This window comes from Battus philenor, unplaced genomic scaffold (assembly GCF_028537555.1).
Source record: "Battus philenor isolate CCGP_79_NKW_IND1 unplaced genomic scaffold, ilBatPhil1.0.hap1 SCAF_18, whole genome shotgun sequence".
NCBI lineage: Eukaryota > Metazoa > Arthropoda > Insecta > Lepidoptera > Papilionidae > Battus > Battus philenor.
The window spans coordinates 5,935,485-6,079,663 of NW_027181680.1; the positions used below are offsets into that span (position 1 = coordinate 5,935,485).

The 144,179-nt window shown below is 32.8% G+C and overlaps 3 protein-coding genes across 3 annotated transcripts; 1 reads left to right on the top strand and 2 right to left on the bottom strand.

Moving 5' to 3' along the window:
* Positions 1-660: 660 nt before the first annotated feature.
* On the top strand, positions 661-6,770 carry LOC137920463 (atrial natriuretic peptide receptor 2-like). The gene is made up of 7 exons (XM_068763830.1): positions 661-796; positions 2,025-2,169; positions 3,326-3,475; positions 4,081-4,273; positions 5,143-5,317; positions 5,980-6,170; positions 6,258-6,770. The coding sequence occupies exons 1-7, from the start codon at positions 661-663 to the stop codon at positions 6,768-6,770; spliced, it is 1,503 nt and encodes a 500-aa protein (XP_068619931.1).
* Positions 6,771-23,939: 17,169 nt separating this feature from the next.
* On the bottom strand, positions 23,940-78,600 carry LOC137920364 (uncharacterized). Its single transcript, XM_068763670.1, has 6 exons — positions 78,512-78,600; positions 35,137-35,273; positions 26,838-26,887; positions 26,453-26,648; positions 25,111-25,359; positions 23,940-25,026 (listed from the first exon to the last, which is right to left on the bottom strand). The coding sequence occupies exons 1-6, from the start codon at positions 78,531-78,533 to the stop codon at positions 23,941-23,943; spliced, it is 1,740 nt and encodes a 579-aa protein (XP_068619771.1). The 5' UTR covers positions 78,534-78,600; the 3' UTR covers position 23,940.
* A 20,883-nt stretch (positions 78,601-99,483) lies between these two features.
* Positions 99,484-108,177, bottom strand: LOC137920387 (uncharacterized). The gene is made up of 3 exons (XM_068763716.1): positions 107,991-108,177; positions 103,137-103,335; positions 99,484-99,824 (listed from the first exon to the last, which is right to left on the bottom strand). Exons 1-3 carry the CDS (start codon positions 108,175-108,177, stop codon positions 99,683-99,685), a joined length of 528 nt encoding a protein of 175 aa, XP_068619817.1. The 3' UTR covers positions 99,484-99,682.
* Positions 108,178-144,179: the final 36,002 nt, after the last annotated feature.

The window sequence follows — 144,179 nt, forward strand, 5'->3', positions numbered from 1 at the left end:
CCTTCATGTGCAGACCAAACTGCTACTTGTGATTCTAAATAGTATCTCACTAAGGCGATATACAAATCTCTCAAATCCACAACATTTTAAATAGTCTTGCCTGTCATGCAACAGCCTTTAACTCTTATCAATTTTGTAACAAAGGCTTCCTATGGTATCTTTCATAAAGGCCTAGAAGAAACCTTTCAGAAATAGGTCAGTTTCCTCTTGAAATTTTCCTTTATCGTTTAAGAGCAAAAGCGTCCTTATACCTAATACAAAGTAAGCGTTTATCGGTGATTGAACGAGCGATAAGTAGCAGCGTTTAACTACTAAATACTGCTAATTACAATAGCAAGCGATGTGTATTTTACGTAAGTATTTTTTTGATGCATTTTGTGAACTGTCTCAAAATGATTGGTTCAACAGGAACCCTACGGTTCCGTGGTGACATGGATCGGCAATTGCAGCTTAGCATGCCTACTCATAAATTGCACAAATTACCTTTTTAAAGTCGTCAAAAGTCGCCGAAATGCAGGTTGCTTCCAACCGGTCTAATTATAAATCTATGGAAGAGAACTATTTTCAATGGTATCTTACAGTTTACAGCAAAATTGATAATAAAGTATAAATTCGAATTATGAAATTAGATATAAAATTTTACAATATTTATACAGAAAAATGTCTCTGGTGCCTCCCGGAGGCGCAGACTCTCCGAGTCCGAGGAGGGCCGTGAGCCCTTTGCTAGAGATGCGCCGACCTCACTGCACACTTGCATGTGATTACTGCGCCGCCATTCTCGAAGATAAATTCAAAAGTAAGTATATCAAAACTCTTTTCCAATTTTTAATTATTTTTAATTTCTTCAATTAATTTATTTATCTTTTTAAACGAAGAACTTATAATCAGCTTAGCATTAAGAATTACAAATGTAAATAAAAGATATTATTAAATATACAACGTTGTCCGCAGATTATAAATAGCAAAGTCGACTATTAATAGTGTGACAAGCATAAGTAAAAATAGAAAAAATAGGCAGTATACAAAAAGAGTTAGTTCATTATCTACAAAAACATGGAATCATTATCAATTGAATGCTGGAAATCATAACAATCGATATTTATATTTTCTATATTACACAGTAAACAGTGGTAGCCCAGTGATAGAGGTCGCTAGTATGATTCCCGGGATAATATAATTTACCACGTTACATAATTTACACTATGTGCATTAATTACAAATAATTCCCACTGCCCACGACAAGTAGGGCAGCAGCATCCTCTGGGTACCAAAATACCCTAAAGCGATCGCCCAGCCGTCAGTAAAAGGCTTTATAACTATTTTCATTTATTTATTTAAAATGTGTTTTTGGTTTTCGTACAGTACCTTTTAAAATTAGAACCGGCCTACAGGCCTTAAGCGTCTCCTAGTATTACTTGGTAAGATTTCCCTTTATAAATAGAATAAAGGAACGAATGAACATACCAAGAATACCTTTACCGAGCCGAGCTTATAACGAATGTGTCTTCTTATGTATCTCTATACGGTTTGACGTCATCAATGTTTACGGTTATTTATACGTGTACTTCTACGAAATTCTTGTTATTATTTTTATGACATAAACCAGTCAATAAAATTTATTTTAAAATAATTGAATGTATATGTAACGCTAATTATTAAATATTAACTTTAAAATATTTAGTGGGAATAAAATATTTATTTTCAAAAAATAAACTTTTACAATAACAACTATAATAATACAGTTAAAGAGTACATATCATGAAAACTAAAAATGTGCAAAAATAAGTAAATAATTACGTACGTACGTATTACAGTAGTGTATATATGACATATACATGACAGTAAACCTTGTGAATGCGTGGAAAAGGTAATTCTTTCTTAGTGGGCTGCATCAATTAATAGATTTTAATTTTAGTAATCTTAAATAATAATTAACGTTTGGTAAAATAAAATTTTATATAAAAAAAGTTTAATAATTTTGTTATTACTAATGAAAAGGTTAAAATGTTTTTATTATTCAAAAGGAAACGCGGATATGAGAAACCGAGGTACTTCTCCGCTCTCTGCTTCACCTCGTCAATCACTGACCGGAGAACCGCCTTGGACACTTCCAGAAGATGATCGTCCTGATTTCTCGGCACTGAAAGAAAACATACAGAAAATAAATAAGTTAGTATACTTTGGCAGATTGTATGTTAGTTAATTTAAACTGCTATCCTAATTTAACTATGCATAATCGGTGTAGTTAACAGTTATTATAAGAACAATTCTAAGTAAATTCATTCTAGTTTTCTGTATTAATTAAATAAATTTCATATGTGATACAAAACAAGTAAAATGTGAAACATGAACTTGGGACTGTATTGGATTAAATTAAGCAAATACTAGTAAATGTGCTTTATAATGTTGCCCATATGTCACATGCGCGGAGATATTGTGGATTCCTTCATGTTGGTTACTCTAAACACGTGATATAAATTAATCTACAAATTTATAAGAGAAATGTGTAACTAAAAACTGTTAACGATAAATGTTTTATATTTCAAATTCACAATACTTGCTGTCATTTATTAAAGAATGATTTTTTATTTCGAAAATAAGCTAGCGCCCAGATATAATATCATCAGAGTTCCAATATTGTAATTTATTTAAATAAAAACTTTAAAGTTCAAGTGTTAGTTAATAACAAAGCACTTTAAGTAATAAAACTTATGTTACTTGTGACTCCGAAAATATTTATTTCCTGCTATTATATTATCTATTAACTGTAAATCGATGAATTAGCCTTCATGATTTCGTAAAATGTAACTTTTATAAACCACGTCTCTAATATCTAGGTATTAAAAATTGAAGTAATATGTTTTATGATATTTAGTTTCCACAAAATCAATTTCATGTTATTTTACAGCTTTTAATTTTGCTGTAATCGTGTTTTTGTTACCTCTTACTCCCGTTAAATTGAAGATTTAAAAGTAAGAACAACCGTTTTAATTTCAACAAACATTACAACTATTAACATAATTGTACTTACGAGATGTAAAAATTTAAGTCTCTTGAAAACATGAGTTTCGAATTACATGCCTCTGTTGGGCACTTATATGGAATGCACAGACCTTATTAGTAGCCAATGCCAGAAGTATGAAGGATGAAGAAGCAAAATACCATAGAAATACAAATTTGATTAAACAAAATGTGGATGATGAATCTCTAAGCCCTATGATGAAAAGGTCATCTTGTCATTATATAGTTTACAATTCCATCTTATTCTTGCACTAGAAAACTTTGAGAGGCTGTAATAATAACGAGATAAATGTATTGTTGACAGAGATTGTGAAACATCAACCCGTTTGGACATGTTACTAACTCAAGTAGAACAATATGCTAACAATTTGGAGGCTTTAGTTGAGGAAAGGACTTCAGATTACCTAGAAGAGAAACGAAAATGCGAGGAACTGCTGTATCAACTTTTACCAAAGTATGTCACATTAAAACCAGTTCTCATTGTTTGCTAGTAATATTTTTTTTTAATATTTAAATTTAAGCGACTTTGGACCATATTTCGACAAGTCTACTAGTATCTGGATTTTACTGAACATGTATAGGTGCTTATAATGTTCTTTAGTCGATTTCGTGTTCTTAATTTTTTAAAAGGTGCATTTACTTCGAAGCTTCGTATTCTAATTTTATTTTAGTTTCTACCAAATTAAGATTTTCGGGCTTTCTCCTTATGACCTACATAGGTGATCATTATAAATAAACCGGAGTAGATATGAATGGATAAATAAATATATTAATACGTAATTAACTTGTAAGAATGTCAAAAGATGTAAGAAAATAAACTTCAATAATACTCAGCGATATTTGTGTTCATTTGTGTTACAATTTTTGTTCAATAATCACTTCAAGATCAAACTAATCACGATCGCTAAAATGCATGTATAAATGTAGAAACAGTTATAACTATTCTTGTTCGCCTTTATTAACCTTAATATAAACGTTTTACATTAAATAATATGTAACATAAAATTTCCGATAATCATAATTTAAATTATCGGACTTCTGATTTCTTATGTTACACAGGTCAGTCGCTTCGCAGTTGATAATGGGCCAGCCCGTCATGGCCGAGACTTACGACCAAGTGACCATTTACTTCAGCGATATAATTGGGTTCACGAAACTTTCGGCAGAATCAACGCCACTGGAAGTAGTCGATCTCCTTAATGACTTATACACAAGTTTCGACTCGATTATTGAGAACTTCGACGTATATAAGGTAATCAGGGTAATAATAATATTAAAGGTAGAGAAACTTAGGTAGAAAGGAAAGGAGGAGAAATGTATAAGAAATACAATTAGGACACTAATGTTAATTAGGACGTTTCTATTAAATTATTTACAGTTATTCTGACTACATTCAAACAAATATGAATAATAAGTAAATAACAACCAACTTTTTGACTTTGAATTCTATATAGGATATAAAGGACGTAGCCCAGCGATTTTGCATGCTAAGTGAAGTAATGAGTAGGCCACACAGAGCAGTACAGGTGGTCGCTGAGCCCTTAAGATTTTCGTGTGAGGACCGGATAGGGTAGTGTAGATCGTCCGCTTCCTACAACGTCGACAGATGACCTTGCTGTCGTCGGAATACAATGGAAATAATTAAAATAAAGAAATATGATAAAATTGTATTAAAAGTTTGTGAATATTTAGTAATAATACAAGAGTTCACAAAAAATTGGTTCGTGAATTCCGGCTCTCTAAGTCTAATGAAGCCGTAATCCCGCAAAGGTTAACAGCGCGAATAGCAATTGAAACCAGAGTACACCAAAAAGTTACGTAATAGTTACGATACTATAGGTTAACTGTGTTAACTTCCTGTTTTTTACGTAATCCTATGAAATTATAATAATGAATTTAAGAAAAAAAACCTTTAAAAGGCCTGTATTTATAACTATACCGTAACGCAATTTAGGTATCCGAACGGCAAAACAGGACTACTATCGGTTGCTCCGTTTCGTCAGTCCGCCGTCGTGGGTCACGACATGAGCGGTGTTCATACTCTTTTTTTTTACACCCTGCTTTTCTTAGGTACGGTACAGCTGTTGCAGTAACACTATAATGATTTTTTATTTTATTTAGGTGGAAACGATCGGGGATGCTTATATGGTCGTATCGGGTTTGCCGATGCGCAATGGCAATAGACATGCGGCCGAAATCGCCCGAATGTCCTTAGCATTGCTCGGAGCAGTGCGGGTGAAAACCGTACCACATCGACCAGGAGAGAGACTTCTATTACGAATCGGAATGCATACAGGTATTAATTTTGCTTTATAAGCAAATTGACTAAAGATAAAAGCACCTATTACCGCGGTACGCAATGTAGGTAATAAGTTTTCATCAGCTATTCCAATTCAAACCATACCGCAGTACTGATAATTTACGACTTTATTAATACATCGATGCTACTTACAATGAATGGACTACAGAACCAATCTCATAAGATAATTAAAATACGTTTGTAAATTTGTTTAGGGTTTTATATTACAAACAAATCTTACTGCTGTTATTCGAACAGATTTAATACAAACAGAAAACGCTTCGAGGCTGATTATCTGATTACATTTATCATTAATTAGTTAAATAAACGTTTGATGATGGTTAGCTGAATACTTTGATCCTGTATAGAGATATTTCCAAATAATTAGCACATTTTTTTTAAATTTGTTAGGATATAAGTAGAGTATATTTCACATTACGGTAATAAATACGTCCAATTTTGCTTATCCATATTACAACCTATAATCACGGTTTATTCATTGAAAATGTTTGTTAGTGAATTGGTATACGACAATAGGAGCAGTAATAAGTGTTTTTAAATTAAATGAAAAAAAAAATTTTTTTTGTCTGCCTTTTTTTAACTTTATTTGTAATATACTAAATGATTACACATACACATAATAGATCATTTTAATGCAGGGCCGTGTGTAGCGGGTGTCGTAGGATTGAAAATGCCTCGCTATTGCTTATTCGGAGATACGGTAAACACAGCGTCAAGGATGGAGTCTCACGGAGAGGCCCTAAAAATTCACGTTAGTCCAAAAACAAAAGAAGTACTTGATTTGTACGATTGCTTCGAGCTTGAGTGCAGGGGTGAAATTTCTATGAAGGTACGTTAATTTACATTAAAAACTTAGATATGTATCATTAATTTATGTTTATTTTCCTATGGTTAATGTAATTATGACTCTTTTTAGGGTAAAGGCAAAATGACTACATACTGGTTAATAGGGGAAAAAGCAGAAACTTTCAAAGATAATTCGAAGGAGTTCGCAGTTTGTAGCCAAAGCGTCTCAATAAGTAATCCAAGTATAACTTTCCAAGGACCTGATAGTCCTGCAGCACATTCTTTAACCCACAGCCAAAGTCCTGAACGCAATGGTGATAAAGATTGTAACAAAACTACACCAGAGGAATTAGTAAACGAACGTGATCGCATTAAGCACGAAATAGCAACTTTTGTTGCGAAAGATCTCATTAATAATATCGATAATGCCGTGAAAGAATTTCGAAAATCACAGAGTGCTAATTTTAATCCTATTCCGCCGGCAAATAAACCTATTTGCAATGGAAAAGAAAGAGGTCTAATTACACCGACGTACGATAAAGAGTTAGTTATCAGCAAAGGCAAAGTGCGTGACGCAGTGAACAAATTCAATAGCGGAGTTAACGCGGACGCTTCTGGGAAAAGTAAAACAAAACCCTTGTAAAGACTGAAAGTTGAAATTTATTTGTTTCCTTTGCAAGCCCGGTCTAAAAATTTATAAATGTTACACATAAACAAGTTGATAGGCGTAAATGTGAAATAGTGAACTTATGTGCCTAGCACGATAACTACAAAATCTAGTCATAAAACTCGTACTGTTAATAAATTATTCTTAGATCTGTTGAATTAAAATAGCACAGTATGAATAGGTTAGCTGAATGCTGCCAGCTGTTACTAAATAACATATTTCAATTACCAAGCATAAAACTGTTATATTGAATGATTTGGATCAATAGTTTTGCGCGTTTATTTATTTATCATAAGGTGTTATTATAATCATAGTTTGACATTTATAAGAGCTAAAAGCACCCTGTAAAAAGTCCACCAAAAACCTTTGGGCCTAGTCTTTGTTTCCCTTGTATTAATAGATTAAGAAATTAAAACTTCTGATCGTTTTAAAAGACAGAAGTAATCAAGCTTTGTAAGTAAAAAGTTTTATATTTTATCTCTCTGAACTAAAGACACCGCTTTAACTTTATGCCTTTTATTCTTATTTATTTAATTTTGATTTTTTAATTTAACTTTCTAATTTTTTGAAAATCTTTTAATATTATAAAAAGTGTGATATTAGATCACTTGCCAATTTTCTGTTAAGTTATACCCATGAACGCAATACGTAAACAAATACATAGATAAATAAGACCGAAAGTATAAATAAAATTAGTTTGTAACTGTTTATTTTACTGCTCAGATTTCGATGAATATGCCATCTTAATTCAACAGAATATGTTTAGATTTATACGATTTACTTCCTGTAGGCGTTGAATATACTTCGAATTTTATTAGTCGAAATAAAAAAAATCAACTTAGTTAAGGAATAATGATTTCGTTTCTATGATCGAGATTGTTGTAAACCCATATGAAAGCTGTAGTGAGAAATTTATGTGAATAGTAGATATATGATATAACTATATTGTATATTACGCCCCCGTAGTATTTTTACCGACCTTTTTATACTTCTGTACCTTTCTTACGTAATTTTATTCCTAACTGTACTTATGAGGAACAATGTCCTTTGTAGGGTATACTACGAGAGTTCGTGACATGAATCCTTACTATGTGTGAAACTGTTTTAATATATTGAAATGTTTTCCTGTCTTTCTGTAGAAAATATCTAACAATGTTATGGTTCATACAAAATAGGAATATATATGCTAGAAAAACTGTTTGTTTAAAAAATTTCTCATAGAGAAAAATTTTATTTAAATTTCGTTAAATAAATTTCATAGATTTACATAATGACTCAGTGTTTAGAGTTTATATTAATTAACTAGTCATATTGTTAAGGTATAAATGTATCTTCCAATAGCGACCTTGCCGTTTTAATGTTTGTATTGTATTTTTTTTTTGTTACAAATCTTTAACTGATATTAAATATATGGATAGAAACGATAACTTTATTTTTTAATATAATAAAACCTCCTTCTTGGAACTATATATTTCCTTCCCACATTCTATTTGTAGGACATGTTTTTTCGAAGCAATCTTTGAAGCTTTCGGTACTGAGTGCTATATTTCTTAGAATACTAAAAGCTTTCTTAAAAAGCGAAAACAGTCCAATTCATTTCACAGCTGCGTGTTTATTAATTTTAAAATTAAATAGACACGGCACGCTTCGGATCTGTCATTACTTTGTGATTTCGATGTGTTCAAAATAAAACTAAAAAAATGGAGGGACGTAAATAAACAAGTTCTTATAATAACAATATTAGGATAGTATTTTAAAGTAGTAAAGTTACATTTATTTATACATTTACATTACACCAGGATTGCTCTAATCACCACGGAAAATAGAATTATGTCTCATGACCCCTGCAATTGTTTTAGATACGACATCGAATAATATTTACGTCCCTTACATCGACAGTAATGGAACCGTAATGAGTAGTAATGGAAATAAAACTATGTTACTGTAAGAAATTCAAGTAAGTGGTCGAACATATAGCATCTAAAAGTTTGTCTGGTAACATTAAAAAGAAGGAAATATTATCATCGTTTACAGGTTACCGGACAGTATTAGGTATTAAACAAATTTAAATCACAACTAGCTAACAGGCTGGGCAGCCTTTGAAAAATTACGGAACATCTGTCTCGTTCCTAATTATCGTAGGATAAAGGTTAAATAATGTGTGAGACCAATGGAACTCATGACACAAACGTGGTCTCTCGGTCTGCGCCTTATTGGCGAAACCATGGAGTAAACTTTGCTCTTGGTTTCTTTACGAATTAGAATCAGAGATGAAGAAATCTGCAGAAGAATGAAATCAACTAACGGGGTAGGCCACATAACGTAAAGAATTGATAACTTCTGGATTGATGTCTCCAATCGGAGCTATTCAAAATTTATAGAGAACGCCTATGTCCAGAAATGTACGTCCTTCGTTTGAAATGACGATGATGGAGGTAAACCTCGAAAATAGTTATAGTTGTACTGAATTTACATGAGATACGCTGCTGTAGTACATATTTAAACTTAAGACTTCTAAGTCGAATATCTTAAAAACTTTAAACACACCGATAAATTTAAATATCATCACAAAAACTAATGTTACTTTATCTTCCTCAAGATTTGTCATCCAAGATTGAGGATCGTTGCTTCTATTTCTTTATTAAGTCCATCATTAGGCGATTCAACCACCGGGTCTTTTTCTGGAATTTATTCTTTACTTATTTTTAATTATTCATTGGACTTTTACAAGACACGTGACCAAAGCAAAAATGTATATTCAAGAACTATAACCTCTTACTTGTGTAAGGGTGTATGGTAATAAAAACAATCAGTTGTTAACGCATAAATTTATTTACAACATGAATGTACTGTGCGAAACGAACTGGTGATTTCAAGTCACGAATCCAATTTGATACTTCTCCGAACAACAACTGTCGTATAAATTGAATCACGGTAGCCGTCAACATGTCGGAAGTACGCAACTTGACATACCCGTAGTCCTGTATACACTTGCGAGATGAATATTTATGATGTTCTTAAATTAAAAGTGTTCTAGTGTGAACAATGTATTCGGTAACATATGAATATAATAAGAGTAAATTAGAGTAAAATTTCTATGACATTAAATCAAGAGAGAGGTCGGATAGTGTGTGTTGTTCACTCCAGTATAAAATATTACTAGGGTACACACAATACCTCCAAAAGTCTGAAGTGTTCTCATTGTGTAGTAAGAAAAAAAGGTACGAGTGTAATTTAATTATTTGTTAGCAATTTCGTCTCCGTTATTATTTATGGAAATATTTTCGCATTTTATCTAACGGTATTTGATCTAACGGTCCCGGCAGCAAAAACTATACTAGGAGAGTCAAAAGGCATAATTCCAAATAAAGACCCTAGTTGGTGGAACGATACCGTGAAAGCAGCAGTGCGGAACAAAAAAGAGCATTTCAAGGCTTGGCAAGATTCGGAAAATGACGAGGACCTAAAGGCATATAAAATAACCAAAGCCCACACCAAAAATATCGTTGCCCAAGAAAGACAGAAAGCTAGAGATAATTTCTATAGACAGTTAGAGGAAAACACAGACGATTATGATATATACAAAATTGCTAAGCAGCGCCAGCGCAGTACATTGGACATAAACATAAATAAATATATCAGAGATGTTAATGGTAAACTCTTGACCTCAAATAATGACATCAACAAAAGATGGAAAGATTACTACGTCGAATTATCCAACGAAGAATTTCCAAGCGAAAAACTCCCCTCCATACGTGTGACCTCAGGGCCCATCGAAGCCATAACAGAATCCGAAGTTAAAGTAGCGATACTAAAGATGAAGAACAAGAAAGCTACAGGGCCAGATCAGATACCTGCGGAGATATGGAAGCGTGGAGGAATGGTAGCTATAAGGTGGCTTACGAAACTCCTAAATCTTGTCCTCACGTCCGGTACAATGCCAGACTCCTGGCGGAAGAGCTACTTAATACCATTTTACAAGCATAAAGGAGACGTTTCACTTTGTGGAAATTACAGGGGGATAAAATTAACATCACACACTTTTAAACTCTTCGAAAGAATTATTAATAATAGACTGCGGCTGCTAACAACGGTCACGGAAAACCAATTCGGCTTCACTGCTGGTAAATCAACGTCGGACGCAATTCAAGCCATGAGAATTATTATGGAGAAACATAGATGCAATAAAGAAGATTTACATATTGTCTTCATTGACCTGGAAAAAGCTTTCGATAGAGTGCCAAGACAACTTGTATGGCAAGCTCTCAGGTCTCAAGGCCTCCCCGAAAAGTATGTCTCCATAGTAAAAGACATGTACTACAACTGCGCGACCCAGGTGAGAAGCCCGGCAGGACTCAGTGACCCGTTCGAAGTAACAGTTGGCGTTCATCAGGGATCCGCACTTAGCCCATTATTATTTAACTGCGTCATGCATTACCTCACAAAGGATATACAGAATGCCTTACCATGGTGCCTTCTATATGCAGATGATATTGTTCTTGCAAACAAATCAGCGGATGATTTGCAGAGAGACCTGAACCTATGGATTAGAGAACTAGAATCCAACGGCCTCCGCATAAGTAGATCCAAAACGGAACACATGCACTGTGCATTTGCACCAACACCAACACAAGGCCATAGCAATCTGAACATCAGTGGCATTCCAATACCATCCGTCACTAAGTTCAGGTACCTAGGGTCGACCTTAAGTATCGATGCAGACTCAACCGCTGATGTCAAGAACAGGGTACAAACTGCATGGATGAAGTGGAGGGAAGTGTCAGGCGTTCTATGTGATAACCGTATGCCCATTAAGACCAAGGGTAAAGTCTACAAAGCAGTTGTCAGACCAGCTATGCTCTACGGCTCGGAATGCTGGACTGTAAGTCAGAGACACAAGCAAACACTTCATGTCAATGAGATGAAGATGCTTAGATGGTCGGGTGGCGTCACTAGAATGGACAAAATACGGAACGAATATATGAGAGGTTCGTTTAAGGTAGCTCCGATCCCCAGCAAATTACAGGAAAAAAGATTACGATGGTATGGCCACATTCAACGGAAACCAGATAACCACGTAGTAAAAACTGCCTTAAGCCTCCCAGAATTCCCAAGAGGGAGAGGGCGTCTAAAAGCTACGTGGTGGTCTAATATCAGAAAGGAACTGGAAACCCTTCAACTTGATGCAGGGACAACCCAGGATAGAGTGGCCTGGCGCAAATTGATAAGGAGACCCGACCCCAAATAAAGGGAAAAGGGAAAGAAGAAGAAGAAGAAGAGATTTTCGCATTTTCATATACGGAAATAGAAAATCGATGAAGTGAAAATATGAGACAATAAAAACATAATATGCTTTTTTGTGGTCATAATTGTATTATTTAACTTTAAATGTAGTTTTAAAAATTGTCTCATAACGATTGTGAGTTCGATTTTGTATTGTACTCGTCAATTTGATTTTTTTTTGAAATCGTGATTTATATTCAACAAACGTAATATTCTCTACGTTATATGGGCTTTCGCTTTAGGAGCTCGATCGGCTCATTAAACGGAGATCCCAATTGTCACTGGAGGGTAAACATCTTCTCCGTAAGATCCATTGAATGTCTAAAGCTTTTAATCTAATGTGCTGTGACTAATTACAAATTCCCGATAGTTCCTGATTGACAAACAGCTGCATAATTATTACGTATAATATAAATAAACTTTATATAATGTATAATACAGTATATGAAACAAATGCGTACGGCAGAGGATATAATCGCCAGATGCCCTGTGCTATACAGGAAAATAATCCTGAACCATACCAAGAACCTTGTGCAGGGCTGACCAACGATAGCCAGGTGTAACGCCCATTAAAACGAAAAATTCCTTAAAATATACTACAATCATCATAGCGCATAAATCTGTAATTGAACGGGACAGTGGTATCTTTGATAAATACATGATACAACGTCATATATACCGCTTAATGTTGGAGGTGATATCGGAGAATCACAGAATAAGTAAATTAACCCTTATCGGTCGCATCTTGCTGCCTATTGAATGCGCATACGACTGTCTTTTCGGTTTATTATTACAAACAAAGCATTTACCTAATGCAGGATATCAATATTTTTTTTGTTTTTAAATAATAAAATTATTGATTTTAATAGTATCTTCAACCTCAGATAATGAGGAGAGATTGGATGGGAAACTACAAATCTTGCAGCCAGTACAGGAAAAGATAATGACTGCTTAGTATGTTCTAATAATCATAAGTAGCCTGGAAAAAGGAAAACAGCACTACTATTGTGAAATATCCAAAAGAAAACCATTCCTTTATGTCGGAGATTGTTTCAAAAATACTATACTTAAACATATAAATACATGTATTACTTCTTAAGAAAATAAATGTTTTTTTAAGAAAATTGTTAAATTGAAATGAATAAAAAAACATCTTTATTCATATTTATTAAAAATAACTACAACCTGGTGACAATTAAGCATACAAAACGTGGCCTCCGAGAAGAGTGAAAATAAAATATAAATATTTAAATTATTGTGACGCTGTATCAAATTATAAATGACTACTTATAATCAAAACATTGAGAACCATCGTTAGTAGTGTTAAATAAAATCACACGTGAAAATAAAAATAGAAAGAAAAAGAATAGATAATTGTTAACGAACATAAAAAAATGAAAACTGTCGATGACTTATGTTAATACATATTAATATACGGAGACACAATTTCATTGATCTATAATCACTATAGAGTGCTTTCATAAGTGATCAAATACCCGGTGAGACGGTTGGTAATGGAACCACTATGCATGCTTTCCGCTCTGTCACCGTAAAATCAATTAACTGCGTGAATTCATGCCTGTGTTTGCAAATGAAAGCGGCAATAGGCGGGGTCTGGTTATTTTCTTTATATAGTTTTAAAGTTATTTAAACGTTCTGAATTTGGTAATATACACAATAATTACTTAAACACATGAGTTACATGTCCATATTTAAGCTATGAATGAGATATTGGAGTCAAGATCGGTAAGCACAGCTTAGAAATCTGAATGTTTCTTACCAAATTTTTGGAAATCATACGGGAAAGTTAGTTCGCAGTGGACCTTTGATGTTTTAATGATGTAGATACAATTTCAAGTTCCAAAAATCCTTGTTACGTTAACATCGTAATAAGGCCGTGAAATGTCCATCATTTTGTTTCGAACGTACAATGCTTATTGATTTTTCTGCTTATTTTATAATTAACTAATGCGGTTAGGTCGTTGGTATTTTTAACTTCACTTAATTTAAGGAGGAACCCTAAAGGTGACCTTGACCTATTTACAAACAAACTTTCTTAAAAAACTTCGTCTTATTTACTTCACCAGTTTAGGAATTAAGCATTATTATGTTTGGGGATCCCAGCTTCGTTGTCGTTTTAGGACGTAAAAGCCCCTACAAAGCATAAGTCTCTCTAAAAGATATACCGCAATCGCAACGCTTGCTAAGCGGGATGACGAGAATGGAATCCGCGACCCACAATCGCAAGTCTCAATCCTCTACCGCTAGGTTACCACTGTATTAACAAACTTCGCTTAGGCCGTCAATATATGAAACGATATGGGTTAGCATTCCTTTTCTAGAATGTATTTCATATTGCGATGTATGTATATTTTCTTTTCAATGATTAAGAATGAATCTGTTTATCTGTTTTATTATTTCTTCCAACATAAAAATAATAGCGTAGAATTTTTTTTTTTTTAATTATAAAAGAATAATAAATTTAAACATTATAAATTTGATTAGCACACGCTTCTGTTCTGAATGGTACTTCAAGTGTATTGACACTAAAAAATAACTAAACAAACTTTGATATTAGTGTAAAATATGTAACGTCCAAGGTAATGATGATGATTTCTTTAACCAAAAGCAAGGAGATGAGAAAGGCGTTCACCTGGCTGTATGTGATACTTGGACGTGTATAGTATAATAATCTCATAAATATTAAAATGTTTATCATGTTAACTATTTATGAAAAACTCCACCCACTGTGTTTACCATACGTGATGCAAATGAGGTACACTACGAACAACAACCTACATGTACTCCACGTGTATAAATATAAACTATATATGTTTATGTTTATTACACGTGGCGGTAAACATACAGTTCATCATATAAAATTTTTATTAAGAAGTTTAAATGATATTGAAAAAGTAAATCAATACTTAAAAGACGTTAATATCTTTTCCAGGTTATGATTATCTTCAGGATTAATCACATCGCTAATTAATAAAGGCTAAAGTAACTTAAAATCCGTCTTAAGTTATTTTAGCCACATCGTTTGCAGTCAACCATATAACTTCTGATTGTAGGTTGTATATATCTGTATACTGTAATAAACATCTTGGACGATCCAACCCGCAGGTCTATACAAAACAAGTTCATATGGACAATACTAGCACTAAGTAAAGCAGAAGATAGAATAGCTTGAAATGACCGTGTCATCTATTCGGTCAAAATGTTTCAAGACGAACACGTCTTTATATTTATTGAAGAAATGATCGGGAAGAAAATAGAATCATTTTACGTTACTTAATATCGATTATAATATGCATATAATATAATTACACATATAATATACGGTTGTATGTTATCTGACTTAAATTTGACGATTAATCACTTCTATTATACGAGATTTATCTATGCTTCTCTTATATATACTAATGTAAGCATTTAATATTTTTTGGTACCGACAAATGACTTTGCTACTTGACTTCATGACGCAGACATTTATCATTTCTTATGTATTTAGAGATTTACAGGAGTGAGCTGGCAGCAGGTGCATAGCATTAATATATTTACAGTTACTAAGTACTAGGTCTCCCAACGGAGCACCAGATTGTGAGCTAATCAAATGTTTAGATCTAATATCCTTATAATAATTATAATTAACATTTTTAACTAACACTATAAAATTATTACTATTATTAATTATTTCTTTTGTAGCGAGACTTTCATATACTTAATATCATTTTCAGAAGACGATTCACTGAGCTTGAAAATTATACCTTTGATTATTCCGATTTTGTTGGTTTCAATAACATTGCCGAAAAAGATTATTGTCATAAAACGCGACCATAAAAATTGCCTGTGAACATGTTTATTAATGTTTACAAATGTGTACTTTTAAGGAGCTTTTCGCTGTTTCTACAACGAATGATAAGCGGCTTGCGAGAAATCTGAATACTTCCTACATTTTACTCATGCATCAAACATTTAATACTGAAATTTTAAATCTAAACAGTCCAAGTCTAATTCATCTATAACATGCCCAGATTTTTTTGTCATTGTACTTAGTTACCTTCTTTACATAAATATATATTAGTTAGCAAAACATTATTAATATCTGTATTTAAGTATATATTAATAATCAAATGTAATGTCATAAACAGAAACTATATATAATGTCAAAAAGACGGGTAAATTTTTGTCAAAACTTATTTTTTTGTAGGTATAGTTTACGTCATAAAATATAATATTAATAAATCATGTAGAAATGACACGAAGGAATACGATCTACAACATTTATTCAAGCTAAAATTTTAAATAGCAGTGACCCAGATTCAGTTCGCTAGTGATCAGTTTGGCTGACAGCAAATCTATTTGCGCAGATAAACAGAGCTCCAATTAATCAGAGTGTAGCAGGGATGAGAGATACGAACTTGTTCAAATATCCTTTGCGCTTGTAAACTAGCTTATTTACATAGTCACTTAAATTATATAAAGACTAATTATCAGAATTATCTTAGATACTATACATAAAAGCCAAAAAACACAATTTCAGCACCGAGTATTTACTTGCACTGAATATGTGTTTAAACTCATAAATAATTATTCAACAATCAGGTGATTTCACAGCGCTATACATATAAAAATATTTAGTTGTTTATGGCGTTAAGAAATAAATTTTAAAATAATAAATAAATAAAAATTAATACATTTTAACTCAACGATTACGAACTTGTTAAATCAAACAATGTCATATACAATTTTTCCGTAATGTCGCATCTATCCAAAGTTGCATTTCAAACATTCATAAAGAAAATTATTAAATTATTTATAAATCTAAAATTGAGGAGTTAAGAAAATAACTATAAATATAAATGTGTTTTTAATATTACGTAGAATATTATAAATTGAATTATAATAATATTTAAAAAGTATTTTTATTTTTCTTAAATGGCAACACTACTTGACCCCGTCACTCTTTTGCGACAACTTCCAGTAAAATGATTGAGGGTGGTGAGGTTGAAACAGCGTTTTGATTATTGAGTCGGGAGCTCAGTCACTCATTCGATAACTATCGAAGTGATAAGTTGTCTAGTGGAAACTATGCTAGCTGGCCTATAAGAGTATTAAAAGTGGAGTAAAAGTATTTACTGTGCTCTTGTGAACAGGAGTTTTTCTGATCGAAATATATTTCACCACGGAGTAAAAAGTTTTGATAAGAAATGGAGCATTTTAAATAAATTTCTATGTCCTTTTTATAGCTAATCCGACAGTATTGCAAATGGAATAAAAATATTGTAATAAAAAGCATTCTTTGGTTGCCAAAGACAAAAGAAATTTAAACTCTTTTATAAAGTGCTTTAGAGGAAAAGATTAAGGCTAAGTAAATGAAAATTAATTAAAACGAAAGATTCTTTATTAAAAGGGCAAGTTTAGCGAAAAGCCAGGAAACAAAACTACCAAGAATGATTAATCTTTTAAATTGGGTTTTAAGAATGTTACAATTTTGTGTAAATATTAATACTATATTAAGTCCTTAGATTTCTGTTCCTTTTATATATTTTTTTTTTCTGGAACCATAAGGCTCAGAGACTTGAAACTTGGTATGATTATTCCTTTTGCAGAATTAAGGTCAGTTAGGAACGGATTATGAAGGATTTTATGAAGTTTCTGTCACGCGGAGGGTTGAGGGCACGTTCATAAAAGAAATGCTTATTTTCAAATTATAACTTTAAAAATGGTTCAGAATATTTTATGGGTTGTTAAAAATGTCCAAGATTTAATGAAATTAGATCCACAAAATTAGTGCCGGGATGTTGAAAATGAATAAAAAAAGTGACCTTTTAAACACGCGAAGCAGGTGAGAATATAAACATTAAAAGATATATTGAAATAGTAGCAATATTGCGAAATTCGTATTCGAGTGGTATTGATCGACAGCTACGTCAAAGGCGAAAATGTTTAATATCACATTCGTGAAGGCGATGAGAAAAGAGGGAAGCGAAAGCGAGTTCGTCTCCAACCATGCATGCATGCATGTTTTACAGTTCAGTAAACGTCAAGGCGATGCAATAAATATGATATTATTTTATTAAACGCGTGTAAATATAAATATATAAATTTTCAAACAGAAAACACCGGTATTAAATTTATATATAAAAATATAATATTTAAAATTTTATATATAAAATTTAAAAAAATAATCCAATCACATAAACAACATGTATTCAGTGAAAATCTGAAAATAACTAAGCAGCAAAACTAATTTGAAACACAATTTCATCTCATTCTTACTTACACTTCAATTTGTCTTTAATGAAATTTTATATAAGGTTTTATCTTTGTTCTCTTTATATAGATTTCTCATAGCACTGGTTCTCTACCCAAAGCGGCCTGTGTTCAGCATTTGCAGAAATGAGGTCATTTGTCTACCTCGCGGGCGGACATCCTACGAAGCGCTTGCCGGCCCGTGTTTTCCATTCCAGACGTGTCTAATTTAATAATATTTAAATTAGTTCACATTCTCGCATAAAATGCTACCTTTTAACTTAAAATAATCAAAATTTAGCATCACGTTTAATTTATAATAGTACGCATAACAATTGTCAATGAAGCATCTCCAATCAATCAACCAAGCATCTTCAAAATGTACTTAAAATGTCTTACTGATACTGAGTCAAGTTCATAAAACAGACTATTCTCTTTCATTTATTTATGACGCATTATTGAATACTACTTTTTTTAGAAATTTTTTAGACTTCAGGTAAACAAAAAATACGATTGAAAATGGCGGCCGAATAGTTCCTTCTTTTAATTCTTAGTTAAATAGTTGTCTAAATAATACATTTATACATGCGTTCTTATACAAATAGTTCTCGAGTGGCGAATACGTGATAATAAACGCATGGTAAGTTTTAAGAAGTGAAAATAAAATATTAATTATCTGAATAACTTGAATGCCGGCTGCTCCTAATTAGTCTTAATGCAAATCTACTGGGCACGGCCACGTCAACCAGTGAAAATTTTATGAGTAAATTGATTATAATAATATTAACATCGTTTTATTCTTTAAGAATATTTACACTAAATAAAAATTCGCCGAGTGTTCACGCCTATATTCTTTGATTGTATATATACCGCTTAAACATAAGCTTCCGTTAATCCCGACTTTAATTGACGAAAGGATATCGACAAAATTGTTATCCAATCGTCTAAGTCGTATTCATTACGTGAATAAACAATCTTCATACACGTAGAGCGCACTCGTCAATTCCGAATGCACTCTATGCTTTTACCCCAGACTTTGATTAATTGTCGTTTTGTTTATCGTTGGAAATAGAATCTCGGTCGTGGGAATTGATTACCTTCAAGCAAATCTAGGTCAGTTTAATACTCAAGCTTAGTTTAAAATACGGTGCAATATCGTATTTTATTTTAATAATATTCGTCTATGATTATAATTGCCTTCAAATAAATTATATAGGTAATTAAAGTTTATATGTGACTTCATTATCATCATCATTATTTCAAACGTTCGTCCGCCGCCACAGAGCCTTTCTTTAAAGACTTCTAATAAGATTGGTTGGAAGCATCCTGGATCCAGCGTATTTCGAAGACCTTAACAATGTCGTCCGTCTGTTCGTATTGTTGGTAGACGTTCTACGCTGCGCTTGATGGTTTGTGACCTCCACTTCAGAACCTTAAAGTTTTAACGGCCATCACTTCAAATTGCCAAAATGTCAGTTACTTTTGTTAGTCTACGGATCTACTCATTTCTGATTCGATCTCTTAGAGAAATCTCAAGCATACCAGAGATATTTTTACATATATTTAAAAATTAAACAACAGTTATCACATCTTATAGATATAAATAACTACTTTTTTAAATTTACTTGTACATGTATAATTGCTATAATAGTATGGACAATACTTTATAGTCGAAAAACAAAATTAGATTAGAGAACAAAGAATAAAGAAAAACATTTTTATTACAGTATAAAAGAGGAACTTACTGATGTACCTAATCATTACTTATGGGATATATAGTACAAAGGCTTACTTAGGATTCTAGGCGATTTATAACATTGTAATTTTACGCTATACTCGCTGTCCTGTTAGACTTCAGTTTGTAAAAAGTTTCTTGCTGCAGTAAAAACTAAAAACTTACAATTTTTCGATTAATGCTTTTAAAGTAATGATTACTCAGAAAATTCTATTTTTTTGCATTGACTTTATGTTTCCGTTGTAATATTCTAAGACATTTTTGTATGATTACACTCGAAAACCCTTTTTTGTTTTGATTAACGTCAAATATTTGTAATCGAAGGACAAGTATTATAATTTGCTCTATGGTTTATAAAGGAAAAGAAAAATCTTATTTTTACTGTTTCCTTTATGTTTTATCAATGTTTGTCTTCATAAGAATCTTCACCGTGTTAAGGAAAACAAGACAAATTGCCGAATTGGATAAGGCATTGTGAAATTTTGTGCTTAGTAACACGTTCGGCGTTTTCTTTTTACTTACGTACAGTTTAGCACCATCATGTAATAATTATTAAGTGGGTAAGACCTACCTTGAGAAAACTGTCATAGTCATCATGTCAGCCGACAGACGAACACTGCATGGGCAGGCCTTGGCAAAAGGTCTCCACAACGACCGATGTTGCGCTGACAGTATCCAGCGCCTTCCTACAACCACAAATATGCCCACCAAGTACCTACGCCGCGTCTACCGGCTCGTGTCTACTTCAGACGAGCAATTCCAAGAACTACATCGGTGACCATGGGAGATGGTCCAAGGATGGACCAAGAATGAAAAAGTATGAAAAACTGGAACATCACAATATTAACATTTAGTCTCTAACAACTCCGTAAAGAATATATATATTTATTATAAGATAGAAAATTTACATTCATTCACAGTTGTAACAAAATATTACAACATACTCGTATTAATATGTACAAAAACAGAATAAACCAAAAAGTAAAAAGCTTAGACAGTGTCATGAATAATGATTATAGAAACACACGGAATTATCAGAACGTAAATCTTTGTTATTATGTTTCTCCCATTCCGCGCCAGAGGGTCGACTTTTATGAAATGTATATTGATTTAGAGATTTACATGTAATTCATATAAGTTTGGATACAAAAAATATTTTTGTAACGATAATATTATTTTCGACATAATAATATGAAACGACTTTGCTATTCGGGACTGTATGTATCTAAAGACGTCCATCAATGTTGAAATAATATTCGCTTCTATACTAGTTCCAAATATGAACCCTAGTATTATTCAGGGGATCTGTGGTAGAATATAAATTTGGAGATCCCTGGACGATGTCGAGGATTCCGCGCATGTTTGCATATTAAATTGTGTTTCAATTTTCTTTTTATCAAAAGAAATTACACCTACAGTCTCATTACAAGCAACAAGTAAAAGAAATAAGGCAATCGTCAGGGAACACGGAGAGGGTGAGGTGTGCGGGCGAGTAACGCAGCCAACGCGACATGTATGACCTGACCTTGGTCCGTTCCGTTGTTTCTTCTGTGCTTAAACCTTAACTTGACATAAATTTACTGATTACGTTCGTCAATGTCATTTTTTTTTATTGATTTAAAATAAACCATCAAATTACAACAAATTAATCTATAAAAAAACACATTTTTGTCCTATGTCCGTGGACAAAATTTCAATATAAAAAGGGATCTATGAGCCAAAATAATTTGGACGACACTGACCGATCGAGTGATTTAAAGAAGATGCCGGATGCAGGCTGTTTCCAACCGGTCCCGTTTGAAATCTATATGAAAGATTTTTGTTTGGCAGTTCGTATGCGGTAGAAATGATTAAAATATAATGTTAGATTTAAAGCTATATGTTTTTTTTTTATTATTTAATACCGTGCTTACTTAGAGTTAAATCGATGTTATCGCGATCCTTAAATATCCTTTTGCCCTAAAGCTGCTAATAACATTTAAAAATACATTTTAGTATGTATTTCTAAACAGCTGCCGTAAAGTGTGCCGCGTAAAGCACACATTACCTAAAAGTTATACGGCAAAGGACCCCTAATTTGCATTTTAATAAATAAAATTCTGTGATATACAATATAGTGATACAGCTTGATAAAAGATATATCATAATAAAAACTATTAATTTGTCTATTTTTCGTTAAAAAGATTTTTGGAACAAGTCGTTAGATCAAAGGTTTTAGACCAGAACTGTTCGTCCAACCAAATTTTTGGTTCTACTTCAGTAATGAAAGGAGCTGCATGTATACCAAGAGAATGAGAAATAAGGAAGTGAAAATATTGTGTTAGATTGAGACGGCATGCTAGGTACGACAAAACTTTCTAGCCGATGTTCCAATTGATTCTTTGGAAGTAATGATGTATACAAGCGTTGTCACGCCGTAAAAGAAATGTACTCGTACGTTGTGTATAAAATGGTTTGAGAATAGAATTCTCAGGTCATTTCAAAATTAACCTATATTAGCACAGATTACTAATTATAGTTATTATCACCAATGGTTTTTTTTTTTCAATTTTACCAGTATATTTACCCACTTTTCGGGATAAAGAATTGAAAACTTTCTTTTAAGATTTTTTTGGTTTACTAACAAATGCTGTTTGCAGTTTGGTTTTATTATCAGCAGGTTTTAGGCGGCAGGGCGTTGATACAGAAATAAAGTTTGAGAATTATCCTCTGAAGCGTCGTCTCCAGCGGATACATTATATATTTTTCAAGTAAGAGATTACATTACATCTTTTGCACATTCATCAAAATTTGTTTCAGTATTCTATTTTATATTTTTACTTGAAGGTTTTCCATTCCGATAAAAAGAAGAAAAAATAAAGGAAATATTACAGAAATAACTGTGATGTTCACTGAAACTTTCGCCGTGTTCCAATAATTTTAAGTAAGCAGCCTCCCTTTCTTCGTTAACTTGAACAGTGTCTGAATATTTTGAAGCAACAATAGATTTTCATGAACTAAGTATTCAAGTTTAAGTAAAAAATAAAATATACTTTGAAAAAAATTTACTATTTACTTATAACCTCGATATGGAAATGGTTTTATTATGAAACTGAAATTGCAAATATATTTCTAAATAAGATTTCTGTACCAAAAATTACATAATGGATACAAAATAATTTGAATCTCATCTCTCGGTAAAAAGATAACAGAAATACATTTCCTTAGGATATTACCCTTATAATGAAATTTGCTCCCTGTCAGAAATTCAATTTAAGTCTAATTTTCTGTTTTACTTACCTCGCTTGTGTAGCGCCCAACTCTTAATTCACACGAGTCCGTAATTACAAGGAAATATATATTTCAAAAAAGATACAATAACTTGCCTCTTTTAATAACTTTCATAAATTTTTAACGCACGTAATAAAATAGGTACATTATTTCTAAAGTTAAAGAATAAAAATATGTAACTTTCAGGATAAATATTAAAATGAGTAAATTTTGGAACAAAACAATACATTGTAGATTTTTTTTAATTTACCTAAAAGTCATCGAAAAGAGCGGAAATGCATAAAGATATCAAATGGTAATCGGATTTAAATGAATAATTTGCATCTACATTGCAGGAACATTCCAACTAAATTAATTAGGGTCGAGCATGGGCATTTAATTTGAAGCTCTTTGATTTTATTTCATTATTACGAGGCATAATTAGTGATTCGTTTATTACCATTATTGCAATAAAAGTAATTAATGGAAGATTCTAAATGGCCGTCATGCAGCAGTAGTCCTAAACCGTTTAATTAAATGAGAAATTAAACAATGACACTTTACAAAACATTTATATTATCTAAAGTTTTTCTATAATTCTATACATAATCGTCGTTAATTTTAAGGTGCTTCGTCAGATCTTAGTGGCAAATATTGATGTCGCCTGCTGTAGAAAGGATGGCGTTGTGGGATTTGTATAGTTTCAACCGATGATCTCGACTGAGCCACTTGATGATTTAATGTACCCACTGGAATAGGTGTTACAGCATAACCCGCGGCAACCAGAGCTGCGAATTCTTCAGGAGTGTATGCTTTGTTATTTTTAGGCGGTGGCAACTGGGGGCGTTGTTCATCTAATACTTTGCCATGCTGCTCGACAGAAACTTGCTCTGAGCTTCCAGGCTTCTCCACACGAACTGACTGCTCTCTTGCTATTTGTTCTTGTTTCTGTGAAGGCTCTATTCTTAAAACAGGTCTTAGTACTTTTTTAGGGGCAATGTTTTTGTTCACATAAATTGTTGAATGAGGCGCTTTAGTTGATTCGATAGCACGTGCTTGTTCCAATCTCAAACCTATCGGCGATTGTTCGTACCTGCCTTTTTGTTCGTTAGATCGATATATAGGTCGAAGGTAGTATTGTTCACCGATGATTTGGGTCGGTTGTGGAGCTGAAGGTAAGCTTTCAAGATTGGCTTGATTATAAATTTGGACTGTTCTAGCTTTCTCGGGTTCCGGGAATCGTTTTAAATATGTCAATGGTCGTTCAACATTTGCAACCGCAATCCGAGGCTGCTCTTGTCTAACTGATTGAATTTGCTGTCTTTGAGTATCAACAAGCCTGTATTGTTTTTGAGGAGCTTCTTGTTGATATTGAGGTACAAATACGTAGTTGTTTTGTGTTTGAGGCTGAAAGTTCTGTAAATTAGGAGCCGGAACAATTTTTAAACCTTGTGATTCTGGACGTTCGTATAAAGGTTGTTGTACAGCAGGTTGAGCGGCTTGTATGGGGATATAACGAAGGGTTTGAGCTGGCCGCCGAGGTTGTATGGAAATGTATTGATTTTGTAATGGTTGCTGTTGACCCAGAACATTTGTAGTTTCGATTAAGTACTGCTGCGGAGCTGTGGATGCTTGTGTAGGTACGACTTGGACTTTTGGACGCAGCTTCGTAGGTTTCTTGCTAGGTTTTGGTACATATCGCTCTACCTGTAAAAAGAACACAAAGCGTTTGTTTCACTATGTCCAAGACACAAGTAATATACAATTTGAAAATATGACAGTGAACTTCACCTGTTGATATTGTTGTCCAATGCTCTGCTGTGCTATTTGAACAGGTTGTTGAGTCTGTGAAAAAACTTGCGGCCTTTGTTCTTCTTGACGTACTGCCTGGCCCAAAAGAGCAAGTAATTCCTGGTCAAACTGTTGAGCGGAAGAACTGCTAGTGTCGCTTACAGAAAGAGCAGCTCCTACAGAAGCCTCGGCGCCGTTGGAAGAGTAATGAGGACGGGCGATGACTGCATGGGATGGCTGGAGTGATACCTTAAAATTTAATAAAAATTAATATTTTGGGTTTTAATATTTTAATTTCAGACGTTTTGAATTAAGATTAAATGATTAAAATTTTCAATATTTATAATCGTTGCTTAAAACTTTAACATATAACCAATTCGCTACCCATGAAGGGCTTATTACCATAATGATTTTTATTTGTACATACTTAAATCATTAGTGAATAATTTAGTTTTATTATTTTTTTATTACATTCCCTAGTTATTATTAAAAACATAAGATATCGAAATAAACTTCTAAACTATAGACAAATTGTTGTGTGAGTCGGCATCATACGGGATCATTATATAAATATTAAATATGTTTGAGCAAAGTTAGTCAAATAGGTTTTGTGTTTAGCGTGATCAAATCATTATTATCATCATCATTTCAGCCTATGATGCCTCCTGCTGGACACTGGCTTCTCCTAAAGATTTTAATAATGTGCCAAAAACTTTCCTAAAAAGGGTCGTGATTCTCAGTAGTGATTAAACGCAAGGAGCAGGAGGGATGATTTCAAATAAGACAGGTTAGAAGCCGCTTGCATCCGTAGTATCCAGATGTCCTTAAAAAGGTTCTCTGTCCGCCTTTTGGGTAAACAGACATCTCACGCTGCGCTTGCCAGATCATGTTCTCCACTCAAAAACCTTAAGGCCCTTCGGCCATCAGAACAGATGCTCACATGTTCTGTGATTAAATGTCGTATAGATCTCTCTCCGATGGGCTGTTGTGTCCGCATCTCCTTGCCTTTACCGAAGCTATAGTTTTTGAAACTCTGGCAAGGAACGGCAGTTCGCTGCACCCAGGTAAAGGGAAAGAAAAATAAATAACGCCCAAGCGCCGGAAAGAACCCGTTAATTTTAAAATCATACTAATAAGGAAAATAGTAAAATAAAAGGGATAATAGAAATAATAATAAAATTGTCTGTAATATACGTAAAAATTATTATAATAACTTATTAATCATAAGATTAAGAGGTAAACAAAAATTTTAAAAATTGTGCCCTAGATAAAAAGACTGCCATTAAGCGGTAAAGGTTCAGTTGGCTATATAATAAAAAAATATTAAATTGGTAAATATTACCTGTCCCGCAAGTTGTGGATCCAGGTAATAGAAAGGCTGTAAGTTTTGCTTATGTTCAGACTGAGGGTTTGAGTATAACTGCTGGAGTTGCTGGCCGCTTCCCAACGGTGCTTTTCTCTCTGGTTGCAGCTCTAACAGCTCTTGTGTGTTGAGTGAAAACACTTGCCCGGGACGATATTGCTCTAGCTGTATCCTTCTGTAATCATTTACAACAAAATAAGTATCGGCTAAATTTGTTTGAAGTAATTGTAAACATTTAATTTTTGGATAGATAGAAGGATAGAAGATTGATATGTTGTGAACAAGCTAAAGTATACAAAGAAATAACTATGTATGATGTTTTGATATAGTGTGCATGTTAAGAAAATAATATGATTTTTTTTACCCTGTTTGTTTATTTTCTTGCTGTGGTTCTTCGACTGGAGCAGCTTGATCCTACAACAATAAAGGAGTCGCTTTAAAGTTTTAACAAACTGTTACACACATTATTTGTTATATATTGTTAGGAGTTTCCATAATGTATGACAACAATAACTCAACGTTATGGTTATGTAAACAATACGTAGCGGCAAATAATAGTTAATTAAATAAGTTTATTACGAAAATCAAATAAGCATTGAATCATAATGTACTTTGAACAATGTTAATTCCGCGAAGTAAAATTTTATTTACTTTTATTTTACTTATTAGTGGATAGACCAAATAATTATATTTTTATATGAGGAATACTTAAGCAGTGGAATATTAAGATTTATAAAAAGTATGTGTAGCATATTTTAAAAACACAAATGCGTAGCTCACAACATTGTACCCCGTGTATGTAATACACATTATAAAAATAGTAAAAGTAAATAAAGCTAGTAAGTAAATAAATTTACATAGTTTTCGAATTCGGTTAAAAATGTAGTATGTTATGATTACACACAACTGGGAAAAAATTCATTCTGAAGGTTATTTAGATTTAAAGCAAATTTTGATACTAAAACGGTGAAGTGATTACTTAATGCGTATTTTTCATATTTTAATTAATTTGAATTTAAGAATCAAAATGAAAAATGTTAATAACTAAAACTGAAAATTATCAGCATTTTTATAATACTTAATAAAACTGCACACTGTGTTCATTTTCTTTATATTTTCCGATTCGTTTATGATAAAAGTTTTTGCTGCCGAATTTTTTCATACATATTCATGGTTTTACTATAAATTCTCCAACAATTCTAATTAATAATTATCACAATCGGAGAACACTTTCTTTTCCTTTCTACTTCTACACGAAAACCATTTCAAAATTATATACTAGTATTAAGAATATTATATAAAAATTCGACGAATTTCCCACGGTTGAAGTGAAGTTAATGAAGATGTTGATTAAACAACTATAATAAATAAAAAGATCTCTTAACCTCCGTACACGATAGTACTTTAAAATAAAAATAAATAAATGTTCATTGCAAATCGACAATGCGACTGAAGCGCGTGTCATAACACGTGTAGACAGCGGATTGCAATTACCTCTACGTGTTACATTGGACACACATTCCAGTGAAAGCAAAGAAAAAATGAGACAATGCAGTGCGGATATTTTTATAGCTGGTGACTAGATTTGTTCCTATCTGTCAAGTTAAACTTAATTACTAATGTAATATGTTAATCTTTCGAACCCTGCAGTTAGTCCGTTTTAAGGCATTTTCATTAATTAATTTTATTATTATTATTATAACCACTCATGATCATTTATCGTGATTACTTGTGGCGTGTGGTAAACACGTGTCAGAATGATAAAATCTGGAAACAACTTTAAGCTTGCCTTAATCAACTTTCAACATGAAGTTAAGACTATGATCATGCCTGGGCAACGACTTCTGCATGTAAATGCTTAGTCGTATTCATTTCATCCCACTGCAAGGCGTAGATTCTATTTGTCTATTTGTTGTAATTGATTTTGTGCTGCTAGCCGAACTGGGCTTTGTACAGCTTCATCGAAATTGAGCCCGTGGAAACAGCGGTCCACGGACTAAAAAAAAATGCAAGGCGTAGACCTTCTCCAGTCTTTTATACCCATATACCATAATCGCCATCGCTCGCAATAAATGCTTACAAAGACAAACGTTAGATATTTTTTAATTTCATGTGAAAAAGTACATTATTTTAATTCTTTAACTATTTTACAACTGTACTCTTACAAACAACGTTGTTTTTTTTAAAACAAAATAAGTTTGGCAATTAACTTGGTAAAGTTTTTGAGTGTTATTTTAAAAAACATGTCCCCCTTTGTTGATAAGATGATAAACAGCTATTACATTCGGAACTGCTATAATTATAAAATAGCAGGACGTTTTACAGCGCGACACGCCATTCAGAACGTGACAACATGTTATTAGACATCGCAACTGCTATTGCCCCTTGTAAAACATTCCACCGTTATTTGCTGGGTTAATAGCACCCGTTGACGAAATGTAAAGAGATGCTATTAAAACAGTATTAAGAGCGAAAAGCGGACGAATGGAATTACTCAACATCGAAACGGTCCCGGAACGAAAGGTTTGTTCTTAATTCCATATTCATCATGTATGTAGATTATTATGTAAACAATTTCTGTAATATTCTTGATAAAACAAATTTGAAGGTTTATGTATTTTTTTAATTTAGTTTAATTAGTTTTATGAAATGTTTTTTGATGTTGTAATTAAACTATGTCATTCAAAATGATCATCATTCAGCCGTAGGGTGTCTAGTGCTGTACATAGATCATCCGATAGTCGCTATGTTCGTTATGCTCATAGACGCCCACTGTAAGGCATTGGCCTCCCCCAAAGATATCCATGGAGGGATATAACATAATCACCACGTTTGTCAGGCAGGTTCGCAATCACAGTGACGTATTATGGTACACAGAGGACGCTGCTGCCTATCCTCTGGAAACTTGCTTAGGTGCAGTGGCAATCCTATATAATTAATGCACAAAGTGTGAACTATATAATATTGTATCCCGGGAACCGAACGCGCGACCTGCGATCGAATGTCTCAGTCCTCTACCGCTAGGCGACCACTGTTTTTGGCCTCTCCAATAGACTTTCAAGAAGACTGGTTGTAAGCGGTGTTTGTTCAGCATCTTCCAACTGCCTCAGCAAAATCGATCGTTAACCTTATGGGTGGACTTCAACTGAACCTTAAGGCTATGGCGGTCTTTAGCCGTGCTCACTGCCATTTCAACTTGCCAATCCTCTGGCCAACGCGGGTAACTTTCGTTTGTCAACGGATCTCCTTATTTCTAATTCGATCCTTTAATGTCATTTCCCATAGGTAAATCCTAAATCGTTCAAAAATACATAATAATAACAATAACAATGTCTTTTAATAATATGAAAAATCTTAAATCGAATTTATCTGTACAATTTTTAAGGAGAAAGTGAACAAAAGTCGTCAGTTGTCCGAACGTATACTGTTGGCGACCTCCGCACACAGATTCGGTGAGAGGCTATAATTTTCTTAATAATAGCACACTTCAATTGACCGTCACGTCAAATAGCAAATTGGTGTCTCGGCAATTTTGTTATACAGATAAGTTTTTATCATCCCAACGTCTTCAACAGATGATTAAGCAGAAATAATTTCATTAGTCATACGCAATATTTTTTTAACACAACATTCAGTTTCGTATGCATACTTAGTCCAGCCACATAGAATTGTTTTAAGGAAAAATAATTCTTTTATATTACACTATACATTTATTACTGGAATATATTTATATGTAGCAGTATAATGTGTTTAAATTTTAACATCGAAAATATCTGAAGGTCAAACAAAATGATCTCCATTTAGTTAAATACAGTCCTGTATACGTTGGGGCCGATTTTTCAGTATCCAGTCGTCATATACAGTGTCTTACTTGAAAAATTCTTGTTTGCCGATGTAATGCATTAATCTAATTTTAAACTGTCTTACTGAATGCAAATTATTATACAATTTAAAGCATTGCACATTCTGTAAAATAAAAATAAATTATAATCCAGTAGAGACCAGGCCTAGATGATGTCCAAAGTAGTTTCAGCTCTGATGAAGTTCGAAACGTAGATTGCAATTACGCTTGGATGGAGCGAGCTTTATGATCCGGTTCTATGTGGACAACTTTAAGTTATATAACATGGTATTGTTACGAAGCATAACCACTTTCTTAAGAATCGTATCTTGATACACTTAAGACAATGTTTCGACACAACTTTTACAAATCTATGATAAAACTCAATAAGTATTATTTCAGAAGTGTGAAATTACGATTTGCAATAAAACATTATATTTTAATTGTAATAGTATTTATGGTCAGATTAGGTATGCGCTTATTGTATATAATAGTAAAACTATATAAAAAAATCGAAGAACTGGCTCTAAACCGGCGGCTTTATAGAATTTTCTACAATATTACTTTAAGGTAAGTTGACTTTAAATGGCCGTCTTAATTATTTTAACCACAAAAGGTTCCAGTTTGCTTTGTACGAGCCAAAAGTTCAGTCATTTACATTCAGTAAAAATTGTATAGCAATTCGGAACACAGATTTAAAATTTTAATTAAAAATAAATCGGATTATGTACAACGAATACTTTTTGTGTAGTGGTGTACATACATATATCAATCTTTTTTCTGATGACTACACCACCAGTAATTAAAAAAAACATTAACAACTAAATACAGGCATAAAATCTGCACCGTAAATGAGAAGGTATTTCACCATGGTCCATTATGTATAACAATAAATCTGTTACTAGTGCTTACGTAAGGCATTAAACAATCAACAGTTGTTATACTTAACTGCAAATCAGAATCGCGAACCGTTAGAGTTACTCAACGAGTTTGTGCGGTTTAAAGCTGCGACAAGCCAAAGGGTCGATCGTGACGTTACTACATCTAGGACGCAAAAGTGAAAGGACAAGGCACAGGATATTACTCGCTTAAAATAAACATCCCAATGCCGTTAGTCACTAAGCCAGCCAGGTAAATTGATGTAAATTATCAAATGAGGTTAGTGTTGCAGACTTTAATCTACAGCTATCTTAAATTAGTTATGGGCTTGATGATTCATAGTAATCTGTATTCAAATTCAATTGAAAGTTTATTAGTTAATTTTTAATATTATTCATCGCAAAGTCGCTTAACAAGTCCCGTAGAGGGCTATTTGGAATATCTTACTTTAAAATAAACATGACCTCTTTTAAAAGTCACTGTATTGGTTTAGATCCTTGTTCTCAAAGTGGTCCCAGCGGTATATGTTTTCATTACAAAAAAATCAAATATGTTTGGTGGGGTATGTGCTTTCGACAGTGAAGAACTAAAATGTTGGCTTGTCTTCGCCTATCAACAGAAGCCAATAATATTTTAAAAAATCTGACCTTTTCTTTAGATTTTTCACGGCTTTTAGGAATATTATAGGAAGGTCATAGAAATTCACCGGAAACAACTTAATTAAGAAAATGATCTACGAGAAAAAAAGCCTCGAAATCTCTAGTCTATATAATCTGGGCACTAGTCTGAGAACAATTTGTTACCAGTCAGACTCACGGTACGGGAACGTGGTTTTATATTCCTGGTCTCATTTGCAAGCTCATAGTAAATCTAATTCTATTAAATTAGAAAGCCGTGTTCACATTATTTAACTGAAGTACATCCTTCAGGAAGTATGGACCCTTTTATTTACTTTGACATAATTTATAAGGGCTGAAGTTGCGTGACAACAATGAGTTACTATATTTTTAACCACGTGGATTATAGATCATTTTTATATTCATCCACTATTTCTTGGCATCACAAAGGTTAGATGCCTAGTCGAAGAGATTATTACAGACCATTAAATAGTAATAATAAATGTATTGACTGCTCAACCCGAATTACAAACTTACTTAAACACATACCGCAAAAGTCGTAGCGAACTATTGCGAACATTCTATTACTCAATTATAGAGTACGACACGTAATCATTTACAGAAAAATCCATACAGAACTTTGAAATATCGCTTAAAATGAAATATAGAGAATTTCCACGTAGTTATTTGAAATGTAGAAAATAATTATTTATTATTGTTACATTGAATAAAACTTATTTAAGATTGATGCATTTAAATTACGATGTGCTTTGAAAATGTCGCAAGTTATAATTTATTTTACCGGTGATGCCTTTCCGAGTATATAGACGCGATTTGTTAAGATTAATAGCACCAACGAAGAAGGTTTTAAATTACTAGCTTTAATTTTATGAGAAAATTCCGTTGCTTTCATAAGCAATCTGTGCTATTATTTATGTTATATTAATAACTTTATATATATATATATATATATATATATATATATATATATTATTCATCCCGCGTCTTAAAGGCGTAATTACACTTTAATTATATTATACAATATTTATAAAATTGCAAGTTATTGTTACTGTCCACCAATAATAGATTGATCTTCTAAATAAATTACTCTAAAACACACGAATACCGCGGAATAATTTATTATTAAATGGAAGCTATAATTACAAAGATAATTACAAAGTCATTTAAAGCCCAATTGATCAGCTTTGCGAGATGACCAGACATACAACCTATTTTGTTTTCAGTTCTTCAGGAATGTAACTCTAAATTAAAAACATTAAATAGGTATGGGTTAAAATAATGAAAACGTTAGAAACATTTATATTATTATAAAATAAAATGATAAAAGCAAAAAACATGTCCTCGATTTTTAAAAACAAAATTTTGTGTCTAATTTTGTTTTCGTCGTCAAAAAGGGGAAAAAAGTGGATCGTCCTTCGTAATGTCACGTCAGCTAAACATATAAATATATACGGGCCTCGAGGACAAGCTCACAATTGTGAAATTATCCGTAAGTATTTCTCTACGCCACGACATAGACTGGGAAATCGAAGTGGTGGTAGGTAGACCATAAAGCGCGCAGAACAGATCGCCGCTGGGGATTTCAGGTTCTATAGGAATACAGACCACAAACCGTCAAGCGCAGCGGTGGACCTTCATGTACAGAATGGACAGACGACCTTGTTGCGGTCGTAGAAATATGTTGTATGCAAGTCTCTCTCAATTGGTCCTAAGAAATATATACGGGAATTCTATTTCTAACAGAAGATGTCTTACGGTTGAACGATGAGACACAAGTAATCGGAATATATTAAATAAATCATATAACAACCAGGGTCATAGCTCTCAAGGAAGCCAAATGCTTTCTGCCACCTCAAACCCAATATAGCTATAAATGTTAACAGATAGCATTTGTGAATAACAAAAAAGGAATAAAAATCTCTTGATGTCTTTGGATGGCCACAAACTAAAAATAGGACCTTATGAAACGTTAAAGGCTGTTTGTTTTTATCGCGAAGATTATTATTAATAATTGAAGAATAAAACATTTAAATTATTAATTATATTTAATAATAGAATAACTGTTGAATATAACACATGTAACAGTAGACCAGGCAGGAAGCCGTAAACTACCAACTGTTTCATGTCGGCATAAAATTTGAATTCAAAGAACTAGCTAGGCCCGACTTCTAGTTATCATATAGTTAGAGCAACTGTAAGTGACATTGAGAGACGAGGATTTAAAATTTAAAACGTCGGTCGGGGCTTGTAGTTTGCGAAGAGATTTACGACACGAACGATCCGAGGGGTACTTTGATGTACCGCATGTCCGATTGATGTTTCGGAATCTAAGCGGTAACTGTATCAAATATTTGTTATGGGTTTATTAAGGTACGATAAAAGATGTCTATTTCATATTAACTGGCTTTTACAGTTAAAATATTCGTAGTTTAATTGAGTGTTCCGAGATTATTTGATATATTTCAATTTCGTTTTCGCCATGATTAACAGACACGATGCAACCTTAACACCCAAAATTACTAAATTCATTACCAAAATGGGTCCACTTTTTAATATCACGTAATTATTTTTTTTAAAGAGTCAAGAAACGTATCCGTACTCCTGTGAAAATAATTTCTCTAATACAAAATAAAATTAATTATTTTTCATTTGTTCATTTTGAATAGCAAAGCTTTGGTTGAACATCTTATTAAGTTATTTACAAACAATAATATGAAGAATTTATGTTATTCTGTATTATATTTACAAATATTGTGTAACAATGTATATTAATGTTGACAGGTGTTAATGTTTTCATAGTATATAAAGCTTATAAAGGAATATGCAAAGTAATTTACTGGCGCTAAACATGTTTTAAAGCGGTAATAAGTCTTAACTTGCAAGATTACGTAAAGTTGTATAAGCCATGATATCGCTTGTTAGTATTAAGAGTATAATTAGAAACACAATGTTAAAAAATTGGAGAGTATTATTCGCGTGAGAGATCATTTTATTTTAGATGAAGTGGAGATAAAATGCTTCATTCATTATGTTTTAAGGAGTTAATGTGCGTTTATCTTATGTATCTAATTAAATTTTATTAAGTATAAAAATCTAAATTTTCCATATGCCTCAATGTTTACGTATGTAAATGGTGAATTTTAGATAAAGCGAATTAAATACACAATTCGGAGGTCAATACAACAAGGATTTAAAATTAGTAAAGTAAAATAAAGTAACGAAATAGTAAACGAAAATAACGAAATATTATTTAGAAAGTTTTAAGGGATATCTGAGTAAAGGTTCCGTAAAGTATTATACTTTACCTGTTTCCGTGGCGACCTATATATTGTTTCAGGAGCACCTTCTTGTGTTTGTCTCTTGTCCTGAGACTTTTCTTCCATGATGCCTTTTTCATCTTTCATCATATCATTTTCTGCAGCGTACGCGCATAGGAGAACAGCTGAAACAAAATTATATTTATTATTTAATTTAACAGTTAACTCTCAGAAATTGTGATTATTGTAATAAGAGATATCTTGTCGCAGTACAAAATTTATAGGGACAGACATAAAAATATTACTAATTTTATTTAATCTTAATTATAGTTAAATTATTTTTTCTTATTTCTGAAACTGTTGAATTTGGGATAGGGTGTACCGTATGAGCAAATATACATAATAATATAAAAATACATAAATAGTCAATCAACTTGTATAATAATTAAAAAAAAATATTAAAATTATTTTACCAAGCTTACTTACACCCAAATGCTTTAGACAACGAGTTAGCCGCAACGGAATTTTGCTTTTGACGTGTTGCGTAATCTCAGCGCGGGGCTTTACTTAGCCAAAGGCGCTTTTGAAACCTCATTTAAAGGCAGAATATTAATATTATATAGCAGTGTAAACACGGCTTGATAACTGTATAAATACATATTAATATTTATGCCTGTACAAACAATTATATCAAATCGATTTTAAATAGAAATGATAGGAAAATTATGTATCATAAATATAATATTCATTATAGTAAACATTAAGGTCATTGCTACCGTTCTTTATTATAATATTAACACTAAAGATTTAGGCTTCTTTTAACGTCATCAGTTATCATTGTCCTCGCCCATTGCAAGGCATAAGCTTCCCCAATCGCCGCGATGACCAGTCGTGTTCTCCCTTCTTCCGAGAAACTTTCGTAGACCTTAACTAACTTGTTGGTCTACCTAATGGATGACCTATCCACACCGCCTTTACCGGTTCTACAATAGAGAATTTTCCGGCCTCAATCGCTGTCGATTGAAGGAGCAATGTACTCCGTCGACTGCCACTTGAGACTAGCAATACTTCGAGCTACCTCAGTTACCTTGGTTCTTCTGCAGATCTCATTTCTAATCGTTTGTTCACATTATCGATAGACTTATTTTATTTATAGTGGTCTGGTGATAATAACGATAAGTTTAAAGAAACTTACAACCTCACCAATATATATATATAAATAAATACAGTTCCGAGATAAAATAAAGGTAGGAAGTAATTTAGCGAAGTTAAAGTTATCTATCGTAAAAAGAATTGTTTAAAAGAAACCACATCCTAAAAGTAAACATTGTAACTAATAATGAATGACCATACTTGTTATGAATAACGTTATCCGTGTCAGTAGTTTCTAGATTCGTTGTATAATGTATAGTATAAATATACAAGTTAATGGGCTTTTTTATAACCATTATTCACTAGGAAGTGAACAAAAACCAGCGGGTCGTCCTCATCAAGTTGAAAGAGAAATCAAACAAGCATTAGCCGTATTGAGCAAGTGACTAACGACATACAACTTAACCAATCTCGAGTCTTGGGTAATATATTATTCGACGAGTCTATCAGACATCTTCACTAACACTCTAAGGTAATTATTTAAGGTATAAATGACTTGTAATTATATATTCTCACGATCGGTGTTGTAAGTAAAAGTCTTTCTAGATAGACAGACAAATGTTTGAGACATCCCTAGTGACTTTATATTATTATCATTTAAGACGTAGGACGTAGTTTACTGTTGTATATAGGTCTCCTTCATAGATTTATAATAGGACCGGGTGGAAGTGATATCCATCATACTCCGACGACTTAGTCTCCACCCTAGAATCCCAGAATCCGTGTCCTGACCACTAAAACTTCAACTTGTCAATCTGTTTGTCTACTTCAATTACATACATTCCACTACGGATCTCGTTATAACTGATCCTAATTCTCATAGAGAAACTTCGAGCAAATTGCTCCCCATGGCCCGTTGAGCGACTATAAGCTTACCAATGACAATTTTTTTGACGCTTACTTGTTTGCGTTTGACCACCGACTCGTCTTATGCAAAATGACGATGTAGTCGAAGATACAGCACGCAGACTCAGTGGGTACGTATTCACTCTGATCCTGATCAGATTATAATATTATGTTTTATAAATATTACACGTTTGAAACTTTATAAAAGCAAAAAGTTTTAAGCCTACATTTCCTTTATAAATTCTTAACCCCATTTCGAAAAGAAACGGTTCAAGGATTCCTATTAGGTAATCTTGTACTAAATATAAACTGCCCGTTTTACCTTTATTATAAATGTATAAATTTTCCAATTTGTTGATGAAGTAATATATTAAAAAAATTACTGTAATATGGTAGATATATCTATATAATAAATCTAATAATTTCCGAAAATCCACTAGTGTGTGGGTACTACACTAGTGGATGTTGAAAGTGTATTGTTGCTACGTGTAGTATTTAAACTATACGGTTTAATCTACACTACATATTTTTTATTTGTTTTGACAATATAAAATGATTTTTATTTATATTATTACATATTGCTTTTAAACGATTATTAGTTCTTAGTTGTATATATGATATAGTTTTAATGCAAGCTGGGTGTACATATTACTTGTTTCTTGAGCATTTTTTATTTTAATGTATGAAGAAATACATCAGGATATACTACAGTAGAAACCATCGGTATACCTAATGAAATAAGACCAGGATGAAGGAGTTTAAGTAAAAAGCTGCATTTGTTTGTTTGCACTTGTTTTACAAATTTAAATATAGAATTAAGAATGTTCTAGAACACAGAGCGTGATTTTCACGCAATAATTTTTTTTCACAATGAACCACATAGGTCGGATACCTTTCCTAGTTTATAAAATAAAATTGGAATTCAAGTTAAGGCGAAATATTGAATCCATAATTAACATAATACGTAATCCAATTTATGTCGCATTGGAGGAAGAACAGGGAATAAACGGCTATAAAAGACACAATAAACGATTTTATGTTCGGTTTTATTATAACCAAGCCTGAGTTTATTGCTGCATGTGTCGCTACTTGTGATTGAATTGTTTAATATTATATGCTACTTATACAAGTATAGTATACTACAGACTACATTTGATTTTGTAGACAAGTATACACTTGTCTACAAAATCAAATGTAGTCTGTAGTGAATCTATTCCATGAATAGTAAGGAAAAATAAATTATTATTTTCATATACATAGGTTGATTAGAAAAAAAAACTATTATCATTTTTATTGCATTTTGTTTGTAAAAATTCCACATTCAGGTCCGCTATGAGGTTCAGTATTTATTGTCACGTATACACTACATGCCTCCCCATTATATTCGATAGAAGCGTTGCAGGAGTTTTTTCCGTCAATTTCCTTTCAGCTCTAAAGCTTTGAGTATTGGTAGTTACGTTAGAGGTTGGCCTTTTGAGACGTCCTTGAGTCGAAATACTGGGCGTGTCTCGAATGATAGCCCAAGCCACCTCGGCTAATCTTGGGGGCCTTTGCGCCTGGTCACTCCATGGAACTCCCGCCCAAGCGATCTCCGAGCTTGGAGGATCCATAGTAGGAGATTAGAGATTTATTAGAGCCAAGGTACCCGATGAAGCCTGAGATATAGTACCTATAAAAGAGGCTTACTCAAAACGTCATTTGCGCACTGCCCTCTCAATTTTCGGAAAATGAAAAAAATCTTTTTGGTAGCAGTATAAATCCCGCCGAAAAAATACAACGTAGAACCATCAAACAAGAAAAATAATAAAGAGGTTAGATTGCATTTCTATTTTTAATAACAAAAAAATTAAATAGGTATATTATGTCATTTATTCAAAAATATCAACAAATAAGCGACTTTAATTTATTTAAAATCGCAGCAACTCCTTAGTCGTGGTTAACTAGTGTACGTAATTACTTTCTGTACAATTTAATACTAAAAATAGCAATTCTGGATGCATAACGTTTTCGTTCCAACAACATTCAATTCCACTAAACTTGCAAACGTTCGAATAATCAAAGATGGAATCCTAATGCCGTAGAGACTACTGGCCTTCGAAGGGTATTCACAAACTCTACCGCACCTCAGAATCCAAGGCGAAATATTGAATGTTATCGTATAAGGCATTACCTACTTTCATAATACGAAGTAGTCTTCGTTCAACCTAAAAGGCATTGATTCTAATTGCACCTAATTTCTGTACCTAATAAAGATTCTAGAAAAGTTGTTTAGTAGATTATGCGAAATTTTGCACTTTTAGTTCACCGCCAAAATCTATTAAATATTACAATATAACAATTTATCTTATGTATAGTTACATATAACATCTAATCTGTTCTAAAAAATTATGTGGATTTGGAGTTATTTTAACTTAATTTTGTAGTATTTTAACGAATGTACATCACGTAAAACTTAGATAACTCAATTGAATGCCAAAGAAACTGACATTTGAGCAAACAAAGCTGATTTAAGTCTATTTTCTGGATGTGCGCGTTCATTTTATTTCGGACAGTTAATCCATCGCAAGATTGTATCGACAAATAATCCCCTGGGGGAAAGCAAAGCCCATCGTTACGTAACGAGGTCGGGTATAATACATCATTATAAGTTGACAGTTTCTGATAGTTTTTAGAATACTGTATCAGTTGTGGAGAAAAAAAAAGATAAGCATTACACTCTTAATTTCTAGTTATATTATAATAGTTCTGATTTCATATTATCAAAACTAATGGTTATCCTAACATAACAATCTTATCTCTAGCAAAGTTATTGCTAGAGATATGATTGTTTATTCAAATAAAGCGTATTTATTTAATTTTTCTAGCAACTTTTCCATTGTTCTATCAACAATATATGTTCTTCGTGCCTTAATAAAAATTAAAAAGTAAAATCTAAATTGTTCCAGTTGTTTTCTACTTCGCATTATATTTGCCGATTCATTACTATTCAGAACTATTTAATTATTAGTTTTTTAACATAATGCACTAGTAAACAGAGAGGAATATATTCAATAATATTTGAAATATCAAGTTTATAAAGGCTAGGCATACAACCAAAAACAGTTGGTCGCTGAGACCTTAAAATTCATGTGCGGAGAACACAAAACAGCAAGTGCAGTGTATGACGTCCATACACGGGGAGAAATGATGACCTTGTTAAGGGCATCGGCTAGAACTTCGGCAAGAATCAGCAATAATCGGCAAGAACCACAAGCCATTTCTGATTAAAAAAGAATAGGTCTGCTATTGGATCTCGGTCTATCCAGTAAATATTCTAAAGTCCTGGAACGATGACGATGATATGACCAAGAGATGTATTTTATATCCAATTAAACCAGTTATTTAAACATTCGATACTCGTGTGAGTGTACAACTTATGGCTAAAAATGTAACAAGAACTTAAAATCATAACGCATGTTTTAATATAATTATTTCTATCTTGTATTAGCGTTTTATAAGTGCTATATTATTTTATGCCACGTTCAGTTTAGAAAAAAAAAACAAATAAAAATTACATACATGTTATTTGCAAAACGTAAATTCATTACTACGACCCAGTTCCCACACTCATTACTTTATAATGTCGAACGTCGGTGTGCCTTCCCGCAAATGTAGCACAATCAGGTACAAAAGTGTTTTAAACAAACTCGCACCAATCTATGCCTTTAGTCGCTGCAGTAAAGTGCACATATTATACATAAATATGTATAGATAATAGTGTATGCGTCTGTACGAGTTAGCGGACACTCCTTAGTTCCAATGTTCAGAGTAGTCGAGGTTTGTACAATAATTGCAACTAAGCTAACGATGTTACTTCACAGTCGTTTCTACATTTCGCTTCAATAAAATTGTACACCGTTTGCTGCAGATTCATTGCGGTCACCGCTCGTAGTTTTAACTAGAAGAAATAAACGTTACTCCTCTCTTTTTAGAGGCAAACATCTTCGACTGCTTTTTATTAAAAAGAATTCTTTAAAGACTATATTTTAATGAAGAAATATAACAATTTTACATATTGCTGAATGTTCCTCCGTGTAGTGTTTAGTTTTATTTTTTAATTTTATGCGCTCCAAAGTCGCAAACAGGTAAACAATAATTACAGATATTTTTAGGTTTTTATGTGACATAAATTTGATTTTACGCTTTGTTAAATTAATAGGACACAAGAAAGAACTATTTTAATAAGCGGATAGCGGACATTAGCACAACAATCGACAATAATATTTTTTAATTAAATCAATTTGTAATTGGAATTTTTCTCCGAATTTCCATTTCGTTGCTTCTGTTAGACGCATTGGCAAGATCAGACGCAAAAAATCGTTATCTGTGCATGCGCATCGCAGCGTTGCCGCCTATACTATGGTCAATAGGGTTGGCGCTTACTTTTCAATTATGGGATATTAAGTGATTCTTGATTGGCAAATTATTTTATTGTAATGTCTTTTTTTATGATTCTTCTGTATACAAAATGATTGGTTATAGATGTAAAAGCTTTGTAAATTTTAAAAGAAGTGAATGTATAGCTCAATTGGTGTCCATTACTGTATCATCATCATCATATATTTCTTTGTCCCCAAGATGGAGCAGAAAGCGTTTACAGTACGTCACCATCCCGATCGGTCTTGAACTTCGCGCTTTACTTCGCTCCACGTCATCCCAACTGCCTTCTCTTCTGCAGCGGTCGTCCTTCGCCAGGTTTGCTTTGGGCGGCCACGTCTTCGCTCTCCTTGAGGATTCCAATGCAGGGCTTGCCACGGTATGTGGTCAGATTATTTATTGATTCTATTACTATATAGTACACTAAAGAACATTTTCAACATTTTGAATGATTCTTATTATAATTATATAAATTATTTTATGCTAAATTAATTGGTCTCTGCAGACTTCGTACTATCAAAAGTTGTCCCGTTACATTCCAATATAAACATTAAATTAACGTTACAAAGTTTAGCGTTATCAAATTATTAGCTTTTTGCTGACAAATGAGCTATGTAATATATTAACCCGATGAAAGTTTTAACACCTATAACCGATTAACTTCATTTTTAAAGCATTTTTATATCACGAGTGAAAACTTTCAAATAAAAGAATATAAACATTCTAGTTTAGATAAAGCTTGATCTCTCAGAGGCCTAAACATCATTGGAAAGCTCTCAGTCGCTTAACAAGCCATGGAGAAGGCAATGTTATCGGGATTTCTCTTTCGGATCAAATAAGGAAACAAGAGCTCTGTAGATCAACGAAGGTAACCAACATGGCCCAGTGGATTGGAATTAAGACGTGGGCAAGTCACAAAGCGCCGAGAACAGATGGCCACAGGTTTGGAGTTGAGGTTTATGGTCTTCACGCAAGCACGGCGTGAGACGGTGAACAGACGACATACTATATCACATAACAAAATCTTTTAAGGAAGCCTATATTTAGCAATGTAATTTACAACTGGAATGGTGACGATTAATTAAATTTTTAATTACCTCCAGACCTAATATTATTTTTCATTATAAATCTTAAGTAATTTTTATATAAGTAACCAGCTAACAACCCTAAATACAACTGAAAGTCGAAAGTGATTGCGTGCGCATTCGCGTTCCTAAGCAACAGTAAAAGTAAACTTCCTAATAGCGCACTTCGTATCTGATACAATGTACAATTATCCACTGTGGCCGTCACGCGCGCTAGCGTCGATATTCGGAACACTGTGTCAGTGTTTCGAGAGGTCAAGTTCTCGAAGCTTCTCGCTGCTTCATGACGGACATCGATGAAAGTGATAGTAATTATAAAGATTTCGTTTACTAATTGGTCATAATTGCTTGGTTAAAATGTTCTCTATGGACAGCAAGGAGGTTTTCAAATAATAAATTTCTATCGAATAGCCGGTACGTCCTCGTAACTTCGCGCTCACAATTTTTAAGATAAGATGGCATAACATTGTATCTTAGCCCAGAGATACCAATAGAACCCTTAGGAATTAGAATACGCAGTGACCGGTATTTCACTTATTTTATTTGACGCGTTTTTAATTTCTAATAATAAAATCGAATTTAACAATTCTTATAAGTAGAGCAACGGTAGTATAGCTGTAGAGGACTGTATCTTGCGATCGTACGTGGATTCGATTCCAGGGACGCAATCTTATATAATTCACACTTTGTGCATTATATAATTTGCTTTATATTGAATTATATGAGATTGCCACTGCTCACAAGATTCCAGAGGATGGGCACCAATGTCCTTTGCGTGCTATAGTAGCGATCTGCACTGCAATCGGCAACCCGCCTGCCAAGTGCGGCGATTATGATATATCTCCACAAATACCTATGAGGGAGGCTTGCGCCTTACAGTGGGCGACTATTGATTTAAAAGAAGAGAAGATATACGCAGATAGAGTTGTTATAATCGGTTTTGATAAGTTTCATACAAGTACACAGTACGTACGGTAACAATAATTTGAGGCACTTCAGTTGCCTCCATACTTTTCTTTTCAAAATAGGACTTTCTTTGAATGAAAAGTTATTGCCTGTTAAAAAGGTACATAATTGGAAAAGAGGCGCGCTACCGAGGTCTACAACTACATGTGAATACAAATGGATATGTGCCCTTGGGTATACTAGAAAAAATTATGAATATAACTTTTCTAACTATAGATATATTCGCCGTGAAAATGAACAAATTACAATAGTTTTAATTAAACACCAAAATTCGTAATGTAAATGTAAATCTTATCGTGTATTTTAACGTACCGATAAATTAATTTAGTCTTTGTACTTGAAGTGTTCCGTGAAAACGTTGTGTTATGTTATCTAATTCTTAAATAATATTTGTCACTTTTTCGTATCGCCGTTTCAGCTTATAGACGCCTACTGGAAGGCATAGATCTCCCTAAATGATATCTATAGGGGATATACCATAATCACCACGCTAAGTAGGAGGCTTTGCGATAGTAATGTTGTATTATGGTATTCAGAGGACGCTGCTGCCCACCCTTTGGAAACTTTATTGTGAGCACTTATTACACAGTCAAAACTTCATACGACTTGGACTTCCTTTCCTATTCGAAAAAGTTGCAGGACTTCACATCTGTTGTATTTAGGCGTACATAAGTAACTTTGAGCTCTTTGAGATCCGAAATAATGAACATTTCATTAAGAATTTTTTTTTTAATTAGTTCTCATTCAACTTTGTGTAAAATTTATCCGTTCCATATTAAAAGTATTTTTATAGGATAATAATATCTGATTTTGAGATTTTTAAATTGACTAATGTTATACCTAAAGACTGTGACTAAATATTCGTAATTGTGCACAAATAAACCAAAATTATTTAGATCATAAATATGCTTAATTCCATTTAAATAATAAAAAATTATATCTTTATGCTGCCTTTAAAGTGAGCGCAAGAAAGTTAATTACGAATCTATATTACTGTTCTTGATGCAATCTTTCTTTCTTTGTGTACTTTTTTATATCCTTGTAATTAAGCCTATAACGCCGCAACTGAGATCCCGGGGATAACGTCTAGTCGCAGAAGGCTCTGAGAATAGCCTAGACCAAAGATTATATCCGTACATTATTAAACTAATACCTTTTAATGATGTTATTATATTTTTAAACCTCTTAACACTTTAATTCTTTTTAATGTAAATTAGTTTTACATTAATTTAACGGTTTATTGATGTCTCTTATATAGAAAAAATCTCACCATCATTTCAATAATATAACGTCTGCTACTGGATATTTGCCTCCCTCATGAAATACTTGTAGGGCCAGTAACAAGCTATCTGCTTCCAATGTCTTCCGACGATCTATACAAGGTCGTCTGCCTACCTTGTGTTGGACGTTCGTTGATGAACTAACGAAAATAAACAAAAATATGAATTGTACCCTTTCTTGGGTTTTACTTGCGACAATACATTTAGAGATTATTTTTTATCTGTATAGATAGATTAAATGAAGCGCGCTGTTATTATTGTTGCTGAAGTTTGGTATTTTTTTTTGTTTAATCTATGCTATGATGATAGGTGACTTATACCAATGAACATTTTAAATAATAAATATTAAATGTCTTTTTGTTTTTAACAACAAATCATGAATTATTTCTTTTGTTAATATGTTGAAAAAATTATCCTATATAATATGTATATTGTATTAAAAAAATTAAATGTAATGTCACTTTGAGTATATCTGAGAAATGTTGAAAAGGATTTGGCGTAAAATTCAAATAATCTCAGTGGAATGAAACTTGGTATCTCTTGCTACGATGGATAGCTTCATGCTCACATAAATTCTCGTGTCTTGCATGCTGCCATGCATACATTCAGAACGATGGACGCCAAATAACATTTAGATCTAGTACGATGCTAATATAAAGTGCATTCTTATGTACATTTCAAATCCTAGATCCTCTTAAAGCACATTTTTAATGCATTAAAATTTGGAGATTTTCATGTCAATAAATATGCACATAAGGCAAACATTTTTCACAATAATAATTTATATAACTGAATTGATTACCATATGTAGCAAAGTAAAACTTTATAAATAACGTCGAAAGAAACAACTATTTAAAAAATGTATACGCTGATGGAAATAAATCAGGAATACTATAAAATTATAAAATCTTGTATAATTATGCAATACAACATTTATAAGATAAGAATACTTAGGCTTAACTATATTTTCTTGACATTAAAAGTAGCCAGATGACATTATAAATGGATTATATAAACGTAACAAAGGCAATGTTCATAATAATTTGAACAAGATATTTTTTTTAATATTTTCTTGAAACTATCCTAACAAGTAATTACATCAGAAGGTGAGCATTGCTATCTGCGACAGTTTGTTATTATAACATCTTTGTACCAAATAAATAAATATCAATCTCGAACTACGAACTGCACAAACTAGCACAAAAGTATATTAAATATAATTTCTTATGTATCCAGCTTATGAAAGAACAGAAAGTAATTATTGATCCTAATTATGTTAGGGACAGATAAGACAATGATTAATCTTTATTTATCAGATGAATGCCATGGCTCTATGGAAAGTGAGAAAAGCTTGGGATTCAGAAAAGGCAAGCTTAACTTTTATCAATCGTTATAATCTTATTGCTATTATAAACGATTGCGTTGTTAATGTTATATATATGGTTATACATGTGAAAAAGCTATAAAGGAGTGAATGTATAGCATATTTGCTGTCAATTAATGTATGGTGCACCCTATTCCAAAATCAGAGGTGTCAGAAATATATGAAATAATCCAGTACTTAAAAAAAAATTTTGATTCGTAGTACAACACAATAAAATTCATTTTGTTTCACTATATATTGGCACCTCGTATTTCTGTAGAAAAATCAATAATATAACATATACAAGTGTTATGATCAACCAAAAATTGAGTTCATAAATGTTAGCAATATATCTGTGGCGTGTATATAGCGGAGGTACGGTACACCACAATATGAGTCAGCCTAGTAACGACGACCGCAAAATCGCCGAAGTGTTACGCGTTGGCGTAAGAGTGCCCCCATTTTGGCCTGAAGAGCCGGCTCTATGGTTTTCACAGCTGGAGTGCCAATTCAGCCTGTCTGGCATCAGTGCCGACGAAACCAAATTTAATTATTTGGTAGCACAACTGGACCACCAAGTCGCCGTCGAAGTGAAAGACGTAATTATTCGTCCTCCAGAAAGAGAAAAATATGAAAAACTAAAAACGGAACTTATACGACGCCTGTCAGCTTCACAAGAGAAACGCGTGAAGCAATTACTAATGTTCGAAGAGCTCGGAGATAGGAAACCCTCACGATTCCTACGCTACTTGGAGGATTTAGCAGGCCCATCAGTACCTTCGCATATAGTAAAATCAATATGGTCTAACGGTCTACCTCAAAACATACAAACAGTGATTGCTTCACAGAGAGACCTTTCTTTAGAAAAGCTGGGGGAGCTGGCGGACAAAGTGTACGAAATCGCCCCTACCACACCGCAGATCTCCATGGCGACTACTTCTTCTGGCAGCGCTTCGTCTTCAACGCTGGAGGAGCTTACCAGACAAGTCAGTGAGCTAACTAGACAAGTAGCCGCCCTTACATCCCGAAACGGCAGAAATGGTGCTCGCTCAGAATCTAAATACGAAAGGAACCGCTTCCGAAGTCGTTCGACGCCACGACAACCACTGCCAGACCACCCATACTGTTTTTACCACTACACTTATGGCTCCAAAGCGATTAAATGCAGACAACCCTGCACATTCCAGGCGGGAAACGAACAGGGCAGTCGGAAGTAGCGGCCAACGACTGCCCGCCATCCGCAGGCCGCCTTTTCATTACCGATCGTGTGTCAAAAATGCAGTTCCTGGTAGACACTGGCTCAGACTTGTGCGTTTTTCCACGTTCAGCCGTCAAGACGCCCTGCACTCAATCCAAGTACGATCTCATCGCAGCCAACGGCAGTATTATTCACACTTACGGCCCTATTCACCTGCATCTCAACCTCGGTCTTCGTCGCGATTTTTCATGGAGTTTTACGGTAGCTGATGTGTCTAAGCCCATCATTGGCGTAGATCTCCTTAGCTACTACAACTTGCTAGTCGACTGCAGAAACCAGCGTCTGGTTGATGGTATCACTACTCTACATGTAGCCGCAATTTCAGAAAACGCAGAAACTATCGACGACATCTCTTCCGTCAAAGCCTTTAGCGGAGATACAGAGTTCCACGAGATTCTACGCGAGTTCCCCGAAATTACGAGGCCTGCAGGCATGCGTGGTGCCTCGAAACATTCCACGATGCACTACATTAGAACCACTCCAGGTCAGCCGGTTTCTTGTAAGCCACGACGTCTAGATCCAGCTCGTTCTCAGGCAGCCAAGAAGGAGTTCGAGGAAATGTTGGCAGCCGGTACAGCTCGACGCTCAGAGAGTCCATGGTCTTCTGCTCTTCACCTGGTGAAAAAGAAAGATGACAGCTGGAGACCTTGCGGTGACTACAGAGCACTTAACGCCAGGACTATACATGATCGATACCCTATCCGACATATTCAAGATTTTGCCCACCAGCTGTCAGGATGCTCCATCTTCTCTACGGTTGATCTTGTGAAAGCGTACAATCAGATCGCTGTAAATCCCGAGGATATTCCAAAAACGGCGATCACGACGCCATTCGGAATGTTTGAGTTCCCGTTCATGACTTTCGGACTTCGAAACGCGGCTCAAACATTCCAACGCTTCATCGACGAAGTACTATCAGGCCTGGATTTCTGCTACGGATATGTTGATGACATTATCCTGTTCTCTCCTGACAGAGAAACACACAAACGGCACCTACGCCAACTCTTCGAGCGACTTAAGCAATATGGCGTACTCATCAACACGTCAAAATGCGTATTTGGACAGGAGGTCGTCAAATTTTTGGGTTATGAGGTATCTGGTGCTGGAAGTAAACCTTTGGATGAGAAGATACAAGCCATAAGAGAGTTCCCCGTTCCCCAAACTGTAAAAGAGCTGCGTCGTTTTCTAGGGATGCTAAATTTCTACCGCAGATTTATCCCTAAGGCTGCCCAACACCAAGCGCCTCTCAATTCGGTACTACAGGGACCTAAAATTAAAGGCTCTCATCCAGTAGACATGACACCGGAACTTCTAAAAGCTTTTGAAGACTGCAAAACTTCGCTTTCTAACGCTGCACTTCTTGCTCACCCAGATTACTTAGCAGAGTTAGCAATAGTCACTGACGCTTCAGACACGGCTATTGGAGCAGTGTTACAACAGCGAAAGAACAGCATCTGGCAGCCTCTAGCGTTCTTCTCCCGTAAACTATCGCCTACGCAGAAAAAGTACAGCCCTTACGACAGAGAACTTCTAGCGGTCTACGAGGCCATAAAATACTTCAGACACATGGTGGAAACCGCGTCATTCACCATCTATACGGATCATAAACCGCTAACTTTTGCCTTTACTACCAGCAAACAGCATTGTTCGCCAAGACAGTTTCGATACTTAGATTTTATATCCCAATTCACGACAGACATTAAGTACATACCCGGACCAGACAACGTAGTAGCGGACGCTCTTTCACGTGTGGAGGAACTCGCGGTTGCACTTGACTACGACAAACTTGCAATATCTCAGGACGATGATCCAGAACTGCAAAATCTGCTTCTGCGTGGCTCGGCCTTGCAACTCGAAAAAAGGTCTACAGTACACAGCAGCTTACCTATCTTCTGCGATACTTCCGTCCATCCACCGCGACCATACATCACGCCAAACTTCAGACGCCAAGCCTTCGACATAGTCCACAACTGGAATCATCCGGGAATTTCAGCTACAGCACGGCTGGTCGCACAAAAATTTGTGTGGCCAGGGATACGCAAAGACTGTAGAGAGTGGTCTCGGCAATGCATGAAATGCCAAACAAGTAAAGTTACCCGTCACACCCGTGCTCCGCTCTCCTCCTTCCTTACCCCATCTGCGAGGTTCTCCCACATCCACATCGACCTCGTAGGACCCTTACCGCTATCTTCATCTTACAGATATTGCCTCACTGTCATTGACAGATTTACAAGATGGCCTGAGGCAATTCCACTACAAGACATCACTGCAGAAACCTGCGCAGCTGCACTCGTGTCCGGATGGATAGCCCGATTTGGGTGTCCCGCGCGAGTGACTACCGACCGTGGTCGCCAATTTGAGGGCCACCTCTTCAAGGCTCTTACTACCATGATTGGCGCCCGACATCTTCACACCACTGCTTATCACCCAGCTGCTAACGGCATGGTGGAGCGCTTGCACCGCCAGCTGAAGGCAGCCATAATGTGCCACGACACATCGAGTTGGACTGAATCACTTCCACTCGTACTCATGGGGATCCGGAGTTCCTGGAAAGAAGATCTGCAAGCCAGCCCAGCAGAGCTCGTCTACGGCGAACCACTTCAACTGCCTGGCCAGTTCCTCGCTCCGGTGGACGACTACACTACAGCTGACGTTACCCAGTACGCAACAAGACTTCGAGCACACATGGCGAACTTGTCCCCGAAACCCTCGTCTTGGCACACCAAAGTGCCATTTTACATACCGCGTGATCTTAATACAACTTCTCACGTCTTTCTCCGTCAAGATCATGTACGTGGTGCTCTCGAACCCCCATATGCCGGTCCTTTCAAGGTCTTAGAAAGACACCCAAAATTCTTCACAATAGAATTACGGGGCAAGCCCTCTACTGTCTCAGTCGACAGACTGAAACCTGCCTATCTGGCTAGGGAAGTTCAAGTCCCTAATCAGGTCATCCCTCTAATCCCCAAGTCGACTAATTTAACCACTACCAATACTTCAACCGCTACAGCCACTTCAACCACTTCAACTGCTACTACCTCAGACGGAGACAAGAGGACCCGGAGCGGCAGAAGAGTAAGGTTACCAAATTGTTATCGACCATAGTTACGGTCTGGGCGGGGGAGTGATGTGGCGTGTATATCGCGCGCCACTCAAACACCAAGCTCTTACCCACGTGACCGTCAATCGCATGGCGGCGGCGGCAGTGAAACAGATACATGACAGATGGCGCCACAGTAGACGCAACGAAAATCTGCATCGCGCTGTTGAGAGTCTCCGCGCTCATTATAAGGACTAGCGGAGGTACGGTCAACGCAGGAAGAAACAACTGAAGATCAAGAAGCGACCGACGAACAAGAAGCAATCGACGAACAAGATACAACCGACGAACTACCGAAGCACAAGAAGCTACCGAAGAACAAGAAGCTACCGTACCACGACCACTCCTACATATCTTTTAATTTATATTTTACGTTTCAGTCGAAATGTTTACAATTAATGAAGAAAATAATTTTAACATTTAAAAAAAAAGATTTTATAATACGTTCTAAATGTTGAATGGTCCCTTTCTAAGAAATTTTATTACACATAAAATGTACAATAAAACGTACAGTAAAATAACTTGGCGAATATATTTGCGAAATTTAAGATAATATCTACCCTAAATTACGAAAAGTATATAAATTATATGAGTAATCATTTAACTCAAGGTTACTCCATACTATAAAATAAATCTCAGTATGTAGCTATAAACGCATACACACGCTTATGTATGTATATTTCGTATATGTATACTACGTAAATTTTAGCATTGTAATTAATCCATTACCAGTGGAAACTGTTTGTAACTAATATAATTTGTCAGAAACTTATAAATATTTCACACGAGATACTTCAAATGAAACGCGTCTCCTTGAAATGTTACAAGTATACGCTCTATGGACTTATTGTATCAATAGCTTGATAAGCAGTGGTTAATTGGTTCATGGATCTATAGAAAAATAAGATCATTGATTTAACCCATTGATGAAAACAATAGCTTAAAATCTTTGAACAGTTTTCAATTTTCTTTGATGCAATATTTATTACAATTATCTGCTGATATACAATAAAAAGACGAAATTTAAAATCGATGTACAAAACGAAACGACAATGACAGAAAGTTTTAATTGTTAATTAAATCCGTTCAAACCTTCAACTTTTTTAATAAAATGACCACAACTTACGAAATAAGGAAAAAAAATAATAAGAAAGAGTAAATTTTTTTCTTTTTTATTTACATTGGACTCGTGAAAATTGTGTTCGACCTAAGCATAACTGTTTCCTTAGCTATTCCAAAAAAAAATTACTATAATAATTACTCGCCAATTTGCTCGTTTTATGTCTCTTACGTAAAAGACAAATCTATTTACATATGCAAAACTTTGTAAAAGTAAAAACACTTTCACACAATGAACAGTTGAAAAACCATGTAAATCCTACGACATTAAGGAAGCGAGCAAATAGAATTGTTATTGAGAAGAAAGACATTTCCCTCTATTATATTAACCATGCATAGCTACATTCGCTTTTATATAATATCGACAAATAAAATTTATGAGGAAAAAAGGTATCGTAAGCATCCTATGCATGGATTTGTAAAAGCTTGCTTGATCAGCAAGTTAAGAGAAATAACTAAATCTTAGGCAAAAATAAGGGTAATATTTTTAGATAAAATATGAATAAAGAGAAAATTGATTACTGCAGACACATATTTTGTAAATACTTGATTGTTAATAAGTAATTTGTTTCCTGGTATGAGAGAGAGTTGTCGCGTTGATTTCTTAAGACATTGTTACGCTGTGGGTCCAATGTAAGAAAATTATTCGAAGCTGTGATGTATTCTGTGTTTTAATCGCCAAAATTATCTTAGCTATGTTGGCAAAGCTGACATCGCACACTTAATTAAAGCACTGCTGAGATTATTTCACCGTCATATATAAATGCAATCTTTGCATGTTTCTGATTTACTTTTATCAGTTTAACAATCTTATCATTGTTCTTTTTCATAATACTCATGCTTTCTTGTGTATGATTGCCCATCAACTCGTCTGATGGCAGAACGTTCCGTAATATATTATTTTATTTATATCAAGTACTTTTTAGAGCATTTAGAAAAAAATACAGATATTATACAATATTATTTTTGACATATTTTTTTTCATCCTACCTTAAGATATAAAATATATTCATTAGTCTAATAAAATCGTCAGATACTATAAATCAAATCCTGCTTATCATCATCAGACAGTAAAATATCAAAGAATCATATACCTTTAAATAAAAATATATTATCTCTTTCGGAACATTTACAGCTACCCATATACCAGTGTAAATTATATAAATGGCAGATCCCAATTTTATACAAACGAAGATCACATTTAACTCCCTTAAAATGGCATAAATCAGCATATAACTACGAAAGTTTCAACCGTACCTTGATGCGAGAAGAGCCCACAACCAAACTTGGGTGGGTTTTTTAGTCTAGTGTAGTATAATAAATATACTTAATACAGAAGGACATCATTTAGTTCCCAAATAATATTACATTTAAAAATCATTCACATTGCAGTGTAATGTTATAACACGTTTTTGTTTAGTAAACATCTTAAATTTATTAAAAACTCTTATATTACACTAGAATTTATTGTACTGCACACAAATATTAATTTCATATTGTATAAAGAAAGGAATAACAACCTTATTTTTATTTCAAGTGCTAACCTTATGTACATTGCTATATTTCCTTATATTCAGCTTATGTAAATCAATCAAGGACAACGTTATTGGCTCTGTGATGCCAGTAATTAATAGTATCATAGGTATTATCATAGGCGCTTAACCTAAACCGAAGCTTATTAGTCTGGTCAGCCTACCGAGCTTAATTGACTTAAAAATAAATAAAATAAATATAAAACGGACTTAGATTATTTAAGCTATGATCTATTTACAACATAGGGTATTCAAAGAAGCTTTTAATTGAGTAAGGACATGTCAATAACTATTAAGATTATTTACTGCGACGTATAAATAATTAACGGATAACGGATTAGTTTAAGCCTTAGTATATTGGCCTTAATCGATATTTGAGTACTTTGTAGATAATTTTAGGTAACGCTAAAATTATTCGTGAAATTCGTTGATGTTTCGACGACGTTTACGATTATAAATTAACTAAAACCTAATCCTTTTTTATTAATGATAATATTAGTACTTGTTAACAAACCTTTTTTTTACAAACGATGACAAAATTTAGCTATAAAATAGATCATACAAAAATGTAGGCGGCGAAAAAATCATTGGAAAAAACTTGCCAGAAGAAGTACTAAACGTGAAGCTGCTATAGTTTGTGGTGGTAAAAACTGTAAATATCTGAAATCTGTAAACTGTAAATATCATATATTTTAAAGACTATGTGGACTGACCGTAATAAAATGAAATTTATTGCCTATCTTAAATTTGGATCTCTGGGTAAATAATTTTCTTTTCAATATTCTCTACAAAATCGTACTTATATGATTTTCTTGAAACATTGTTATTTTTGGGAAATGAAATTTGTTATTATCATTTGTTTTATATTAAAATAATTAGAGGGTACCTTGTAGGCATTATAAGTTAAAATCCTTCTGCGCCTTAAAATGAAAGTCTCATTAATAGCTTACAGACTATATAATGCACAGAACAGGTGGCCTTAAAGTGGTCCAAAAACGCTGGATGCAGGTTGCTTACAATAGGTCCCGTTGAAAACCTTTGGGGACGGAGGCCTATATTCAGTAGTGGACATCCTATGGCTGCAGTGACGAAGTTTGTAAGCATTTGCACAAATATTGTTCTATGGGGAAACTCAAAATATTCGGGCTTCTGGCGCTGACGAATCTAATAATCTAAGCCTCACCTTTAAACTGTTAATTATATTTCATTTTAGCTATGGATTAATTAATGTTATCGTATTAAAATGCAAATAAATATAATTATACAGGAAATCCCTGGCGCATATCGCGCTGTAATTAATTAAGCCGATGTCGGTCAACCGTTCATTATTGATGCAACATTGATAATCACGGACCTACCTCAATAAAAATTGGTTTAATGCATAATTCATCTTCTTAAGAAATCGTATTTTTTTTTGTATGCTCTGTTCTATACAAAAGGTATCTTTAGTCAAATTAATTTAAGTGATATTTAAAATTGTTATTGTTTTTGCTTATTTGTTATTCTCTTGAGATCATAACTTGATTATGCCGTGATAAAAATGGCAGAAAAGCCTGATAAAGAAGGTGAGTTTCTAACACAGCCTGGTCTAAGAGAGCTTACTTCGAATTTTTTAAGATTACTTTTACAATATCCTTCCTACAGTAGAATAGCAACTCATTCGCAAGCTATATAATCCACAAAATCCTTCACAGTGTAATAAGATTTTTTTTTTCAAAGCCTTTGCTTGATAAATATTTCAGATTTATTACATAATAATTAATAGATATTACACAAAAGTGTATTGTAAAATTACATAATCCTCGACAAGAGTTATTCATTTTAAGATTAGATGGTTAAGTATACTCTAATATATTACAGAATTGAAAATATCTTTTTTTTTTGTTTAATAACTGGCTAACTTTGAGTTGATAACTTAAGGGTCCGACATGGTTACTGCTTCGCCTACTGCCATACAAAAGGAAGGCATATGATGTACAGAGTTTCGATTTCAAAGGGTATTTAGAGAATTTACTGGACTAATAAAACCTCATATTTTACCTTTACAGGAGCAGCTATGTTCAGCGCATGTTTTTTTAATAAGCCTTAGGACATCCACTGATCCCCCATAGATTAACAATACAAACAAGTTGAAAGCAGCATGTATTTGGATTTTTCGTACAAACTTGATACCTTTTCTCAATCAAAAATATCTCTTTCACTTCTCAACTTCTAGCTGATAGACGCCTACTGCAACGCCTAGGCCTCTCCCACGAATATCTATGGGAGATATGTCATAATTGCCACGTTTGGCAGGTATTTATGGCATAGTTGACGAGTGCAGTGTGGTATTATTGTAAGCAAAGGACGCCGCTGCCCATTCTCTGGAAACTTATGAACTTTGTAAGCAGTAGCAATAAATGCACAAAGTGTGAATCATAAAAGATTGCATCGCGAGAATCGAACCCGCGATCACTCGATCGCAGATTTTAGTCATCTACCGTTGGGGTGCCACTACTGCACAAAAAATAGCCTTTAATAATTTTTTCACTTGAAAATTGTTCGCCAAACAATTACACAGATCAAAATAGCACACAGGAATACAGTTTACTTAAATTCCTGTGATTGCGATATGATAAACTCCACTCTGAACTTCTCCGGCTGCGGAATAATATTTATGATGCCTTCATCTCTAAACTGCCTATAAATCTACCTAACCTTGGATTAAATGCAATCAGCAAACCTTTGATCTAACTCGCAGTTACATCGGGGGCTTAGGCAATATCCTGCGTGTTACTTCTTACTAAATCATTCTTATTATCTTTGACGTTTCATATCCGGTCGATTGATAGGAAAGCAAATTTTGTAACTCGCAAAATTACGCAATACTTAACAGGCTTTTCATTGCGTGAAAGGAACAGGAAGCAACATAGGCATGAACATTACAGTAATAACAATTATTAATGCAAGTAAAATTATATCTCGCGTATCTAATATTATTAATTTTATTTTGCGTTATTTATTTTTTATTTGTCACAAATATATAGTAAAAAAACTAAAATCAACTATAAGTAGTATTTGTCTTTTTGTCTTTTCAAGTGCGTTCTGTATTTGTTATATTTTAAACTCTCTCCTACTGTCTCCATGCTATAATTTATTGATAGAAATTGCATCGAGTGATAAGAACCATCTATAATACTTTTATAGGTAATGATAGTTTTTAAGTCATTATCTACTTTATACTTTGTGATTACTTATAAAATAATATTTTGCATAGACTATTATCGATGAACTTTAACATAATTTTTAAAAGCGAAGTTTTTTAACGTAATTGATATATTGATAACGATATTGGTAGTAGCCAAATATACTATACTTATTTTTAACCAACCACAAAATTATTTTACGCTTTCGCTACGCTTAGCTGACTGAACCTTCTTCATTAACAATTCAAATATATTTATTGGAATGTGGCTAGAACACGATATTAACACAGTTTTTAGATCATTTCTATTAGACATTTATTTATTAATGTATAAATAAACATAAAATAACAATAAAAATACTAAAATCATTTGTTATTAATAAAAATTGTCAATTTAACTCCACTTACCAAATGTGAAAATTCATAGCAACGCAGTATGTTATGCTGACATAAATCGTAATTAAGTCTTACGTAATTCATTGCTACTTCTTTGGCAACCGACTTTGGGGCCTCCAGACACTCCTTTTGAAATCGATAGTGGGGCTTATGTACAGCGTTGTAGCTTCACTAAATAGAATGTAACGCTTATAAATCAGGACATCGCATCAGCAATGCGCAGACGTGGTCAGCGATGACCAGAGCTATTAAATTTGAGAAGACTAGAAGAACAACTTAGGTAATCTCACTTAAACATCTAGAATAGGATAACGTCAGTGAAAGTAACATTACATTTGCCAGGAATGATATAAAACATTGCATATCATGTAACGAACGAGAAACACTTGAAGAAAGTTAGTCATTAAAAGTATAATAGTTTAATACATAACAGAAAAACGTAATGTACTTATGTACTGCAATAATGATGTAGGAAATTGTAAAGTATGTTTTATTTATATAACCGTAATTAAAATCGAAACTTTTTTAGTATCTGTTTAATAATAAGTCTCTTACGAATGAAAAGTAATTTTGTATACTTGAAAAATTCCATGTTATATTGCATTCTAATAAAATTATTAACAACACATCAAAACTAAGCTGTCCATAATATGTTAGTTACAGATAAGTTTCAAGGTATTTGGCCATGTAGTACGCAGACAACGAAATCATTTCGTCAAACTATTGCCTAATTAAATCAAATCAAAAACAGAACCCTCTTTTTAATTTCTGTTAAATGTTTTATTTTAAAATCAAATTTTGAAATCTGTTTTTGACATTCGTCTTATAATTAATTCTGTACATACGTAAGGAATTTTTCTAAGGTAATTTTCGTCCGTACCGAAATAAAATATTTATTCAATAATTTATTATATCCTGGTAATAAAGAAATAAAGAGTATAAAACCTGCCGAATTTGAAAAGTTAGCACGTGATAACAGTAGCAATTATGGACACGCACGAATTGAGCGTGCGAAAATAAATTGTCCACGCCGCCACAAAATCGTTTTCCTCGTAATAAAAACAATTGTAAAAGTGAAAGTCAAACATACGTAAATATACCCTTTTTGTAAGCCCATTACATGATTACACTCCTAACGTACAACACGAATTAAACGATGTAAATTAAATATAATAAGTATTACAAATATTAATAAGGTACTATTGCATTATGTCAAGATTTATATATATATATCACGTTTACTATATTATTACATAATTACTTTATTAAAGAATAGGTAAAGTCATAAGCGTCCAGTAATTTATCGTCTATTTCTTAATGCAAAATTCACCTTAATTCAAAGTCCACTCGTAGAGTACCAAAAAAATAATCGATGGCAATTCTCAGCTTTTGCACGTTTGTAGAAACAGGGCCATTCGATAACCCATCGGTCCGGTCGAAAACGAGCTTGGATAACATATCTCAAGGGATGCCAACTCTCGATCATGCTAGATAGAAGCGTTGCTGGAGTTTCTACCGCCACTTTATCTCCCAGCGTTAACGCTTTCCGAAGTGGTAGAAGTGATATTATACAAGCATTAGAAACCAACCAAGCCTATCACAGTGTCGGAATGCTAAGCAAATGTCATCAAACAGCGATCTTAGTCACTACACGGAACGTCCCCCAAAAGCTCTAAAAGCTAGACGACTTCCCAATCCGGTGAAACTGTATTATGTAACGGCACGAGCCGAGGCTCTCTCGGGAACCCTCGAACTTCGCTATTTACAAAAGAGGTCTTAGGATAGGCGCCCTCTGTACTCTGCCACCTCAAACTCGTGAAATCTGAAAATTACATTTAACAGCAGCAGTGGCAGCCTGGTCCAATACATAAATAAAAACAGGCAACTTCGGCATTAAGTCATTCATTCTTTCTTTTGATTCATATTTTTTTTGTATACAGTAGACCTTTATAGAAATGACTTTATACTATGAAAATCTTTGTAAACATGACAAAGTTTGGTAATAGGAATTGTAATGTAATACCTTGTATATGTGAAGAATAAATAATAGGCATATAATAACGTTTCATAGGTTTTCCATTTTTCTGTATATTTATTAATTTAATAAATAATACTTTTCTTAAATTCATACTCGGTTGTCATTAGTGAATTTAAAACCAGGGAAGACACAATAAATTCTAAATAAACACAGAATCTCACGTTGCTGTTTTGTTTGAATATTTAATGTTTTGATGACCTAGATAAACAGAGACGCATTAAAAATTCAAACACATTCGCAACGCCCATGTTTTAACCCTTCCTCGACCGGTGTGCCATATCAAATTATGCCGTTAATGTACAAGAATAATACGTAAAAGACAATAGAAAACATAACGCAGACGAAACATTTACACATAAAAATATTATTTAACCCTTTCAGGACCATAAGGTTACGGTACCTTATTTAATCAATTTAGCTAAATGTAATTAATTAATAGGCATCCTAAAAACATAATTTAAACTAAAAATTCAAAAAAGTTTTACATTTTTTTTGGAAATTTATGGGACAAATATGTCCCTATGGTCGCTAAGGGTTACTTTATACTTAAACATCTAAATTTTAGTTTACTTGTTGGTAAGTCTGTTTTGTTGTAAATAATGTAAATTTGTTACTAAGTGTACTTTTTTTACTTGTTTATGAATAATATAAATATAATAGGGCAAGTTATTTGTGATACTCGGCAAAACAATTCCTGTTGTTAGATGATTGGTTGATGATTAGATGGATTGTTTTTTTGAGACGTTGAAGGGTCAGGTGATTCTTGCCGCTGAAGAGTCGTTGTTTCTTCAACCTCGACATCAAATACCCCTTGGTTATCATCCTGTACTAGAAGTCTTTGGTCTTCGTCATCAAGCACTAAGTCATCTTCCTCATCGCTATTGTCACCCACAAAAATTTGAAGAATTTTATTTTTTCGAAGTTCAAAAACTCCACGTCCCTTACGAAACATATTCTGAGAAAAATATGAATAAGAAAATGATAGCATTTTGGTATATCACCAGGCCAAAAGTTAAGAAATCCCGTAAAAAGTATCCCTTTACGCCGACAGGGACATCCGTGTCCCATAATCTTTATAACGATTTATGACAGAATACAACATAAATACATTACTACTGAATATTTAGAATAACAATTTACTTACCAGGTAATGATAACTTACACTGTAAAAACTTGAGAAGCGCTTTTATAATATCAATTATTTATTCCAAACAGCAGATCATTCGCGCCAAAAGAACTCTAACGTTCTGATGACGATAAACAATAAACGGTGTTAGTTATCCTATATTGCCAGTAAAAAATAATAAAAAGGTACTTTACGAAATATTAAAACAAAAAAATAATTTACAATGGTTACGTAAATATTTAAATAATCTATGATTTTTGCTTGGGACACCGGCGTCCCCGTGGTCGTGAAAGGGTTAAGAAAATTATTTTATTTTCAATAATTTTAATACGTTACGCAGTGAGACTGGTTATAAATGTAAAAGCTCTAAGAGGTGAATGTGTTAATCAATAGTTTCAGAAATAATAATATGATAATACTAAGATTAACGTTGTGAAAAATTGAATTACTATATTTTCAAATGAATTTTTGTTTATAATCTGTCCCTACAAGGGCCTATTTCAAAACGATGACTTTATGTAGGATGATTGAAAATAAATACAAAAGCTTTCAAGATTTTTTTCTACTGACTAATGCTGACTAATGCGCTATACATTCACCATCTTTTGCACCTATAACCAATCACCTGTGAAGTGGATTGTCGAAAACGAGACAAAGAAATGAATGGAACTTATAATAAATTATTGTAAGCTTTATTTTAAAATACAAAATACATCGCTGCATATATTTTGCACATGACACTATAAGATAAGATAGAATGTATAATTTATAATTATTATTAACATAATTTCCTTTAAATAGAAAGACAGTAATGTTAACACGACAAATGTAAGCAATTGTCTAAAGGCGGTCTTACAACAGACCAGCTGCGTACGTTTCACAAAGATTAAAGATAAAATGACACCGCATACGATGAATTTGGAATTTGGGTACATATAGAGATGGATGTGCAAAAAGCAGGAAAAGGTATTCTAACAAGGAGATGTTTCTATTTACGTACAAAATCTCTCTCGTAATGGGCAATACCACTCATACATTTATATTAATAAAGTAACCATGTATCTATAAAGTATAGTGGAATAAAGAAATTGAATCTCTCCGTGATGATGAAACTGCGTCTGAATAACTTGTTATGAAACACGTTTTTCCTTTTATTTATTTCGATGGTCGGCTGTGAGTGCTATAACTATGTTACATACTGTTATTATATCAAAGATCTCACTTCTCTGCGCCCAATTTATCCGTCCCTTCGCTCCCGTATCTTTGCTCTATCGAGTTTTTATGTAAAATCTCTTTATATCTTTTGCCTTTTTTCGTGTGGCACTATTCACGCTTGGGAGGTAAAGCGATGCATATTTTGTTTATATGAATAAAATACATATACCAGTAACAAAAGTATTCATTCACTGCTACTGTACGACTACTGCTGCTATGACATCAGTTTTTGTGGTATTTAATATAATATGAGGATAAAATATTATCTATAAAAATCATCAAACAACATTTTGCATGCAAAAAAAGTGAATGAAAATTTGTTTATTTAGTCAACAATGCTATTATTTGAAACAGTGTAACGTGAATGAAAAATAACAACATAGTTGTTTAAAGGAAGCAGGAAATGTGTAAGTGTAAGAAAATTCATTTGATTCGGAAGTATAAGTTTAAGTATAAGGTAAAACCTTCTGCGAAAAAGTAATATTGCAGAAGGAGGGTGCGGAGAGAGAAAGAGAAACAGAACATCTGAGCTGCTCATCCGCGGTCCGAGACCTGGATGTTGGAGGGTGTTATAGCACGCCGTTCACCAACCCCCAAAACATGGCCTTGGCGACGGTTTCGGGGTGATCCAACGCATGTATGTCAGGACATACAATCTTGCGATGCAGGATTTCACCACGAGTAAAAAAATGTAGTTCAAACTTTGAGAACAAGGTCAATCGTCAAATTCAACTCGGCAGGGCAGCGTTCGATTAACTATAAAACATCTTCACGTCTAATATGCCTTATGACGAAAATCTATGACCAATGTGTGTTAAAAATGATGATTTATGGCACAAAACGTGTTCTCTCACTTTCTTCCATTCACAAACTCAATGTCACTCAACGAGCCATGGAATGGGCTGTGCCCGGGATTACTGTACAAGGTCGTATCAAAGGGCTCCTCCCTTCCATCCCTAGACGAACGAAAGTTACCTACGATTAGGCCACATAACATGCAGCTAAGCTTACGTTTATATAATTACTAAAAACATTTAAGGTTTATTTATTTATTCATTTAAAACTTTTTCTACGATATATATATATGACGGTTAACTTAATGCCTATTGATTTATAATATTTTTTTTGTTTTTTCATTAAATATTTACGAGTAGAATGTCGTAAGAAGCAGTTATATGTTTAGCTCCAAGGGTAGAGGGTGACTCTAGTAGATGAGTTTCGGATTCCATTGTACACAAATTGATTTAATTCTGAGCTCGCATTACCTAATTCTTTCGATTGCCTTTAATCCTATTGTACGCATCCATTTATTTCGTACGGCTTTTACCCGGACCTCTATCGATTCTTAATGGATGGTGACCTAGTTAACGAGTTGTTCCAAGAGGAATCGAAATAGGATTACGTGCACTAAAATATACGCTCAATTTAATGACATGTTTACACAAAATTACGATAAATAAACAATATAATAACTAGTAAAATAAAATTAAATCATTGTTACGAGTACATTACTTCGCTCGACGAAATGTCTTGTCCTTACATATAGACCCTGTAATTTAAGATTTTTTGCCACCTGATGAATAGTTTTTGTTTCGTTTAAAATTTAGATAGATCACACAATTTTTCAATAAAATCTCACCATTACTAACATATCAATCAAAGTTATTTTTAAAAAATTATCTTTAATTAGACATAATACAAAGAAAAGTTTTACATAAGTAAGGCATCGCTGTTCCGTGTGTTAGGTACAGCTAACAACCTAAAGCGCGATACAGTGATTCCGGTCGGATTACATCCATTTTTATTCATTTTTAAAACTTCTAAAATAATTACTGGTATTTTAGGCTGTAATTATTTGCACCATGACTTAAAGTAAATTATCTCTAATCGTACTGGGTCATTACGATCCTTTCGTCTTGTCAGTCGTGCACTCTTGTCAGAGTGGTCGTGATCATTCCCTGGTCGGTTCTGCCGCCTTGCTTTTGCTATGAGCCTCCATGTAGCTCGGTGTTTTGCTGGTATCGTGAGGCTTTTCATGTCAACCGATAGAGGCCGACTGCCAAGCATAAGCCTCCCCAAAAATCTTCACAATAACTGGTCTTCCATTATCCGCATTTAGCGACTTTTCACAACCTTGACTACGTCGTGTGCCCATCTAGTGGGGGTCCGACCCACGCTACTTCTACATTATATTATCTTGACTAAGTATACACTATAAAAACCTCGGCTCTAATATGATTCGTGCAAAACAATAAAATATCTGAAATGGTTAGTGAAAAAAATAATTACATTTTGAGAACAATAAGAACAAGCGGCGAGGTCGGGACATACGGTTTTAATTGTGTTCACAGTCCCACATTCATTAGCCCAGTTCTGAAGGCTATTTCAAAAATTCATGAGAATCCATTATTCTTGTTTAATGTTTGATATGCATGTCGAACTTTTGTGTCTTTCGTAATATATGTCTATTTCACAAGATTTATTAAATTTCCTTTGTGTATATTTTGATTTTGTTATGTTATGATTATCATAATATTAAAAAAAATATTATGTTGTAACTATTATATTTGCATATCTGTTACATTCTTTACATACTAATTAAAAAACCACTTTTATTTTTCATTCAGATGTCGCAAACTTTGAGAATAGTACGCAGCACGCCTTATAAAAATATGGTAATTTTTTTCATTAAAATGTTACTCAGAAACTGAGATCTATTAGGAAATAGTAGGAACAGTCAAATAACTTTTATTCAGAACTTATTTATAATGATTTCTATACTATATTTCTCAGAACAATTTATACAGCGCTCTGTCAAGCTCGCATATACAAATTATTTTAGCTAGCTTAAGCAATGATAAGGAAATATGAAGATATTATTACATAAAGTTTCTTTTAAATGTTTTGCCACCAATGTAAATGTCCCCTTATGAATATTCTATTGAATAATTTACATATATTAAGAAAGATTTTTTTAAAAAATAAACTATGACTTATAAATATAGCATACTATTAATATATAAAAAACTCACACGCGTCTTGTGGTACCTGAAGTATCAGTTCTGATGATACCTTTCCTTTCACATAAATAAGCAAAAGGTATTCTCCCCCTCCCCCTACGATTTTGCGTAACAACACATATTAGAACCTAAAACTTTATTTTTTAATAATGTAAAATAACTCGTTGTCTAGATGAACTTGACTGAGTAATATCTACATAATCGTATAATTCGATGCTCTTCATATTTTTAACCTACTAAATTTTAACCAACGTAAAACAGAGTCGTATCGGTGACTAATAATAACTAAAATCCATAATGTTGATTACCTTAACGTCTTAATTTACAAATGATTATATAATTAAATATGAATAATAATAAATATAAATAAAGAAGACGACGTATGACGTTAAAATTATATAAATTAAAAATACATTTACAACTTTTTGCCAACGTAGAACAATGATTAAATAGAATGCTTCGGAAATACTAGTGTTATGCTGTAGATTCGATTCCATAAGAAGACAAATGTACAAGTGTTAAGTTTATTAATCTTTTAAAATGCCTCTCCACTAAAGATCAACACAGGCTTCGAACGAAGGTCTTATTAAAGTTGTTATAAACAATTTCTTCATCGATCAAGCGTATAACATAATCAGAATATTTTAACTATATTTAGAAGGCCCAATTCCGAATAAGCATAGCCATACAAGTATTATAATATATGAAAAATACCAAAGGTAGATGATACCTTACTTACGAAATTTAGACCATGAGAAAAACCAATAAAGCTGACTTTTAGTTTATTAATTATCAACAAACAAAAACCGTGCTTATTTCTCAACCCGCTTAATATTTTTTTAAAAAACCTTTAAAAAGTTTGGATGTACTTTTTAACCAGGTCACGGGCGGCGGTCGAAGGAAATGTACCAAAATTTGTTCATAATGTTGTAAAGTTCAAAATTATTTTATAAAAGATATAACATTTAAAAGCAAAACGTGAAATTTTCTCTACACAAACAGTACAAGCGATTAATTTGCACTGAGGGAAAATAAACCTGTGATTAGGAGAGGATGATAACTAAATTAAATGATAATAATGATTTGAAATTGAATAAAATTATTAATTTAAAATGTTGTGTGTTTTACTTAAGTAAAATATGTATGTTTAAGAATATCTTTGAATGAGGCAATAATTTAAGATCCAGGGGAAAGGAAAATTTTATTTTTTAATTATTAATTAATTTCAAATTTAAAATTCTGTTTTTAACTTTTTACTTTAATAACCATTAAGACTGTAAAAATAGTGAATATTTTCGACATAATCAAATCAGGCTTTGTTTATTCTTTTATTAATATTGTCATCCATTTAGAATCATCTATGGTGTTCGTTTATGTACATCGTGTGACCAGTTTCACAGAAGTTAGAATCAAATTGACCTTCACTATAATAACATCCTTAACCTAAAATAAACAAAATGAGATTGAGAATTAGAACTAGAACTAGAAAACGCAATGAGTTGTGAAGAGTTATTATTAGGTTCTTATTCTTATCAGCCGCTAGACTCCCGCTGCTAGAAGTAGGCCTCCCTCAAAGATGACCGGTTTTGTGTTGCCGGCATCCAGAGACATTAAAATTTTGTAAAATCCAAAGTATGTTCTCATTCTATTAGTAGTCCACAAGATTTATAGTTATTTATTTATTATTATATTATATATTACATTATATTTACCATTATATATAGTATCGATTGCACATTGTTGTTCCGTAAAAGTTTTCATAAAAAAAGAGTTATTTAAAATTTCATATATGTAATTAAGATTTGTTTAATTGAATCTCTTTAATACAGTTAGAAAGTAACGATACCGTGTAATTGTAAATCAATTGCCTTTAAAACATTAGCGACTGGAGCCGATTTATAAGATAAACTTGTTTTGTACGTTGTTTGCATAAATAGGCATGCACACAGCCGCGTTAAACTCGCAAATAATATCACGAGATTGTATTCGAATAAGAGAAAATAATTTTATACTGAACACTCTTGAATGCGTTGATTGGTAACATTTTGATTATTATTCTATTGAACACATTTGTATGTATAAGAAATCTTTAAAACTTACTAATCCTTAAATACAAAAAATTAAATAGTTATAACCTTTCCTTCACATAATTTACAGACAAAAAACTAATTTAATTTAAAATTTAAAAATAAAGATATAGTTTGAAGGGAGTCGGAAAATCTACCTAAGTCGTTGTCTGCATCTGTATTCGAAGGCCTCCCAACTTAGACAAATATTTTCATTTTCTTTGTGCAGCAGTAAGACAAATTACATATGAATTTTATGGAATAATTGTGCTTATGTTTGAACGTATATATTTATAAACAGGTACATTTGATAGGATGACAAAAAACTTATTCGTTAAATAGACGAAGTATCCAGCATAACCGTATTCTTCTGCCAATTTTATCACATTTAACTTCTTAGCAACTCACAAACTCGAAAGATGTAAAGGAGGAATTGGGGTATAACATGAATAAACTAAAACCTAATTGTTTGTTTGTACTTTAAGAGTCCATTGACTCTAACAAGCAAATTATTATTGAGGTATTCGTTTTGGATATTTATTTATTTAAGATAACCTAACTTTCTTAGAGACCTAGAGAGTCGATACAAGATATAGTTCTTATGGACACATCAATTCAATTTAAAACTTGCATACAAGAAGAAACTCGCCCTTTGGCTCTCAGTTGAGTAAGTTTACTTCATATTCAATTGCGATGTATACAGAAAGTGGAACGTAATATAGACCAAGTTATTTTTAGACATTTTATTTTATTTATTAAGGGATGCCAATACATTAATACAAAGTTAAAATATGTAGGACGATTTTCAAATTTCAATGACAGAAGAACACAGAAAACCACGATAAGCGCTTAGTTAACAATAAAAAGAATTTTTGGAAAATAAGTAGTAATTCCTTATAGAAGTACGTTCTAACAAATAATAGGTTGTCAAATATCTCCCTTCCGCTTTTTTGCTCTTTATTCAATGCTTTATAAAAAGTGTTACAGTGATCGGATTTAGTTCAAATATGCGCCGTTTTGTTCGATAATCTGTTTCCATCTAGACGGCAACTTCATAATACCTCCCTCGTAGAAGCCCCCCTCCTTATTTGCGAAGAACTCGGACAGCCACTTTTCACAAACCTCTTTTGAGTTCAACTTTACACCACCAAGGGCGTTCGCCATGGACAGGAACAGGTGGTAATCACTTGGCGCTATGTCCGGGCTATATGGTGGATGTGATAAAACCTCCCATCCGAGCTCCCGTAGCTTCTGACGAGTCATCAACGAAGTGTGTGGTCTGGCGTTGTCCTGGTGGAACACTACACCCTTCCTGTTGGCCAATTCTGGACGCTTCTGGTCGATCGCCTGCTTCAAGCGGTCCAGTTGTTCGCAGTAGATGGTAGAATTAAGCGTCTGGCCATATGGGAGCAGCTCATAGTGGATGATTCCCTTCCAATCCCACCAAACACACAGCAAAACCTTCCTGGCCGTCAATCCCGGCTTGGCCACTGTTTGGGACGATTCACCGGCCTTCGACCACGACCGTTTTCGCTTGATATTGTCATATGTGATCCATTTTTTGTCGCCAGTCACCATCCGCTTCAAGAATGGGTCGAGTTCCTTCCGTTTCAGCAGCATATCGCAGGCGTTGATTCGGTCCAGAAGGTTTTTTTGCGTCAAATCATGCGGCACCCAAACATCAAGCTTTTTTTTGTGTCCAGCCTTCTGCAGATGGTTTAAAATGGTTTGGTGACTAACTCCCATCTCCTGGGCGATGTCACGAGATGCCACATGCCGGTCTAACTCGATGTAGTCCATGATTTGATCGGTATTTGTCGTCACAGGTCTTCCGCCGGCTGGCTTATCCATGGTGTCGTTTTCGCCGGCTCTGAATCGTCGAAACCATTCCTCCGTGATTCGAAGTGATAGAGTACCATCCCCCAAAACACCATTAATCTCACGGAACGTTTCTCTAGCGGATTTGCCTTTAACGAAGGAAAACTTTAAAATAGCGCGAATTTCGGCGTTAGTGAACTCCATGTTTACACGTCTATAACTGTTGAACGCAATATCCAAACTAATCATGCATAGCGTCGTTTTGTAGGTTATGTCAAGACCTTTCAAATTGTGTATAGTATTGCCAGATACGAGCTCTGTAGCGCTTTGTACATAGCCGCGAAATTCAAAAGACAAAAAGGCGGAAGGGAGATATTTGACAACCTAATATGTTATAAAAATGCACAAGCCTCCAAATTACGGGGACATTGCATAAAATTCAATTATTCGACTTTTCGAAATATCTGAACATTACCTATCGACTATTTAACGAAATTCATACCAAAATTGTAAAATGATAAGTTCGGGGGACTAGTTAGTAGTAGCCTATAGATCCATGTAGCAGTAACAGCCTTGCACGGCTACCAGCACAAATTTCATCCTAAATAAAGTAGTGATAGTTAATATGAACTGTGTTGATGAAAATAGAACACATCATTTCGTAATTCACAACCCATAATCAGTAATGGGAAACGCAATCTTCCGCTGCGAGCAAATCCCGGCGCGTAATAGCTGTATTGCCAGGATATTACATAGTACCAGTCGCCGCACTCAGACCAGTCTAGACAGGAGCTTATCACCAAACCACGAATTACAATTATTAAAGTAAACGCACCTTACAAGGTTATTTGTAATCATTAAATAGTTGTTCTCATTTTAAAATGTCTGATTATTTCAATTTAATTATATTAATTATATTGTACAACTAACTGTCTCTCGCCCGCTTCGCGCGGTCCGCACTAATTATTACGGTTATAATTTCATAAAATCCATTGTTATTAATTTCTAACGTATCAAAAAAATATTCTGGATAATTTTTATACCTGCAAGTGTAGTTTGATAGTGTGCATATTTTGAAAGTAAGCCCCCTTAACGTTTTTGTAGGCGACCTTAGCTAACTTCTACTTGGTAAAATAAGTATTTACACTCAATTTGTAGTCCTTGTGGTTCCAGAAATATTGTGATGATTCAGACCTTAGGTGGAAATTTCTTATACTCCTACATATGAACATATTTGCCTTTTTAGTACATTATGTATATATTTTATATATACATAAAAATATATAAATAATGTATAAATATATAAATAATGTATATATATGAATTTGCACATTGAATTTTCATTAGGTTATTATAATTTTATAGATTTTTATGTTAACTACCGAATTGTATTTTAATACCAAGGATAGTATTTGTTTCTGTTGCTCAAATCATTATGAGTAGTAATTTTAACTCATCTTAATATAATTTCGTTTTGTTCTAATACTACCATCTATCTAGTACGATTATAGTAACTGACTGGTCCGAGATTTAAGAGCTGGAGTACACTTCTTTTGGGCACTATACTAACAGACGAACAAAGAAACTTACCTTACCAGGCCTTAACTCCTGAGCCTGCGAAATGTTATTGCCTGTTGGTATTAAGAGTTTCGCCCAGTTTAAGCTGACGGATTGTTAAGGGTGCTTAGAGTAGAAAAAATTATTTAAGATTCATCGAAAACAGTGTCTGCAGTTATTACATTAGATATTTTAGCGGAATTGGGAGGTCTCTAAGCTCTTAGAATGCTATTAGGTAACTTTTCGGACTAAGATAAAGAGTCTCTTAAGTGCAGCTAACGATGTCCACAAACAAGGTAGACAGACGACCTTGTTTAAGTAGTTGGAGGATGATGAATGGAGTCCACTTTAAACCCGTCTTTAAATCTTTGGTGAAGACCTGTGTCCAGCGGTGGACATCCTACGACTAAAATAGTAACAATGATAATAAAATAGCATTTCTCATTCACAAAAAAAAACACTATATTGATTATAGAGAATTTATTTTTCTATTTAATATGTTTACCATATGCCAATCATTATAAACTAAACTAGATTTGTGTAAGATGCTAGAAAACACAAAGCGTTTTCACTTCATTCCTACTCAATCTTCACTATCCCACCGTCGTACGTTGGATGCATATTTTATCGTTTAACATATACATATGACAATAACAATAAACAATAGCCGTTTTATAATAAGCTTGTTACTACTTAAGCATTGAAGCACGTATTATAGCAGACTATTTGACCCGCGATTAGCTCAAGTTATTTCTCCGAGTTTCTCCAAGGATAGCGTCTCCATAATAACGACCTCACTTGACCTTTTAGCATCGCCATTTACATTATAGCCCGTCAAGCACTTCTATGTTAGGAATCATTTAATGAACACATAGAAAACTAGTGTAATAGTCATTTTAAGAGGTTGATGACCTTTTATATTTCTTTTAAGATGATATAAGTTGCCACAGATTTTAACAGAGTATTATCTATCTCAGAAACAAAATAATCGAAAAAATATGTTTATTTTATCGAACTGAATACTGTTTATACCATATTTGCTTTGCTTTTATAATTTATTATATAAAAATTTCTTTTAAATTACTGTACTATTTAATTTTAATACATATTTTATACTTTTGAAATAAAATATAACACGTATTTATATGCGCTCGCGAAGATGTAAAAAAATGGCTCCGACTCTCAAGATGCTTGGCCACCCTTGCTGTTAATAAAATAAAGGAAGTAACTTGTGCAGACAAAGTAGTCTTAATGTAACGTAAAAGCATCAAAAACGTTCATCTGTAACCTTTAGTAAAGGGACCTTCTACTTAATCGAGTAAACATTTAAGATTCGATGTCGCAAGAGGGCGACGATCGCGACTGAATCGATTACCTAACTTCAAACGGCCAATAAAATCTAAAGCCATTCGCTACATTACGCAGAATTTTCTAGGCGAGTAAGTTTTATTATTATACTCAAAACTCCTTACGCACCGCAAGGAATTATTATATTATTATTTGGGGTACAATTAAAGTGATATCAGAAATAAATGTTTTATTCAATTTGCGGAAATAAAAAAAATATTTATTTGGCAATTAGAGTGTTAAGTTATTTATAATGTAATTAAAATGCACCTTAACATATAATTCTTTATTTAAACCAGTAGGCAGAGAGAGAATCTACGATTTTAGGTGCATTGTTGCACTAAAAGTTGTGTACTAGAGGAGGCATAAAACATTGAACTCGTTTTATTGTTCTGTTTGGAGCCGTTCATTGTTAATGTAATTTTGTGTGATACGTATATAGGTTACATTTTATTTATAATACGAAAAAGTTTTTATACTGTAAAGTTTATTTTAAGTGTTCACCGTGTGTCTGTTATAAATTTTGTCTCCCATTGAGGATCATAGGCATAAATTATTTTTTTAATGATAAATATTTAACGAGCAGTGCTAGCCCAGCGATAGAGGACTGAGACCGGCGTTGTAGGTCGCAAGTTCGATTTCCGAGATAACGCTTGAGTAATATTATCTGTATTGAAGACTGAGAAAAGTTTTAAGACTCTTTTAGCTAGTGGTTAATGTAAAATTTTATTATAAATACCGTGACCGATACAATGACAGTATATAAATACTTAATTAACACCAAATCCCTGTTTGTCAAATAAAAGCGGGGTACTGTACAATTTTTTTTATTTAAAAATCACGAATATTGCCACTATATGCAGAAGGTATCATTTACCATCAAGCAAACGTTATGCTGATGTTTATTAATATTTAGAAAAAAACGAAACAACTTGAAAGCGCTTGCCAAAATAGTGAACAAGCTTTACATAAAAACGTTAATACAAAAGAGTAACATTAGAAAGTTTAAAATACTGCATAGGCAATGTTATTCATAACAAATGACGTCACACGAGAGAATGCTCAAATTTAAAACCAGATTATAACAAAGCTTTTACTAATTTATTAAAACTAAAACAAGAAACTATGAATACGAGTATGTCAATATTACAGAATTCAAACTCTGTGGTTAAAATATTTTATTTATAACGATAATTATTTAAATTAAATTAAATCGTTAGTTCACAAAGTGGTCCAGGTAAATATATGTTGGCGTGACAAAAAATGGAAGGTAACAATTCGTAAGCGGAGATGCACGAAAATTTATCTGCTTTCGATAAAAAAGAATTAATATGTTGACTTAACCAATGTAGGCAGATAATATTTCTAGAAATAAAGTTATTGCTATTTGTGAAAACGTTAATATTACATATTCAATACAATATTATAGAGTTTTGGAATATGAAAGATCCAATAGACCTTACTGGCAAAATTTTGAAAATGGTTTATAAAAAAAAAGTGTGGGAACCTTTAAAAAACCTCTTAAAATAATTAATCAAAATCATTTGATTTTATAAGTCTGAATGAAACAACATACGAGTATACTTCCGTATGAGAACAAAACGAACTATTATAAGATTCACAATTAAAAACTATTACGTTACACAATATAATCAACACGCATAATGACAGGAAAAAGTGACGATTTGTGATCGCAGGTGATATAAATTTTTCAAACAATCACGCGCTCCGAAGGACCGCCTTGGGAATTGTTCGAGATTGATATCTGCAATTGTTCCATAAACCCGTGATATACGTATTGTTCTTCACGTTAAATTGTTGCGGAAATCGCGCCGCACGTAAACGTTACGCAGTCGGGAACAACACGAGGCGTGTCGCGTTACAACATCGGTACAGTTCCTTTGGTAGAAATAGTTCTACTCTGGTGTCACCGCCATTCTATTTACCTGTACTATAATTAACCCTTTTGAGATCATATCAACGTAATACCTCTTCAATTACCTTTACCCTTTCTATTGTGTTTTAACTTGCTGTTAATTAATATAGAACAATAAATAGTAGAGTAAAAGAACAAAAGATTTCTTCCAAACAATTTCTTTATTTTGTTTAAGATAAGTTTCAAAATTGCTGTTATATAATTATGTAATGAAACAACAACATAAAATTAACGCAAAAGGCGACAATCGTTCTATGTCTCAGAGAACATCATGGTCGTGGTTTATCTAGGAGATCGAATCAGGGATGAGGCGGTCCGAATACATTAAAGTTTCGACAAAGCCTAGCACACTGGCAAGTTTAAGTGGCAGTAGGTTCTGGAGAGGAGATGACAGATCAACAAGTGCAGCGAAGGATGTCGATCGACAGTGGACCGAGGACCTTGTGAAAATTGATGGAAGATGCTGGATCCAGGCTGCTTTCAACCAGTATAGGAAACCAAAAAAGGAGGCCTATGTCCAGGAATGGACGTTCTATACCTTTTTTAAATTTACTTGGAATTACAAACATTAAAACAATAATTCCTTTTTTAACTCTTGATAAAGTAAATAGCAAAAATATTTTAGCAAATACTCCTACGGTCACGGGTTATTTTTAGCCCTAATTCGTTTACGAAAAACAATACCTTAGCTGTCTGTTTAAGATTTTACAAAGGTAAAAAAATAAATCCATTTATTTTTTTATCTCTTCAAAGATAATCATAACAAGAGGGGAAAGCGACCCGCTGTAATATTTGAAATATGTATCCGGTTTCAGAAATTGCAAATTCGTACTAACGATTAACTGGGAATGAGAATTGCGAAGGTTTTGATGTCGATTAGTGGAATGGATTAATACCAAGCGTTCCTTTTTCTTTTGACCCTTTTATATATATAACATATATTTTCCTGCTTTCAAAACAATTTTCTACTAAATCAACGATATTTAATAATCTCTTTATAGCGCAATAACAATATGACTTGTTACTTAAATTTCTGTTAATTAAGTTATTAAAGTAATCACGTTTAAGTTACAATGAGGCTATTTATATATAATATTTAGAAACCTTCATATAAAAATAAATAATGCTCGCCTAATGTAGTGTTGTGCGTAAAACTATTTTCTTCATATTTTTAATGGGGAACAGGTGTTCTTTGTAAAAATCATCAACATTTCATTCGTAAAACGTCTACCGTTGGACATAGATCTCCCCTTAAAGATTTCATATAGTATTGGTTGAAAGCAACCTGCATTCAGCCTTCCGATGATCGAAACAAAATGTTAAGAAGGTTCTAATGGACAGAAAAAAAAATTTTGACGAAAAATATTAAGAAATAGGATTTCATTGAAAACAGAGTAAATTACAACTGTCTCTCACTGTCAAACATTTGCGGCCCATCTAACCCAAAAAACTTGTGTTCCTAAAGCATTACAATGAAAGTATAATCACATTATTACTTAAGTTATGTCATGTGCGAAATAAAAACTTATTTTTGTAAGTTATCGTTGCAATTAAATAATGCAATTAACATTAAATAAATAAAAGTAATGATCACTTAATTTCGAGTACGTTTTATGTATTCTTCTTCGTATTCCTTATTTATTTTTTCTATTAAACTGCGACAAGCTAATAACTGGACACGAAATCACCCAGAGCAGATAATTCCTAATAAAAATTATCACGTCATTTATATCAATTGTATTTGTAAATTAAAATATAGTCGCTGTTATTGTTTCGTATTTTATATGTCAATATAACTGAAGCACTTTAGCAACTTCGCTATGATTGACATTAAATTGTCGTTAGCACAGTTCCAGAACGACGGCTGTCACGCCGGTATCGGCGGGGGTCGTTCACAGGGACCAGCAAAAAATTCCTTTGTGACACTACGCGCTCGCGAGTCTATTGTTCCGTAAAATACGTGGAAATAGTCTTTCTATTTTCATTCTTTTGATATCGCTACCGTAAAACCTTTCAAACGATCGCTCACATATATTTTAATTTTGTCTTTAATACAGCTGCAAATTGTAAAAAAACCTTCGTTTTCGAGTTTCGTAAACAAAGTATTCTTTTGTTTTTTCATTGTATGTCTAGTCCAAATAAAATGTAGAAGAGACGTTTTTTGAATTTTTCGATTTAATAGTATTCATGTTTATACTCATCCCTTATTATTTTGACTTAGAATACGAATAATTATAATGTGCATTATTGTTAAACTTCTATCATATAAGGCACTAAAATTCCACAACGGTCAATGTCGTCTATTATATGTAATAGTGGTAATTCTATTTACCAATTAAATCATTATTAATTTATTTCTCCAATCATTTCCATCACACATACACTTAGGTACTTTTGAAAAACATTATCATCATCATAATTATCTTAATTTAAGACAGGATGTGCACAGCTGGACTTAGGCCACTATTGTGTAAGGCAAATTGAACACGGCCATCGTCTGGTGTGTGGATTATAACACAACAAAGTCGACTGCCCAGTAATTTCAGACTGGATGTCTTACGCTGGGCTTGCTGATCCGTGGTCACAACTCTAGAACCTTAAGGACAGAGCGGTCTCTCATTCTGCGTGCTATGGGGTCTGCCCACTGTCACGTCAACTTGTCAATCCGCTGCGCTATGTCGATCACTTTCGATCGTCTACAGACCTCCCCATTCTCGATTTGATCTCGAAGAGCAATCCCCAACATGGCTCAATGTGCAACTGGGAGCTAGTAATTTTCCATGTCCAGCCGAATGAAATAAAAGTATATAAATACATGAATTAACTAAATCAGAGGTACATTAAAAACGTATTTTACTGTGTAGCTATAAACTGCTTTACATAGTAAGAATGACGAGAATTACAGGCAGTAAAAAGATTTATATCCTAAATGGGAACTAATCCAATTATATTGTGTTGTAACACAACAAAATCTACGTGAAACCGCAATACCATGACAACAATAAAAAACAACATTTAATAAAGAAAAAGTAATCTTGGTTGAACAAAAGTCAAATTGCTACTCTCATACTAGAAAAAAAGTGCACGATCATTTCACATTATTACATATTACGAATTAGTATTTTTGTTTGTAACCGATTTCATCTCGTGATATTTGCTGGTGCCTCTGGGCCTACGTAAATGATTTGTCATAGCCAAGTTTACATAATAACAATTTTTATTACTTGTATATATAATAATCTATTCTTCTCTATATCTATTATTTACCAATAATACAGAAAATTTAAAGACTTGACAAAAAAAATCATAAAAAATCTAGATATTGCATACATATTTTAAACTAAATGTTGAAAAATTTAACAAATAATATTGAAAATATAGACATAGCTCGCCCATTTGTGACCTATGCATGTGAAGTCTAGGCGATGACACCGAAAGACGAAATAAAACTACGAGTAGCAATGTTCGAGAGGAAAATATTGTAAATAATTTTTGGTCCGACACGACAAGATAACGGCGTGTACCGTGTAATAATAAATCACGAACTGCAAGATTTGATTCACAACGAAACGATTATCAGATTCTGCAAGTCTCAAAGGCTCAGAAGGGCAGACCACTTTTCCAAGTGAATGACTATCACTAAAACTGTTAATACCATTTCCAAGTGGACCCCGTAATAAAAAAGACCCTGGAAGAGGTAGCTTCAATGTTTAGAGGAAGATCTCTAGAGTGTCGGAATGAAAACATCTTCACAAAAACAAGGAAAAAATACATTCATATTGGCCATTTAATATGTAGTTGTTTTAGCTTTTTCGAGCTGTTTCTTTGTTCTGTAAAGAAAGAATTTCCAGGGTCCTAAGACGGTGTATTAGATGCTAGTCTGTCATGGAGCTTAATTTTAATATTATAATTAGGATTGAGAATCAATGACAATAATTTCTCAACAGGGTTATAAATTATAAACGTATTTCCTCTCAAAGTTGAATATTACCGGTTCACCCTATAGGCGCCCTCAGTAAGCCATTGGCCGCCTCTAAAGATATATTATATATTTATATAAACAACAATGTATGTATAGGTATCGCTCAATCGCCACTCTTGACAGGTAGGTTGGCGATGACAGTGTGTTATTATGGTACACAAAGGACGCTGCTGCCCATCCTCTGGAAACTTGTTTGTGCGCAGTAAGTGCACAAACTGTGAATTAAATAATAAGATTGTATACAAAGAATCGAATCAGCGACTTGCGATGGCAATTCTCAGTCCTCCACCACAGGGCCACCACTGCTCATGTGAAGTGTAATTTATATTACTAATAGCTAAACTAAGACAGGTGATTATAAGACGTTCCGTACGATTACGAAGTTCCGTAATCACTACCTCATATATAATAACAACATAACATGAATCAAATTCAATTTCGCTAACGGTTGGTAATTTTAAATAGATCATTAGAGAACGGGGGAGAAAATAAAAAAGAATTCTTTTCAATAACAACAAAGACGAGTAACATTGTTAGCAACAGATCATTACACAGACACGCCTCCGTCGAACGGAAGCTCGCATGTTGTAAATAAATAACGTTTCGTTTCACATATTCGAATACTTCAAATTTGCAACGTAATTATGTAAATATATGGAACCGGATATCAACTATTGATATCTACATTGTTTTTTACTTACTTTACCCACTGGACAATGTAAAAAATGTATACCAGGTAAAAATAAACTGTTGTTTTTAATTATACGTAATTTCCGTCGTGTTTACATGGGTAGATATTTTTTAATATTTTGAATAAACACGACGACAGCAATACATAATATAAACTTACATTATTTTCATATAACTAAGTACAAAATTAAATATGTTTGCCTGTTGTGTGCGTACACAACCCTGGCCATAATTATGTTTATATGACGCTAATAATTGAATAGAAAAACAGGAAACTATATTAAACGACTCTCTAAGTCATAAAAAGACACGGGTAATCTATTGTTTTTAATTAATTAAAGGCAAGATTTCATACTTTCTTTATAGTGATATTATAGTAAAAAAAGAAAATTAAATAGAATAAAAATACGAAATTTGATGGCTTTTTCTAGATATTAAAAAAATATTACTGATCCTTAAAAGGTAATTTTATTGATCGCTTGTTTAAATTATCTTTTAACTCGGCTGATATTACAATTACTATGGGGTTTAGTAATTAATTAATCGCAACTTTGTAAAATAAATTCTAAACCTTCTCCTTTTATGCAAAACGTTAAAATAATTTAAATAGAATGAGAATTTCTCTGCAATTTAAAATTAACCAGAGACGATCCGATGGAATTTCTGAGCACCGTTGAGGTAATTTATTGAAACCGCAAGAAGAGAGAACGGAAACACGCAGACTATCCCGATACTAGAACTATTTAATATATGTTCAAATAATAAGACATAAATATTTCTCATATAGAATATAATAATATTTTAATACGATAAAATATTTCAATTTGAAATTACTTTTATTTGTAAACAAATACAACAATTACACCAATTTCGATGTTAATGTTTAGATATTTTTTTAAAAATTATTAAAGAAAAGATTTTTTAAACTTACCGAAAAGTAGAACAATCTTCATCTTGATCAATAAGCGCTAACACTGGCACGTATATACGAAAAAAATAAGATTCGATTTTTGAAAATTGATGCAGTAGCGGCTGCGTTCGTTGCGCGTAGCCGCTGAGCCGCGTATGTTAGCACGATGCGCGTGCACAGAACCCGAGTTGCCGTCACTAGTCGGAGAACATTCACTTTCTACGTGGTGGGGTTGCAAGGAACTTCGGGAAGAAAGGGGCTTGTTGCTTCTGCCGGAGTCCATAATTATTTATTAAAAAATTGTTGTCAATGAAAACATTTCTTTAAGGTTCAAAAAATTTCTGATGCAATCGCAACGTATTTGTCGACACAACTGCGTAACATGATATTATTTTTAGTTTTAGTCGCCTGTTCGAATTATAACGTCGACCGTACATCATTACCGAATAGGCAGTTCAACAGTAGACTTTCGATAATTACAGAGGTTCCAATATACCTCTGTAATGATCGAAAGTCATTTCGAAGTCTGAAATCTAAAGACACAAAGCAGATATTTTTGGAAATGAACAAATCATTTTTATGTCAAAATAAGACAATCACACGATGATTGTAAACAGGTTTGAAAGCTTTAGATGGGAAAATGAAGAGCTCATTTGTCAGTAAAAAGCTTACAAACTTTTTCTCCTATCTCCAATCACCCTGTATAAAGTGATCATTGTGAAATATCTTACATTAAATGTTGGTTTTAATTGGAATGCGATACTCAAATAACTTCAGACATTACAGTCTATATGGCAGTTGGTTAACAATAATTAATTGTTATATGTAGTAAATGCTTTATTCGCCATATTATCATTACATTTCAACCTGTATACATTGGAAAATGTAATCACAATGATTTATTTTGAATTGGGATTGAAATCGTGTATGTAGAGTTTTATGTCCTCCAGGACCCGACCCATGTCGTAGACCTTTGAATATTTTGGGCAAACCACTATCCCTTATCACAAATCTCTTCAAGAAACCTCTGTAATGCTTATAACTTGATAAAAGCACGACTATGCGTATAATACATGTGGATTATTAAATCTCTTCGTTTCGTTCACAACCCGGGTTTTCATAACAAAAGAAATTAGATTAAATTACTAGGCAACATCTTTCCTGTCGTTAAAGTTGGTTATACAATTTACTACTACTCTATTTTCTACAATATTACTTATAATTCATTTTAATCTAATTTACACTCTAATATATAGTGAAATATAATACAAAAGAAAAATATTATTGTTAACATATATATCAAATGATGCACCTTTTACATTTTTAATGGAATACTGATTTAACTGTAGAAACATATTTGTTAAAGATACTAGATCGTTTTTTATAAGGACTAATCCTTCATACTAAAACATGTTATTCAAAATGTTTGTCTAATACAAGTAATGTATGATTATTTTTCTTCTTCAGCCGATAGACGCTCATTGCAAGGAGTAGGTCTCGCCTGAAGTTTGTCACGATGACCAGTACTGAGCTGCCCGCATCCATCGGCTTTCTGCAACCTTAACAGACATAGTTAAACAGGAAGCAGGAAGCTCGATCAACCGAGTAGAAGGCTTACGGACGCCGCGTCTAGGCCCACGGTCGCCACTTGAAAACCTTTCGGCCCCAACGGCACAAATGATATGCCACTTCAAATATGCAACTCTACGAACGTCAGTAACTTTGGTTTTTCTACAAATATCATCATTTTTGATTCGATTTCGCAGCAAAACTAGGAGCATAAACTTCTTCATTGCTTCTCGTGCCTTCTTATAAGGCTCATCGTAAGCAACTACTTATCAGATCCATATGTCATCTCTTGCAACATATATTGGTCGAAGACCGTCTTCAGACATTGCATCATTATGGGCGCGAAGATGTTTCGTAGTTTCCCGAACGCCACCAATGTATGATTACTACTACTATAATATTACTACGGTAGACGACAGATGGCGTTAACAAAAGCCGGTCGCTGTAACTCAATTCTGGCCTATTAGTTTTCCATTAGGTATGCGTGTTGTACTTTAGCAAACACTCAGGGATAATTATATAACATTACTCCTGCTTACAAAAGGCTTACCAATAGATACATATGTTAATATATATGTTGTTTACTAGCATTATTATTTTTATTCTGTTTCCTACTTACGTTTCGTTTCGTGTTTCTTTTTTTATATTAGCAAATACTCCTCATACAGTTATTACTTCAATGATATAATGTCCTTTTTACAAAATTTTTATATTTTAAATAATACTATGTGTATTGCTACGCATGTGACATTTAAATAAGTCAGTTACTAACACACAGTACATGTGTCGGGAATTACAGCCAATTTTTTAATTGAAGCTATCTTTTAGCTCTGGACTGATGCACTCGTGGGATTTTCAGTTTCCGCCAATGCGAGGCGGGGCCAAGAGAAAGTCTAGTCTAATACCTTTTTTGAATAAGCGAAGCTCGAAGGCTCTCGGGGAGTCACGGCTCGAGCTGTTACATACTACTGTTTTACCGGATTCGGGAGATCGCTGAGATCTTGGACCGCTTCAGCAGGTGCTTCATTGAATGACTAGACTTAAGGCCCTTCCCCCCCAAGAGGACCTCGACTTGTGCAGTCACTCGCCGATAACACCACTTTAGCATTCCAGCACAAAAGCATGGGAGAGGGCCAAACCTCTACTTGGTATCTTTAGTTTGATAGTTAAAATTCATTTAAAATGTGTACATACGTGCATAATAGATAAAGAGAATAAAACGATACAATGGGCGGTCTTAACACACGAGGCAATTTCTTCCAGACAACTATAGTATGGAAACAGAAGAAGTATAAATAACGACAGTTAACGTGAACATACGGACAACGCAAATATCTTATATATAATAATAACACACATACATAAACATACATACATATTAGATGTATATGTATGTATCTCTCCCGGTATCTCTAAGAACGCATGAACGACTAAAATCGCTTAAAATATACTTACAGAATATAACATAAGTAAATTATTTACAAGTTATTAGTTATTATATTGTCAACATGGACTCAGTTCTAGCATTCCAATACCGCAAGGAAGAAGTTTTTGTTTATCAACACTACCCGTTTAAATTCTGAGAAAAGGTAATGTATCTTGGATGGGATTATCGAGATAATTTTCGTATATTACTCGGTATTTGTTATGACTCATAGGTATCGTTCATCTTAAATTTATGTGTATGTATATATATTGCGAAATCAAATTCCGAGACCTTTAAATTTTGCGGTATTTCAAGTTCTAACATGAAACTGTTGACACCTAAATTTAGCTGTAGTATTTCATAAGTTATTATAATATGTGTAATTATGCGCAATATTTTAGCTATGTTCGATAAAAGAAACAACGAGACCACTTAAAAAAGTAATTCAAATAAAGTGAAAAAATAGATATGAAAAATTTTATCAAAAGATTTGGTTCGAAATTTCCCGAGAATATTGCAAGAGCCCAATGAGTAGAAATGTTCCTTAGAAAATACAACGAAATTCTTTGCCACGAAATATAATTTTCTTTTCATTCGGCACAAGTTTTTAGGGTAAATTCGATGAGATAGCATTTGTTTATTAGGTTTTTATCAAAAGCCATGTCTACGTACGTTGCTACATTTGAATATTCCAACATTTATCTTCGTTATTACTATCTTTGAACACAGTAAGGTTTTAACATCATCCATACTAATGGGCCCAGTGATGATTGTAATATTTTGAAAATAAATATAATACGTAAAAATTACTAACTAATAATGTTAATTTATAAATTAATAACAAAATAATAACATGAACAATTTTCTTTATCATGTCTCTGGCCAAGGATGTCAAGCAGTATCCGATTATTACAACGGATCCATTGCGAATAGATAGTGACAAAGGTTTGTTATGATTTATTTTTTGAATTATAAATCTGCATTCTTTCTCCCTGCAAAAATTCCGTTCATTGACTACTGGCGCTCTTTGTTGTTCAATGTTGACCTGTAGCTTGCCAATAAAAATAGGTATTTTTCTTATTGTTCACTTTATACCAAGTTCTCGAAAAAAGGAGTAAAATCTTTAACTGATGACGTGCTGTACGTTCATACCCATAAAGCTTGTACACCTATAACTAATCATCCTGTGCAATTTTAATGTTAACTATGCAATAAAATAAATATCTTCTCTAGCTATTATTAGCTTCAGCAGACATTATTAATAAATAAAACAATAAATTCCGCTCCATTGTCTTCATAAATTAACGAGCTAAACAAATTGTTAGAGACTGTTAAGATATTTGGCTTAGGCCATTTGCATTCTCCAGTCAACCTTGGCTTGGGAAAGGCAACGATTTTCTTTGTCTCAACTAATACAGTGTAATAATATTCCCATTAATATAAACACATTCAATTGTAGCCCAAATATTATTGAAATAAGGATGAATGTGCTGTGATATTAAAGTATTATAATGTATCATACTAACAGCTATATCTTGCAACGTGTAATTTAAAAGCTATTTTTAACAACCTTGCGAATTCGCTGCAGTCGCAATAAACGTAATTGATGTAACTATAACTAATTTAAATTTGTTTCACAAATACATTGTTAATGAATTATTATAATATAACACATTAGTAAAAGTATTAATTTATGAAAAAATACATAGATTAAATAACATATTGATAAGCTCAAACTCGCCTAACGATTAAAAGTTTTCTCAATGAGTCCTAAACAGGGATCCGTAAACGAACAAAAGATGAAGTAGAAATGGAAAGGATATAACGCAGCACGCAACAGATGATTAATATAAAAGATTTTTTTTAAATTTAAAACCCTTTTACTTCAGTGAAGTAATCGGAACACAATAGAAGACAGTGTATAGAATTTACTTTTTAGGTCCTGATTTCCTCGCAGAAATAATATTTTCTCGATCGTAGTGTAACCTCGGTTGGTATGAGATACTGTTATTTTCAAATAACATATTGAACCATGGGTCCTTGTTAAATACTATATATTGTTCTCACGCCAATTAATCTTGCCAGCCTTGCTGCGAAGCCATTAAATAGCGGTGAAAAATTAAAGTAACAATAACTAAGGCGAAGGTCACCCATGCTATCGTGAGTAACAATCTTAATCTGCAAACTTACTATAGCATAAATATAATTAAAATATATACATGACTCGGTGGTCTAAAACGACTGAACTCCAAAGTCTAATTTTAAACATACAAAAAAAAAGATTAACAATATTGAGATTCTTACTGCTTAACAAAATATTCTGCATTAGAAACAGTCCTTTATGTAAAGTCAATTAGGTCGAAAATTTTATATGTTTGACTGTTGTGCAGTATTAGATAATACCGAAAGTATATTATAAAGATCTATTTACAGACGTTTATAACTAATTTTAAAATAATATTGAACGACTTTGTTATTCAATGTACAAGATGAATCCATTTTGTAGTTTTTAGGTGATGCCATTTTTAACTTCACAATGATTTAAGTTGTCAAATTTAAATAAGGCTTCGTAAAGAAGCTGATATATCAAGTAAATTCTGTTAAGACTGGAGGCACTGGTATAGCACAGGATCGTTTGGGTGCAGCCTGCATCTGCATACCTTATTGATGGAAGCCTAACCTGCGCATGCCGGCATGTGGTCACTACTCCAAAACCTTAACGCCAGTGAATACCTGTTCTGCGTGCCACGTGACTGCCTTTTTCCAACTTGATTCAACTGGTCTATGTAGGTTACTTAATTTCATCTAAAGATCCAAACACCTGTCTATAAGTTTCAATAAAGTTAAAAACTTTCGAAGTTTTTAAATTTTCTCTTCTGTATGTTCTTAACCTTATAGTATTAAATAAGTTGGACTCACAAATCTTTTAATATCCACTAGATATACATAAAAATAAAATAAAACGTATGTATACAACGTACTTTTCATTAAATGACTAAAACTCTAATTTATTATTTAATAAGTATACAATTAACCCATAAATTCATAACTAGTATATTTATTAGACTAAATTACATTTACAATAATTATTATTCAACGCTTACGTTTCCACCTCCCAAGTTTTACGTCTCCTTTCTGTTCTAAAACCAAAAAGATTTTTTTTCTTTACATCAACTACGTTTTGTTAATTAATTAAATACAAGTGCTTAAATGTTCTCGCAAAATTATTCTGGTTAGTCTTTTACGATGTATAATTTTTAACTAATAATGGTGGGTAAGTAGTGTTCCAGTTTGAAAAGCCGCGTAGAATTGCCAACCGTATAAAATGTTTTGCATATTTTTATTATTCATACGTTGTTACTTTACTACTATAGAATAAACCCTAACATAGTAATGTTAATTTACTTAAATCTACATAATCAGTAGAAGTAAAATGTAACAAATTTAATATAGTGAAATCTCAGTTTTCACTCAAAGTATCCAAAAATGAAAACATTTTTTCAGCTACGTCATAAAGCATGCGTCACAAGGTCAACCAACAAAATAGTTAAGGTCGTGAAAAGTTGCGGGTTGGGCAATGAAAAACCAGCTATCGGGGCAATCTTTAAAGAAGTCCTATCCTGCAAGGCGTGGGCGTCACCTGATAAGATGAAGACATCATGAAGCTTGAAATTGAGACTTTATCAAATAAGTTGGTCCTACGCCGGCATAACCAGCAGACACAGCTTGAAAAATAAATTGCGGGGCAGCGCAGGATTGTAAATTGTAAAGACTTGGACTGCACGTTTGACGACGATAGTACGTAACGTTTGAATAAATCTTAATAAACCCTTTTCTTTCGAAAAGTTAATAAATGAGAGAAATGAGGCGTCGGATAATTCTACCTTGTAACTACTTCTTTTTTTTTATTAATTACATAATTTAAATTATTGTTCACAATGGTTCCTTAAAAAACCACTTCTGTACACCATGAAATGAATGCCATAAGAGCCCTATTTAATAATAACTAGTTTAGAAGTAGTGAGAGATTCTCTATCCTGAGTGAAATACAAGATTGTTCTGTAGAATAAACCGCATAACTGCTCCCTACGGAGTGCCTTTACGGAATGCTTGTGTTTATTAAAGTTACATGGCTATTTGAACACCTGCGGGAATGCACACGGAGCAAAGATTCACCCTGTTGTTCAGCAGTTGCTCGAAGTTCGTAGTCGACAAGATCATTATTCTGGCGATGGTCAGGACGCGTGGATTTAAGTAGCAACTACTTAAAAATCTTTTTGACTTCCCCTAAGATGGCTTCCTTCAACTTAAAGCTACTGGGGTTCCAAATGCGGCCTGATCTGAGATGAACCCACAATTAATTTAGAGGAGTTTTTTTATGCGATTACTGTTACTATATCCTTAATACAGTAGTAGAGCAATTGATACTCAAGTTTTATTATCACTTCAAAAATCCTTCAGACCGTAATAGCAATAATAGCAATTTTTACAATTTTTTGCGTAATAACCTACTTAACTTGATAATTGAGAGAAAATTAAATTATTTGCTTATTAGTTTATGTTTTTATCTATAGTATTTATTTATTTTATATTTATTTTATGGCTGACTAATTTCCTTATAGGCATTCTTTAATAGTCAACTCAAATTTTACAACGACATAAAAATTCTCGAGTCTATAACAGGATTTCTATTAAAATCAAGACACAGTTGCCTATAAAAGAGTTACTATTTTTATGAATTCTAGAGAAACGCAAATCAATTGTCCGTTTTTAGTACATATTTATTTGACCTACAATCAAAGAATTTCTCTACAAAATGCAAAACGTAGTACTTTAGCTAATGACACAAGGCGATCATTAGAATGTATATTGGCTAACGGTCGCACCTGGCATCGTGTTGTAATATGATAAAAAAAAACTATATTTGAATTGTTGCAGTACTCTCACAGATTACTGTCGAGATACATTTCTCATTTTAATTCATGTTTTTGGAATCAATTGATAATGTTTGCAAGTTTCTTTGTCACGGTTAAGCGCTGTTTGGTCTTTACTGTAACGGTAGATTTTTTTAAAGTTTAATAGCTTTAAAATGGTAAAAGTTTAACTCATTTACTGTCAATTTAGCGCCGCCTGTCCAAAAATTTACGGTTTCAATAATAATAAATAAGGTAATGATAATATAGTAAAGAAAATCGTTTTCAAAATTCCGATGACGACTACGTATTAAAATTAAAAATGGTTCAAATATTATTTGTCCCTGTGGATTATGTGCTGCCAAATTTATTGGTTCGTTGCATTCCCATAAAAAATAATATATATATATATATATATATATATATATATAACAAATTTCGTAGTAATCACTTCATACTTGGTAATTGGAAATAGGAGTAAAAACTTTAAAGCTTTTTGCTAACAAATGAGCTATAAATTAACCCGTTCATAGCTTTTACACATATAACCAATCCGCCTGAATACATTTTTAAAGTTTCTGGACAAGTGTTGAAGGTCAAGCCTGGACTGAACACTACATAGGGTAACTATGCCCGAAGGTTCCCAAAAGTGGACCCGGGATTAGGCTGTCACTATCCCACATAATATGATTCCTTATCAAGTGTGACTGAGGCCTACAACACGGATCAATTATAGCATTGTGATTGTTGATTAATTAATGGATTGTAATTAATAAAATATTTTAGCGCATTTTTAAAACGGTTATTAGTTGAGTAAACTTGATATCGACGAATACTTTTTTTCTTTAGCAATGAGTATATTTCCGAATTATGTTAATATAAGAAAACCCGAGCAGAATAATAAGCACACTTGTACGGCATCGAAAAGTAACTTTGAACTTAACATCAAAACAAATTACAAACCAAGGCTTCAGTAGCTTCAGCATAATAATTTTAATTTCAAAGAATTTATAATATTTGCTAAACACACATAACTCGTACGGTAATATTATTTCATTCACGAATATAAATATTACTATAGTTACTCTATTGTGTATTAAAATTGTAAACTTATATGGTTTTCTTTAATTCTTGTTTTGAATAATTTATTTTTGTATACGGTGACAAATTGTTAAGATTTTAATACTTGATATTCTGGCCATAAATACTGTTGTAAATAAAAATAATTAAAAATATTACTTTTGAATTTGGAATCTGTCATTTAAATTGATTGTTCATTGCGTATTCTTATTTTGGGGCATTAAGTAAGTATGGTACCAAATTAAATTTTATACGATCAACCACAATCATCCAAACGCTTGGTATTAGTTAAATGTTTTTGTACAGGGTCTACTGGGTACCTAATGAAACCACTCCTATTTTAAACAGAAAAAGGTTTGGCCGTCCACGTAGTGTTTGTACGTAAAGGCAATCAAAACAGCAATGGAAAGAACTTGAAGAAATTGTGACCGAAAAGCAAAATCTCGGGAGAAGAACCATGTGGCGTATTGTAAAATATAAAATACTTCCTAATTAATCAACAATATACAACATGGGCATTATCCAACTTTACTGATAGTTTGATGGGCTTTTAACGATGACGGAGTGACAGATATATTTTGGTGAAGAAGGTATCAAAACATCGACATAAGTATATCAAGACAACATTCTTGAGAAGGTAAATAAGGCTCTTAATAAGACCATATTCAAAAACATAGAATAAAACTCAAGACTCGTCGCCAGGCCATAAAGCTCGATTCGGCCAATTTTGGTTTAGAAACGAAGTTTTCATATCTCATCAGAGCTGAAGACTGGCCGTCACCTAAATCTAAGGCTTGCTCTAAACGCCATGATAATTTGGAGTCCCTAAATGAATCCATACGATTACCAGTAAAGAACTTTCTCATAGAAAGAGTGCATGCTTCTATTAATAACTGGCCTCAACGTTTAAGGGGCTTTATTGCAGCCAATGAAGCCACTTCGAATTAGCTTTATAAATTTTAATGGTTTTATATTAATATATTAACCTAAAACACTGTAATAGTATTAAATGATACTTACAATAAAAAAATGTTTTCCTTTGTAACAATATTTTCGGCAAGATTAAGTATTTTCGCCAAGTTCCACTATATTACTTTAAGAAGAAAAATCAAAAATTTAACCCTTGATTCACGTTGACTTTTGAATTTTTGCCAAAAATAAATGCCTTTGGCATGCTTGCTGTAAACGGTATCTTATTGATACTTTCAAAAGACGGAGTAAATTCTTTTTATTATTATTTAAAACAGGTACCCATTGCCGGTTACAGAGGGACATTGACCTCCATTAAATAAAAAAATCAGGTTAAGTGTTGTATGTGACCAAAATCTACAGCAAAAAGTAATCTTTGCTACTATTATTAACATTCATCGGTATTATTATGTAAGTGTGTATTTGTGACATCAATTATTGTTAAGTGATTTTTAATCTGTTATTTTATATTATACAACTTGCTCTCCACGCCGCGTAGGCTAGCACTAAATACCTAAATATGTCGCAAAACCTAGACCAGACGAAAGCTTACGACACGATCCGACCTACACAGCCTTTAGACTTATCTATTGCGATATAATAGATATCTTTAATAATAATCTCTAAATAAATCATTATTTTTGTGTTTGTTCAAATTCTAATTCATAACACATGCTAAAAAATTGCATCGATTAAAAAACAATATTCCTTTAAATTATTCATCATCATCAACATTTTTACCGTGGGATGTCCACTGCACAGGCCACCTCCTTAAATTTCCAACAAGAATAATTGTAAACGGACGACACCAAGCGTCATCTGACGACTCTGTTCACTTTTTTGTGAAAAGTCCCACTCTGTAACTGCCTGTCTTTACGACAAAGGGTTTCAGCCATCATTGCCGCATGCTTCGTGCCCTACCGTCTACTACTTCAACTTGCCAATGCGTTGGGCTTTGTCAATTACTTCCATTCGAAGTGAAAACTCGCGCATATCGCTCTCCATGGTTGGTTGAGTGACTGTGCGTTTGCTAATGAAGCCCAATGTGAGACACCTCGTTCAGTGACGTAAATCTTCATTAGTAACAGACATTGGACATAGTCAATTTAAAATTATATTTGGTTATTATGGCAAGAAGCGACTGGTTTGTGTAAATCTATTGAAAACCTTTGTAAATAAACAAAGAAGTCAAGTCTTGAATAAATTTTACGCGAAAAGACTGAAGCGACATTGATTTATGAATTAAATACTGTGAGCAAATTTAAATTCCTCCACTTTTGCGTATAATTTTTTTAAAGGAAATCGTGAACTTTGCTTTAAAGAGTTTCTTTTTAAATATAAGTCAAATATCTTGCAGTTACTAACATACACGTGTAATATTATCAGGTATATAGGTTGGTTACGGGTGTAAAAGCTTAAGAGAGTTGAATGTATAGCTTTTTAGTCTGCAAAAAACTTTAAAGCTTTTGCGGTACGGTATAACATTGAGTGAAGCGGTCAATATAAAATATGTTACATTAGTTAATTTTTTCTATAGAAATACTTCAGGTTAATATGGTTTAGCTGAACAAAGGCTGCAAGGTTATATTGTAAATAATAATTAATTTTAATAAGCAGTAATCAAAATTTTCGTAAACTCTTTTTAATACTAACTACTTTTTAATACGATATTATCATTACGTTATTTACTATTACCGACCCCATCGATTTCATAGGATGTTTTGTATATTAATTGACAGCAAATGTCATATGCACTCACCACTTTAAAATTTTTACAAATGTATTCAATCACCCTGTATTTGAAGCTAAACATTTGTTATATTTTTCCTCGGTAGATCTTGTTATGCAATAGTTACGCGCTGTGATCTTCAAAGTTCGTTGTCGCTGATTACTTTATTCTAAGGCTTCTTGTGAACGCTAAAATGGTGTCATTGAAATATTGCAAATGTAACATCATCAAAGTTTTCTCTACATTACGTATGATTATGTCGCTATTACTTTCTCTTGTCACATCTTCCATTAGATATAGACCAATTATTTATTTGCTATTCATTATTTGTATTTCAGTTTCATTCGTAGTTTTTTTTTTATATAAACATAGGCGAGTACATATGAATTGGTTAATAACAATTAGTTTTATGCTACTCTTATAAGTTATATTTTTACAGAAAGAATTTTTCCATTTCGTAAATTTTAGTAATAACATATTTTCATTTTAAGGCTTTATTCACAACACAATTTTATGTAATTCACCCTTTGTGCTTTAATTATACAAGATAGTCACTGCTCAAAAATTTCAACGCGATGAGCAACAACGTCGTCTGCGTATCATAATATCACAATAGGATAGCCAACCCGCCTGCCAAGCGTAGCGATTAAATTATATCCCCCCATAGATATCTTTGGAGGAGACCAATGGCTTGCAGTGTGCGTCTATGGGCTGAAACAAACGGGACAGTATCTAGTAATCAACTAAGAGTACTAAGAATTCTATATATTATCTAAGTACTAATATAGACAAACATAAATTGAAAAATATAATATATACGTAAATAACAAATTTACGTACACCATATAATAAACAATTAGAGTATAGTTACGTCAATTTTTTGTCGATAGGTCTCGATCCTTTTAAACCTATAATGGTTTATTGACTCAGTAATTGTATGTGAAGTGTTGATGTTACTATTTTGTACGATTTTTTTCCTTTTTCCGTAAGAAATTTTCTCATTCCTTTAGGAAAATATGAAATAAAATCTCTGTGCAAAATTGGTAGATCTGTTCTCGATTCATTTTCGATCATATCAGATTTATTAAGCCAAAAATATCGAAAGTGTAATTAAACAGTAGAAATAAGTTATGTATAGTATGTTGATGTTTCATTAAAACTTAACCTATTTTTACTATAAAAATTAAATGTTATGTACAGGGCAGCAATATAATTTTATTACGTTAGTTAAATTTACGACGGTGACCCATTTTCACGACAGCGGTATAACGTGAAAAATTGTGAACTCTCAATGAATTTTTAAATGTTTTTGTTTTATTAACGTATCACTCATTAATATGTTTGAAATGATTTGATATTTGAGTGTATCGTTGTTCTTATTTTTTTTATAACTTCTACCATTCACATATTTTAATGTGTGTAGTACAAGTATAAAAATAAAAATATATATTCACATGTAAAAGGTAATAAGGAGTAAGTAAATTATTTACTAAAATCGTTAATCCCTAAAGACGTTTCATTCGAATCTACATACTGTCTCATGACTGCTCTCCTTTTTGACAGCTCTCTCATTTATATTGCATTGCAATCATATTTAAAGCAACGTTGTAACGTTTCCAACACTACATATCTCCATAATGCATATAAAGGTTTATTAGAGTAACAATTTTGATAACGTTTTTCTTACTATATTATCTTTAAGTTATTCATTACTTTTGAAACTGTTGATATTTGAACGAGGCATACTATATCAATTGACAACAAATGCGCTTTATATGTACATTCACGACTTTAAAGCTTTTATACCTCTATGCAATCACCTCCTTGGAAAACAAAAACGAATCATCAATGTTGTTGATACAACACGAAAATGGCCCGACTAGCATGCTTAATTTATGATGATATTCATTTTGGTAAGGTATAGGGAACGTTCAAATGAAAATAAAAATTGGCTAAATTAGGAAACGTGAGCTATATTTTTCTTTTTCCATATAAACCTGTCAAATATTAAACGTCAACCAGAACCAAAAATAGGCGTGAAAAGTATAATTACATTTAAAAAATCACATGGAACATAAACCATTACAATGAAAAGTAAAAAAGTTATTTTATTATTTATCTATTATTAAGTCGTGCAGTGTGTGTGCTTATTTTGTTAGTAAGCGCTGTTTATTATTGAGATTTCAAATCAGTAAACAATTTAATATTCAGAAAAACGTTCCTATATATAACCAGGCAAAAGCAATTGACTAAGTCGAGGTTCGGACCTCCCGGGCTCCTTTAAGAATAAATGCTAAAGGCATTTAAGTAACAAGCCAAGCCGAGGTCTTCTCTAGAGGTTTCTTGTGCTGGATCACCCCGTGGAGTGTTAGCCTAGGTAATATAAGTGCCGTGGAGGGCCGTGGCCTCTTTCTGTAAGACCGTCATGGTCCAGAAGGAGGCGACCGAACGGGATCGGCAGAGGACAGATCCCGCTGGGAGACGACGCTGTCAGCGCAGGGACGCGACTCGCGACGGCCCTCCGGTAAATGGTGCTCCTCTACCATAAACAGGGCCTTCGGAGTCGCGGGAGTTCAGGGTGGGGGTCCTAAACTCCCACTAGCTTCGGCGACTCTGAAGCAGACGGTGGTGGACCCTCGTGGTGGTTCGACGTGGCCTCGAACCACCACGAAGGTTTCGGGGGTAGCGTGTACACGCATACCTGCGGACGGGCTATCGCAAAAATAGCACGGCGCGAGGAAAGACCTCGTGGCGATCCCTGACCGGGAGATACCGCGGTCCCCCGTATAGCGCAGAGGGCGACATAAGTGCTCGGCGATCTTCTCCAGTAACAAATTATTATATAGCAGCCCGACATGAGGATCCTGAATGAACCCCGGAGCTTTGATACGAAACCAAAGTTTAGGCTATCTGCAGCATGGTTCCTAAAATCCTCGGATTCTGTAATGTCAATTAAAAATAAAAAATACGTTTCTGTTTACGTACTTATTATTATCTGTTTCTTGTGAACTGCTTTGGGACAATAACTTTTCACATTATAATGTCTGTCAAAGTAATCTTTAAATAAAACGATTGCTCTTCTTATATCAATTTTATAATAAGCACAATCACAAGTCTTTCCCAAGATTTGAATACTTAATTAATAATGCAGTTTAAACGACAGTACATGTATTTTCTGAATATTTACTACTTTAAGATTTTTCAAATATTTTTTACAATATCTTATGGAAAATCCGTTAATATATTTGGCATAAAATATTTAGAATTATGTATAAAGGCTATGGCTTGCTGCCACAGTTGTAACTCAGAGTCGTATACTCTACGACTGTGTTGGCAATTGCTCCCATGAGAAAAAGGACAGTGTGTGTAATAATAAGTACCATTTATTAAATTAGCTTCGGCGCCCTGCATAACGCAATGCAAATTATACATAACTATACAAGACATAAATCTCTAAATACACAAGGCACATATACAGGCTGTTCTAGAAATCGATGGCTAGCTGAATTTGGGTAAAAGAAACCCTCTCAAAAAACCCTCAGAAAATTAATAAAAGTATTTGACACAAAGTCCTTTTAAGACTTTGTGTCAAATACTTTTATTAATAAAATTGCTATTATCGTTAGTAACTCTTCTGAAAACGACAGTCAATACTTTATGTTGCATTGGTCTAAAGTAAAAAGAAAATGGAACGTTAAGCCATGTTCTTAAAATAAATACTTATTAAATCGCAAAAATTCAAATATACGTGACAAACATTTTTTTATTAAATTTCTGGAGTTTACTCTACATGCTCTGTTGCCCGTGTCTGATTTCGACTTGATATTTATTTATGGAACAAGCTGTATATGGAGTTGGTATAGACATTATATTGGTAATGACAACCTCTTACAAAAGTAATCTTGCTATCTGTTATTATCGTGTTAATTTCAGTCGTTTGATCAGATGCTGACAAACTTGTATTTTAATTTAATAAGCGCTTCAGAATTATGTTTACATTAGAGCTATAATCGAGGTTTTCTACGAGGTTGAATCAAGAATAAGAAGAGCCGAAGACGAACGAAAGCAATGGCGGTTGCATAGCAGATTGATTAGTTTATTTCGCGGAAGGCAGGCCAGATAGTTCGCTGAACAGATGGTCGCTGAAGCCTGAATTCTGGAGTGGAAAACAAAAACCGGCAACCGCTGCATCGGATGTCTCAAGGTGGGTAGCCGATTTTATTAAGGTTTTCGAAAGATGCTAGATGCAGGTAGCTTCCAACCAGTGTTAGTTGTTCAGCAGTAGGCGTCCTCTGACAAACAATGATAATAATAATGAGTGTAATTGATTATAAGTTTTGAAATCTTATGTAGTTAATCCACTAATATAGACCGTTTCCAATGTCTTCGGGCAAACATGTGATTTCTTGGATTCATCGGAAATCCATGTGCTAATAACGCAACTTCGCACTGTACAAAAAGCAATGACTTCCATTGAACTGATTACAACCATAAACTTAAATGTTATTGCTTTCTATATTACTTTCTTTAACGTACGCGTAATCCTAACATACTTACGTCAGTGCAACACAATAATTTCCTTAACTATAAATAACGATCTAAGTCACCGACGTGTGAAGATCTAAAACCACTTATAATTTACAATACAATTAAGTATTATGTACATCATAGATAATAGTTAAGTTTATTAATGTAATAGTAATATATAATTATTTGAAGCAAGCACAGAAACGCACAGCTGTGATTTATTACATATTACCACATAAAAATCAATACATATTGATATATCTGACCATCGTACCAATTGTATACTCAAGTACTATAAATTATGTACTTAGCAATAACATTTTAAATCTTGCCACATATATTATACTATAGACAATACAAACTGAGTACGTCAGTACAAAATAGTAATAATTCTAGAAAACAAAAAAAAAGAATATTATAAAAATAAATATACGCAATAAGGATATGGAATTTTTTTAATGGTATTCTATAATTATAGCAAGATGATTGTTTATAGGTGTAAAAGCTTTAAAGGGTTGAAGGTACAACTCATTAGCTGTCAATTAAACTATGGTAAATGTTATCCAAAATCAATTATTTCAGAGATATGAAAAATGTAGTTTTTAATGTAGCGAAAAACTTCGTAAAGCGAAAAAAGTACTAATAAAAAATGTTTATATTGTATATTGTTATTTAAATTATTTTTTTTTTCGATGAACAATTGCCAAATATCAATAGTTCATTTTAAACTACAAAAAGTAAAGAAAATGTTATCAGGTGTTTTGAATATTCCATAAAATAACAACAAAAATATTTTGTTCAATTGTTTACACACTCCTGACCTTAAATGGTGGGTGATGATGTCAACCGTGGCATACTCTTTTGGTAATACTTTTAAAATTCAAACTCGCCTTCACCTATTCGTTAATATAACTCTATGTTCTATCATCGTTACATTATTCCAGCAATAGATGTCGCTCAAAAAGCTTTGAGGTTTGCTCCCACGTCGTAACTATAGTATTTAATATATGTACTCTCCGCTAAATGGCTATTATGCCTATAAATTTTATACTTCATCATAATTATAACTGATAAATTTTATCTTTCTTATAACTTATTTAGTCTTCATAAGAAAAGGAGTATGGTGAAAATTATAGTAATATAATTAACACAACAGTAAGTTGATGGCTCGAAATTTTTGTGGAAATACATGAATCCGTGAGTTTCAAGTTGCTAGGCACAGATGGCGCTTTACATAAATTTCGCTATGAATAATTTTATCTTGACTTATTGTCGTCGTGCCATCCAGAAGATAAAGAACGAGTCTCGGTCTCAAGATGGCGTGCCATATGGGAGGTTTGTAGAGGGAACATGTTATAGGTTGGGGCCCATACAATTAAAAAAATTGGGTTTGTGCCGGCAAAGTTGCTAAATGCGTTATTCTCGTTTTAATTTTTTAACTAGGTAATTGTAGAAAGATCCAGGTCTACACGGAAATCCTCATTATGTACAAACCAGAGTTCCGTGGTACACTCATAAACCTTTTCAGCATAACCTGGAGTACGTTTAGCACTGGTTTGAGTATGTAAAGATATGTCGAATGACAGCTTTGTTAAGTGTTACTTTGTATGTAAATGACATTTTAATGTTGCTGTTGAGTAGTAGGAAGAGACAGCAGAGGATGAAGGCTACTTTGTTCCGCGCACCTGTGAATTGAGCGCTGAAAATGAGTTTTGTTTACCAAAAACGACATCTAGATATATTATAATTTTTAACTTGAGTAACAACTGCTTTTCACAGTTTCTACGTATTTCAGGTAGCACGGCACAGATGGCATTTAACCAACCTTATTTTTGGCAACATGGCTTGAAGACTAAAGCTGTAGCTCCGTTATCTACATACAAGCATATTATAAATGGATTAAAAGAAAGCACCAATATGCAATGTAAAGCTAACTCTTTTTCAGTAATTGTTAAAGAATATAATCAGATGACGCTTTGCGATAGCTGCATCAATTTATAGATTTTATTTATTTCTTTTATTCAAAAATTATTTATAACGTTAACTTTTGAAATAATGCAATAAATTGATGCAGCAAACGAAGGAATTATATACAGTCTCTGAAAATTCATTTATGTATAAAATAATTAGCTAAGGGAAAAAATAAGGAAAGAATTAGATTTAAGTATCATAACCATTCTTTCAAAAATATGCAGCCATGATCTATTTATTGATGAAAACAAACTCTAAATCTGATTAGATTGATTCTATAACCAATTAGTTATTCAACCTTTACATTAAAAATGTTGCGAAGCCTTTGGGGCGCAAGCGAGATACGTTTTTTTTTTTATTTGTTTTTATAATGCAGTTAACTTTCAATAAAAACATCACAGCGATGTGAATAAAAGAACATAATAAACAGTATATTGGTTTTATTGTTAATTTAAAAATAAATATAGTACGTTTCTTGAATATTATGACTTCAAAACACTGCCAGAACAACTGTCAAACCTTTGGTATATTGTAAACGGTCTATGCCGAGAACTGAACCCTCGAACGCATAGTAAAGAGGCTTACATTGGTAATTCATCCCTCTGCCACTTCAAACCCGTAGTTCTAAATAAAATTTTAAATATTACGCATATCATGGACAGCAAGACGCACCAAGTAGTCCATCCACGCCCGACTGGAAATCAAAACTAAGCTCTATACAATATTCTACCAATAAGTATTGGGTAAAGATAGAAAAGAAAGAGAACTTCGATAAACTGCTGGTTGGATGGAAAGTAGATATTAGATGACGACGTAAATGATTATCTACCTGCTGTCTCACTCAGGTAAGTCTATACCAAGACTCTCTCTCTTTCTACTGTTATAAGAAAAGCAGAAGACAAGCCTTTATCAAGGCGTTACAAGAAGGTTACAACTTTCAATGAGATGGAATACAACTAACAAGCAGATTATAATTATTCGAATTAATTAAATAATTTACAAAACAAAGCACTGTCCAAAACTACCACGAATGAATCATAACAGAGGCGTTTTATTTTTATTACTTTTTTGACCGGACTTACAAAGGATATCCAAGTTCGTGTGCTCCTGGGAGAGCCTCGGCTTGGGCCGCTGCCTACTACTATGTCACCGGTTTAGGGCTGGTTGGTGGGAATAATTTCGCTTACATAAGAGCATTGATGTAAAATTTGTTTTTACATGCAGTACCCAGTTTTCGTCTTACGTTATTTGATTAACACGAAAGTTATTTTATTATCATTTTGATGAGTACTTATAGATGAGAAGTTTGGATATGATAACACACTAAAATAAAGCTATTTAATTTTTCTGTTTCATTCTATAAACATTGGAGGTAAATAGTCTGTTTTCACAAAATGAAATCAATTCACTTAAAACTTGGTATTAGATGAAGATAAAAAAAAATCATGTAAATTATTAACTACTACTACTAGTAACTTATGAGACAGCGGCAAAGACTAGAACATTATAGCTGAGTATGGTTTAAATATTTACTTTACCTTGGTAATTATAGAACAGATAGCGTTAAACAAGCGTGGGTGGGGTAAAAGCCATAACATACGTACTTTCCATTAAACGAACCAACGGCATTCGGTAGCCTTTTCTACAAATATTTAAACTCATAAACCTATATAATAAGGCTAATAAAAGGCCATCACATGTGTCGGAGTAGCCTATATGCGCAAACAAAAGATATAACTATATATGTGTGTATAATCTTATAATATTACTGTTTCAAGGGCGGAAAATCAGTCAATTAAACACTACATTTTTGATTATAAAATTATTTACTCATACAGACATTGTATATAATTTTAACAAAGCACATAATTTATAAACCGCAAGTAATATATTTTTAATGTTGATTGCCGTAAACCAATAATATTTCTTTAAATCTAATACAGAAATAGAGAGTAGAACAGAAGTGGCAACTAACTGGAAGAATTCACAGTGTTTTAATATTACTAACAAAAATTTGTGCTAATAATATATAAAAATATATTATCGAAATAATATTTTTTCTAATTAAATTACAAACATTTTATTAAGACTAATCATATCAACGATTAATTACAAAAAACAACTAAACAAAACGTATTTACTTATTCTAAAAGTCTAAAAGCAAAGTAAATACATTTTATATTTTGCCAAAAAAATTAAGAAATTATCAAATTCATGAACACGTAAAGCAATCTTTCTACGTCGCCTGTTTTTTAATTAAATTCGACTATATTTTTTATTAAATGCGACTGCAAAGTCTACATCATTCACCACACCACACATATCAAATGATTAAAGTTTGTTCTTTTTTTTTTTCAAAATTTTGATAACTATAAAAAATCATTTAAGCACTCGTAGGATTTTTACGAAATCAATTAATGAGACTTCAATATAGAGTCAAATATATTGATAGACAATGATGTGTAGACATATTTCGATGTAATTAATATATAATTTTTCTATAATTTATTTATTTTGTAACAAAAAGACAGTAATTAGATTCGCGAAGACCTAGTTTTACATTTATTATTACAAATCATTGATTACTAATTCAAATAGGTCTAAAACATGGTAACGAGTTGTTGTATTGACTAACTGTTTTGACTACCATCATATTAATTATCACAATTAATAATTACTAATTAAATTGTTAATTTATAGGTAACTAAATAAATCACTGTATTTTGATGTGGTTAAATATACAAAGTGAATTATAACTAATAATATGTCTAACTTTTTTTCTATCTTAATCTTTAACTTAACCGTCACATTTAACCAAAAGTAAAAAGGACATTTACCATAACTTTAATTTCAGCCATTGTAGAATAATGGCAAAAAGCTAGAATACTTCAAAAAAAATTATAAACGTTTACAATCAAAAACAAAACATAAATATAACGAACAACAGTGATTCTAACTACACCTCATCTTAATTTATTTATAACTTAAATTCTTAAGTTTTCTTAACGTTATGAACTTGCAAGAAGGTTTTCGTCACACGGTCTTCTCTTTCCCAGTTGATGACAAAGATGAGGGGAGCCGACGATATCACCCAAGAAAACGCTCAATAAGAACAGTTCCTTGGCTTGATCTTGCGAACGTCTATATTGCCTGTTAATAAAATTAAAAAAATTAAAATTAAAATTAAAATTATTATTTAAATAAATATTAAAATGAATTAAAATTATTGATGACGTGAACACATATTCACTAATTAACATTAAGGCAATTTAAAAGTAATAAGCGGCAACTAATACACATTTTAATATCAATAGATTATAAATAACTTGAGAAAATTACGCATGACCTTTAATTGGAAAAATTACGTGGATAACGTAGCCTATAAATCAACGTCAAACTGAATTGTGTGTATATGAACGATCGGTTAAAATTAGATTTAGTAATCATTTTGTAAACATAGATTGGCCAAGAGTGCTATTTACTTTCAAAATCCAGCAACTGCCTTATTTGGTCTGTCGTTTACAGTAACATAAAAATAAAAAAAAATCCAAATAATTGTTATGATGGTATTAAAAACGGTATAGAAATGCAATATACTATTTTGAAAGCCCATAAATTTAAGAATATAGGCGGAAACCATTTTAATTATTTTTTCTGAGATTAGCCACAGCGCATTTTGCGTTGATTTATGGGACAATTTTAGTATGAACGAATTACAAAGAACATTAATAAGATAATTTAAGAAGATTCCGCATAAAGATTTAAAGTGTCTGTTTGTATGTACGAATATAACGAAATCTAGAACGATTGACCGCAAAATATCGACGTATTCAAACTTTTAACGAACGAAACAATTATCATTGGCGCTGGCAATTTCACACAATATCGGTAATTGTTATTTTTGCAATAACTACATTATTACTTTATTTCATAAAATTATTTAAGACCCAGTCATTATTCAAAAGCAAAGTGTTTTGAATTTATTATTAAAAGTAAATAGAGTTTAGATTAGCTTGTCGTCTGTCTACACCATGAGAGTGAAAGTCCGGGTTATTGTGTAATACTAGCTTACCTCGAACGTTAATATAACGCAACGGTAACGTACACTACGATTATAACTTTAATATTAACGTGACTAAATTAAGATTACCTGTCACAGGTAGTGTAAAACACTACCTTACATTACTATACCTGCTAATGTCTATAATGGCTGATTTAAATCTATTATAGAAAAAGAATGAAGGCGTATACTTCAGACTACATCGTGTTATTAAATATTTCTGTAGGTAATGTATACTCCTTTACAATTGGATACCGGATAATGTCCAGAAATGTTGTATTCACAAAACATTGTACCTGACTTCAAAGAAGATAGTAAATTTTGGAATAGTATATTCCCCACCAGGCAAATAAATTCAAATCAATGTTTATTCAATGTATAATTTTAAATTGTTTTTAAAAAATACGTACTCCCGTTTAGTTATTTTTTTCTTGGGTGTAATACATTAATCATTCGAAAAAGTGTAGACTCGAATGGAAGTCAATAAGAGATTTAATACATCATATTTTGAAAAAAATGTACAGAATTTGATAAAACGAAAGAAATAGTGAATATATAATACACGCGTATACAAGAATAATACAAAGACATTAATAGTCATTTAACTATAGAACACGGGAACGCTAAGGCAAATTGAATTTAATCTAATCTACACCCGGCTGCCTGGGTTATTATCTAGCACAGGAGTTTAAGGATAGTAACATTTTTATTGTTACATGAATGGGTGAGTGTGCATACGTGACTGTCTACCTCTCTACGCTGACCCTTCCGATTGCATCGGTGCTATTACATCGATGTCCCACTTGCGAACCGGCGGTCGCAAGACTGCGTTTACGCAATGACTTGCCTGTCCGCTGACCTGAATTCTGCTCACGCTAAGCATGACCTTGAAATTACTTAATCGAATATAACGTTTTGAATAGATGAATACAGTCATGTCAAGGACAATGATGTATTTAAAATGATGAGTCTATTATTCAGTCATTAAGTCTTGCTTCTACTCGGGTAATTCTGCACAGTTACAAAGTTGTTCACAATTTTCGTAACATTCGCGTCATTATTTTTAAATAATGACAGCACCAGCACCTCATTAAATGCTACTCGGGAAGATATTATAAGATCACTTAATGTCATTAAAATAATTTTTAAACAACATATATTAAAGGCTCAGTAACTTTCACTATTGTAAAAGAAATATAATATAGTACGTCTATGTAAATGAAAATAAAATCCTCTGTGGGGTTCCTACACATAAAACTCGAGAATGGCTCGAACGAGGCAGTTAATTTTTTTCTCATGTGTTCGTTAAAGCACCAGGAAGGTGTACTTAGGAGGAAAGTTCCGTAGAGGAAAAAAATAAAATTAAATACCACAATGTAAGTAAAATACCTGTCAAACATTTTACGTCAATGAAAACCAAATAAGATGTAATCAGACAAAAATATCGTGCTATTAAAATAAGGGACAAAGTTAGCTCGGCGTTGGAAGACTGTGACTTGCAATCCGTAGTTCGCGGGTTCGTTTCCCTGGATACCATCTTATTTAACACATTGTGCATTGTATATATGAGATTGTCACTGCTCACAAACAAGTTTACAAAGGATGGGCAGCAGCATCCTCTGTGTACCATAGTACCCCAATGCATTTGCCAACCCACCTGCCAAGAGTGACGATTATGGTAACATATATCCCTTCAAAGGTATTTTAGGGGAAGACCTCGCAGGGGGCATCTAGGGGGCTTTAAACGACTACGATTAAATAAGATTACAATATAACCACGTTTTAACTAGTCTTTTAGTAATAACGTTATTGTAAATCTTATAATTAATAATAATAAACGTTTATTATTATTAAGACTTTTAATCAATAGTCGTTATTAATATGAAATCCGTCTCAATATGTTTTTCAATAGACGATTTTTGACATAAAAAAAGTTTATTAGTACAATTTTTTTTATTAATTTGTATCGCTAGTGTTTTTTCTTTTCAATTTTTTTTTCGCTTTTACTAAACGTTGGGAGAGGGTTGCCGCTATTTGATACAGATCTTTCTTCTCCCAACTGCGAGGCACGACAGCATTTTAAAATTATTTACATATACATTATGGGTAAATACACCTAAATATTATACATATTAACAATACAATTTGGAAGTTTTATTCAATTATACATTAGTTGGTCCATTATTTTATTTAAAATCACTGCCCAAGCAGTACAGACAGTTGAATGCCTTGAAGTTTAGGTCAATGTGCCGGACCAACTCATTAAAAGATTCTGCTGTAGATTTGACAAAAAATAATGGTAAATATATAACTTTGCAGTGGCGAAAAAGAAGAAGTTTTCACTCAACTTGTATATAGGTAGAGTAGTACCATTAAATTTCGTCCATCAACAATATAGTTACCTGAAGACTTCAGTCCAGTCTAACTGATGACGAGGCATGGCTCTTGCTCGTGTCGCATAGTGGGAGCAGATCCGGTCGAAAACACACGCTTTAGTTCCGAATTCGGCGACGATATATTTTTCAACCTCTTGCGCGTCCAACGGTTCATTTGTTTGTCCGGTGTAAATAAGTTCCCGACGAGTTCTTGATCTATATGTTGCTGTGAAAAACAAATAATTTCTTTACTAAAAACTAGGACATTATTCATAGAAATAAACGTTAATTGTTTTTATAATAAATAATTTTTGGTTCCTTTATAACCGAGTTTATAATTATCGCAAATAATCACAGATAAGTTTATGTACAGCCGCATTTAAAGCAGCTTGGTAGTTATTTTTTTAAATAAATACGTTACTGTTCTCTAACGCTGTAAATTGTAATAGTAAACAGATTAAAAACAAAACTACTTAAAATATCTAACCAATTTAGAAATTTATGTAACACCACGAACCCTAATAACTGCACAAAAACATTTACGCTATGAACCAGTAATAGAAAGTCTTCAGGTTTTATTAGATAAAAAAGCAGACAAACGTGTATTGCTTAATTTACGACATTATGAAATATTTTCCGAAAACATATGGCAGCTGCAAAATTACTCAGTAAGTTAAATAATTAGTATTGTGTATCGGAATTTATAATATACCATTTCTTCACTATATCGATAAGTTAAAAATTATTATATTTCCCTTCATAACACTTTCGTAAACTTACGAGATGTATGAAGATTGGTACAAATTAACTGCCTTCGGTATATACATAACAATATACACACTTAAAATATAACTTACATAAACAAACAGTGTCCCTGATACCTTTATATTATTTTTATAATGATAATTATCTATGTACATGACACAGTATTTTTAAAATACGAATTGAAATTAAAAACGTAATTGAAAAAAATCATAAAGTGAAATTTATATCCAGTTAATCTTCATAACTTTATGTATTTGTATGCTTCTAAAAGATTAAGAGAATGCTTGATAGGAAAAGATAAGAGTTATTCAATTTTTTAAGACTTTTAACATGAAAAACGGTATTGATATATTTATTTAGCTTATAAGCAATTTTGACATAATTCAAATAACGAAGATTATTAATTATTCACATTTTATTTTTAAAACATAACATTTTTTTATAAATCGTATCATACAAAAAATATCCCAACGTATCCACGCACAGCAAATTGAACTAACCTAACCCAAACAGTACAAATACGTCTCAATTCCGATTGTGATTGTGATCCAGCTAAGTCACGTTCAAGTGAATTATTATGGGAAAGGTGATATATATATATATATATCATTTTAAACACTAGTGTAGAGCAAACCGACAGTTATAAACAAAAATATTCTGAAACTTTTTGCAACACATGAAAAGAAATTCATTGCAATGCAATCGCATGAAAGTATTGCAATAAATCTTTCTAATGTCAGACAAGATCTAGTGTGTGGTCATGATTTATTTGACCCATTCTATTCACACTTTAAAACTTACATACATATTCGAAGTTGTCATATCTGTGCGTTATAATTTTAAATAACATATTAACATAACATATACATAACATAACATATTTTTAATCAAATCTACTAGTATCTTTTATTAACGAAAACTGCATCACTTAACATCGGGCGGGATCATAATAGCCATAGGATATCCAATGCTAGAAAGACATCCCCTTAGGATAGTCATTTTCAATAGAACCAGTTGAATACGACCTTTATCCAGCATCTCCTAACGACCGTAACAAGATCATCTCTCTACCTTGTGGATGAACTTCCTACGCTGTGCTTACGAGTCTTCACTTCAGAAAGCTAAGGCCACAGCGACTATTGATTCTGCGCGCTATATGGGCTGTCTACAGTCCGCTGGGCTATATCAGTTACTTTCTTTCGTATACGGATCTCTTCATTTCTGACTCGATCTTATACTTCTTAAAACATTTGAATGACGAAATGAAATACTTTAAACTTCTAATACCACTGCAAACAGTAACTGTCTTCTTTTAAATCTTTCACTGGCATTAGGAAGTCGCTTCAGACGCTAGTACATTGTTAGGTTATTATTTTTCACATACGTCATCCGCAGTTAGTAATCCATTTTTGTTTTCATCATCATTAAATTTCTAACATGCTTACTATCTATTAAGTCAATTAAAATAGCATAAGTATAAATCTGTCCGGTTTACTTGCTGTTAAATCGTAAAAAAATGCTTTTAGCAGTATTTTTAAGAATGTGAAGTAAATTAAAGAAATATAAATGAAACTGTCTTATTTACAATTAATTTAATAACTTTTATTTTCGTCTGATTTTATTACACAGAGAAAAACTATACATTATGGTATATAGTTGTTCACATAAGTAAATGATTATTGACATTTAGTTAAAGACTAGCATAATTATACCAGGCCTGTGTAGACTATAATAGGGAAACATGTTTAATTATTATAATGTTAAATGAAAGTTTGTATATTATATTTTGTTGCTGCTTGCCTTGTTAAAATTAAAAAAAAATCAAGTTATCAGAACTCTATGTACTATAACAATAATGAAGGGATGTTTAAATTTGAAGTAAGAGTCTTGTAAAAAGTTACTCACCTGGGCTAAAAGAATATGCGAGTTTTTTCAAAAAATTCGTAAACCTCACGCCACCGACTATGGCCGGAAAACCTACTAATTGAACGGGTAGCTCGAAGTTTGATTGCTGTCCGAAACAATGTTGGCAATTAAATAACAACACCGACAGAAACAAGATGTTCAACGTACGACCGAGCTCCATTTCGAACAATCTCACATTAACAATAAAACTAAACAGTACAACCACAATGCGCGAGTCAAATAGTCCCGAGTTTCACAACATTACTGTCAGACCATCTTTGTTACTTATAAATATTCAATTCAAAACGCGTTTTGTAATTGTTGCGTAACACATCCAGTACATTATTTGATATGGTTCAAATCATATGTTGAAAATTATGTTCACGATTTTAACTGAAATTGGTACCACCACACGATTATTTCGTAAAAAAAAAATTAACAATGCACCATCGTGTCGTGCTGTAGTGGCTGTACTGACGTGTGTGAAGGAACGGGCCTTTCCCATCGGTTACTGGATATACTTTCGTTGGTCAATCTAACTCTTATGTAACCGTGTACAATATTAAGGAAGTAACCGTTAATTCGAATCTAGGACGCCAGTTTTTGGTAATTATAATTGATATTTTAGCCGAGTCATTTTTGATTGATGAAGTTTATGTGCGTGCACAAGAATATCCGATTGAACATTTAACACCTATTTTTTGAAGAGTAGCTCGTGGTTAGTTTTTAGAATAAAATAAGTCTTAACTTTTCAATCCTCTTTCGTATACTTAATTCTGTACATCCGTGCAATCAAACGAATGGGATGGAGTCATTCGTTGCTCTGCAAGCTCAACCATTAAAATTAAATTTTTGAGCATAAACTCATCAACTTCTTTATTCCTACAAGCATACGTCATTTTTATCTACAGAAAATCTTTGAATGACGAACGTCATAATATTCTAAAACAATTTCTATGTACTTAAATGTTTTATTTTCACTATACAGCAAATATCATTACAGATCTCAGAAGTCGTGACGAAGTCATGTATTACTAGTACTACTACAAGTCACTCGTTAACTTAAAAATAGTTCTAAAAAGCTGTGAATCCGGCAGTTTTGTTTATTCTTTTTTACGCCCAAAATATGTGAATAATCATTGATATTAAAATTATTAATTCTAGTGATTAGAGTACTAAAGGCATAAAAAATAAATATATAGTTTTATGAAATTTATAAACGTCTTTTTTCTAAGAAAAATATGACCGTGACCTATAGCTAAACCTAAACAATTAATGACGTTATTCACTTTAAATTAATTATAATTTTTAACAAGCCTATTTTTATTTCTTGAGTAAATAATTACTACGGTTGTTACCCGAAATTAATGAACATTCGTTTCATAAAATTTTAAAAGCTAATGTATAAATAAAGGAAAACAATTTTTATATGAACATTTAATGTTACATGACCAAAAAAATCTTCCCCTATGTTTAAGGTCCAAACTTTGGCGATAAGAAGCCCTGACACAGTGTTACGCCTAGAAGCGTAACACTTAGAGGTAAACGAATGTAAATAGAAAAAAACACCGTACAGCCTGTACGTAGAAAGAGCGATTTTTTTAATTAATTTCCAAGAGATTAGGCGTTTATTTAACCTATACAGGGAGAACTAACTTCTCTAAGTGTTTTATTTATGAATAGCGCATACGTATTCGCCCCATATTTTTTTTCAAATGAGCTCCGATAGCATTTTTACACAACAACCATATTGATAATTTATCATCTTCAGTAACTAAGTCACAAGAAATAAAATAAAATAAAATTTTTTAACAGATTATATATATATATATATATATAATATCTATATATATAATTTGTTAAATTACCTATTATATTAATTATCTGAGAGTTGTCCTAAAAATTTTTATATGAGATATATCTAATGTTTTCGGACTACCGATAAGGATGTAGTAGAATTCCTGAATTGATATTAAAAATCCTTCACCAGAAACCTTTGTTGCCTTAAGATTTTATTACACTTTTATTAAAACATACTATTATATATATAATTATTCCAAATATCAAATAAAACTTTTTATGACTATGTATATAGGTGGCCTGTGAAAAAAATACAGCCTATAAACCAAAACCTCTAAGAAAAGCAATGAAATTAAAATATTAATAATTATTACTCACGAAGAGAAGAATTATTACGTTTATATTAATTACCTGGACTTAGTGCGTATGAAAGTTTCTTTATAAAATTGGTCACTCTCACTGCCATTATAATAAATGGAAAACCCACTAATTGCACAGGCAATTCAAATGAGCTTTGTTCACTAGAACCTTCTAGAACACATTGTAACACGAGGAAGGACAGTAACGTCAAGATATAAAACACTTTAGTTAAATCCATTTTTACGCCTTATGCGAAATTTAAAAAAGGTACATATTAAATTTCGTTAATGTTTAAACACAACGACCTTTGCAGCTCGCTTAATTATAACTGACCATGCACAACAGCTGTAGTCTAGTTGGGGGTTTGTTTCGTAACAAAAATAATACTCGTTATGATTCACAATATCAAGTACTTTATAATTTAGTGTAAATGATTCACTGCTATTTAATTATAACTCTAATGATGCTCTTTTACACGTACACAAAGAAACGGAGTTCCATAATTTTAATTAATATTGTACCAACTACTTCATCTACATTAGTGCTGTTTGGTAATGTATATTTGTTTATTAAAATTTATGCAAAGATTTACCGAGGTCTCGAAAATTTAAGCGTGAACAAGAAAGTTTTGCAAGGTCACTCAAATCGATTGATCCAACAACGAAAGTGAATAGCAAAACGCGGACGCAAGCGGTTCAACGCATGCGTAACTTCTACGAGACGTCATTAAGATAACTGCCGGCATGGTGCAACGGTTGGGAGACACGCTATTCACCCCGCCTAGTCTTATCTGTTAGGAAATTTGATGTGCAATCCTTAGAACTAGCTGTTGTAATGACATCAAACAAATGTCATGAATTATTTAGCGGAACTAAAGAAATATCTGCCTTTTAGCTTTCAAAGAAACAATTTAAAAGCTGGTGCCTGGTGCTGTAATGTGAAACAACGCTCAAACTGATAACTATTGTAAATATATCTTACTTATTTACACATTATAAATAAATAAAAAAGAATGAAAGAATGAGAAGCGTACAGTGCATATAAAAATTAATTGGATTATATCCATCCTTGTGAGCAGAATCAAATGCTATATCTAAGCAATCATTACATTAATTAGAATAGCATTTGCATCATACATCCGTAGTGTTATACCTTCACGGAATTATTAAATGGTGGCTCTAAAAATGAACCTTGAATATCTCCTAAATATTAAATGAACTGTCTTATACAGCTGCACATTGCACGCTGAACACATCTAGGATTTGAACATGCTATTAATATTTATGAACAGAAAAGCTCAAACGATTGGTAAAAGCTGTAAAAGCTTTAAAAGTATTTATCTGTTAATTAATGTATGTTACACATTATTCAAGAATCAATAATTTAAGAAATTAATCTAAATAACGTATTAGAAAAAGCATTTTCGAAATTAAGATTCCTACATGATAAAACTAATTATTAATTGCTATCTGCCCGTGCAAAATATGTAATGCCTGAAATTATTGGCCGGTCACGTATCAATAGAGGAAATAAATTAAAATGACGTATTTTAGAGTGTTCAATTTATACAAGGTGATTGGAAATAGGCGTAAAACAGTTCTTTAAAGTTTTTACACAGATAAACAATCCCCCTGTATAGTATATTCACTTCACTTACAACTTTCGTTTTGGAACACAACTTGTGCGGAAGTATGAAAGTTACTCCGTGTTCAAGGTTACCTAAAGCATTAACCTTATGCTTATTAATAATATTTAACATTTTACAGCTTTAAAGAATATTACCATTTATACTTAGATTACAAAGCAAATAGAACGAATGGCCTTAGCCAACCAAGAACGGGTAAGCGAAAGATACCTCCACCAACAACCTTATCGATGTAGCAGGAAAACACTGGATGCGAATCCTGCTCTACTAACTACTAACCCTATTGGAAACCGATAAGAGACGACCTATATTCAGCAGTCAACGTCAAATGATGATTGATGATTTTATTTAAGGATGCAAAAAAATATGCTACGTGCGGATTCGAACAAATCATATACATCTGATATAGATTAAAAGTTTCCAAAGAAATCATAACTACCCGCCAGCGTATACATTATCATATATTATAATTTTTTCTTGGTTAATTTGCTATTAATACTAAAAGAAAAATTCTTTATTTATGAGAATATCTTGGTTAATATTTTCTGCATATTTTTTCCGAATCAAAATGGAAAATACCACTTCAGACGAATCACGTCTGATATTTTTAGCCAAAATCACCAATAACTAATGCAGCAAAGAATGAAACATTTACTTTGCTACTAATTACAGCAAATGCAAATTAACTGTGTTGTAAAGTTCATCTTGTATCCTATGTTAAGTGAAGAAAATGCAGGAAAAAACATTCTTAGTTTCGCTTTAAAAGCGAGTTCTATTTTCGCCAATAAACGAGTTAGATATGCAGAATTATTGAAAATCAATATCGAGTGTCCTCGCGTATTGAATAAATCAAAGATTTGTAACAACTTTCAAATGATATAATTCTCTATTAATTGTTGTCTAAGTAGCGTGTAATGTATTCCCATAAATCAACGTCAAGCCGGATTCAGGTAACTAGGCGAGGTATTGGCTAGCTAAGGAAAACTGTTACGTACTTGTTAAACTTATCTCTATTTAATTAAACGAGTTTTAGCGACATCGTGATGTTCTTTTAATCTTTTATAAAGTTACCAGGGTGCCTTTGGAACCTTCGTTGCCACGCATTTTAAGTTAAAGGATGGCATTTTACAGGTGCTCAATGGGACACTTGTTTCTTAATTGAACTCTTCTGGCATTCTTTATCAATGGCCACTGTAAAAAAAACATATGTAAAAAACAAACTTACCTTTTAACGGTACCGGCAGCACAAAATCATATAGAAAAAAGATAAAAACAACACTTTTAAAAATGCTACTCATTTTAATTATAAAAAAAAATCTAACGAAACTGTTCCCTCTTTGGAGTCTAAACGCCGAATGTCAAAATATTTCAGCACAATGCACAATAAACGAAAAGTGAAAACCATAAAAGAGCGTTGTATAATCACGGCATATCAACATTAAATGAACCGTAATAAAGTTATGTGATGAAACCTACATTGAGCCGAGATTTCCTCTCGCGAAATGTTGGTGCGGTGAGAAAAGCTATTGCTCTGAATGAAAGCAGCTCTCTCGCCGCTGGGATTGTAATCAAACAATTGTAACCTATTGTGTAAACGTTTCTAGAAAAATATGTAATATTAAAATAAAAAAAGTATACAAAAACGTAACGCACTGCACGTATAAATACAACACATAAATAGACAACTTTAAATCCTTTAAAATTATTTCTTATAAATAATTGACTAACGAACTTGTGTTATTAATACATAATCTACACAATACATACGCCATGAAAAATACTGGATTGGCGACCATCAGCCGGTAGATGCGGCGTAAGTAGGTAACTATAATTGGACTGACGACAAGGTCCTGAGAAAGTCTCTGGAGGTAGGCAGTGTAAGACCGGTCAACGTGTCGATCCATGGAGGAGACCTATGCCATGCAATGAGCATCTATCGGTTGATATGACGATTATGAAGATAAAATATTTTAGAATGCAGAATTTTGCACGTCATTTTGGCTTTTCACATTTTCGACAAAGCCATAAAGTAAGTTTCAGACCAGATTCTTTTATTTGTTCAATAATATTAACCTCTTTGCTTTCGTTTTTTCTTTCCGGTGCCCTAATAAATTGATTTGTTTTACATAAAATAGTTTTGTTTGTTAGTTTATATAATCTTAACTGTGCATGAACACATAATATAAAAATAAAACATAAAAAAGGCAAAAGATGTAGTAAATGTCGGTCTTATTACAATCGGAGATTTCTTTTAGACAACCATAGATGGACTGGTTGGTAATGAAGAACAACTCTATTAACAAGCTATAGGTGTCAGAAATGCATCTACATACACAGTACAGAATACTTATAACACATTTTCCTAAAAATAACTTGATATCATTGTAATACAACTTAAAATATAATATGTTTTATATGTATGTTGACGTTCATAATACAAGGCATAAAATTTATCTCCAGAGATAAGCAGAAGTAAAGATCTCCATTTATTATATATATATATATAAAGAGAAAAAATCAAATCTAAATAACCTCAATAATTATTATATTAAATAAATTTATGTTTTGCGAAATAAATGTCATATGATGTCAGAGTCAAATAATAAATTTCTTTTTCTTATTAACATAAAATTGTTGCAGGCCATTATGGTGGGCCACTGCCCTACTGTTTCTTTATGTGTAACATCGAAAACTCATTTGTAAATTATAATAAATAATATTATTTGAATATACTTTAATTTCAAGACTTTTGTAATGGTCTACAAATAATTCGCACACATTATAGAGCATGCCTAGCAAAACTCCGTCTAAATTAACAGATTATTTGTGAGCAAAACAGCAGTGTATGAACATTACTGTGCTTTGGTTTTACGGAGTTTATTACTGAATAAATGAAACCGCACCTCTACAACCGACAGGAAAATCGCTGGTGTTGAACACTTTATATATCAAACCAATACCACATAGTACTGCACGGCTATGGTAAAACTGTACTGCGTATAATCAAGTCTGATCTGTTCATTTCGATAATTTGAAAATTGATTTTGAAAAGTTTTCTGTTTATATAAGAGAGTTGTTTACTATTTTTCTCACTACATGTTCATCTAATTTTCCACATTATAATGAATTAGGTGAGTTTATAGCTTAGTTCATAGTAAATTCAGGTACGACATTTTTATTTCAAAAAAAAAAACTATGAGTGCTTAATCGTATGAACTTTAAAGGAATTTTATTTTCAAATTCGATTCGTTTTTTCGATTGAGAAATATTTTTTTTTTCAGTAATATGCCCCAAGTTACAATTCCAATTCTTTTTTTTTCATTTCGTGAATCAAGATAAAGCGATTATATATTTTACATTGACAGGAGAATATAACAGGAAATGCAAAAAAAATTATGGACATTTGGGAACGAACACAGTCTCGTTCGTCTTGCAAATGTTTAAAATGTAACTATTTTTGCCGTATTATATATATTTTAACTTAATTAACATAACGCTTAACATAACATAACGATTTGATAAAGTTAATAAAAACTACATTTATTTGAGTTGTTGGATATTCTACACATAAAAAGACTAACGCTTGTATTTGACTTTGACACGCAACATACGCATTATAAACAGATTTATTAACATTTTAACACAAATCATAGAACTACTACGACCATTGTACCTACCATGAATAAAGGGCGCCTAGTTTCATAACTACCTTTTGTAATACTCAGCTCAAAGATTAATGTTTAATTTGTGAATTAATTTAAATAAAATATTTTTATTTTTATGTTGGTGCTTATAGTTTTTTTTTTAATTTAGATACATATTAATTTGTAAATGATACAAAATTTAATTACAATAACATTTAATATTTTAAATACAGAATTTAATAATACATAACTAATTTTGCTGATAGATTATAAAAAAACAAAATAATATATGTGATTAAGTTTAAAAACGGTTTGCGGTGCCTGTACCAGATGGTTACGTGGATACGAGACGTCGTAACGTAGAAACGTAATATGTATAAAAATTAGAACGATCACAACGGTTAGAACATATTCAATTTCTTCATAAAAAATGAAACATTATGTATTCAGATTTGTATTATTACATCTAAATCAAAATCAATTCTATTGCGTGTTCAATATGATAAGCTTGATTGTAATTTACGTTTAAAAGCTGGAAGATCTAAAGTAATCTTATTATTTGATTTTAAATAATGGTATTTCCCCCTTTCTGAACCCTATTCAATTGCAAACCAAACTGCGAGAAAATCTGTAGCTAAACATTGATCTCTATTTTAAAAATTGTCTTTTTTCATATTTATAAGGAGGACAGTAATATTTATTTAACAACTTAAATGTTTTAACAATTCACAATTTTTTTTAATTAATGGAAAAAAATTCTGTTTAATTCTGAGGTACAATATCGGGCATGTGAATTGGCATGTAAGAATATTTTACTTTAAACATATGAATGTTTTATAAACGCTATCGGATTAAAATACTATATGTATATTGAAAAAAAATCCAACAAAAGATATTTCCAACATGCCAAATCAAATGTCTGATACTAAAAATAACGTTCGTCTAACATTTCAAACGGCAGTCATTAAAAATCAATGACAATTATTAGAAGATTTTTATATTAAATAAAATTGTAATCTAGTACAAATTAAGGTATAAAATCAAGTTTAAACTTTAAATTTAATGAATTCAATTTTATGTTCATATCTTCTTCTCCTATAGTTTGCAGTATCCAGTCAATATTTGCAGCAACACTTGTAAACATTGTAAGACATCTTCTGTTATAACGTTCGTTGGTGCAACCCCCCGACGTCACGCCCACTAACCTACCTTTGTAAATTAATGGACCTCCCGAATCACCAGAACCCGCTCTCACAGAGCCCTTAGTACAAATAATTTTACTCATCCAAAATGGGCATTTGGTTATTACTATCAGACCTTCTCTGGGCGGCTTCAAATAACCTTCTGTCTCTCCATATCCAGCGATAATACCGGACTCTCCGGCTTTAGGTCGGTACGTTGACACTTTTATAAAATCAATATTATTATTGAATTCAATAGGTCGTCTAATATATAACAGCGCAATATCCCATTCTCTATTTTTAATAGTGTTCAAAGTTTGAATAAAACTTGGATTATAATGCACATCGTCTACATCAACTTCGGCAATAACACTCAATGTATCTTTTGATTTATGGAGGACAGTAAACGAGCGAAGGTTTGAAGGGACACAGTGCGCTGATGTCATAATCCAACTATTGCTGATTATAGATCCACTACATTGTCCAATTTGGATATCGTGACTATTGAGCTGCAGTAAAACTAAGTACTTATGAACGTCGTAACGCAAATCCTGACCTTCAAATACTCGCCACTCTAATGCCCTCGTTACCTTTAAATTACAGATAATTAAAAACCAATTTAACACATGTGACACTCGTAAAAACATTTTCAAAGTTGTGCTGGCTTGTTTAATTGCTTTCTATATTTATTTACGCAGACGACATGTTAAAGTATTTTAATGACGCATTAGGTGATTTAAAAATGACGATAAGCGTTATTATGTTGATTCTATTATTAGAATACCTTTTCGAATTTTATTACAAAAATATGTAACAAATTTATTTAGAAGTTACAGTATGTAACTGATTGCAATTCTTTAAGCACATCGTTTCGATAACTGTCGGTTAAAAAAAAATAAAAAACTAGCGAGGCATTTGTATAATAATGATAACTTACATGCATGTAATATAATTATAATAGAGAAGATAGACGTGGTATATTTATTTTATTTTTTTCTGTTTAAAATATTCTGTCCTGTTATGTCGTGATTATAACGTTCGAAATAATCTTTAATGGGAAACAAATCCAACAAAAGTCCTTCAAGAATATGACCGGAGACAATCATAGCTACGTTTAAAATTATTCATATCGACTATTAATGAAGAAATAATTTAAAAACCTGCCTCCGTTGCATAAAGGTAAGGTGTATTTAAAGAACAGAAATGTTAAACTTTATAATCATATGTAAAATAGTAATAATAATTAAACATTTATTCACAGATAATTGTATAATCGAATTCGAGGCGATGAACTTGAAAATATTGGCGGGCAGATTCTAAAATCCCAGCAATATATTTTTAATTGTCATTAATTTACTTTTGTAGAAATTCCAATCAAGACGGTCAAAAGTACTGATGATATAAGAATGTATTTTTCACCGCTAAAAAAGCAGTGCCTCATTTCAGGTTTGTACACGTACAGTCGAAGTAATATTTCTATTCAAATCAAAGTTACAGTAACATTAAGCAAAGAAAAACTTTAAAGTATTTTAACACCATTTAATCATTAAACGTCACAGTAGAAATAGACTTTTAGAATCTAAACAAAATTTACTTAAAGGCTATATTAGTATGTCATACAATTTACCTATAATAGTAATTTTAAAAAAGTCGCTGAACATAAAAACTTACTTAAGATATTTTTTTTAATAGTTGTGATTTTTTTGCCATTCACACTCTTGTTTCGTACACATCGAGCGCGACCACAGTTAAAATATCATTGCTACTATTACGTAAACTATTCCACGCACTAGCTGCTCGACATCTTAAAATTGCGCAGTAATCGGGAACCCTGGCGTTCGCAAACATGCCCTTGGAGCTGCAGTATCTGAGTATTTTTAAAATTACCCGAAAAGCGACATTATACTGTACTCGAAGTACATTGTACGATGCCCTCGTATAATTCGTCCAGAGTTGGCATGTATAGAAGCTTTGGCAGTAGGCTCTGAACAAAGTCAGCTTAACTTCTGCATTACAGCGTGCGAAGCGCCTAGCGAGCATATTGCTCCTGACTACCAGGGACCTACGCTCTCTCTCGGTGTCGTCTCGTACATCGTCTTTTAATAAATTCTTGTTAATTTTAAATACAAAAAAGACATCCTCCTTTCGCCAAACATTAATCTTTCTTTCTGACAGCTTTGCCGACTCAGTCGCATTATTAACTATGCTATAATTATATATTTATATATAATTATATATAAGTGCTTCTGAATATACGAAGAATACAAAAATAAATATAGTAACTAAAAGTAATATAAGTAATCTCTCGCATAAAATTAACTAGTCTGAAATAATTTCAAATAATTAGTGATGATTGCATATAATAAAATTAGTTTTTACTATTTTAATTTGTCGGTGCCTGTACCAAGTGGTTGCGAATATTACATGAATCAATACAAGACGTAATACTTCGCATAAAATGGGGTCGCACAGTCACGGACTGTGCTCTCGCGTCGTAGCGCGGAGCATGTTTTATAAACTTCTAATAACACGGAGATCAACTGTGTAATGTTTTTAAATTGTATTACAAAATGTAGCGCATTAGTATAATGTATCTTTTGCCTATTATGAGATTCATTCATTTAACTGCTATTATGAAAACATTCTACTGTTATGATTTTTTTGTTCTTTATTTCAATGACAATAACGGAGATTTAGTACTGAGATAAGTATTAATGAGTGTATATGTATATATATATATAGATATATATATATATATATATATATATATATATATATATATATATATATATATATATATATATACATCCACATAAACGAATAACAAAATTACAATACTTTGTAAATAATTTTGATTAAGAAATTTAGTAAGAAATATTTAGGAAATAATAGTAATGCTTGCCAGGAAGTCCAACCCTCTCGAACACTCTCCCTCTGTAAAGGGCCCGCACAACCTAGAAGATAAAGGGTATCCCGATCCGGTAATAAAGGCTCCTGTGAGCACTATTATTTACATATCCTTTGTTGCAGTGATTATATATATGAAGACAATCCTGGACACTGTGATAAGATGTGATTTGTGTATGGCTGTGTGTGCAAATACAGAACGGTAATTGAGAAAATAAACATAACACTTTGGTAAATAAAAGAACATATAATTTAATTATTTTAATAGGAGGTTTTGAAATCATTTTATAGCCATCTTGCTTCCGGAAAAGTTGACGATTTTCATTTAGTTCTTAACATAACTTACTTTTTTAAATTTGTAACAAGTTGTATCCACTTAAAGTTTGCGGCGATGCTAGTATAAATTGTCTCACACATGTTTATTTTATAAGCGTTTTTGCAGCCTAATTGCGTCACACCGACCAACTGCCCTCTGACTGTCAGAGCTCCTCCTGAATCACCTCCCCCTCCTTTCACCGGACCAAAGGTAGTAATATAACCCTTTTTAGGATTAACTTCTGTTATCTTGACAGCGCCTTCTCTAGGCGATTTCACATTAGCTTCGTGTGCTCCGTAACCAGCAATGATTCCCGTCTCCCCGACTAAAGGCCACTTTGAGGTTAAAATAACAGGCTTAATGTCACGATTGAATTTTATCGGTTGCCTAATATGTACTAGAGCAATATCGTTCCCCAAAAACTTCGTAACTGTCCTTGAATCTGGGTGAATTGTAACATCAAATTTGTTCGCTTTAGCAATTATTTTCGTCCCTTCACTTGTGCTATGAAGAACATGTATTATCTTGTAATCAGTAACGACGCAATGCGCTGCTGTTAAGATCCAATTGTTGCTTATAATCGACCCGCTGCAAAAAATTTTGTATGTTCCATTAAATTCTAGTTTCACTAAGTAAGGGTGAACATCGTACCGTAAATCTTGGCCGTTGTACACACGCGACTCCAAGCCTCCCAACACTCTGCAGACCCAAAGAGTAACAAACAAAAATGTGTGTGCAAATAATGGATACATTGTATCGAAGTAGATAGCAGAACAACTGCAGGAAGATTTTATACTGTCTTTGTAAGTAGTTACCGATATTATCTCTTACGACAAATGGAACGTATTCATGAAATGCGAAGGCTACCTTATTTATTTTACTACAACGCGACACGCTTTAACTCCCTACAGCTCTTACGACTAAATTTAATTTAAATCAAGTTTTTTCGAATAACCTTTTTTTTTTGTCTGTAATTGCTGTGTTTTCTTATTAAAAATAATTCATTTTACGTAATTTTACTTATTCATTAAATTTTTCACAAATTTCCTTCTATTTTAAAGCATTTTATTTTAAATATATGTGTCGTTTTAACCATAGGACGTTCACAGATAGATTCCGACGGAACATGTATGAAGTGGCCATCGGAAGATGACTTTAACAAGGTCGTGGTTTCTTATTTATTTTTACTAAGCGCAATGATTGGTGCAAATTTTTTATCCTTTATTTATTTACAATTTTTATATTTATCATTTAATGTATGTGCTGACTTGGTTCCTTGAAATCATTCTTTACTAGCGAAATTTAACCAGCCAGGAAGAAGGAAAAAAAACCTTTTGTTTTCCCACTCAATTCACAAAGAAAATAAAAATGACAGTCTCTAGCTATCAGATTTTTTGCTTCACAATCAAAAAAGGCATGTGAGTATAGGAATCAAATCATATTGTGTACTATAAAGCTTCATAGCGAAAATATAATCATTTAAACTATGTATATTACGATATTACTCTGGCCTTGCCTTGTATATTACAAATAGCTTACTTTTGTATAAATTTAAGACAATTTTGTTTATTATTAAGACGTTAATAAAAGAATGTTGATTATTTAGAGAGCTCAAGCACTTCCATAGTATGACCACTTTAGACATATTATGGAAAACTGAAAAAAATGAAATTACACATTGGTATAGAATTTATTTTTTCATCTTCAATTACACTTAAAAATCAACTTTGGTTACATGACATCACCATTGAAAATGTCTTAATATACTTTAAAAAGTTAAATTAAAAATTGAACTTATCAATTATCCGCTTTGCCAACGTAGCCGAGGAAATTAGATATAACTTATACATTGTAATAGTATTTCAGAAGTAACCTCGTCCCCCAAACAATGTGCAGACATTGCCTACCCGACACTGAGAACATTGAATCAAACCGTCTGTGGGTGTATTTAGTTTATATATTAATTATTATTAAACCCATTCATTGGCGTTATAGAAGTAGGTTCTGGTGGTTCTGATCAGAACGTAGCACAATACCAGGATGTCGTTTCTTAAAGCCAGATAACCAATCGTCAACTATTTTTTTCATTTACGAATTTTATTTTTTCATTTAATCATTACACGTCAATCCGAAAAATAAACTGTCAAGATTTTTTAACTTTTTGCAAACACTTTCTTCTTGATCTGGAGTAAATGCAGGAGTAAAATGACGAAAGGTTTAGTTATTTTTTTTAAGTATAGCTTACTCTGGGCTGTCGATTTGATTTATTTATGCCCTCTATGAATATTTTATGATTAAAAAAAAATTTCCCATAAAATTTGTTTTATTTTACGTGTGTTTTAAAAACCGTTATGAAACTAAAAACAAACTTGTATCAGTTAACAGGCGAGCAAGGATGTAAGAGTATCCGCTTTGCCCTGAAGCACCACTTTTATAAAAACCTAACCTTTCTCCATTTTAATTAACCGGCTGTAAATAATATTTCAATATAATATAACATTATTTTCTTACTTTGTTATACAAACATTATTCGTGTAAGTTTATAGTAAAACTATGAATAATGTAACGTTAATCTCAAAAAAATAAACACAAAAACTCTCTTATTTGTACTCTCTTATGTTTGAATAGTCATGGCGTCGGCGAAGAGGGCGTGGATGCTTTTCGCTCACGCGATGTGTTATATGCCGATCAATATAATAATCAATAATAGATTTTTCCTCGAGTGATAACCTATTATTAGCTTTATAATAACGTAAAGTGTACAACCGGACAAAATTAACGAATACCATAATTAAAATATTTTTAGCACAGAAAATCATTATGGTAAACAAAAATTTTACCAAGGAATTTAAAAAAATCTTGTTATTAATTACGAATAACAAACAATAGCAATCGAGTAAGTCGAGGTTCGGCCTTCTTGGGCGCCCTCAGGTCGGAACGATGAGTGCGTTCTGAGTGAGAGCCAAAGCCCTCAAACTTTGCTAACTGAACCTAAGCTAAGATTAAGCGCCGTCTGTCCCTTGCCCTCACAAATCCGTGAAATTTGTAAACGCCAATGTAAGAACAACGATGACCGTCCATAACAATAATTCTACTGTCATCTTAAAGTGTATATGTGTATATATATATAGTCTAGGTTAGGCTAGTAATTTCTAGGCTAGGATTTGTGGAACTATTTATATTTTACCATGCACTCCTCCAATAATAAATATAAATACATATATACATAATAAATAGTTAACATATACATGTAATTTGTTGCGTTGATAAAAAAGTATAAAAATAAGTAAAATAAAAGTAGTACTGTGGTAAATGAAAGAATGTTTATTTTTAAAACATAACAAAAAGCACACAACACTTTTTTAAAATTTTTATGTCATTTATGTTTTTAAATTTGTTACGAGTTGTATCCACTTCAATTTTGCAGCGACGCTAGTATAAACTGTATAACAAAACTGTAGCTGAGAAGCGTTAGCACAGCCTAAGCGCGTCACACCGACCAACTGCCCTCTGACGATCAAAGTTCCTCCAGAATCACCTTTTCCCCCATGCGCTGCATAGGTAGTAATCTCACCCGTTTTCATATTACATTCTGTTATCTTGACAACGCCTTCTCTCGGCGCCTTTACATTGGCTTCGTGTTTTCCGTAACCAGCGATGATTCCTGTCTCCCCTACTGAGGGCCAGTATGTAGCCAACGTAACAGGCTTAATGTCACGACTGAATTTTATCGGTTGCCTTATATGTACTAAAGCAATATCTTTCCCAGCATTTTGCGGAATTATCCTTAAAGGTACGTAATTTGGGTGGATCTTTACATCAAATCTTTTTGCTTTGGCAATTACATTCGTCCCTGCGTCTGTACTATGGAGAACATGTATTATCTGGAAGTCCTCATCGAAGCAGTGCGCTGCTGTTAAAATCCAATTTTTATTTATAATCGAACCACTGCAAATATTAGTGTTGTTCCAATAGAATTCCAGTTTCACTAAGAAAGGATGGACATCATATCGTAAATCTTGACCTTGGTACACACGCGATTCCAACGATCCCAACACTCTGCAAACGCAAAGGATTACAAACAAATATGTGTGTTTAGGTAGCGGATACATTGTGTCGAAGTATACAGCAGTACTGTTGGCAGAAAGATTTTATACCGGGTTTGTAAGTAGTTAACCAATATTATCACTTACCAATAGCATAACGTATGAAATGCGAAGGCTACATTACTTATTTTATTACATGGTTTTAGCACCTCCAGGTTTTGCTCGAATTTTTTTCCTTTTTAGTTACAATCTATGTATAAATAAAAATGGCCTAATATGAAGCTGGGCTTAATATTTAAGAACACGTCGATTTACACTTTTCACGCGCATTGTGAAATAGAGAACTTAATAGTAAATTAATAATTATTTACTGGTTATTTAATTATTAATTAAATGTTAATGAAATTCATAACCAGCGATTATTACCGATATCCGGACTAAGGGTCAGTATGTTGCCAACGTAACCCGTACGTAGACTTAATGTTAAGGCTTAACGTACAAAGACTTAATGTCGCTATTTGAATTTTCTCGGTTGCCGTATACGTACTAAAGCAACACTCTCCCCAAAAGTTTGCTCTGATGTTATTGAAGGTATGTTGTATGAAATGTTGAAGAAAAACAAAAATATTATTTTATAGTATTTTTAATAAAAGAATGTGCATTTTAAAGTAAAGATATATTAACTTTTACATAAAATATATTTCGAAACTATTTCTTAGATCCCGCTATTGGAAAAGTCCACAGCATTTTGTTTTTAATTATTAATTACCTTGACAAATTTATAACAAGCTGTATCCACTTCAAGTTTGCTGTGACGCTGGCGTAAGTAGATTTACACACATCCGTGATAGGAGGTAAAATGCATGTTAAGGAAGTCACACCAACTAACTTTCCTTTGACGATCAGAGGTCCCCCTGAATCGCCTCCTCCTGCCTTCACCCATCCAAAGGTTTTGATATAACCAAGTTCCAAATTAAATTCTGTTATCCTGACAACGCCTTCTCTAGGCGTCTTTACATTGGCCTCGTGTTTACCATAACCGGCGATTATTGCCGTCTCTCCGACGAAGGGCCAGTTTACGGCCAACGTTACAGGCTTAATGTCATTATTGAATTTTATCGGTTGTCTTATATGTATCAAAGCAACGTCTTTCCCGGAATTTCGTTCATTTATTATTGAAGGTATGTAGTCCGGTTGCCTCTTAACATCAAATTTGTCCGCTTTAGCAATTATATTCGTTCCTGCACTTGTGCTATGAAGAACATGTATTATCTGAAAGTCATTAACGACGCAATGCGCTGCTGTTAAGATCCAATTGTTACTTATAATCGACCCACTGCAAGTACCTGAGACTTTTCCATAAAATTCTAGTTTCACTAAGTAGGGGTGAACGTCGTACCGTAAATCTTGACCATTGTACACACGCGATTCGAGCTATCCCAATACTCTGCAAACGCAAAGAATTACACAAAAAAGTGTTCTACTGGAAGAAATATATCATACACTTTTTGTAAGTAGTTACCTAATATTACAACTTACAACAAGTGGGACGTATTCTTGAAATGCGAAGGCTAAATTATCTTATTATTATACACGATTATACTCCTTTCTTCTCTTCCGACTAAATGAAAAATTTACATCTTTACATACGAGTACATCTTTACGTATAATATGACTTTTACGGGTTTTTTGTTGCTTTGTGTAAAATTTGTTTATAATTTTTCAGAATTGTGCTCCAGGCAAAATGTAGATAACATCCGTTCTTTAAAGAATCTTGCAAGGGGTAATATTGGCTGTGAACAACTCTTAAATAAAATATTGATTAGTATAAACCAAACGATGCAGAGAGAGTGGTCGTTAATGTAGTACAATATGCCTTTCAATGCCTACTTATGATGCCTTCATTTTTTTTTTATTTCTGTACTTTTTTACTTCTATCCTTCTCACCATTCTACTTTCTTCTCGTACATATCCTCTTCCAAGTATCGCATTACTTACCTCATCATTCCTAGACCACAGGTTGGTGTATAACACAGTTTAGGTCTTATTATAATTTTAATTATTGATGAGCAACTTAATGCCTTCATGTTACGTAGTGCCAGTAAATAGAATAAGGTTTCATATCATTTAGATGTTATCTTATGTCTTTATATTTAGATAAAACCTTATATCTACATTTTAATATGAATCGGTATTTTTTTCATTGTCAGCTGTTTTATAAAATTTATGGTTATCTATATGTCTTAATATCTAATTTTCTTTTAGATATATGCTTATATAGATGAGAATAAGCAGAAGTTCATTATGAGCATACTTGTAGCCCACTTGATGTAATATATTTATTATTTTTGTATTATTAATATGTAAACCTCCCTAAAACTGTGAAATAAATTAAAATAAAGATAAATCGCCTAACATGTTAAATAAATGCAATATTTAGAAATACAAATATTTATTTAATTATTTACAATTTTTTAAAAACATTTTCTATCAAATAGTGCAAAGGCGGCCTTATTAACTTAGTTATTTTGTACTAAACAAATTTTCGTTACAATGAAGAAGATTCTAATGAAGAAAAAAATAGAGAAATTGTGCATTTAAAAACTGACAATTACTTTTCCTCTACAATCCACCGCGATAATTAAAACGACTGTCCTAAGCAGTCAAATTAGTTAACAATCAAGGTACCATAAAGCGTTACGATGAAAATATAATTACATTATTATTTTAGTCTTGTCGTGTTCGAAATAGATAACTTATTTCTGTAAATTTTCCTTATTATTAAAACATTACATTAATAAATACAGTGATAACCAAATACGTATTAATTATTTATATTTTCTATTGGACCGCATCTGGTCAATAACTATTTACAATACAAAGTCCGTTGGAGCAGGTAATGAATAAATAAATCAAAGAAAAACAAAAATATTATTTTATAGTATTTTAAATGAAAGAATGTGCATTTTAAAGGAATGATATATTAACTTTTACATAGAATATATCTCGAAACTATTTCTTAGATCCCGCTAATGGAACAGTCCACAGCATTTTGTTTTTAATTATTAATTACCTTGACATATTTGTAACAAGCTGTATCCACTTCAAGTTTGCTGTGACGCTGGCGTAAGTAGATTTACACACATCCGTGATAGGAGGTAAAATGCATGTTAAGGAAGTCACACCAACTAACTTTCCTTTGACGATCAGAGGTCCCCCTGAATCGCCTCCTCCTGCCTTCACCCATCCAAGGGTTTTAATATAACCAAGTTCCAAATTAAATTCTGTTATCCTGACAACGCCTTCTCTAGGCGTCTTTACATTGGCCTCGTGTTTTCCATAACCGGCGATTATTGCCGTCTCTCCGACGAAGGGCCAGTTTACGGCCAACGTTACAGGCTTAATGTCATTATTGAATTTTATCGGTTGTCTTATATGTATCAAAGCAACGTCTTTCCCGGAATTTCGTTCATTTATTATTGAAGGTATGTAGTCCGGTTGCCTTTTAACATCAAATTTGTCCGCTTTAGCAATTATATTCGTTCCTGCACTTGTGCTATGAAGAACATGTATTATCTGAAAGTCATTAACGACGCAATGCGCTGCTGTTAAGATCCAATTGTTACTTATAATCGACCCACTGCAAGTACCTGAGACTTCTCCATAAAATTCCAGTTTCACTAAGTAAGGGTGAACGTCGTACCGTAAATCTTGACCGTTGTATACACGCGATTCCAGCGATCCCAATACTCTGCAAACGCAAAGAATTACAAATAAAAACGTGTGTACAAGTAAAGGATACATATTGACGAAATAGACAGCAGTTCTACTGGCAAGAAGATTTTGTACTGTTTTTATAAGTAGATACCTGATATATTTACGACAAGTGGAACGTATTCATGAAATGCGAAGATTACCTTATTTAACTATATGCACGTTTTTACTCCCTACTACTCTCATAAATAAATTGAAAATAAGTAAAATTTGTACAAATACTTTTATATTTTTTGTTTTTTATTTCTTCGTGTGAAATGCCGTATAGGCATTCTCTACTAGATAAATTTTCTTTGATGCTATATTAGTTACAAAGGAGAGAAAAATGGAGAAATCAGAAAAATGTAGGAAAAATAGTAAAAAATTGGATTTTTGGTTAATATCAATTAATAAAACAAAAAAATACGTTTTTACTAAATTCAAGCCAATAAGTTTTGTAAAAACGAAGGCTGTCGGAGCAGACAATAAAGAATAGAATAACTATTGGTGTAGTCAAATATGCAATTAGTTCTTGGTAGAAGTTGTCATGATAATACCTATCATGACAACTTCTTTATCTTTACCGCTGATTATTCCATTAGTACTGTATCACATTAGTTAGTGTAATAGCTAAACAGACGCAAGGTGTATGAATTGTAGCTTAAAATTCTGTGATATTGGTCGATTATATTACATATCTTCACCTGGAGTAAAAGCATTTCTCAGTTTATTCTTATCATATTTTTGAAATATCGTTTAACTAGAATGCATATGCTAATGCTTAATATATTACAAACTTACAAACTTAACAACAGAAAAATAACATTATCTAAAAAATTACTAACAGTTCTTTTAACGTGATAAAAACAGGCGATAAAGATAAAAAAATGTAATAATTCCAGTTATGCTTTGCTTAATATCTAAATGACCTTAACAATTATTATAAATTCATATCACCTTCAGAAAATTCAAATCTAAGAATGTAGATGCAGTTGTCAAAGTTTTTGTTATTGCCAGCTGTCACTATACTGTAGTAGTAAGATAAGAGAATGCTATGTAGAGAAAATGATTATATGTAAAAAAGGTTTAAAGATGTGAATTTATAGCTCATTTGCTTTTCAATCTTTTAAACTATGGCACACCTTTTTGGAAATCAATCGTGTTAGAAATAGTAAATATAAATAACTTAATGATAGTATAGTAAGGAAAAGCGTTTTGAAAATTCAGGTTACTGTAAAACAAAATTAATTATAGTTCTTTAAAGTTATTGACTTATATTAAAAACGTATTCCAATACTAAAAAAATATTTTGCATATTCCAGAGTAAGAATTTATACACGATGAATGGAAATAGATGTAAAAGCTTCAAAGCTTTTTGTAGAGAAATGATGACTACTCATAAGAACCGAAATTAACCTGTATATGATTGATTAAAATAGACCAATGCCCTTTCATGTCGTTGCAGTGGAGTAAAAAATTTGGCATCAAGATAAATCAACACCAAAACTCCAGGTGAAGTGGTCAATAGTCACGATATTACATATTGAGGTATGATTATGTAAAATATCTGGCAACACTAAAACTTGACCCAGAATGAGAATTTTTTATTTTATTGACAATTTCAAGATCTAGCTCTTTCTGACTACTATCCACCTTAATCATTACAAAATTGAAGCATATCAAACGCACAATGGTTATGGCCTGGTCAATTTATATGACGCGTTTAATAATAAAGGTTACCATTGTTATTTTATAACTAAAATCATAGGTTATCATTATATCAGTTAACAGAAGCCCACTGCTGGGCAAAGGCCTCCCCTAAAGCTGGCTATCATGACCGGCCTTTCGTTACCCAGCGACCGGTATCCAGCGCCTTTCCGCTTTAACTATGTCGTCGGTCCACCTAGTGGGAAGACTATTCATGCCGCGTTTACCGGCTTGTGGTCGACCCTTAAGGCCTTCGGTTGTACGAGCGACGTATCCTACCCATCACCACTTCCGACGAGCAATTATCTTAAAACCATAACATTCGATAAAAGTTATTCAAGTATTAAAAATTATTTCTTTTATTTTAATGGTAATAGTCTTTGAGAGGTTGAGTGTATAATTCACAAGCATGTACAAATTTAAATATGTAGTTTCTCGTCGCTATAAAATTGTTAGATGACAACAAAAGGAAGTCAAACATGCTGCCGCCCGGTAACGGTGAAGAAGAGGGTCCCTAATCTTAACGCATACATACGGTTAATTTAAACTACTAGAGATTAATATTAACAAGCGGATACACGAAGCAGAGGCCGCTCTACTTGTCTGAAAACATGACAATACAGCGAGGATAGAGTCCGGCCCCTCGCCACAGCCGGTCTTCTCGGCAGCATCGGACTCCCCGATAACTTACACTGAGATTTTACTTATATACGAACACTTTCAGAAACTTTAATATCGTGATTCAAGCCGAGGATTCCGATTGGTCGTTTCAATTCGGTTGAGCGCCGTTCCATTCTATGCACCGCAAAAACTGTTGCGTGACTACGGTGTCTCGGATCTAAGGTCTATTCTACATTAACTGTAACTTAAATTAAGCATTAGTTTAAACATCTGTGCAAACTTAAACTAAGTAAATAATAAACACCTAAGTCTTGCAGAAAAATTCTATTATTTTTATTTTGGAATTAAGGAATACTTTTTATAAAAAAAATTCCACGTAATTATGAATAAATATCCACAATCAGACGCTAAGGATTAAAATGAGACAAAAAAAGGTTATCTTTTATTTTAAAAAAAAAGTTTCCGAAGGAAATTGAATTAATCGGTTTTATAGTAACTTAAGTAAACAAGAACAAACTAACATGACAATAACATAATTTAAAGTTAAAGCTACTCGTAAAAATTATCTGTGTAAGTGATCTGTTATACAATTTAATACAAAATTGCTAAGTTAGTTGTAAAGTAAATGCCATGTGTACTAAGCCTTGAATAACGTTTTCTTTGCAACAAAAACTTTATTGCTCGCCAACAGATCTTGGCCACTGAATATAGTTTTTAGATGCAAGATAAATGGTTATTAAATTATTCTAGCTATTTGTTAGTAATTTTTATGTAACGAGCCAGTCTTCTGTAGAATTTAAAAAGGTTCCTATTTTAAACACTGAAATATTAAAAATATGTTTGAGATTGCACCAAAAAATTGTAGTTTTATAACTTTAAAAATTTTCTCTTTAAAATTATATACGTGTTTTTAACGGGTATTTTACAATAGTTGTTTCAAACGATATAATGTTCAAAGTGTGCCAATTATATAATGAATAATGATTCTTGCTACGTCAAAAACATAATTCATTTAAAAATAGTTTCTATTCAATAACAAAAGCATTGTTGTTCATTAATTTATTCGTTTTTAAAATCAATGTTTTAAATGAGCAGTAATAAAGGTAAAACGTTATTACACCAGTTTAAGGTAATATTCGAACAAATGAGCAGCGTGCAAGGATCGTTTAATCAACATAGAAATGACCCATAGTCGTAACGAACAAAACATGAGATAGGCTACAAACCCCATTTAAATTTATCTGTTACTGAAAAAGGGTTCAAGATCTAAATAATTTGCGTCATAATGCTTCATACCCTATGAATTTCATTAAATTAGAATCTTCATCATGTTTATTATATTTACTCGCTCCTTTAATTCTAGTAAAGTTTTTGTAAACATTGTTGGCAACGTAATAAGGCGGTTCAATAGTAGTGTTTTGTATATATAAAAAATAACATTTTTTTAAAACTTTTTTTTTGATATTCTTTTATACTACAGTTTCTGTTTAACAATTGCTATTAAATTAAAACTCCTTTTATTCCAACAATATCTGAATAAGGAAAAATTTTCCTTAACTTAGTGTAAACAATGTACAAAGTTTATAACAAAAGGAAAAGGAGATTGGATGATGTACGATGATAATGATATAACTAAATAAAAATAAATTCGTTTACTTATTTTGTTAACGCTATATACTTTCAATAGACTTCAACTTACTTCTTTTGATTTAAAATATGTTTAAGACTCATTGCAATGTTGGTTAAAAAAAATATTTTAAATGGTAAGTCTAGTATTCTTTTCAATATATCTATAATATAATCGTTGTTAAAATTGTTGAAGCTCTCCTAAAAATCTTCTCAAGTTGCTTCCACAGATTTAATATTTACAATTCATAGAGCCCAGAAAATAATATCAAAGCTTAGAACATTTTCCGTTAGACAGCATTAAAGAAATACGTCACTTGTAGTAGTCTTTTGCCAACAGAGGGTCTATAAAATGTTTGAAAAATAACTTCTTCGTTCGTTAATGTAAAAAGTTGTCTTTATACGTTATGTGTGCACTGCACTACATTGGGATTTATATTAGCCCTCTTCAGAGGATACTTAGTAAATCTTATTTAATTATAAATAATTGAGAAAATTTATTAAGTGAATGAAAAGTGAATTTAGGAAAGCTATTATTAAACAAGTGTATTTTACGGACGAAAATATATCACCTAACATTAGTCGGAAAGAAAATATTAACAGTATTGTAATTTATTTGAAATTAATTTATTATAGCTTTGTTGCATCAATCTGAAATTCAAGAGAGTGTAATTTGTTATAATATTTTAAACCAAACCTAAAAACCTTTTAATAGGAATTATGCTTTATGATTAATTATTAACGTAATATATTATTATTTTTACAGCGACAACAGCTTGAGGTCAGCAATCCTTTCACTTAATTACTTATGGTAGCCGAGACTTTTGTAATCAATGTGAATAATTAAAACAGTTACACTACTTACGTACTATATTATTATTATTACTTACGTATCCATTTAGATCAATTGATTCATCATCAACATCATAGCAGCCGTAAGACGTTTACTATTGTATGTAGCCTCCACCTCTTCCGGAGGTTACCAAAGAGACTAGTTGAAAACGGCCTAGACACAGCGGCTTAATCATCAAAGTCGTAATCTCCGCTCTAGAACCAGAAAATCTCAGCGGACATCAGTTCTGCGCGATTTGTGGTCTACCAATTCCTAGTTCAATCTTGTAGAGAAATCCCGAGCATAGCCATAGCTAATTAGGTGAATGTAAGCTTGACAATGAAATCCATAGCCTGAGACCACGTTTTAATACCGTAATATATTGTACACCTTGGTCGTATTCTTTCATCTTTAGGTACTGACAGATATTGAACGAGAAAATGTTTTATGTTATTCGATATGATGTTTTATATTGCTTAGCCGAATTGGATTCGACTATTGATCATTTCGTCGTTCGGCTTATGCTTAAGATATGTGTTTTTTTATAATTAACAACTATAACATAAAAATGCATAAACACTAATTGCTCATTCAGTTATTTTCTTTTTTCCTTTTATGCGTTCCAAGTTTATTAAGCTACATCGAACGAAAAAAGGATGTTAATGGGCTAATGAGTTTAATATTCTTCGGTTGGCTGTGAAGTCATTTTAAGTTCAACGGGGTTATAACCTTTCGGTTATCTGGGTTTGTTGGTCTATATACATGAATAAAAATTATTAAGCAACACGCACACGTATTCAGTTATGCCAGATTAGGCTTTACATAATTAATAAATCGTGCTAAGGGATGACCAGACGCAACGCCTGGCTTATGTATAAGTTATGAACTGCTAAGTGATTGCATGAATATTTTAACACGTACGTATTTCATTTGCGTTATGCGAAACTTCATGTTTTATGAGATTTAATAATATCTGGAAATTATTAATTCTGTTTTCAAGTGACCATGTGAATCATAAATTTTCTTTTATATATATTTATATATTTATTAATTTGTTTATTAAGGAGCAGGCAAGAATTAAAAAAGGTTATTTACACTTTTGAATGAATGACTTAAGATCACATCTGCGCGTTGTTTAGTTGTTGAAGGAAGATCAGATTAATATATTTAACTTTTTATTGATTCATTGTACATGAAAATAAAATAAACAGTTAATTTAACTATTTATCACGTTACGAATGTAGACCTAAGCAATAATGTAAAAAAAGTTTGAAAATGTTAAGAAACCAATCTACATTGAACAACGCCAATAACGCACAAAGTCTCGTTCAGACTTTTTATTTGGTTGAAAAAAATTGTCATTGATGTAACAATTGAAAACGTCAACACCAGTAGCAAAAGAAACCTTACGCACCAATAAGCGTAAAACAATAAATTTGTTGCCATAAATCGTCAAAGATTTATTACATAACGATTTTAAACGGGCGACATAAGCTAGTAAATCGCTACAACGTGGACATTTTTATCGAGGGTTTATGGCTAAAAGTTTAGCGTTCATACAAAATTATTTAGTAATAATGTTATTGAGCGATTTAAATTTGAGTGATTCAGTTCAGTTTCTTTCATTTTAGGAGGTGAAAAGGATAATTTTTGTTAAAAAAAAATCCATGCGGATTGACTGCGAAGCAAGCGCTCGAATACAGGTATGCGAGATCTTAGCGGCCATCTCATTTTTTCAACTCGCCGTAATTTCATCGTATAGAGCGTCCTCTGATTACCCGAAAACAACAACGATATCGGGGAAAAACGCCATAGGGCAAAAGTCAGTACCCGCAGTGCGGCCGCCATCTTGAACTTTGCAAATGTAATTTTTTTTTCAAGGTCGCGTGAGAAAATTCGGAAACTCCGCCATACGTCGCGAACCCCCATCTCGACTCCTTCCGGGAGAACGGTCGCATCGATGAGAGGGGGGAAGTCGCAGGATTGTAGATAATAATAATACAACTGTACAATCACACGCATTTATGAAGAGATCGAATTTTATTTTAATAACTCATACACGCACACACACAGTGATATATACACACATGCATATAAAAAAACGCGCTCGCACGCACCTAGACCCACATGCGAGAGCGTATATACTCACATATACTCACACGTACCCTATGATTGTTACTATAATGCTTACTATTTTTTATATGACAAAAATAGCATAAACACTGAAATATTTTTTAAGTTTAATAAATGTCAATTGGTTTTAAATTAATGATTTCGTTACACGTATATTTATTTTTATATAGAATCAAAAGAAATGCATTCGTTATTTTTATTATTCATATCCTAGTGCTGAAACAATGTTGGTGATTAAGTACATATAGAATGTTAAATCGGAATGCGAAACACGATTGGTGTAACAGCCTAATTGAGATTATCTCTTGAGGGCCTCTGCGCCTAGTCATTCTCTGGAACACGACATAGCGACAAACGAATAAATTTGCGAACAGATACACACAATTGCAATGATGAACATGAGCCCTCGATCTTAATTACTTTATCGTCCAAATAAAGAGTTTTTATTCGCAAAGCTATACAAGTCAGCAAACAAACAGCTTTATCGAAATAAAAAAAAATCTTTCAAAGATAACACGTTTCATTAATACTCTGTTACAATAGCCACGGTGCATTTAACCGGATACAATTCTCTAAATGCAATTTGGAGACATATAGCCGACACAGTTATATTGTACGTCATATTTTATCTAAATGGCCGTCTGTGAAAGAAATTAAACGCTCAAGTATTTTCAAACAGTCAAATGCCATTCATTATAATTCATGTGGTTGAGTACAATGTAAAATATTTTTTAAATCTTTATTTTCCTCATCTAGCTGTATTTTCATAGTTGCAATTAAATTTTTGCATTGTTTAATAATCCCAAAGAAAATAAATTAAGGCTTTCGGATATCACATTCATTGTTTCACTACTGTATTAACGATATTGCGAAAGTAACCACAAAAAAACTGTCTAAACGTATTGCTAGATCCTTCCGAATCAAGGCCGTTTGGAACTTTCATACCTTTAAGTTGAGTTGAAATATGCTCAATGTGATTTTAGTTCCGATGAAATTGGGGTCTTCTGACATTCTTCTCATGGTTTTTATTGTTCACTATAAAAAAAAACCTTATTTGGATACTAATATAAATAAACGAAATTACCGATATTCATTCGTTCACGAAGACAAACGATGGCGTCAATGATTAAAATTTTCCCTTGCAAAGATGCCATATTTTGGCAAATAATATATTATATTATAGAGGAGCTTATCAGAGACAGATAACCTTTTATTTGAATAACAGTAAAAATCTGTAATTACTGCAATGTTTTTGTACTCCTGTAGTGTGTAGCTATTTTCTCTTTTTAACCTGAGCTCTTTTAATAAAATATTCTTTCTCGCTCTTGTCTATTGTTATATAATACGTCTATCGCACGGACATATACGTATATCGCAGCAGGGACATAAGTCAGTCACATACGGGATGAACAGTTATAGGTCTAATAACTTTAATAAAGTGAATGTTATAGCTCATTTGCGAGCAAAAAGCTTTAGAGCTTTTACACCGAATTTCAACTATCCCGTATATAGTGATCATTCTAAAACTTTATTGGAATGTGAAAAGCTAAAAACGTAAACGTAAAAGTAATAGTACAAAGTCGGCAAAGATAGATTGTATGCAATAATTAATTTTAATAAGTAATAATCCGTATTCTATAAACAATGTTTTGTACTAAAATATCATTACTTTATTATACCTTATTTATTATTTCTGTATCCATTGATTTTTGGATAGCATGTACTACATATTAATTTACAGCAAATGACCTACACAATCACTTCTTTTTAGGTTTCTTCACCTATAACCAAGTATAAAGTATGTTTGATTTTTTTATAACTTCTATACGTAAAATTTAGCACAAATCTCAATGCGGATGCTCATTTTAATTTAAATAGAATTGACTCTACTTCATTTAAAAAAGTTTTAGCTTCATGGCATGACGGTTAAGGAAACATTAACACAATTATAACTTTCATAAACAATTAAAACTTATATGAACAAAATTATAACAGCTTCAAAACAATAATTTTTTTTATAATTAATGGTTTATCAAGAAACAAATAATAATATTAAAGTTCAAACAACAAATATTTATAAAAATCTGAACAGCGTCAAAAATGTGAAAAAGAGAAAAAAATCGGAGTGATTTAAGATAATCTAATATGAATATCGTAATAAATATTTTACATATCAATTTCGTAAATTGTAAAGCGTTTTGCAACGCGATTTTTTAATATTACTGATGTATAGTTTTAAGAAGAAGGTGTCGTATCACATGACACAAAAATCAAAAATACTAATTTAGAAAAATCGCGTAATTTCACGATATTGATATTGTTAATTGACCGCACCGATCATGCGATTTAACAAACGTCTATATGGAACAAATCGAAAATAAAGTTTAAAAACTTTTATAACTAACGAAAAATAAACTCGGCGTTTTGCAGAAATATAAAATTTAAATGAACGAGTCGTCTTTTGCATTTATACATCGTGTACACATTACGAAAATCATTGTTCGTTTTCCAGGTTTTACTTTATTCAAAACAAAGAAATCAGAAACCTTTTCATATATTTTATGATAATTTAAAAAACAAAGTTTCCGTCAAAAAGCCCCTTATTAAAAGTGAACAGCAAAGTACACGCAAAAATTCAATTAATAAAAACGAAGCCCGGATATCCATAAAACTCGTTACGTAAATTCAATTAGAACGTTAACGAATGCCGCGGACATGGTGCAGTAAGCTTTCAGTGAATGAATATGCACCCGGAAACACTCTCAGGCAGGATTAATCGATTGAAGCGGAATTGAGTCGGTATTTACATCTCCATGGAACCATACTAGCATCGAAAAGAAGAATCATTTGTTTAAAAAATACTTATTATTTAGTGCAATATATGCAATAAATCTGTATTCTTATTGACCTAATTATAATATAATATAGATATTATTTAAGATTAATTAGTTTTTTTTTTAATTTAATCGTAACTCCTACACATAGTTGCCAAAAAATATTTTACAAGATACACTACATACTTTACTTTGAAAGGCGTTTTAACTAATTTCATAGTTACGAAAACATTCGAGACACAATTCATTTATTCATTCATTCATCTATCAATTAACTTTCATATCCTAACATTTATATTTTTTTCTTCGTTATAAGTGATGTACCGATTTTGACTATATTTACAGTTTCGTATAAGTAATTTGCCGTAACAGGACCGGAGCGTACAATAGTTCCCACACTTTTCTTCCGTGGTTGCCGCTTACGGAATGGAAATGTTCTCGGACTCGGTTTTGAATTTAGTCAGTGTAAAATTTAGAATATGCCGTATGTTTCGTTCTATTCTAATTTCATTAATTACATTTACGATTCTTACCTCCTGAATGAAACCACGCAGTTACAGATATAACAGTGCGAGTCGACGGTACCCTAAATAGCATCTCATTTATTCTTCCGCAATTATGTGGAACAACATGTTGAAACGAAGACCAATGAACCAGACCGATGAACTAACCGGTAATGTGTGGTATTCGACTATACCCATTTCAAATAGAGCCGAATACATAAGTTTTTTAAAATTAACTCGTAAGACTAAGTTAAATCTCCCGTAGAATCCTGTAATACAATATTTAATTGCCGACACAGTTAAAATTAGCAACAGAAATTATATGTACGACGTACGGTACTACAAGGTTCTTTGTTTCATTTTATACACGTTGAGATTGTGTCCTAAATTTTAGAAATTCAGAAAGTAACCGTTCGGGATTGGGCACATTGCCATAATGCTAACTTATTTATGAGTACAACAGATAAAACAACGTTGTGGGACATTAAAATTATATAATCTTGAGGGTCTCTAGAGGCTCGAGTTCCGAGACTTTATTTACGCCGGTTACAGTCACAATATTTTCCCTTAAATAACTCCAGATGACACCTGATCACACAATTGGTTGTATAAACATCCAAGTTCACATAAACGTTTTGGAATTTGCTTCGAAATATTTATTTTTATTTTGATTTTTCCCAGTTGTATTGTATTAATTTACTACGAGTTTTCTCTCCTTATATGCTAAAACATAATCGTATACGTAGTCGGGTAATTGGTTGTAGATGTAAAAGCTTTATGATGGTAAATGTATAAATAATACAAATATATTAATTATAAATATTTAAGTCTCTTTCACCTATTTCACCCTGTATAAAGAGATTACACTTATTTAATTACAATATGTTACATTAATCTATTATTTCTATTGAAATGCCACCGGTACCACAAACTGGTACCCGCGGCACGAGTAGGCTCCACTAGCTTGACTGATGGCACAGTAAAAATCGTGGAAAGTTGCTAAATGCCGGCAGCGAAAGATGTGTCACCATGACAATCTTTGAGGGAGATCTATGCCTTGCAGTTGGCGTCTACCGGCTGAAAATAACAAGAATAATTTCTGGCAGAAATATTGCAGGAGCAGATAGTAAACATTAATTCATTAAAATATGCAGTTGTCAGAATTTTGGACACCCTTTTTCTTTCTGTATTATCATTACGCTTTATATTATTTTTTAAACCATCGGGGATAAGGTGTACCGTACATTAACTGACAGCAAACGGGTTTCACATTCACCCCTTTTAAGCTTTTACATCTATAACCCTGTAAAAAGTAATATTTTATATATCGATGAGTTTTGAATTAAATGTGTTAAAACAACTTTAATAATAAAATACATACTTTGAGTAGTCGAAGAATATTATGTTAGTGCTTAGTTGTTTCTAGGCTAGCTATTGCAGAAAGAAAGTTTTCAGCAGATTTCCAGTAACGGTTAGAAGCGGCCTGCAATCAGCATCCTGAACGTTACATTGTGGTCGTCTGTCCACCTTGTAAATGACCTCTGTTAGTTTTTTCCAGTCCGTAGTATCTTCTGCAAGACCTTAAGGCTACTATGGCCATCTGGTCTTCGTGCTATTTGACCTATCCACAGCTACTTCAATTAACCAGTCCGCTAGACTATGTCGACTAATTTTATTCCTCTACGGTTCACCTTATCAATCTAGAAGAGAAATCTTAGACATAGCCTACTTTAAATTTAATCAGCAATTACATTCACGCAAACGTTCCGTTTCTGTTCTACGGCTTAAGCACCGTCGTAATTAAATGGAATACTGTTTGATTTTTTGAGTGATTGTTTAACGTGGGGGAAATATTTACGTACAAAATCGCAGCCCTATCAACGCAGCTACGACTTGTCGGCAATACAAATGAAACTATAGCGCACGTTACATTTCTGCATCTGATTTAGATGGAGGTAGACTCCATCGATCCCGAGAGATATGGTTTTAAGTTTTAATTTAAATACTCACTAAGAGAGCTGACACCGCCACTTTAGACTAGTCCTATGATTCGTACCGGCTAAACAACTTCTAATTCGCTTTAAAAACTTTTGTCAGTGACCAATACTAAGTCTAGGCTATGAAAAATGGAGGCAGTTCGGGTGATGAGGTGAAAACTGCTAATTGTTTAATAACACTAATCCATAGAGTACGTTACGCAATGCATTACTTGTAATAAAACTTCTATAGTAAAATCAACAACATATAACTTATCATGACATAAACAGTGTTCTTGTATAGCGCTGTATAAAAATGTGGTGTCAATTTTACTATTATATGAATTTCGGAACGAATCTAAAATTTTTATTGAAGCAATTCCCTATTAATATTATTTTTTACTTAAGTAAACGAAACCTGGAAATTTAATAATATCATATATATAGCGTTAATTTTTTTAGTTATTTAGTTGATGTAGTAAGCATTTTTGTAAATAACGTAATCGCGCTATACCTCAACACCGAAAGAACTAAAATTAGAAATCATTAAGGGTCTGTGTACAATCGCTCATAAGGATAACAGTAACGAAGAAAGCCTGATATTGACTCGGAAATAATGAAAGAGACTAAAAGGTCGAAGTACTAAATCATGTTCAGACCAAATATCGTTGAAGCTGAATTACCAATTAGTGCTGCAATGTATAAAGCGACGAAACACAATCGGTACAATTATCACGGAATTAGAACGATGAAGATTATTATTTTACGGAAACAGAACGAGCTATGATCCAGTAAATTATAAAAGCCAACCTTCAAGTACTCCTGTACACTAAGAAATCAATCAAAAAGCCATAATATAATAAATCAATGTAATTCCGTTATCAAGCGACCTAAATATATACTTTTTAGAATGCTCACTAAGAAATCGATATAATTTCGTCGTTAAGGGCCGTGGGACACGCGACGGCGGATCGATTTTTATAGTCGTCGTATTTGGTTCAAACTCACACTTCATATTATTTATATGAACACATTCACAATGTCATTGGCATGTACAAATCTTTTCTTGTACCAACGTTAACGGTTGTAACCTCACGGTTGGCCTTCCGCAATACAATAATATAAAACTGAGAATTATTAACTGAATATGTACCACAATAATTATTGGAAGTTACAACTAAAGTAAGCAAACTTTGTCTTCCATTTTCTTATCATTAAAGGTCAAACTAATTTCTTGGTGCCTAATCATTGTAGGGTGCAGACTACAAAGCGCTAAACAGATGGCCACTGGAGTCTCAAGGTTCTATACTGGAGACCACGGACCGGCAAATATAGCAAAAAACGTCCACCCTCTGGTTAAAGTTTAGAATGTAAGCGGCTTTTAACTGGTTCTATTGGAAATCTATGGGGTGACCCTGGTCTAACATTGGACATCCTAGGACTATATTGACAATGATGATCGTTGTGATATATAGTTTACATAGTATATAAGTTTACTGATGCTCTTGAATGAACGATTTGATTACACGACCCTTATTGAAAAAAATTGTCTATCGATTAATAAATTAGAAAAAAAAATAATTACTCGTACATTTCGTAGAAAATAGCATCAACCGAAATGAATAAAAGTCATACTAAAAATAGAGCAGTGACAACCCAGCGGTAGCGGACTAGGACTTGCGATCGCCGATTCGATTCTCAGGATACAATTTTATAAATTTACACTATGTGCATTAATTTTATAGGATAACCACTGCTTACAAATAAGTTTCCAAAGGATGCGCAGCAGCGACCTCTTCGTACCATAATATCACACAGTGATGCATGCAATGCTGGTCTATGCTTTGCAATGGACGTCTACGGGCTGAAGCGACAACACATATAAAACAATAAAACATTATTAAAACTAACATCTAAAATAAAGGTAATGTAAGTTATTATTATACATCCGAATACATGGAGGAACTAAGACGAAAAGAGCATCGTATCGTACCCATCTGAACAGGTGTCTAAACATCTGCTATCAGAAAATTTACATAAAAGGTAAGTAAAAGAAAACTAGCGATGTGGATAGTAAACAAAACATAATTATAAAATAATATATCGATTGCAAGCATTTACCAATTACGAGTATAATGACTGTGTGTGTGTGTGTGTAAGGTTTAACATGACGTCATATTAGCACAATATTGAGTAGGCAGGAATAGGGCAAAGGTTAAACAGAAAGGGTTGTGATCTTACATCGTAAACAGTGCTTATTTTTAGAGTGAATGCTGAAATATTTATGATATTATTTTTAACTGAATCATGAAAAAAATAATGTCAATAACAATTTAATAGAATTTCCTACTGTTGATTGGAGCCTTTTTTCTTTGCCTTAGATATCAGTTATTGTTAATGACATACTCTGAAGTATTTTAAATGCTTTTTATAACTTTGGCTGTAATTTATAAAGATAATTTTTTATAAACGATCGATTTCGTAAGCGAAAGCTTTTAATTATATTATTTATTGGGCCGATTGTCTTCCGTCCCTCCATTGTGTATTAATGCGTATGTTTGTATACTGATTAATCTATATTAAGAAGTGAGGTTTTTTACGACGTGTACGCCTAATAGCATATTTATTAAAGCAAATAGGGCAAGTATTACAAAAATATATCTGTGTTTTTTAAAATGCGCACGTTAACTAGTAAAGTTTCCACGAAAATGAGCTGGTAGTATCAATTTGTTTTTTACATATATACAAATGAACGACCTTCTTAAAATTTTTTCATAGGAGGTCCTGGATCCACTGCGATGCATCGATGAAGACCAGAGCTTGCTTGTCCCAGAACAGCAGCCAGGAGACCCCGGCTAGGGTCACGGGTGAGTTTTTAACAACTTTTGTATGACTCGCACGCAAAATTTCTAAATCAGTGTAGAAAAACAATTTGTGAAGCTGCCTTAAATGCAAACAGTTTTGAAACTATCCCTACTTTTGACGTGTTTACTTTTCCCATTTTATATAATTATTGGACATGTAGTGTATATAACTTGAGTTTAATTTCATATATGTTTGAGAGTTATTAAACATATTTAACGAAGATAATTACGAAAATATACATATCCCTTTCATATATTTTCTTATTATTTCATAAAAATATATTTACTAAACAAGTTCATTTTTTAAAATAATTCGATATACGTGTATATTTCAATATCATTGGATTTTAGATAACCTGTTTATCGTTCATGCTCCAAAAAAATAAGGTACATTGGTATGATCTATCTTATTGACAAAAATACATTCACAGATACTAGTTATGAATAAAAATATTGAGATTTTTAACTTATTATATCTTAATGAACTTCTGATTAGATAGATACATCTGAGTGATAGATTTTTCAGCTACAAAATGATGAGTCAGAACACTTTCATGGATGGCAGCTATCAAAAATTAACTAAAAATTCGAAATGTCCGAACATATAGGTTTTAGCTTGTGACATGACTATCAACATCAGGCATAAAAATTCTAATAAACGTAACCTGCAGAAATTCATAATTTACGATTCATTTTTAACAGACCTCATGATTTTAGTTAATTTTGGATATGGTTATGTATTAATAATAATAGTGATTAACAATACAATTTCAAATAGGCTTATAATCATTGACGCATTGCGGTAATCCTAACTGAGTTATGCTCGGTGTGACGAAGCTACTAATTTCACAGTAGACTGTGAATACATTAAGCGTTAGCAACCATGTGGCTTAGGGTTTAGCAAATTTAATGTTAATTTTCAAGTCTACCAAGATTGTTACGTTAGCTAAGATTTTTGTAATGCTTCATAATCCATCGATATTATACTTCTTGTAGAATTACTTAAAACGGGAATTGATTAAATAATAAAATAAGTATATAAATAGAATTTAAAGAGCTTTCGAGCCTCACGATCATTTCAAGAGCCATGCTCGAAATTTTACCGCGAACGCAAGTAGCCAAGAGTATTGGTAGTAGGCCCACACTTTGTACGCAGAACAGATTGCGGCTATGACCTTGAAGTTCTGAAATGGACACCACGGATCAGCAACCACAGTGTAGTTCGTTTCGTCAAAAGGCGAACAAACTATTCCGTTGATGTCATCGAAAGGCTATCGACACAGTCCACTTTCATTTGATCTTATTGTAAATGAGGGGAGGCTAATGTCCGGCAATGGATGAATGATGATGACCTAAATAATCTGTTAACTAAAAATATTTTTTTTTTCTTTTTTTTTTGATAGTACTTTTTTTTTCTTTCTTTTCAGCCGATAATTGCCACCTGCAAGGCACATGCCTCTCCCAAATATCTCCAAGATGATCGGTCTTGCGCAGCCCACATCAAGCGACTTCCCGCTTTATATGTAGTATATATCTTCTAATAATTATACGTGTAATAATAAATAAAAAATATGTCTGAGTTTAAAATTCACATCAGATATTGTGACATGAAACTGCAGACTTACTGATAAGCTTGTTATGTAAACTTTTCCGGAGTTTGGAAAATTAATTGGTCACTCGCCCTAGTATTTTTACCGAAGAAGTTCACCTGAACGTTTTAGAACACTGTTATTTTATAGTAAACCACGTCCATAAACTATAGCTTAATATGGGATGGTAAGATTAGCAGATCGGTGATTTCAATAGCTGTAGGCTATGCAAAAATAATGGTCGTAAGGAAAGTAGGCGGTAAACGACCACCTATATTTATTCACTCCGCTAGTCTGATCAATCCAATACAGTAACTACCAACTCTATTACTACTGCCCTTAGAAAATCAGATATGATGGTCAAGTAGAAGCGTATCATCATTGTGATAACGGAGCCGACCTTGAGAAAAGGCTTAGTAATAATTACTCGCAATTGCTCAGCGGAAAAATATAGGCGCTACATTGTACATCAGGTCTACCTTTACCGTAGGCGTACTACTAGAAAGATATCTTCACCAGCGGTAATTTACTCAGCAAATATTTTTAATCAGCCTTAATAATGAAATAGCAGTTTTATATTTTAAAGAACTAATCTTTGTCTTCTTATATCTGCTATATTTTTTGTGGTCAACCCTCTCTATTGTTTATCTCTAATTTGTCCTCGGGTTGAAATACCATCCAGGTCATCGACAGGTGTCAAGTATTTATTTTTTGTTTAGCAGTCACCGACAACTTCCAGAGCCTTTCCTGTTCCTTACTACATTTGATACATAAATTAAATTAACTATGTCAATGGTTGCATGAAATAACTATTTATGAACATCGCCAAAAAGATAAAGATGTACGTGAAGTAACGACCCGAACCGTGATTCCAGAGGGAGCCTTCGATTTAAGTTACGCGCTTTACCCTCTCTACCCGGGGAAAATGACAATATTGCACCAGTGTAGATCCAAACAGAAAAAAAAATTGCCTCTGATGTTACAATATTGTAAGGCGTTAAAAAGTGATTTGTTCAGTAATAAGGCTCCTTTTATCTAAACCAAAAAATAAAACATACTTTATCTTTCGTCTATATATTTGTATATATTTTTCACCTCATTAATTGAAAGAGAACACAATATTAAAATATTTATTACAAACAACTTTTTTTATTAACCAAATTTCAACGATAAACAAAAACCAATTATATTATAATGTGTGGTAGTCAGTTGCGACCGCAGGGACATATATAAAGTTCGTAAGGATTAAATAATAAAACATTGCTTATGTTGGTAAAAGGAAGTAATGACAATCTAGCTTTTAAACAACTTTTTAAATAATATCAAGGTAAATGCATAGTGTTTAACGTGTTCAGGTGGAGGCGAGTAACACCCATGTGTGCCATTCGTTCATTTTCGATGGCGAGGTATATTATACATATATAGAAACTATTTACAATCGTGTTCTATTTACAAAATCGACCCGAACGCAATGGCTGCGCCAACATCACTGGTGACGTTCGAATTCAAATCGTCATTCCAATTTGAATTCGAAAACGCAGGAATAATAAAATTCTAGAAAGAACACTGGCAGTAGTGGCCAGTAATATGGGGCATTTCCACATAAACGCTACAGAGCAAAATAAAATGCGGTGGCTTGTCACTCTATTTAGTTTTATATCTATTTATTTTGTGTCTGATTTTTAAAATTCGTTAACCAACTTAAATACTATTATGCATGCAAGATTTATAACGCTTCAAAATTTACCTTGTTTCTTCATTGTGATTGAAGAATATCAAAATTAATAACTAATTCTATGGTCGCGTCTTGTTGAATTTGGCCCTCAGCGTTTAAACAAAGGAATCCTTTGCTGTGAGGCACAGCCCTTATGTTTCTTAGAAATTTCACTTATACAGTTTTAGTATTAATAATTGAATAAAATATGTAACTAATTCTAAAATTTATTCTTTTGAACATAAAAAATATTCCTACATGTTTACTTTTTGAGAGAATTTGGTAGCTGTATTATATTAAAGATATGTGCGGAAATTTTCACAAATTCCGATTAAATAGATTATTACGT

Coding starts and splice junctions, on each gene's coding strand:
- LOC137920364 (XM_068763670.1), bottom strand. CDS start 78,533: ATGAAGATTGTTCTACTTTTCG. Junction 35,274..78,511: donor GAAGATTGTTCTACTTTTCG/GTAAGTTTAAAA, acceptor ATTTTGTTTCAG/CTGTTCTCCTATGCGCGTAC. Junction 25,360..26,452: donor ATCCACAACTTGCGGGACAG/GTAATATTTACC, acceptor TTAAATTTTAAG/GTATCACTCCAGCCATCCCA.
- LOC137920463 (XM_068763830.1), top strand. CDS start 661: ATGTCTCTGGTGCCTCCCGGAGGCGCAGACTCTCCGAGTCCGAGGAGG. Junction 4,274..5,142: donor AGAACTTCGACGTATATAAG/GTAATCAGGGTA, acceptor TATTTTATTTAG/GTGGAAACGATCGGGGATGC. Junction 6,171..6,257: donor GGGGTGAAATTTCTATGAAG/GTACGTTAATTT, acceptor GACTCTTTTTAG/GGTAAAGGCAAAATGACTAC.
- LOC137920387 (XM_068763716.1), bottom strand. CDS start 108,177: ATGGATTTAACTAAAGTGTTTTATATCTTGACGTTACTGTCCTTCCTC. Junction 103,336..107,990: donor TTCATACGCACTAAGTCCAG/GTAATTAATATA, acceptor TGTTTTTCACAG/CAACATATAGATCAAGAACT. Junction 99,825..103,136: donor GACTGGACTGAAGTCTTCAG/GTAACTATATTG, acceptor TTTTATTAACAG/GCAATATAGACGTTCGCAAG.